At 41.0% G+C, this 144,179-nt stretch overlaps 1 protein-coding gene across 3 annotated transcripts; it reads left to right on the forward strand.

Annotated features, from left to right (window-relative positions):
- Window positions 1-21,013: 21,013 nt before the first annotated feature.
- Window positions 21,014-116,347, forward strand: MFHAS1 (multifunctional ROCO family signaling regulator 1; the record flags this gene model as incomplete). 3 transcript variants are annotated; one of them, XR_014019125.1, is made up of 4 exons in its annotated part: window positions 21,014-24,017; window positions 103,144-103,270; window positions 109,213-109,323; window positions 113,842-116,347. XR_014019125.1 is itself a non-coding variant. In XM_081269194.1 (3 exons), 3 exons carry the CDS (start codon window positions 21,014-21,016, stop codon window positions 113,873-113,875), a joined length of 3,165 nt encoding a protein of 1,054 aa, XP_081125320.1. In that variant the 3' UTR covers window positions 113,876-116,347. The 3 variants fall into 3 exon arrangements, 1 of the variants encoding a protein (XP_081125320.1); XR_014019126.1 differs by lacking the exons at window positions 109,213-109,323; window positions 113,842-116,347 and adding an exon at window positions 52,524-52,587 and having other exon boundaries at window positions 103,144-103,233; XM_081269194.1 differs by lacking the exon at window positions 109,213-109,323.
- Between the last annotated feature and the right edge of the window lie 27,832 nt (window positions 116,348-144,179).

The following is a 144,179-nucleotide window of genomic DNA, read 5'->3' on the forward strand; positions in this document are numbered from 1 at the left end:
TCAAAATAGAACCATTACACTTTTCCCTTCCCTGACCTGCCACTCCACCGCATCCTGTGTGGAGACCACTCTCATTTCTTATCTCTCCTTCCTGCTGGGTATCAGATTTGTAGAATGATACAATGCTCATGGTCATCCAGAACAATGCCCTTCAACACTGGAATAGGAGTCCAGCAGATAAAGTTGCTTCCCATGGGTTAAGGACATTTCTGATATTGCTAATGAGTTTACTGGAATTGAACAATTAAATAAACAGATGGTGGACGATGGGAGTCACATTTCTTACTGTTGGAGCAAGGGGGAGAGGCTAGAATGTTCCATGTGGTAATGGATAGAGTTGGAGGCATCTTGTGAATTTATGTTTAGCTTAATATAGATGCTAATGACTATGATAAAAATATTTATGGATATGTGTAAATACATGGGTTAGCACATGCTCAGATATTTCCTTTCTCCTTCAGCTGAGAGGTGAACACACCCCAGCAAGAACAACCATCCCTGGCGCTTGGATCTTGATTTGTAATACCATCATCCAATGACCAGCACATGGGCTCCTTGGAGAAATGGCTGATTCTGGGAGTGGAGCAGGAAATACACCAGAAGAAGCTGGAGCATGTTGTAAGCCAGAAATTAAGGGAGTGCACCCTCCTACTACCACCAAAATGAGGGAGCATGTCCAAGGGACAAGAGCCAACTGAACGAGCTCCCAGTGGCCAAAGTTGGGAAAGTTGGAGCAAGAAAATAAATAATGAATTGTTGGACTGTCTCCCAAAGTATTAATTTTTTTTGCATTTATACTGATATAAATATGACTAAAGAAATTCAAATAATTTATGCAAATATCCTGTTTCAAGGAGGTATATTATAATCAGTGTGGGCTGTGTAGTGACTTCCTTCCAAAAATGCAGAATGGAAGGGGGGGGCGATGTCAGTGATTTTTATAGTAGAGAAACCTGCCGTGCATTTCCTCAGCCAGGTAATCAAAGGTAACTCCACAGGATAAGTCATGTTGGTGTGATGTGATGACCATGACATTCTACGACCATGGTCTTTCTCCCAGGCAAATGACACTGGACAAATCTCACTGAGGGATATCCTACACAATGCCTGACTAGTATTTCTCAAAACTGTCAAATGTATCAAAAAGAAAAAGTAAAAAAAAAGAAAAAAACAGGGCTGGGGGCCCTGTGTTCAATCCTCAGCACCACATAAAAATAAATAAATAAAATAAAGGTATTGTGTCCATCTACAACTAAAAAATAAATATTAAAACAAACAAACAAACAACCTGAGAATCTGTTACAACCAGGAGGAGCCTAAGGAAGCAAGATAACTAAATGTAATGTCATATCTTGAACAGAAAAAAACATGATAGGCAAAAATCAGGGCAACAAGTACAGGAAATATCAAAGTTAATCACAATGTGTCCATAGTAGTATATTATTATTATGACATTACGTTAATTGCAACAAGGTATCATGATGCTGTAACATCTTAATATTAGGGAAACTGGATGTAGGATACATGGGAACTCTGTACTGTCATTGTAATTTTTTTTGTTATAAGTTTTATTTTTTCATTTTTATTTTTTATTTTGATTTGGGTGGTGGTTTTATTATCTTCTTTTAGCTTTTTTCCCCCTTTAAAAATTTTTTTTTATATAATAGCAGAATGCATTACAACTCTTATTCATAAGTTTTATTTTTAATAGGATGATAAATGCAAAGCACCTGGCACATTGTAAATATTCAACACATGCAAGATGACCTGAAGTGACTGTCTGATTGGTACCAGTCCCCCACCACACACAACAAAGGACTTTCTTGCCCTGGGAGTTCTGCATAGTGAGTCAGCGTTATTGAAAATTTCCAGATTTCTGTGGAGTTAGTTCCACTCTTGAGAGACAATTTAGCCTGTGTTTGTAGAGAAAAAATAATAATAATAAGCTTTTTTAAAAAGGAACAAATATGGACTTGAACATCAGAGAGAAGGGAGTGACACATGAGCAAAGAGCCAAAGCTGAAACTGACTCACTTGGTGGAAGATAACAGAGATGCAGCAAAGTGACCGATTAGTCACACACTCTGCTCTAATGGTGATTACAAAAGCCAAACTGTTTTTATGGGCAACACCGAATGAGCCAGACTAAACAGGAGGAACTAAAGGAGTATTTAAATAGGGGTGTTGAATGGTGACACCAGTCCTGTGGCTTTAGAGACTCTGTACCAAGCACAAGCCCAACAGCCCCAAGCAAAGCTGGGGGAAATGACTCCATAAAAGGGCTTAAGTAGTCGTGTGACAAGAAACCAGGACCCACAGCTATGCAGAGAAGGAGGTGATCTGGAAGCACCCAACAGAATGCAGGCTGAACCCCTGAGAGAGCAGAGTTTCTAGTCTGAGCTCTCACAGGGCTGATTCATGGGCTGCTTCTTGCTAATTTTTTAAAATTTATTTTTCAGTAAATTCTCCATTTGTATCTGATTTCCTATGTTACTTTTGTTACCATGCAGAGTTAACAAGTAAGCAAACCAGATACTTACCAGGTGTGAGAATGCAATAGAAAGCAAAATCATATGTGGTATGATTCTTCGTATGCAGAGGTCTTCGCTGTTAACTTAGTAATTAGTGTGTTGCAGAAGGGTTCTGTTTTACTTTATACTGTAGGCATCGGAAGGGGTAGAACTTCCAGTCATAAAAAAAAAAAAAAAATGACATTCATTTTCCAGCAAGTAGGAGAGATGGATGATGAAATCACAACACTTCCAAAATAAAAGCAGACAACTTTTGTGTATTTGATTAAGAGTTATTTTTGAGGCAGGCTGTGTCATACAAACGACTACTTTCGTCCTGTATGGCTCATGTATCGTGTCAATGTTATGATTCATAATAACTGAATCTCACATTGTTATAGCTTGTTACAGTTTAAGTATTTCTCACACTTAATCCCAGGTGCTGTCACCTCGACATCCTTTTCAGTTTAGCTCAATTGAACTTCTATCTTAGCCTCTGAAAACTAGATCCTGCTGAGAAATAACCCCAAGGTGAAGAATACTGTAAGATACTACTAATGACAATATTGAAATAGTTTAAACTACCTAGGATTACAGAGGAAGCCAGAAAACATTATATCCATGGTCTTCTGGCTTTACCTCCTATATGGGACTCCAATCCCAGGTCTTCACTTGGGAGACCCATTAACTGAGCCTCTTCTATATTGACCTCCATCTTGGTTGCACATTAAAAGCTTCCCACATCCCAGATCGTATAAATTAGCATTTCTCAGAGTAGAATCCAGGAATTCCTATTTGAAAGTTTCCAAAAAATGAAACCAAAGTTAAGGACCACTTTCCCTAAGAATAGAATCCCTGATGAAAAAAATGAGATTGTCTAATCTTTTGGGCATGCTGTATTTTGGGTTCATATCATTTCTAGTACTGTCTAAAGAATCAAAAGTAAAATTGGATTTTGAGAAAATCTTTTACAGGCACTGCCAAAAAGTTCCTCCCATGTTTGCCTAGATTTGAGATGGCATAATCCATTTTTAAACTAAATGAGGAATGAATTTTAATAAAACTACTAACTGGTAAATTACGTATAGACCATAAATTTCTGCTGAGACAAAAGATCTTTTATGAAGTACATGACACAGACTGAGGAATGCATTCTTTTTTAAAAAAATAATTATATATCTATATATATCTATATATATCTATATCTATCTATCTATCTATATCTATATCTATATCTATCTATCTATATCTATATCTATATCTATATCTATATCTATATCTATATATCTATATATCTATATATCTATATATCTATATATCTATATATATATATATATATATATATATATATATATGCAGAATGCATTTAGATTCATTGTACACAATTGGAGCACAACTTTTCATTTCTTGGTTGTACATGATGTAGTGTCACACTGTATGTGCAGTCATACATGGACCTGCAGTTTTGATGTCCATCTCATTCCACCATCTTTCCTGCCCCCATGCTTCTTCCCCTCCCTTTTCTCCCCTTTGACCAATCAAAGTTCCTCCACTTCCTACCCCCATTGTGGATCAGCATGCACTTATCAGAGAGGACATTCAGCCTTTGTTTTTTTGGGATTGGCTTACTTTGCTTAGTATGACAGAGGAATGCATTCTTGAAAGAGGACTTGCAGTAACTGAGTCACCCACTGTTACAAAGTACCAATTTCTCACATGAGAGACTTTTTAAAATTGAGGAATAGTAAATGCTTTTAAATAAGTTGTAACCAGCACAAGATATAGCTAATTGACTTGGAGGAGTCATTTGCTAAAGACTATTCTTATTTTCCCTTTTCACATTCAATCAACTCATGTCAAAAGTGATTTCATCTGTACCTCCCCTGTTACTCCTCACCAGGTTATTCTGAAGCACATCACAGACATCGTTTCATCTATAAATATTTCAGTATGTATTACTGAAAGTCAGAACCTTTAAAATGCTTCCTTTATATTATTGCATATCTAACAAGTATTCAAATTTCCTTCATTTCATCATGATTCTTTCTTTCCTTCTTCCTCTTCCTCATTTCCTCCTCCTTCCAACTCAGAGTGTTGTTTAAAAATATGTATTTATTAATTATATTTATTATATATATTTATTTACATAAAACATATGTACATATATTTAACACATAAGATTTACCACTTTAACCATTTTTTAAATGTGCAGGTCATGGCATTACGTCTGTTTAAGCACATTTCCACACTGTAACCATCACCAACACTGTTGTGTAACTGTCACCAACATTCATCTCCAGAACTTTTTAATTCTCTCATACTGAAACTCTGGCCCCATGACACATTAACTTCCCACCTGCGCCTGCCTCCCTCAGTAATATGGCAACTGGCATTCAATTTCCTGTCTGACAACTACTTCCTCTGACAACTCTGGGCACCTCAGGCAAGTGGAATCATTCAGTGACTGGCTTATTTCACTTAGCTGAAGGTGTCCAAGGACCACCCATGCTGTGGCAAGCTTCAAAATTTCCATCCTCTCTGCAGCTGACTAATATTCCATTATATGTGTGTAGCACATTGTGTTTATCCCATTGTCTCAAATTTACTTAATTGTTTTATTTTGGTCTTTATTTGCAAATCCACTGAGTTCTTTGGGGACAAAGCTGCACACTCTTTTTTTTTTTTTTTTTTTTTAACTGTACATAAAACATGTGGTAGTGATACTTTCAAAGAGTCAAAGAGATAAGGAATCTTATGATTAGATGACTGAATTTAACCTTTTGCAAGATGTTTATAGGCACTCTAACACTCTAACACTAACCACAGTGGCAGGGCCAGGCTATGATTTTGTTTTGTGGGTGTGGTATCTCTGTTGCACATCATTGCAGAGCACCCAGAACCAGTGAGATGGGCTCTTGCTCATCAAGGAAAGAGGGATGTGATCTGGCATGTTGACTTAGTGCCCCTGGCAAAGACACTGCCATAGTGCTAGTTCTCAGACAGAATTTCCCAATACCATTCTACAGTCAGCTTCTAAAGCAACAAGATGCCATGAACCTGCATTATCATGAGCTCATTCCCAAGTGGTCTCTTGAAAGAATAGTCGGTGTCAAGGATATCATCAGCTCATTCCCAATGTCGTCTCTTGAAAGAATAGTTAATTTCAAGGAGATGAATGTGAGCAGATTTTTTGCATTATTGATGTCAAACAGGTAGCGAGGATCTGAAGATTCTGAATTAATTATAGCTATATTGCTACATATTGATGAGTTTGGGACTCTTGGAATTAGAGTTTTATGACTTTGTCCCACTTCTTTCCAATCTACTTCTTAAGACTATCTTACTGAAATCAGCCTCAGAATCATATAGTGATAACACTGTATATAATTGTCCTTATCATATATTCACTTAAAAATATTTTAATGAGGTCCATGAAACCATTAAATTTTGTCTAGTTTCACATAATTGCAGAATTTTTTTAATGACATGAAACATTAAACTATTTTTTAAAATGATGTGCATTATGTAGCTTTTGTGTATGCAAAGATTCATGTATAATTTACATATCTAAACATACATTTAAGGATATATATGTATATCAATATATATACCTTTTTTTGCAAAACCTTTCGTTGTTGTAGTAGCAGGGATTGAACCCAGGAATGCTTAAGCATTAAGCCACATCCCCAGCCTTTTTTATGTTTTATTTTGAGACAGGATCTTTCTAAGTCCTTTAGGGCCTTGTTAAGTTGCTGAGGCTGGCTTTGAATTTGTGTTCTTCCTGCCTCAGTCTCCGGAGCTACCGGGATTACAGGCATGTGCTACTGCGCCTGGCACAAAAACTTTTATAATTGAAAGATGAACTATAATTTTCACTTCACACTGGATTCTGGCCTTACCACCTTGAAGTCTGAGTAAAGCTAAACATAGTATAAAATAAAGTTGTCTAATCAAGTGAAAGTGTATCCAAAATATGCATAAATTGAGAAATGTGGAATGTTAATGCTAAATGGAATTAAAAAGTTCTGTAATTCAGTGGGCCACCATCTCTCTTGGGATCATGAATAGAGAACCTGATGAAAACCATAAATTTCTTCTTTGAAAAATTCATATCATTCTACTTATAATTTTATCTGTTCATGGACCTTCTGATGCACATTGCTAGACTCCAAATTAAGAATCTGATGTGAGGCCGGGTGCAGTGGTGCACACCTGTAATCCCAGCGGTTTGGGATGCTGAGACAGGAGGACCAGAGTTTCAAGCCAGCCTCAGCAAAAAGTAAGGCACTGAACAACTCAGTGAGACCCTGTCTCTAAATGAAATACAAAAAATGGGTATGTGGCTCAGAGGTCGAGTGCCCTTGAGTTCAATCCCTGGTCCCCACCCCTCCAAAAAGAAAAGAAAAGAAATCAACAGATACATATTTACAGTTAGAGGAATCAATCCAAGAACTCTATTGTGCATCATGGTAACTGTAATTAATGAGGATATACAGCATTCTTGAAAAATGCTAAGAAAGTGAATGTTGAGTGTTCTCAAAAGTGACCATAAAAAATATTTTAAAAATATCACAAAATTATGGGCTGGGGCTGGGGCTCAGCTGTAGCACACTTGCCTGGCATGTGTGAGGCACTGGGTTCGATTCTCAGAACCGCATATAAATAAATACATAAAAATAATAAAGGTCTATCAACAACTAAAAAAAATATTTCAAAAATCACAAAATTATAACTATGAGAGGTGATGAATTCACTAATCAGTTAGATATAGCCATTCCACAGTGTTTACACACTTCAAAATATCATGTTGTGCAGGATAAATTCATACAATTTTAGATACTGATTTTTAAAATTAATTGATTTAAAAGAAGAAGCCGATGCAATTCAACTCTTTCCTTTTATGGCTGATAGAACCAAGAAACATGGTGGCTATGTCACTTGTCCATGGTCACAGAGTGAGGTATGGTTGAGAGTTCACTCTGGTTGTGAAATGATTTTTTATGATTACTTGATTATGTGACTTCTAAATAAAGTTCACTTAATTTAGGTGGATTGATGTGAGGGGTTCCATAGGCTTCAATGTTAAATTCTCCTTTGAGGCCTTTCTCCTTACCTGCTGTTAACCTTGACCCCATACTCAAGCATTTACCTACTCCTCCATTCAGAACAAGGAGGCGGCAGTGGAGAAACACATTATCTAAAAAGTGGGGGTGGGGTGGAAGAGTTTCCTTGGCTGAACTAAAGCTAAGCAAAAGCATGTTTCCAGGACTTCATCTGCTTTAAATTTTTTTCTTTTCTTTTTTTCTGGTAGTTGGAAGCTAGCATTCTGGAAATGTTTTGTATTGTAATACTAAGCAACCAGATTCCTGACATTGTTGAAATGTATTTAAAAATCCCCAATTTTATGAGTCGAATGCAATTAATTTGGAGAAACTGCACATGTTGGATAAGGGTTGTGTTAAAGCTAAGGAGGAAGTTTAGATGGATATTCCAGGAAGATGGGGGATTTCCTTGTGAACATGTTTGCTCTCAAACAATCACGAATTGAAAGACAGAACTATCGCATTAAATGTACCAAGTGACTGCTTAAACAAAAATGTATGCATATTTTTGTATTCATTTCTTTTGAGATATAATATATTTTGGTGATAAATACCTCCTATAGAAAATTTGGAAAATATAAAAGAAAGAAAGTAAAATTGCTGCAATTCCAGCAAGCAGAAATAATAATTACCAACAATTCGATGCACATATTTCAGACTTTTTTCTATGAATGTACACACTCAAACATATACACACACATAGATGTATATAATGTGTAAAACTATTTTACATAAAAGTGGGGTTATGCTTCATATGAATTATATTTTGATACTTCAACAGATATTACAATACATATATTTTTAAGTTATTATTAAATTTTTTTGGAGGGACTTTTTTTTTTTGGTAGCAGGGATTGAATCCAGGGGCATTTAAGCACTGAGCCACATCCCCAGCCCTTTTTATTTTTTGAGGTGGGGTTTCACTACATTGCTTAGGGCCTTGCTAAGTTTCTGAGGCTGACTTTGTATTGGTGATCCTCCTGCCTCAGCCTCCCAAGTTGCTGGAATCCCAGTGACTTGTCACCATACCTGGTTGGAAGACTTTTTTTATTTTTTTCAATGTGGTGCTTAGAGATTGAACTCAGGGCCTTCTACATGCTATCTACTGCTCTGCTATACCCTCCACTCCTGAAAATCAATTTTTTAATGTGTATATAGATTCTATCATACATCCACTACATTTATTTTACTGTTGGAAATCCAGAGTGTTTTTAATTTTCTCTGGATCTTTGGGTGGATGCACCTCTATTTCTTTAGAATAATTTCCTGGAATAGAACATTTTTAAAGGTTTCTGTTATAGATTATTAAATACTTTACATAAGCATTTACTGTATTAGTTTACACTTGTGCCTATTGTACCTGAAAGTGGCCCTTTTCCCTAATGTCCTATTAATGCTGGATGTTTAAAATTGATTCCAATTTGATAGACTCTATATGGTATCTGCTGTGGTTTGGATATGGCTGAGTGCATGCCCCCAAGGGTTCATGTGTTGGGAGTTTGCTCCTTATTGTGGTGATGTTCAGAGGTGGTGGGACCTTTATGAGGCTGGGTCTAGTGGGAAGTGGTTAGGTCTTCCTGAGGGCACTTCCCTTGGAAGAGGTTAAGGTAGTTCTTGTGGGACTCTGGATTAGCTGTCTTCCCTGGGTATTACAAAGCAACAAGTCTGGTCACATCCTGAACACTTGTCTTCTTATTTCCCTCTGTGATCTTTCCATCCCAAATGCTTCCATCATTGTGATGCCATCTACCATGAGGTCCTTTTCACCCAAATAGAGCTGAAGTGAGTACCATGAGCTTAAACCTCCAGAACTGTGAAAAAAAAAAATAAACCTCATTTCTTTATTAAGTATCCAGTCTCAGGTACTTCATTATAGTGATAGAAAATGAACTAATACAGGATCCTGTTTTAATTTGCATTGCTTTGATCAATTCCAAGGTCAAATTCTTTTCATGTTTATTAGTATTTTCAATTCTCTCAATGTAAATTCTTTTGTCTATTTTTCTATAATACTATTCGTCTTTGCAAGTTGATTTGTAGGAAGTCCTTATATAGTGAATACAAACTGTCATATGTGTTAAGATATTTTCTCTAGCTTAGAATGGCACTTTTTCCTTCTTCTGTATCATGAAAATCGATGATATTGATCTGAGCTGAATTGCTATACAAGTCTCAATCATGTTTGTGGGATGAGTCAAGTGGAGTATAGAAGGCAAATGTGGAGGATTTGGGAGTTAAAATTGAAGTTTTGGAGTTGAAGTCCTCAATTTCTCTGGTTTCTCTGAAATATTTCCCCTTTAATTTCCAAAATTATATATTTTCTCAAATATTTTAGTTTCAAAATGGTACAATACAGAATCTGTTGCTACTATGAGACATGACTTGTGTCCTTGTAGATTGTTTTTCAACTGATTTTGATTTTAGATAGCTTACTGTAATCAGAAAGGCTTCTTTCCCATAATTCTAATTCTTACTTTATTTTCCTCTGTTTACTTTTGGTGACACAACCTTGGACTAGAGTCTTTTCCTTCATCCTCTTTCTGCACTTTTTTTGAAATTCTGCAAGAACTGAGCACCCTGTAACACACTGTTCCTTGGTTGAAGGACTAGTTACTTCTCACCCCATCAGCGGTGACTTTTTTTTTTTTTCTCCCTGATGGACTGTAATTTGCTAACTCACTTCCAGATAAAATTTTCTATTAAGATCTTTTAGCTTCAAAGGAGAGAAACCAATTCAAAGGCAATCTAGCAAAGGAGATTTAATATAAAGCTTTAGGTTGGGGAATAGATCTAGAACCAGGCAAGAAACCCAAATGTTGTTGGAAATCCCCCAAATAGGCTCTCTCTCCTGTCATCATTTCACATCTGATTTTTTCTTTCTTGGTGAATAGGTTTTATGATTTTCTATTTTTGATGGATTGGCTTTCCTCTGCTCCTAGATTTCTTTATAATAGTATAGAGATGACTGCCCGTGTCTCCACCATTACCATCTAGACCCACAGAAATTGTGACTTTCCTTCTCTCCGTCCTAAATTCAAATGTCCAGGTGGGGGACTCTCGCCCAGGTTCCATTAAGTGCCCATCTGAGATCTGATTAAGTGAAGGCAGGGGCGTGGGGCCACCTGGACAAAAGGCTGCTGGGCAAACAGGGATAGTTAAAAGAACTACTGAACTAGCAAAGAGGCCAAAGAATTGTACATCATACCAACTATGTTTCTAAAAGCACGTCCTATAATTTCAGATTTAATTTCAAAAATAAACTAAAACTATCCATTTTAAGTTTCTCATCTGCACAAAAGTGAACACTGATATTTGAGACAAAACCTGAGAGTTTGGTTGTAGTCAAATGCAGTTGTTTTGTAGAGACACAGACTCTAACACAACAATGAAAGCATGGGGGTATGTGATTATGTCAAAAGCAATATAGACCCTAAACTGCTAGGTAAGCCTCACTTTTACTGAGGCTAGCTTTGAATTTGCAATCCTCCTGCCTCACCCTCCCAAGCCGATGGGATTACAGGTATGGGCCACCAGGCCCAGCAAGCCTCCTATATTTTTTCCAATTAATCTTGGAGCACATTTTCATTTAATTTGTACAATTAGGTTAAGCTTGCTAAAAGAAAATTTATTAAATTAAGGCAAAATAAGGAAAAAAATATGTGCAATATTTCATATTAGAACAAAACCCAAATCCTTAATACATAAACTTAATATTCCAAATGTGATTTTGCAAATATAAATTAAATGTTAATATGACTGTATTTAAGACCATGGAACAATATTCCCCTAGAGGAAGGGAAGGGCTTCCTCAAATTGTTCTTTAATACCTGAACAACCAATGCAGTTAGGGAACAAAGGAATCAAACTGAGGTGCCTGCTGGCTGCTTTATCTAGACCTCCATCAAATCTGCTTTGAGAATTTCTAAATAGTTTCTTTTTAACTTACCAGCAGATCACAGCTTTTGAAGATGATCTTAATCAATAGCAGATAAATAAGTCAGTGAAGAGAACAATGAAGTCTTCTCAAGTTATCTTGTATTCAGACATCTTAAACAGGATCTGACAAAAATATTTGTTGGATTAATAATAAAGCTATGACCAACCATGATATGACATTGTGACAACCCATAATCCCTCATGTTTACATGGCATTATTTCAAGGAACCTCACCAATTCATAGGATGGAGTAGATAGGGAAATAGGGTATTTGGTTCTGTTTTACAGAAGATATAAAGAAAGTCTTTTTTGCTACAAGAGTAGTATTAGGAAGACCATTAATGGTAAATTTGGCTTCATATTCTTGAACAAATACATGGCTTTTGCTATAGTCTAGATGTGGAATTTCCACCATAGGCCTCTGTGTTAAAAGCATCATCATTTGCCGCAGTCTTGGCTGGGCACAGAATCACGAGCCACTCAAGCAGGAACAAAACTTTATTTTGAAAAAGCCGCCAAGACTCTGTAGGCGAGGGCAAGCCAAACCCGGTCCTCCCACGCGGGCCTCCACCGGAACCGCGCGTTCCCCGGAACCGCGGGTCCCCCGGACCTCCCCCGGAATTCCCTCCTACTATCCTTCCCCAACCAATGGGAACTCTCCATGAGTCCCGTAACATGAGTCCGGTAGCAGGCCAAGGTGAACAGCGGGAGTCCAATTTCCATATGAATGTAAATCTTAACATAATCATCTCAGTGGCTAGCTGGCGTCACTTTACAACCAAAGGTGCCATACATCGTATATTTGCTTGTGGCTCCTAGCAATCATTAGCTTGGTGCTATTGGGAGGTGGTAGAACTTTTAAGAGGTAAAGCCTAGTGAGAGGATTAGTCATCAGAACATGCCCTTGAAGGGTATATTGGGATTCTAGCTCCTTCCTCTTTTTCTCTTTCATTTCCTGGGTAAGAGGTAAACAGATTGCTCTGCCCTGTGCTCCTACTATGATGGGTTGCCACAGGCCCAAAACAACAGGGCCAATTGTCATGGACTAAAACTTCAAAGATTGAGCCAAAATAAACCTATTTTTTATAAGTTGATTATCTCAGGTATTTGTTACAGTAACAGAAAGCTGACTGACACAGTTTCAGGATTACAATAATAATAATCAGTTCTTTGGGAAGACTTTACATTTTTGGTGCTATGCTTTATGATATGTTATATTTTGCCATTATAGACTTTAAAATTGTGGGGGAATGAATGTTCAAAAAGGAGAGCCTCGTATGCCTGTGTCATTTATTTAAAAGCTAAGAGTCAAGTATATCTCCTTTTAAAAATGAGAAATATTTTTTAAAAACTGTGCTGACAAAAGTAAAGTTTTCAACTATTTGTCTCACTGTCATCAAGTTTCAGATTAGTCGCCAAAACTCCACTACAAGGTCTACAGAGCTCATGCACACACACACAACCCTTGGAGAGAAAGGGTGCAAGTGGAAGCCACCTGAGCTTCTTTTGCTCCATGCCCTTGAACATGGCGGTATCTGTGGAAAGTGCTGCCTTTAGTGGCTTTGTACATGTTTTAGTCAGCTTTTTCACTGCTGTGATGAAAAGACCTGACAAGAACAATTTTAGAGGAGGAAAAGTTTATTTGGGGGCTCACAGTTTCAGAGGTCTCAGTCCATGGCCTGCTCCATTCACTGGGGATCCAGTGAGACAGAACATCATGGTGGAAGAGAGTGGCAGAGGGAAGCAGCTCACATGATGATCAGAAAGAGAGACTCCATTGCCAGATACAAAATATATACCACAAAACCACACCCCCAGGGACCCACCTCCTCTAGCCACGCCCTACCCACCTTTAGGCATCACCCAATTAATCCCATCAAAAATCAGTTTGCTGATTGAGTTAAGCTTCTCATATCCTAATCATCTCTTCTCTAAACCTTCTTGCATTATCTCACACATGAGCTCTTGGGGGACACCTTACATCCAAACCATAATAGCACCATACACCATAGAGGTACCTTTCAAACAGCCTGACCTTGGTTGGGGGGAGGTCTGTCTGTGGCTTATCATCATCACTGGGCACAAAGTGGGGGGCACCCCCTCTGCCACACATTCGCTCTATTCCCTTGTCTGGATGTGCTTCATTTCAAAGTGCCAAGTATGCAATAGTTAGTTCCATTTGTCGTAACTATTTCACAGATGTTTTCCATTTATCTTCCACTGGATTGGTTTTCTTTCTTTCTTTCTTTCTTTTTTCCTCAGAAAGAGAATATTTGCTCCACGATTTGGACTGAGAATGGTGTGCAGTAGAATGGGTGGGGTGGGAGCATATTTACATAGCCTGAGAGAAAGTTCTGGAATTGTAGGTGACATTGTGGCAAATCCTTTGGCCTTCAGTGAAATAAACTGGCTCCTGCAGAATATCTTCAGCTGAAAGTACTTTCAACGGGTGCTAAAAATACATTGCAGTTTATTTTCCTCAGTAGGGAGCCTATGTGTTCCCACTTGACCTGGAAACACAAAGAGATCCCACGTTAAATTTAAAGCTACCCATTCCAAGATAAATTTATTTTCAGTAGAACAAGGGAAAGAAAAACAACAACAGACATATTGGTACAATTTTGCTTTTGCTGTCTGGAGGAGTCTTGAACACATTTTTTTTTTTTTAACACTCTGTATTTAGGTGACTACTCTCAGGCTCTTAACCATTGCTGCTAGGAACTGGCTTGTATTCAAATCAAATCAGATGATGCTTCAAAGGTAGATTTATTTAATTTTGGGAAGAAGGTGGGGCATGCTTAAACAACTTTTAAAAATCAAAACAAAAGATGTCAGATTCTTTGTCCTTAATTTCACCTTGATAAAGTAGTCTTTTTTTTTAATGCCCTTATCAAAATAGTATGAAATGCCTTCTAATTGAAGCATGGATTTTGTAGACACTGGTATTATACCTATTTGCCTAAAACAGATCAAACAGTAACTGGCATAGAAATTCTGTTGGCTCCCTGCATTAACATTTAATAATAGGTGTTAAATTCTGATCTTGTACTTCGGGAATACTGTGTGTTTAGAGCTTTTAATTGCTCAATATGACATTCTTTGATTTTGAGCAAAATTTAATTTCTCCTGAAGACTGGGTGTCAGTCCTGCTTTCCATCTGGTACCAGTGCTCTAGGCTTCAAATACTCAGTCTGCTTCCAGTGAGCTTAGAACATGTCCCCTCCACATTTCTAACCCCTCATCAAATAGCATGGGGACCAAATGCATGAATTTTGCACTCTGCTTGTTTGAGTTTTGGATTCTGCTATTTACTAGCTCACCTTCATTTTTTTTTTTTTCTATTTCTAAAATGAGGATAATAATGGAATCCACTGTTCAGGGAGATTGTGGAGATTAAATGAAATACTACATGGATAGCACCCAGTACAGTGTTTGGGTACACAGAACACCGTTTAATACATCTCAGTTATTGAGACTGGTGAATTACTCTCAGAGGCCCAATAGCAGGAGTTCAGATGATACAACTCATAAGACCCTCTTTGGCTAAATTGTTCAATGTTGATTTTTAAAATATTTTATTATTTTTGATTGTCATGTATTAATTGTACCTATTAATGGGGTTCAGTGTGATAGTTTAACACATGCATACAGTATACACTGATCAGATCCAGCTTCCCTTAATCCACTCTCTTCCCCCCATTTCTTCCTTCCCAATCTCTAGTAATAACTCTTCTACATCCACATCAACCTTTTTTTTTTTTTTTAAATTTTTTATTCTGCACATGAGGGATAACATGCAGTACTTGTTTTTCTGTGTCTGGCGTATTTCATTAACACAATGTCTTCTGGTTTGACTCTTTTTTACTATAAATGATAAGATTTCATTCATTATGTCTGAATACTCTTTCATTATTTATATGTTCCACATTTTATTTACCCATTCCCTTGTTAATGGGCACCTAAGTTGATTTCACATATTAAGTATTTCAAATAGTGCCACATATTCATAGGCAATTTTTTGTTTGTTTGTTCGTTTGTTTTTGTTTTTGCACTGGAGATCAAATGTAGGGATTCATACCTGCTAGGTAAGTGCTCTATCACTGTGCTACAACTGCAATCCCTTTTTCTTTCTATTTTTTTTTTTTCTTTTGACACACTGTCTCACTAAATTGTCTGGGCTTGAACTGGTGATTCACCTGCCTCAGTCTCCCAAGTACCTGGGATTACAGGTGTGCACCACCACAGCCAGTTTGTTGATGTCAATTTTTAAGGTTTATTTCTAATCTTCTTTGAAATAAGTCTAAAACATTTTAGAGAGATATCCCTGCTTTTCCTCTTTCTGTTTTTCCCTTGATTTTCTCTACTTTTGTAAAGGGGGAGATTTTCTCTTAGTTACATTTAGTTGGAGAGAAGGGAGCATTGTTGCTGTTATTTAATTTAAATAAAGTAAAACATTGGCTGGATCTAAAATTACAAGAGAAAAAATGTGGAAAGTCCTCCCCTTTGTGATCAAGCAGTATATATACTCAACACTTCCAGACTTCAAAGAGAGTTCAAATTCATTTTCTCATGTGGTATAACCCAGCCCTGCGTCTCTTTGCATTGCAGGGTTAAAGGATTGCCAAATATCCTTTCAAGACTAGACATGTAGTTTCCATACTCCATTGTTAGTTAGAACATCCAGCCACATGCCTTTTCTTCTAAGTGGAGAGCAGCTAAGTAAATAAAATCGGAACTATCTTGAGTCTAAAGCTGAACCAAGTAAAATGCTGCACTTTTGGGAAACTGTAATTTCTGAACTCCTGAATGATGAAAGAAGAGCAAGATAAAGGGCTCTTTTTAAAGACTAAGTAGGTGAACTGACTGTACTAGTTTCCTAGGATTGCCCTGCTTTTAAGCACAGAATGTTTCCCATCCTGGGAAACTCCTCAGTCTTGTGCAAACTGGGACATTGGGTCACCTTACAATAAAGACTTTACTAAGTTGCAAATGACAAAGTTAAAATTCAGTGGAAAAAAATACTCACATGTTTTTTAGAATTATGCACTTTAATGTAGGTAGAGTAATATAAGTGGAAAAAGCATAGTGACTAAGTGCTGTCAAAAGAAGCTATTTGTAACTGGGCAAATCCTAGCCAGTTTACCCATGTAGTTAGAGTGGGTCTTCGGTAGCTCTTCATCTAATTGCAAACTTGATTCCTAGAAGGAAATAATTAGTCTTTACAGGGCTCTTTGAAAACCCCAAACTTATCGTAACACCAAATGTCCTACAGGCCAAGAAAAAATAAACTTTCCTAAGGAAGTTTAACATTTTTGGTGATGGGAAGTCAAGGAAGGAGAAAGTGTGAGATGATCTTTTACAGATCAAGATTGGTAACCTTGGTGGGGATGGAATCCAGATTCCTGGGCCCAGAGAGGGAACCAGTGGAGAAGAACCAGATCACCTTGGACAACCCATGTAAGTAAGGTATTCTACAGGGAAAGGCAATAAGGAAATGAGATTGTAACTAGGGTTTAGGATCAAGAGAGAAATATGTCAAGATGGAGAAGAGTTGTGTATGTTAAAGATGGACCAAAAGATATGAGGGAGAAAGCTCATGTGGATTTCATTGGTAGTCTTATCAAGGAATAAGAGCAAAAGATCCCTTCTCTCCATCCCCATTCAGGCTAGGATTGACAGATAAGTAAATGGAGGATCTTTTTCTAGAATGACCACAAAGCTCCCATCTCCTTAGCCTTATCTCTTAAGGCCTCACTACCTCTTTATGCATACTCTTCTTTTTTAAATAAAATTTTGATATTTATTTTTTAGTTTTTGGCAGACACAACATCTTTGTTTGTATGTGGTGCTGAGGATCGAACACGGGCCGCACGCATGCCAGGCGAGCGCGCTACCGCTTGAGCCACATCCCCAGCCCTATATACTCTTCTTAACCTATAAACAACTGTTGCACCACAGAGGGTCTGGACCCTGGGACAAAGCTGCTGTATGTGGGATGTTACTGCAATCATGGGGCTCAAATGGCAATAGTATAAGTATAAGCAAAATAGAATAAATTAAAAGGCTAAATTGGAAAAGTTTTAGAAAGTGTTTAGGTTAGGTCTATGGCAAGAAAATCCAAGGCAAGAAAACTTATTTTTGTTTTTTAGTACTGGGCATTGAACTCGGGGGTGCTTAACCACTGAGCCACATTCCCAGCTGTCTCTTTAATTTTTTTTTTTTAATTTTGAGATAGGGTCTCACTAAGTTGCTGAGGCTGGCTTGAAATTTGTGATCCTCCTGAGCCACTGGGATTACAGTCTTTCTTTTGGGGGCAGGGGCAGCGTTTAATACTTATCCTACCATCTGTAGGGCCTGGGGCAAGAGTACCAAGGGAGACCCATGTACCATGTACCTAAATATGTAAATGTGTTACGTCATGCTGACATGTGGTGTGTTCATGCCTCTTCTCGTCCTAATGACTCCATTCAGTGGCAAGGAGCCACGTGGGTGCATGGCTACAGTCAAGCCCCATGCACAAACCCCAGGCTCTGGGATGAGTAACTCCTTTTGAATGACCATGACCACCTCATCTTCCCTGAGTTTGTTAGCTTTCTGTTACTACAAAATCAAGTTGCCATAAAAAGCTTCCAAAGAGAAAAGGGTTATTTTCGCTCACAGACTGTGGTCCATTGGCTGCATTGCTTTAGGGACTGGTTCAAGGCAGCACATCAAAGACAATTCATGGTAGAGCAAGCTACTCATCTCATGGCAGCTGGAAAGTAAAAGAGAAGAAAGGGGCAGCATCCTCTGATCCTCCTCGGGCCTTGTGCATTTGAGGTAAGTACTCTATCAACTGGGCTATATCCCCTTCCCCCACACTTGGACTTTTAAGGTATGCTCAAGATCCAAACTATAGCACTCCCTAACCAGGCTTGAGGGTGTTTACATCTGGAATTCTAGGTTCTTTATACCTACTGTGTTTTAGAAGGTAGAGAGGGCAAGTCTCCTTGGCCCATCAGAAACTTAACCACCTAGGGTGCAATGTGGCTACAGGAGGGCCAAGCTGGTTGCTCAGGGCAGAAGTCCTTCTTGCCTGGGTATACGAGGTATAATAAATACAATTTCTTTCCCTGAGGTTTTATTTTGTCATTGAGTTCTACTGATATGACTTAGTTTTCTAGAACACTGGCTTTCAAAGAATGTGTGGACAAGGCTTCTTACCTGGCTTCCTGTAGTACTAACTGCATCAGTACTTGGCAGGCCAAGGGGCTCTGACATAGTTCCTGTTGACCAAACTCATTCTTATCAGGTATGGGACCTCTGTGAGAGGCCCCAGCCCAGGGGTGTTCTCTGGTCCTATCCAGTTTTCTTTACCAGATAAAGCAAATTGATTGATTGATAAAGGTAGAATACAGTTTTCAAAACACATTTAAGATGGAAGCATACTAATTTTCTGATGGCTTCTAAGGGGAACAGTTTGGCATATGTTATTTAGACGAAATCTAAGCCACTTTAGGAGTTAAGTTTAGGTATTTAGAGTGGAGGAGGAAGCAGATTGATGCATTGTCTGGTCTCCTTCCCCAAAGTGACATTCAGATTTGTTTTGGAAGAAGTGGAAGGATGGAGGATTTGGGGCCTAGTTCAAGAACGTTGTGAGGGTGATACACTCAGGGGCATGTCCCACCTGGGGATTTAACATACATGGCTCTACTCTTTACCTTGCTTGTGTATTGGGAAGCACCTCAATATGTTCGGACTCCTTTCTACCTCTGTGAAAAAAGGGTCAGTTTTTCTGCCTTAATTTTTTTCTTGTAAACTTTGAGCCTCTCTGGGAGAGAACCCTTGAGCAATTCAACTGTGGTATGGGAGACCCAGCAGAGGGGGGAGGGGGGGCGGGATTTTGTCTCAGTCATTCTCTTTAAAGAGACAAACTATCACTTCTCAAATGATTGCATAGAGCGGTCCTCAAATGACATGTGGAGCTGCAAGGTTTTAAGAGATGCATTTAACTAACTAAATTCAGTTCCACCTCCCTGAAAACTATTTGATTCATGATTAACCAGCTTGGAGGCGATGATGGAGGTGATAAGGGAGGGTCTTGACAGGTTTCAAAGCTTTGGTAAATTCTGAAGAAATCATTTCCTTAGTGTAGATATGATCTCAAAGACACCTTTCCTTACAGTGGGAACATGAACCTGAGTTGAGTACTGTGAATTCTACCTGAAATAGCTGTCATTTCCTTGAACCCATTCAGCAACAGGTACTATACTGTTTTTCACGCAGCTTTGGAAGATAAACAGGATACCCCAGATAAAACACTTTGCATTGCCCCTACCTCGACCACCCACGTTAGGCCATGAATCCCTCCCCTTTAGTTGGTCTGGCACAATAAGGGTCTCAATATTTGGCAAATGAGTGAATGAGTGCCTGCCTTTCCCTTTCTTTTGTTTAACCAATGTCTCATTCTAAGCTCCTGCAATGACACTCAGAACTCCGAATTCTGCCAGTTTCATTAGGGTGAGGATGAAAGAGTGGGTGTAAGGGGAAGTGGGTGAAGAACGAACGAGACGGGAAACCAGCGGATCCCACAGAGGAAAAAAAAAAGAAAGAAAAGAAAAGAAATCCTTAGAGACGTGGGGCCAACAAAGAGGCAGACGCAAGCGAATCTAATCACTAGAACCCGGAGCTACAAATCAGCAGCGAGGACGAGGCAGCGCCTCCAGGCTGTCCACGTCGCTGGCCGCTCCTGACCGGGTGCCCCCAGCCCAGCACCCGGGGCTAGCCCGTGGCTCCCGCCCCCGGGGCGGTGCCGGGAACACGCGGCGCCTCCGCCGGTCACGTGGGGGCCGCTCCGCCGGGCGGCGCTGCCGCTTCCCGATCGCGCCCTCCCAGCGCCGGGGACGCGGCGCTCGCGCTCCCGCCCGAGCCCCAGGGAAGCGGAGACAAGGAGGCGCCGCCGCCCCCTCCTCGCGGCTGCTCCCCGGCCCTGCGCCCGCAGCATGCCCGCCGCGGAGCGGAGCGCCGCCCTCCTCCCGGAGCTCGTGGAGGCGACGACGCTGCCGGCCGCGGGGCCGCGGCTGCAAGGGTAGCGGGGCCGGAGTTGGGCACCCGGGCGCCGCAAGGCGGGCGGAGCGGGAGGAGAAGCAGGCATCCTCCGCGGCGTGGCGGGCGGCGGCCCTGCTGCCCGGCGCGCCCATGGCCCTGGAGGACGGAGAATGCGAGCTGCACTCCGCGCCGGCCTCCGCCTTCCCCCGCGCCGCGTGCTCGGCGCCCCCCAGAGCTGCTCCGGTCGCCGCCGCCCCTCAGCTGCGGGCGCCGAGCCGCTAGCTGCGCTAGGACCCATTGCCGCTGGCCGCCGAGGGGCGGAGGCAAGGGAGGAGTGGGAGCGAGAGGGCCCGGGAGACGGGCGCCGGCCCGGGTGCAGCACGGCATGCAGCTGCGGGCTCCCGCGCCCGCGTGAGGGTGTCGGTCCCGGGCCCCGCCATGGCTGGGAAGGACAGTGGCAACCTGAAGACGGTGAGGTTGTGGCGGGACGCCGCCCTTCGCGCCAGGAAGCTGAGGAGTAACCTGCGACAGCTAACCCTCAGCGCGGCTGGGGGCTGCCCCGGGGCCGGAGCCGGAGCGGATCCGCTCGAGTCCCCCGACGCTCCCCAGCTAGTGCTGCCAGCCAACATCGGGGACATCGAGGTGCTGAACCTGGGGAACAACGGCCTGGAGGAGGTGCCTGAAGGGCTGGGGTCGGCGCTTGGCAGCCTACGCGTCCTGGTCCTGCGCAGGAACCGCTTTGCCCGGCTGCCCCCTGCGGTGGCTGAGCTTGGCCACCATCTCACGGAACTGGACTTGAGCCACAATCGGCTGACAACCCTGGGCGCGGAGGTGGTGAGTGCCCTAAGGGAGCTGCGCAAGCTAAACCTCAGCCATAACCAGCTGCCTGCTCTGCCCTCCCAGCTGGGCGTGCTTGCCCACCTGGAGGAGCTGGATGTTAGCTTCAACCGACTGGCGCACCTGCCCGACTCACTCTCTTGCCTCTACCGCCTGCGCACCCTCGATGTGGACCACAACCAGCTCACTGCCTTTCCCCGGCAGCTGCTGCAACTGGCGGCCCTGGAGGAACTGGACGTGTCCAGCAACCGGCTGAAAGGCCTACCTGATGATATCAGTGCCCTGCGTGCCCTCAAGATCCTCTGGCTGAGTGGGGCCGAGCTTGGCACTCTGCCCATCGGCTTCTGCGAGCTGACCAGTTTGGAGAGCCTCATGCTAGATAACAACGGGCTGCAGGATCTGCCCACCCAGTTCAGCCAGCTGCAAAGACTCAAAATGCTCAATCTCTCTTCCAACCACTTTGAGGAGTTCCCTGCAGCTCTGCTGCCCCTGGCTGGTCTGGAGGAGCTTTACCTTAGTCGCAATCAGCTCACCTCAGTGCCATCCCTTATCTCGGGGCTGGGAAGGCTTCTCACTCTGTGGCTGGATAATAACCGCATCCGATACTTGCCCGACTCCATTGTGGAACTGACCGGCCTGGAGGAGCTGGTGCTGCAAGGGAACCAGATCGCGGTGCTTCCTGACAACTTTGGCCAGCTCTCCCGTGTGGGATTGTGGAAGATCAAGGACAACCCACTGATACAGCCCCCTTACGAGGTCTGCATGAAGGGGATCCCCTACATCGCGGCCTACCAGAAGGAGCTGGCTCATTCCCAGCCAGCCGTGCAGCCCCGTCTCAAGCTGCTCCTGATGGGGCATAAGGCTGCAGGAAAGACCTTGCTCCGACACTGCCTCACGGAGGAGATAGTGGAGGGAAGCCATGCAGGAGGGGACAAACAGAAGAACTACCCACCTTCCCCTCCTGCCAGTAGCAAGGGTATTGAGGTGACCAGCTGGACAGCTGATGCCTCCAGGGGTCTGAGGTTCATCGTGTATGATTTAGCTGGTGATGAAAGCTATGAGGTGATCCAGCCCTTCTTCCTCTCCCCAGGAGCCCTGTATGTGCTGGTAGTCAACTTGGCCACCTATGAACCACGCTGCTTTCCCAGTACTGTGGGCTCCTTCTTGCATCGGGTCGGGGCCCGGGTACCTCATGCTGTGGTGTGCATTGTGGGCACGCATGCAGACCTATGTGAGGAACGGGAGCTGGAGGAGAAGTGTCTGGATATTCACCGCCAGATCGCCCTGCAGGAGAAGCACGATGCCGAGGGCCTGAGCCGTCTGGCCCAGGTGGTGGATGAGGCCTTGGCCCGGGACTTTGAGCTGCGCTCTGCCAGCCCCCATGCAGCCTACTATGGTGTTTCTGACAAGAACCTTCGGCGACGCAAGGCCCATTTCCAATACCTGCTCAACCACCGGCTGCAGATCCTCTCTCCGGTATTGCCTGTTAGCTGCAGGGACCCCCGCCAACTGCAGCGCCTTCGGGACAAGCTGCTTTCTGTAGCTGAGCACCGAGAAATCTTCCCCAACTTACATAGAGTCCTGCCGCGATCCTGGCAGGTGCTGGAGGAACTGCATTTCCAACCACCACAGGCACAACGACTTTGGCTAAGCTGGTGGGACTCTGCACGCCTGGGCCTGCAGGCAGGGCTGACCGAGGACCGACTGCAGAGTGCTCTTTCCTACTTGCATGAGAGTGGCAAGCTGCTCTACTTTGAGGATAGCCCGGCCCTCAAGGAGCACGTCTTCCACAACCTCACCCGCCTCATTGACATCCTCAATGTCTTTTTCCAGAGGGATGCTTCCTTGCTGCTGCATAAACTGCTACTAGGGACCAGTGGAGAGAGTGAGGGGGAGGGGGAAAGCTCCCCAGTGATGTCGCTGTCCACCCAGAGCCAGGACCTGCTCCGGGCCACCCAGCTCCATCACTATGTGGAGGGCTTTCTGCTGCATGGGCTCCTGCCAGCCCATGTCATTCGGTTGCTGCTTAAGCCTCATATCCAGGCTCAGCAGGACTTGCAGCTGCTGCTGGAGCTGCTGGAGAAGATGGGACTCTGTTACTGCCTCAATAAACCCAAGGGCAAGCCTTTGAATGGGTCCACAGCTTGGTACAAGTTCCCATGCTATGTGCAGAACGAGGTGCCCCATGCAGAGGCATGGATTAATGGGACCAACCTAGCGGGGCAGTCTTTTGTGGCTGAGCAGCTGCAGATTGAATATAGTTTTCCCTTTACCTTTCCACCTGGGTTGTTTGCACGCTACAGTGTCCAGATCAACAGCCATGTGGTGCACAGGTCAGATGGTAAATTTCAGATCTTTGCATATAGAGGAAAAGTTCCTGTGGTGGTGAGTTACAGACCTGCCAAGGGGGTCCTGCAGCCAGATACCCTGTCCATTGCCAGCCATGCATCATTACCAAATATATGGACCGCATGGCAAGCCATCACCCCCTTGGTAGAGGAACTGAATGTCCTACTTCAGGAATGGCCTGGACTGCACTACACTGTGCACATCCTCTGTTCTAAGTGCCTTAAGAGGGGGTCGCCCAATCCACACGCTTTCCCAGGTAAGTGGAGAGAAGGTCACAGTTCTGTGGTGTGTTGCAAGTTGCATTCGTGGAATATTTGTTGCTAATTTGGCAGAATGTTTACTTAACCTCACAGGTTCCTTAGGGAAGCTTTGCAGGGTAAATATTGGGAGTTTTGGGGACAAGCAAAGGGCACTGAGTACCTGAGAAACATGAAATACCTTCACAAGTGTCATCTTCTCCTAATGGGAAGACCCAGACTTTTGAAAATCAAAACATTTCCCATCTCCTTTCCCCTCCTCTTAATTTAGCCACATTTTGTGGAAGGAAATTTCAGGTGGTTGAACAGAAGCTGGGACTAGAGTGACATTAGTCACTTGCCAAGCCTTGACTGTCAGGCAAACTAGACAGAGGGAGGAGTCTGGATTGGGTCTATGGTCCTTTTCTTTTGTTTAAATCCAGAGTGCAGTCTTCAAGTCACAGTGATGGCTCACCCTTCTTAAGAAATTTCAAAGAAGAATGTTCTGTAATTGGGGGCGAATGGTGGATGAGTAAAGACAAACATTTCAGACTGCCATGCATGACTAAATCCTGAGATTGCTGTTTCACCCCACACACTCTGGGGCATGAAAAAGATTGCTGAAATCTCTGAGGGGAGTTTCCTTGGGTATTTCCTGGCAATTTTGAGCTTTATAGACATACAGTTTGTTTCTTGGTAAATATTAAGAGATGGAGTGCTCTGGCAGAAATGGAAGGGACAAAAAGCTGACAAGAATCCTCTAGGGAGGTTTTCCAACAGACTTTTCTTTTTTTTCTTTTTGAAACCATCATAGGCAAGTGGGAGAATTTCATGACTAGTTGTCTGGGGTTTATTTTCTTTGTCAGATTTTATTTCCTTTTTTTTTTTCAGAGCAATTTTAGATTTATAGTAAAATTGAATAGAAGGAATGTAGATGTTCCATTTCACTCTGCCCCCAGGCGTGCACAGCCTCCCACCCCATCATCAACACCTTGTACCAGGATGGTACATTGGTTCCAATCCATGAACCTGCACTGACACGTCATTATCACCCAAAGTTCCCAGTTGACCTTAGAGTTCACTCTTTGTGTTGTACATTCTGTGGGTTTGGCCAAATGTATAATGACATGTGTCTGCCATTGTTTTGTCATAAAGAAGATTTTCACTCTCCTGAAGAGCCTCTCTACTGGTTTATCTACCTCCCTTGCCCTCCCAGTCTTGCCAACCTCTGATCATTTTATTGTCTCCATAATTTTGCCTTTTCCTTCTCTGGGATTTTTTTTTTTTTTTTGAGCTTTGTTAATTAATCTCAAACAAGTGTTTAGCTGGGAATGTGGCTGTTTCTCATTTTTTTGGGGTTCTTAAACTCATTTTGTGGAACAAGCTTGGTGAACAGCATTATGAGAGTCCTAGGCATAAACCATATGGCAATTGTGTCATTGCCAGTGGCTTACCTTGGTCCCCTGTCCCCTGGGCACTTTGAGGGGTGATAAAATGGAAGAGTACACACCACTCTGATCTTTGTCCTGGTCAGAGTGCCAACAAAAATACAGTTCCTAATAGTATCAGGAAGGAATCGGATACCAATATTTCCGAAGGTAACATCTTTCCGTTGCCCTAGATCTAGGCTGAGTTTAATTCTTCGTTTTGAAAAAAGCCACCATATTGGGTTACCAGTCAACTGAGCCTTTCATTCTGTACGACTGTCTGGCATCTTGTCACAGTTCATGACTTGGTGGACTCTTCAGTTTGTTTTGTATTTACCATTGTAACTTATTCATGGAAGTAAAATACTTCCTTGTGTGTTGCTAACTTGCATAAAGTGGTTGAGAGTTACATTGTCACAGAGTAGCTTATTGAAGGCGCTACCTAAGACCAGTTTGTAATCCAGAGATGAAGCATTAATAAAACCAATGTTGTTAACAACAAAGGGAAAGACATGGGTTATTGAACAAGTAAGGATCTCTACAGAGGAATTCCAAGGCCTTTGAGAAGTAAACAGTGAGGCTGTTTTATCCCCCCAAACCTTCGCTCTTTATCTTTTAACAATCATAAATTCTACAAACAAGTTGTACTAAGATGCAGAATAAGCCCATTCTCTTTATTTTTTTGTCCTGTCTGCCTTTCACCTGAGGTACACCTGGTTGGCAGGCCAGGCTACAAGGAAGTGATTAATTTTCAACTTGCAAAACAGAAACAAAAATTTTTGGTTGAAAAACTTAAATCTTATGTATTGATTAGGACTGAATCATTGGTCATTTTCAGAATTTTTATTTCATATTTATAATCAGAAATGTCATCTTTTTGATTTGTTTAGGATGGTATTTTTTTCCCCCGAAGTATCAAAGGGCTCATAATAGTGGGGCATGTGATTTAAGTACCTTTTTTATTAAATTATGAAGGCAAGAAAAATACCACATCTTCCTCTTTTATGTTTTTCTGTGATTGTCATGATTTGTTACTAATTATCACAATTTTGAAAGATTTGTTAGGAGCTAAAATAATAAAAGTTAGAAGGTGATGTGGGAACAATTATAATGTTTGTTCAGTTAGGGTATGCATTAAAAATGCATTCGTTAAACCACTATGTTAAAACAATTCAAGAGAATCCCTTGAATCTAGTAGTAGCCTTTTGTTGTTTTAAAAAAGTCATTTTACTATTTAGGAATATAAAAATTGGTTATTTAGTTTTATATTTACTTACAAGTATCAAGTCCTGTAAATTATAACAATATTATATACAGTAGTTAAAAAAAAAAAAACTGGATTTTTAGTTTGTTTTTTAACTTTGGGACACTGCAGGAAGAATATATAACAAGTTACTGTCTTCCTTGATATTATCCAGAAGAAACACAAAGTTGCATTACTATCTTTTAAAATGTTTTTATGCGAGAAGCCAGTTTGGCCCTGTCCTCTTAAATTTTCTGGCCTGAACTGCATTAATGTAGTTGGCTGATGTAAGTATAATGCTAGATTTCTCTTTTCTTGTTTTAGTTTTGGAAATGTAAATGTTTTGGAAACTACTCAGTCTGCAACCATTGGTTAAAAGCTCTTGTAAAAAAAAAAGATCTAATCAAGCTGTCAAAGAGATTACTTTTTTGTCTTGTTTAAGACAGTTGGGCTGAGCCCCAGGAGAATGCTTTCTCAGGGACCCACTACTGTCTGCCTCCCTTAGAAAGAGGCTTCCTTTCCTTGTGCTCTTGGCCTGCTGGTCATTTGGTTCTGTGTTCCGGTCTGAGAGCATGCTTCTCTGTGTGGAATAGTTATATATTTTTCTAGTCTATCAGTATGATACTTAAGCCAGAAAAGTCCAGTATTACTGTGGATGTATTGACTAAAACTTGGTGGCTGGAACATTGGCCTGCAGCAAGATTCGACTGCTTGGATATTCCATTTCAACAACTGAGTGAACGCTGTGTGTTCTTCAATTGGAAGAGTGTGTCTTAGTCCAACTTGGCACTGAATGTGCATTTTCACCCCAAATCCTACCTCCCGAATCATTAAAGGTCATTTTTAAGAATAATGAGAAAGCAAATCCAAATCAGTAAACCCAGTCAGTTGTATGGTGTTCTTTAACTACCTTGTCTTTCATTCACTCAGTAACAACATGAAGAGCTTTCTATACCTCCCGACAGGTATCGGTTGCCCCCTCTTCAGTCCCTTGCACCTGGTGTGTACCTGTCTGATGATGCTCGGTGTATTTTGCCTTATTCCACTGGCGTAGGAGTAAGTCATAACATCTCTTTGGTGGGATGGTTCACTTGCCTCTTCCAAGCAGGGAGGCACACACACACAAACACACACACCTGAGGCTTTGTCATCTCTGGGAGAGTCCCTCTGATGTTCCCTGAATCATTGTTTGGTCTTTTGTGAGAAATACCTTTTCTTCTTTGTCATTCTCATACTCTGTCAAATTTCCAGGTAGTAATATGATGATAATCTGGCCCCTTTGGGCTCCCCTCACCTCCAAATGTTCTTCCAGCCTCCCCTTTGTGTCTGTGTTACTGGTCTTGCCCTTGAATGGGTCCTTCATTTTGACCACTGAAGCAAAGCGAAATTCTTGCCTTATTATATCTAAGTTTTAGAATTACTGGAATTTGAGCATGACCTAGTTGTTTGGATTGAATTAGTCATTGTTTTTAATTTTACAAAGGTTATTCAATATCTTTTCAGTTTTAGCTTTATTAATATTGATGCTCCTTGGCTTTTATTTTATTTTATTATTATTTTTTTGAACAGGCTGCTTTGAACTCCTGGGGACTTTGTTTCGTATGAAAATAAAAACCTTACTCATGCAGTGGAAGAAGAACCGTGTGGAATTAAACGCAAAGAATGGAAAGGTCTCGGGGCTGTTCGGATGAGTTTAACTATTAGATGACTTCTTTCAGTTCCAGGGCAGAATCGCAAGTCCATCTCTGCACGAGTGGTTTAGAATTTTCCAGAGAAAGTGATTTTTATTTGTTAACAGGCATCTTAGGTCTCAGTCTGCTGCCTGTTCCTTCCTCTTACTCCCCAGTAGACCTTGCCTATTTTGGTTTTTGCTCATCTATTTCATCAAATACACTTTTACCGGGTGTGCTTCATAGAGCTGTTTGGGGGATTGGGTAAGGGAATGGTTTAGGAAGACAGTCATACCCGTGTCCGGGAAGAAATGTGGGGTTTCACAGAAAGGATGGATTGGACACATCTGGTTGTTTTCTCCATCAAATCCTTAACCGGCTTCTGTCCGTTGGAGCCTATTTTGATTAAGGACCATAATCAGATCCATAGGGTGCCTTTTGCTTTAGGTTTTGAAAACCAGAGGCAAGAACTGGCCTCCCTTGTCTCCTGCAGCCTTGGTGCTCTTGTGTCAAGGCAGTGGAGAGCTGCTTCACGTTCCCAGTCTCTGTGGAAAGTACATCAGATGGGGTCTGCCTAGGGCAGGGCCAGCCTAGCCTCAGATCTCCCAGGATCCGCTTATCTGGTTACAAAACCATTTGCTGGTGGTTGTCAGGTTCTCTTCTTCAGGGACTGGCAACCTTCACTTCATTGGGGAGGGACTAGGTAGCCCCACTTATTCCACATGATCCCATGCTGCTCTAGCACTCGGGAAGCTGGACCTGTCAGAGGGACAGAGGCATCTCAGATGGCTGCAGAATGCATGTGACCACGTGTCATCGAACCACAAAGACCCTCTCGCATGTACGAGATGCATTATTACCCACAGTGTTCACTGCCCCCGAGTTCTGATGTCTTGGGCCATGGGACAACAGCAGTCTTTGCCTGACACAGGGCTGAGCAGGTGGAAGGGGCTCAATGTGCCTTGGTTATTTTTGAAAGAACTCAAGAAATTCTAGTGACTCTTGATTCCTTGCGAGAGCTTTGGGTTTTATGATGTTGTTTATCTTAAAGCTTGTAGGTAAGGGAGGTACATCAGATTTCCCCACGCGATTGTTCTGGTATGCATATTCCTGCCCTCTGAAGCCCCCTCCTAATTCTGACAGAAGTGGGAGGGTGGTGGGCAAGGGGCAGCTTAACAGGGCGCCAGGGTGGGTTGAGAGTCAGAGTTGACCACTGAAAGCCTTTTGCCACCTGACCTCATGTTCATTCTCCTTGAGGCAATGAACACCCCTTCTTTCCAAAGCCTACTGTTCTGTAACTCTCTCTAAGCAAGCTCCAACCTTCCCAAACATTGGCTTCTATAAGAGGAAAAGGATAGATGAAGAGGAACAGGAGGATGTGACGGGTGGAGGTGGAATGGGTCTGGGAAGAAAGATATTTCTGGTAGTTTGTACCAGCAGCTTTGCCTTCTTCCTGGTGATGTTGCTTTCCAGAAACTCTGTCCTGGCTAAGCCCGCTGGTTTTAGTTCATGGAAGAATGTGGAAGAGTTGCTGGCTATCATGCAGATACAATTCTGTGCATGGTGTATACTATGGAGGCAGCGTGGATAACAATTCCCAGACACTAGTGCCAGCAGGACTGACTGATTTGTGGAGATGGAAAAGGAAAATTTTTGAGTTATTTTTATTTTTGGCACTAAATGCTTGCAAACATTTTCTCATATTTTTCCTTCCTTAACATCATCTGTTAGCTGAAAATAAATGAGGCTTGATTTCTTAAAGAGTGAATTAGTGAAAAGCCATCAGCCACATTTTGCTTTCTTTAGCTGTAAATTTATGGAAGATAAAGAATACAAAGTGTGAAAGCTGCAGAGGCAAGAGGCTGTAGGCATGGGGTGACTGGCATGGGGTGACGGGCGGTTGATTTGCAGGATCATTGTAAGCCTGGGGGCTATTTCACCACCCTCAGGAAGGGACTTCTTGCTCACGGCCTGCAGCCTGGGCAGCCAGGCTGGTCCAGCTATTCTGTTCACTTTTGCAAATCTGTGCACAAGTGTGCTTGGGAGAAGGGCAAGGAGGACAGGAAGACGGGAGTGATGTCAAGTCTGCTCCTTGGCTGCTCCTGCTGGTGTGTGGCCACTCTGCTCCTCGGGTGGGGTGGCTGAATGAGTCAAGCGCCTGCTGCTGCTGCTGCTGCTATTGCTCCTCCTCTTCCCCCACCCCCCTCTTCCTTTTCTCTTCCTCTTTTGAGACGGAATTGACATAAAGTGAAATTAATCATTTAAAAGTGAACAATCGCTGGGCATTTCCCTCCTTCACAGACTTGTGCAACCACCACCTCTAAGTCAAGTGCTTGTCTAGGCAAGGAGCGCTCGGGCTGTGGGTGGCTTTCTTCCTGGGGGGTGGGGGGGGGGAGGAGACTGGCTGGGAATTCTTTCCCCAGGCTCTTGGTGGGAAGTTTCCTTCTAGGGCATGTCTTAAGCAGAGTAGGGATTGGATTCTTGTGTTGGCCTTAAGATGCTGATTGATTGAACACCTTTTCCCAGGGTTGTAGTGAGAACCCTCTTATTCAATGTTGATAAGAGGACCAGACACAGGCCATCCCGGCCCTCTGTTCTGTCCTGTGGGGAATATGATTTGATGGGACACTGGGAAGGACACAGGGAGGAGAAGCACATGTGAGTGCTGGGGAATTGCTGTCTTCTGCACACAACTCTTTTTCTCATTCATCTTGAGCGGATCTGAGGGAAAGGGGATCAAGTGGCAGTGGCACAGAATTAGGACAGATGAAACAGAAAAGTGGACCATATGTTTATTAGCTTGGTTCTGTCATCAGTCATTGTTGATACAGCTACAGGCAGAAGTTTGCACTGAACTGAGAGTTTTAGGAGAATAAAATAAAATAAAATCTGACCTTGGGCCATAGGGAGCTGAGGTGGGATCTTGGCTAATGTCATTGCTCATTCTTTTTTTTGGCACCTGGGATTGAATCCAGGGGTACTCATCACTGAGCCACATTCCTAGTTCTCTTTTATATTTTATTTAGACACAGGGTCTTGCTGAGTTGCTTAGGGCCTCGCTAAGTTGCTGAGGCTGGCTTTGAACTCATGATCCTTCTACCTCTGCTTCCTCAGCTGCTGTGATTATAGGTGAGCCCCACCACATCCGTTGATTAATTGTCAGTTCTTGAGTATATGGAATCTGACCACGTATGGAGAAAATCATTTGTGTATTTGAGAAATTACTGGAAAGAGCGAGAAAAAAAAAAATCCTGGCTTTCGAGTTTTCCAGAAAAAAAGAAAAAAATGCTTGTGCTGAAAAAAAAACTGGCCACAGCTTTGAAGTTTACTTGACATGGATGAGGACGAGGTGGGAAGCAATGCCCCAGTCATTCTTTCCAATTGCTTTTCAGTCTGGATCATTTGTTTGCAGGCCAGGCAGACCTTGAGAAGGTGTATGTGAGGTTTTCTTAAAAGTTCCAAGACTTATCGTCCTTTCTGAAGGAAAGAAATGGTTCTTCATCAGGAATCGGTACCTTCCTCAGTCATTTATGGATTTGCTCCCATTTTGGAAGGGATTGAAGTCATTTCCAAACACCAAACACTTTGAATGATCACTGACTCAAAAGACAGTGAATTAAATTGGACGCTGTTGTAATAAAAAGATATGACTGCTCTTTAGCTGTCTCTGTTGAGGGATGCTTTGTTGTAGTGCTTTCCTATTACTAGGCTATAAATGTTGAGAGAATTAAAGAGTTAATTTTCTTAGATCCTCCCTACCCCTAAGATGAAGCGTAGCTATTAACACTGTGTTAGCACTTGGTTACAGCAGTGGTGAATTTTTTTCTGGGGTAGTAACATCAGCTTTCATCTCTTCCTCATTCCTTCTCCTTCTCTTCCCCTTCCTTCCTTTCCTTCCTTCTATCCTTTTCCATTTTTTTTTTGACAAAAGAGGTTTTTTTTTTTTTTAAGGTAATAGGAGAAATATAAAATCAGAAAATATTTCTCTTAGGTGCTATTGTTTATCAACTTTACTGCTGCAGTGAGGTTTTTATTTCTCAGGCCATAAAGTTTATTTGTTGTGTGTACCCTCACCTCTGCCTTTTTGAGAGCATCGGTGTGGAGAAGATGATGAGACTGGGTGACAATGTTAGGACTGTACCATGTTCCAGAGACAGCGTGAAGTGCCCCATATGGGCCATCTCCTGCAGTCCTGCAGGAACCCTGTGAAGTAGGTATCATTACCACCTTCATTTTCAGATGGAGAAACTGAGGTTTAGAAATTAAGTGAACTTCCCAGAGTGAGAGGGCTCTGGGGTTTTAGCTCAGCCTTCTGCTCCTACCTGCTGCCTCTACCTGCTGGCCTGTCCTGCCTCTCAGTTGACTTAGGCACACTTCCCAGCATGCAAAAACTGACCTGCCTTCCCTCCTCTTTCTATGTTTCTGTGAGGTGGATGTACAGAGACCTGGCACAAGAGGCCTGGGGGTCGTAATCAGGTGGGGTAAGAGGTAGGGAGAGCTCTGCTGGGGGTCTCAGAGAGGGATCCATGATGATTTCCAGGTAGTCACATAAAGAATTAGAGAACAGGGGCATTTCCAATTAGAATGGCATTTAAACAGGCAAGAAGGGCTCAGGCCTGGGTGTGTTTGTGTGTATATGTGTATATACAGAAGCATTTAGCAATGGTAATAAGGAAGACGTAATATATAATATTTCAATTATGTTCCTGAACTGGATAACATTTGCCAGTCTCTCCTGCTGACCCATAAAGTAGAATTTTGGAAGCTCTATCCTAGTATGTTTCTTTATCATCAGGCCAGACTCTATTGAGCCCATGGAAAAGATTTATGGCTGGGACAACTGAAGGGTGGTTTCAGATGATTTGCTCAGACCCATGATCAAATGATTGTTGGGCTAACAAAACACTTGCTCTGTAGATCCATGTCTAAGCATGCCACTGGCCACATCCGAGGCCAGGGAGAAAAGGAGCATTGGTTATTCTAACAGCCAGAGAGCTGCATGCCTGTGTAATTCCTTGGAATGTAGCCAAGAACATTGATTTTCCTTGCTTTACGTCTTACCCTAACAGACCCCGCAATAAAGGCAAATTTGGACCTAACACAAGTAGCATTTTATTGTGGGCCTTTTGCATTTCAATCTCTATATACTTTCTTTTATTTCTTTATACTTTCTTTATACACTACAGACTAACTGAAAATATATTTTTAATTAACTTTTTTTTTTTTTTTTTTTTTTTTTTTTTTTTTTTTTTTTTTTTGCTGTTGGAACACCAGCTCTTACACATTTCATTTGTTTGGACATGAATTACCATGCTGAGACGGTGGTTTCTCGAACCTTACGTCCTATGATAGGATTTGAATTTGTCTTCCCTTGCTTCTCAGTTTATCAGAATATACTTATATACCTTTTAGTTGAAATGCTAGGAAGTACAGGAAAGTTTTAAAACTTACTTTTTAACCTTTGTTTACTCCCCCCACCCCCATTCCTAGGGATTTAATCCAGGGGAATTCTGTCAGCAAGCTACACTCCCAGTCCTTTTAATATTTTGAGACAGGGAGTCAGTTGCTTAGCCTAGCCTTGAACTCGAGATCCTTCTGCCTCAGCCTCCCAAGTCACTGAGATTACAGGCATGTGCACCCATGTCTAGCTACGTTTAGCTTCTATTTTGACATGAAACAAAGGATTTTGTTTAAAACGGAAGCAGTATGGAATGGCGGTTAGTTGTAAGGGTTCTGGGGATAGACTGCTGGGTTCCAATCCCTGTTCTACCACCTGTCATCTGTGTGATGTTGGGAGTCGTCATGGTTTCTGTCTTATAGAGTGGTCCTGAGGATAGAGTTAATGCAGGTAAAAAGCTTAGAAAGATGCCTGACACATGGAAGCGGTCAATAGATGTTGACTCTTGCCGTGAGTGCCAAAATTCCAGAAGGTACAAAAGGCTAAAAGGTATATTTGAAAATCTGATAAGGTTGTGGATAAAACTCTTCTTTTTTTTTTTTTTCATAACAGGGGTGGAGAACAGTGTGATCCTTGTTTATAAATACCTTATGTCTTTTAAAAAATGCTTCCTCCCCTTATTAAAACATACAGATTTTGGAGGATACAGTTAAAAAATTGCTCAGAGCTGATATACAGCATAATCATACTACATGTTTTGCTATTTCTTTCAGGTATTCCCCCCCCAAACCCCATCCCAACTATAAGCTTAGGTTTTAAAATGCATAGTTATTTTGTTGTATAAATAATTATTGATTTTTTAAGCCAAATCTATTGTGTATATAGTTTGATGGAATTAATACCTACACAATAATTATAAGTGCTTATAGAGTACATCAAGGTGATTTTACCTTTGTTTGTTAATGTTTTTGGGTACTGGGATTGAACTCAGGGGTGCTCAACCACAGAGCCACATCCCCAGCCCTAATTTGTATGTTATTTTGAGTCAGGGTCTCACTGAGTTGCTTAGTGCTTCTCCATTGCTAAGGCTGGCTTTGAACTCTCCATCGTCCTGCCTCAGCTACCAAGCTGCTGGAATTACAGGAGTATGCCACCATGCCCAGCTACCTTTGTTAATTTAACCTCATGTTACCTTGGTGTAACCATTTGGGGCCTCTTTAAGTTTATTTTTTTTTTCAATTCTGTGATGACTGCATTTTCTTATAAAAGCTCTTTCCTATTTGGACAGTAATCTCCAAAGTGGAATCATTGCATGAAAGGCAAAGAAAGTCATTAAGTCTCAATTCATATAGATGTTGCTTTCCATGAGGGTGGCACAGCTTATCTGTCTATCTACTTCGAATGCGAGATCTCTTTCTCTGTGCTTGCTTGACACTGGATGTTATCTTAAAAATGCACTAACATTTAATGGAAAAATGGTATCTCACTGGCAATTCAAAATTCTAATCTGTGACTGTAAGTGTTTCTTGTAGGCACATTCTCTAATTGTGTCGCTGCTTTTCTGAGTTCTCTGATAATGCTTTTAGCATCATTTGAGTGGTTTTTGATTTTTGTGTCTTACATTGTTTTTAATTTTTTTTTTGTCACAGTGTTTTACCAGTTTATATTAACTCTTCATATATTAAAGGTAATAACCTCATAGCTATCATATTTAAGGCATTTTTTTTTTCTAGCTTGTTTGCCTTTTCAATTGCTTAGGAAGTTTTGATGTTTTGAGGTTTTAAATATCATTCAATATAGTTGATAGTTCCTTGTTTCTTCCAGAACTTTAAAAAAATAGCACTATTATTATTTTTAAATACACAGAAGTAACAGAAGAAATGACACAGTGATTTTTTCCCCCTACATAATTTTAACTGACATTAAAACAAATAATGTCTGTATTTGAATAGTAAATCCAGTAGCCAATGCTCCCCACCTTTCCCAAGCTGGGCTCATATCTCCTCTGTAAAATGTTTCTTATGATTTCTTTCAGGGAAAATAAGGCATGTATTTGCATATATTTTACTCAAAGAGATCATGCTATTATGCTCATTGTTCTGTACCTTGCATTTGGTCACTTAAGAGTATAGTTCGATATGCTTTCATATGAGTAGTCCTAAACCTATAGCCTGTTCATGTATTTATGCCTCATAATATTCTACCCATGACTGTACTGTTTAGTCGGACCTATACTGACAGACCTTTGTTCCTTTCCAAGTTTTTTTTTTTTATATATAGATTTTAAGCTAAAAAGTTTAAGAAATACTCAATTTTATTTCTTTCAAGATTAACAGTCCTGCTTTGCGCTCAGAACACTCTTGAGATGCAATTAGAAAAAGACAAATCTCTGAATCAAAATGGTGGGACATAAAAAGAGGCTTGGGAATTATGAAAGCGTAATTTTGTGATTTAAAACAAAGGTAATGTTTTTAATTGGCCTTTGTGATGCATATTGGAACCCTATTGTTTTCCTCATAATTATGCATTTCACAGCTTCATTTATCCACTATCACAGAATGCAAGATGCAATGTTTAGACCTAGCAATAATTACAAATCTTGAATGTTTACAAATAAATAGACCACGGATCAAAATAAGACTGTGGCAGCAAGAATAATGCTCTGGCCGTGTAAGAAATCAATGAAAAAAAAAAATTGGTAATGAACCGTATCTCGCTGGTTCAGAACACTGTGCAGCCTTCCTACCCAGCTGTTATCCAGAGGAAATCTGCCTGTGCCAGCATAGCCCTTTTTCCTTTCTGTCCCAGGCTTCCCCTCTGGAGTTCCGCCCTGTCACACTGTCATATTTTCTAGACCTAAGCTTGGTGTGTTTTGCATAGGACCTGTACTTTGGATGTTTTGTCTTCATAGCAAGTGGGGGTATAAAATTTAAGAGATTACCCACATTGTTTGCTTTTCTCTGTGGGTAATGAATAAAGAATGAGTCTAATCCAGCACACTAAAATGTGTTTGACCTGGAAAAACAGTAAACAATGAAATCCTGTTTTAGTTGCTTTTGTGTTTAAAAGATAGTTATGGGCATATTTTCTTATTTTTGAAGCTAACAAAGTTATTAGTCAGCCTTGTAGAGTTAAGAGTTTTTTTTCTTTTTAAACAGGATCCATTGAACTGTGGTCTTTAAATTCCCTCCTCTCATCCTAAGTGACCAAATCAATACAGACAGTTGGAAGGAAGAGGGCAGGCCACATTTTCCTGTGAACATGTTATTAAAAAAATATATTCTCTGGGATTCTCTTGACTCACGGCATAGCTGGGGTGCCTTTGATTGGAGAGGGTTGCTGCTCATGAATTGCATGGAAAGAACTAAAAATAGAAATGTGAATTTTCCAGAAGAACATTGTGATGCCAAAAAACAGCCCTCTGGTCCACGGAGAGCTGGGCTGTTTTGTGCCCAGGATAGGATAGGACAGTAAAAGGGAATGCAAAACCTCTGTAGGGTGCATCTGTCCCCACCGCTGATACCACTTAGCCTCAGACGGCGCATAAAAGGCACATCCCTTGTTGTCCCCTTCTGGCTCTTCCAAGATGTTTTGGTGCCTCTCTTGGGCGAAGCAGGTGTTCTTTTGAATTTACTTCCTTTATTAAGCCTCTGTATCTATGTATGCCTTTTCCCCTCTCCAAGAAAAACACATGTGCATGTTCTCTGCTTCTCCCTGGTTTCTACATTGTTTCCGGATTTTTTTTCCCCCCTCTTGATGTAGGGAAAGGAAATATCCACTGGTTTTCTGTTTGGTCATTTCAGGAATTTGCCTTTGGGCTGTGTGGCCTGGCTTCTCTGTAGCCACACTGAGCTGAGCAGAAGCCTGCCAGCCTCCCCAGCCACTTCTTGAACACCATGGGTGCTTGTGAGTCTTGTCTGTGTAACGTGGTGCAGCATTCAAAGTTTATCCAGATAGCAGGAGTGATTGCATCGTGTTGATCTCCAGGGCTGTTAAAATTTTCTTGCTTAGCCAGAAGAACAGGTGACTGTTTCCAGCAAGATAAACTGCCCCATATCCGGTCCCCGTATTCCACATGAAGGAAGCCACGGGGTCAGAATGCTTATGCCTCCCCCTCTCCACAGTCTATAAACCTTCTGATTTACGGAGCCATTTATGATTCAAGACACGTTCATTCATGGGGGATCTCTACTGAGATCATAACCCACTGTAAACCAGGAGGAAGAATCAGGAATTAGAATGGCATCCATTGTTCTTTGTTAGGAAAGAATCTGATTCTTTGGATGTAGACAATTACTGGCTTTTGAAGAATCTGGTGTTGTGTCAGTGGCTTTGTTCATATCCCTGCAGAAACATGCTCTCTTGCCTTCTAAGGATTCAGAAGCATGTGCTACACTGGTCATTTCGTAATGCTTAGAATCTGGGTATATGTTGCTCAAAGCATGAATAACTTTCTGCTTCATCCTCCCCTTCCCACCATGCCTCTCCTCTGACTTAGCTCATTTCTGTAAAGGGGCTGATCTTCATCTCAAGAAGTCTCTATGGTTCCATAAGGAGGGTGGCTTAGAACAGTTATCTCTCTAGCTACAGCCAGAGGTGAGAACTGGCATGTGGCTTTTTTGCTTTCTGCTAAACCAGCATCAGAGAAAGAGATCTTACATCCTTTATCTTTGGGTGAAGCCAGAGGCAGTGGATTAGGAAGTGAGGAGGCTAGGACCTCTGGGAAGCTTACTTGGCCTCCTTCAGCCTCAGTTTCTTCATCTATAAATGAAGAGAAATAGTCCCAATGGCTCAAAGCATTTGCTCTTGCTATTACTGTCTTCTCAGATATTGTGAGGATGAAATGATTACTGGACATCTAGAGTAGTTTTTACCGTGAGGTAAGTGCTTAGTAAATGTGAGCTCTGATTACCATGCTCCCTGCTCATACATGAGGGATACTAAGGCACAGGAGGGCCGGAGACACACAGGATATAGCAGAGTTCAGGCTGTTCCTCAGAACCTACTGTCTGCTACCACCCTAGACTGCGTCTCAGGAAAATAATAGCTTCTACCTGTTAAAGGTGGGTGATTATTTGAATGAAAATGGGTGACATGTGCAAAGTGCTGGTGGTTCTTTTTAACTTTGGAGCACTGGACTGTGAACGTTAACTGGGGACCTGCCATGACTAGGCACAGTGCAGGGAGGTGAACAAGGTCCTGAGGGAGTGCATGGGAGGTGAACAAGGTCCTGATCCCAGGAAGCTGCAGTCCAGGGAAGCAGAGCAAACACAGTGGCAGCGCTGTGATAAATTCCTAGGGCAAAGACTTTCTGAGGAGCAGGAGAGGCCCAATAAGGGTGTCTGTCCAGAGCCAGGTGGGTGAGGTAGATGGATGGGAGGAGGTCTCAGAAGTCAGGTGGACTTGTAGGCTTTCTGAAAAACACCAGGGTCACTGAGTAGGGTGGAAGGATGAGGGTTGTACAAATTACTGGGAACCCAATGATTCACTTATCAATGCTTATCATGTGTGAATATTTTCAGGCTATGTATCTGATCAGTCGTATTTTTTTTTTCCCTTAAGAACTATTGGTAGCTCCAACATAGAGCTAAAATAAAGCCTGATGTTCCCTACCCCCCACCCCCTGCCTCCCAGGCAAGAGGAAAATATTGAAGCCAAAGGGGAACTGTTGGATTCACATTTTTGTAGGACCTCTCAGGGCAGTAGCAGAGAAGGTGGATTTGAATGGAGTCAAAAAGGAGTCAGGAATCACTTGAGATCATTCAGGGCCCCAGGCAGGTCTTCAGGGACCAAGGAAACAGGATCTGGGATGTTCATGAGGTGGAGACCTAGCTCCTCACCCTGAGATCTTGAGTCATGTCAAGGGAACTCTGCTAGCTTGAGTTTCCTCATCCATCAGACCTACAGCAGGACTCTGGTTTAAGTTTATGGCTCAGGATAAATTTTAACCACCATGGGGGAAAAAAAATAAAACTGGGGCCTGTTCTGTGTTGCCTGCTTTCTTAATTGGCTTATCAGGGTTGTTTAGTCGCCTTCCTAGATGGATGCACACTGAGCGAATTCCAGAAGATTTATAGTCTCATGTTTGTAAGCAGTGCCACTTGCAGAAGGATAAAATTCCCCATTTCTTAAATTTGGAAGGGTCGTGTAGAAATAAGAGACTTTATAAATAGTATCTGGTAACCTTTCTCCACTTTAAAATATTGAAAGGATGAATGATGCTGATGGTGGTTTGCTTTGCATCATGAATTATGTATGCAGTGAGCCTGGAGTTCTTTATGGCTGCGTATCACGAATCTTCTTTTGTTCTAGGTTATTTTCAGTGGTGGTGCTTGTAAAAGAAGAGGTCAGAGCAAGTGCCTTAAAGAGATCTGTTTGGTGTAGGGTGGTTGGTTTTGCTCTCCTATTCTGTTTGTTGCTTTTGTTTGTGCTTCATGTTTTTTTTCATTATCAGATTTGGGGAGGGCGGGAGTAGAGGCCCCTGTGGTGTTCACAGCTGGGTTGGGCTAATGGTAAAGCACAGAGCTGGCACATCTCTCTTTGGCTCATGACATCCAAAAGCAGCTCTCTTCTTGTAGTCTTTTCCCATTCTCTATGCCCCTTTTAAATTCTTCAAGGCGGTGACAGAGATCTGACAAAGATCTTTACACACTATGCAAAAGGACTTAGATTTTTACTTTTTGACCTAGCAATAAAAACAAATTGGAATACATGATTAGGAACATATACATGATCTTTTCCCCTAGCAATTTTCTCTTGACTCTTGATGAATTAGAAAGGATTAGCCTGGCACAGTGGTGCACGCCTGTAATCCCAGCGACTCCAGAGGAGCACAAGGATCATAATTTTGAGGCCAGCCTCAGCAATTTAGTGAGACCTTGTCTCAAAAGGAACTGGGGGTGTGACTCAGTAGTTGAGCAGCACCTCTGAGTTCAATCCAAAGTAATGCAGGAAAAAAAAATTAAGATTAAAAAAATATAAAATTGAGCAAAGAATTAGTTTGTGTATTCTGATGAGATATCAAGGGCACTGTTAAAATTTTACACACAAAGTAATAGTGACTATAGTGAAAGCCAATTGTAGCATGGCTTGTTTTAGTCATGTACAGCTTCTTTCTATACTGGAAGCTGCTACCTGTGTTTTGAAGGGTGCACTTCCCAACACAGGTGCCGTTCTAAGCTCATTGTAGCTAATTGGAAAGGACCTTGCCTGTGTACTTCATTGTAGGTTGGTGAGATGCTCCATCTTTCACAGGATGGTCCCAATCAAAAATGAGAGTAGTTGAGAGTGACTCCAAATTGAGGTGAGCCCAAGGCCAACTGTCCACCTCTGAAAGTGCATATCCGTCTGCCAAAGACTCGTTCCAACGTATTCGTCAAGAGTAACAGTTAATCAACTTATAGTCACTATAAAACTGTTGGGATTGTCCTTTTGGGGGGTTAATAATGGGTTTTAGCTCATGCTAGATTTTTAAAGAACGGTTTGCAAGCATAATTATTTGACTGAATTTAAATTAACTAAAAGATGCAAAGCAGTGCTCATGCAGTATAGAGAAGCCGAGTAGCATCTAGAATTTCCATGCAGGTAGATGATATTTATCAGGATATGTATTCATTCATTCCTGTAATATATTCAGCAGGAGGTTACTGAGGCCCTCTGGCAAGGTTCAGATACCAGGGAAGGTCAGCAGGTATTGCCCTCTCAGCCTGTCCTCGGAACTCTCTCCAGAGGGTTGATCAGGCTTGTGCACAGCTCTAATTCACCATGAGAAGTAAATTCACCAGAGCATCCTGAGAGTTCAGAGGAGAAAGAATCCTTCTAACCACAGGCCATGAAGAACCAGAGTTCTATGTATCCATAATAGGAAAGGCATGTTGGGAATAAGAGGTAGAGTTAAACACATGATCTCTATTCTTCTAGAGAAGTCAGCACATCACTTTTTTTTAACCTGTCACCAAAAGTGTGTAGTAATTAATTTTTGAATTATTCTCATGTAATAATACTTTGCATTACTTTTTTGAAACCCTGGGGTTAAAATGAATAATAAAAGAGTAGAAACACTGACTATCTTTGAACTATTTTTCTATGTGGACCCTGTAACGAGGTACATATATACGTATCACCTTTTATTTTTCTGTTCTTTTAAGAATTTTTATTACATTTTTTTGTTCTCTTAGGAATAGTTAAAAGCATAATTCCAAGAGTAACATATTTTAAACTTGGGCTATAAAAATATACCAGAAAGTTTATACAGTGAAAAATTTAGTGGGTCTACATACACTAATTATCATTGTGATTTTAATATGAAAATCATTGTCTTTGTTTAATTGCATTATCTGTTAGCACAGACTTGAAGTTCTCAACCCATTTGCTTTATCATCTTTCAATATAAAGACCTGTTTTTTGTCTCCTGTTCTATTGTATTAGAACATCTTAGTAATATGAGACATATCATGAATATATTATGTGTAGCTGAGCTGTATTTTAAAATAGAAAATATCAAGTCACCTCTAAATTTATAGTGGTTATTTACAAATGATGGAATTACGCCTTAAAATTGTCTCATAGATATTTCCCTATCCTCCAAAGGCACCTGATTACTCAAGGAAACTTATGATTCATGAATTCATGTCATAATTTTATTGTAGGGTTCCTTGTGGTAATTGCTTATTAGGGTAGTTTGCAAAATGAGAGAGATTCAAGTAGTAATGTGAACATTTTCCATCCCACTCCTTGCAGTTCTGTCTTCTGCATACAACAGATGGTGACAGTCACAGTGAGAATATATAGGAGATTAGAGGCAAGGGACTCAATGGCCACATAGCATCACCGACCTTTCCTACAAGGTCTAAGATGGGTCCTTACTAGGTAGCCACAGATCCTCTTCCTGGTTCTCATTTCAGTGCCTGAGTTCTAACTTCTGGAACAACAGTGCTCAGTCAGAGGGAGAGTTTGGAGCAGGCAGCGTGGACTGCAGGGGTGTGGACCAGTGGGACAGAGTGCTGCTCCTTGTTTCTTCAATGTTCTTATTCGTTTAAAGAAAGACAAGAATAAATCCACTTTAGTCAAGAGTAAAGCTTTTCAAAAATTGCCCAGCCAAGCCCTGAGGGACCCAGAATTTAAGACTCTTCATCATCATCTCCTTCTGAAGGTGGCATATGGCTTGGTATTTTTTCCGTGGCTGTCCCCTTGGGAGAGCAAACTGAACCAAGCGGGGGTGGAGGACAGCTGTTCTTTAGTAGGAATAACCCCTGCCTTAGTTTTTCTGTCTTCCTGAGTAAAATAATAGAATTCCAATTGTTTTATATAAACCATCCTTCTGACCTTTTTGTTTTATGAAAATTAAATTCTTCTAAGATACTGAATATCAAATTTGGGGACAAAAATAGTTGACCTAAGTAGTGGAAAGGCTGAACAGTGGCAACTCACTTTCACTGTAGGAGAAATTTCGGAGAAGTTACAGGAAGCTCACCTTGAATATTTGAGGACCTGACAGTTGAGTGATATAAAATTGTACTTAATAGTCATTTTTCAAAAGTAAGAGATGTTTTCCAGGGAGCAATTAATGCTACATACCATCTGCCTCTCAGCATGACTCACTCTCTAAGGGTGCGCCTCGGCTGAGTCTCTGGTTGGGTTCCAGGTCCATCTGAGTTAGGGTCATGCCTAATCTTCTCTCTTCATCTCCTGAATCTAGTATCTCCTTACTCACTCTTAATGATTACATCCAGAAATTTCTGACTTTAACAAAAATTTTAAAAAGTTTTTTTTTTCTTAAACTAAGTGGAACTAAGTCTTTATGGGGAAGTAGTTTCTCATCTTCTTATGTTGAAGATGAAATGATATTATTATCTTTAAACCTAGATGGAGTCCTAATTTTTTTTTCCAGAAATTAGATATCCCTTTTAGTAGCTCATGTGTGATCCAAGTATAAAATCAAAAGATATCCCAAGTCATCTTTTGGATGAGAAAATCTTAGCACTGTGATACCACCTCATCTCAGTGTGTCTGCCCTCTGCCCTTTATTCTTTCTCTGTCACTCTCTTTTTCCTCCTCTAGAGAGTGTAGGTGGGTTTAGAGGTAAGTGACTGCCAAGTGATCTCAAGTCCAAGGGCTTCATACTGGGATGCGACTGTTAGATGATAAACACATTTTGAAACTGTGTAATAGGTAGCCAATACAAATTATAGGAAGGGTATAGCTAATGTTGTACTCATTTGGTTCTGTAAGATAGTATAAATATGTTTGAGTATTTTAGTAGAAAGAAATTTAAAACATGGTCTTGTATTCTTTTATATTTTGACTTGTCTGAAATCTATCAAGGTCAAAAGAAGAATACTTAGAAGATGATTTGGTCCCAGGAATATTGAAAATAGTTTTACCTGGTGGTTTTTTGATATGATGACATTGTGTCTGCTAATGTCTAAAAGGGGGTGTCTAAATGTCTAAATATGAAGTTGGTGAGACTCATACCCTCAAGTTGTGCACTGGATAGCCTGCTTGGCCATTAGCAGTTTTAGTTGGCTTTGGGTAAAAATAGTTTTGTTTGTTCATTTTTTTTTCTTCTTTAGTTATGGAGGGTTTGGATAAGGCCCAGTCTCTGAGTGAAACAGGCCATGGTCTGGTTTAAGGATTGGCTTGCCCAGGACATGATTCCCTGAGACAGGCCAGGGATATAGATATTAAATGATCAAAATGGAGGTTAGAGACCTTTTTACTTTGTGGTTTGGAAAAAATATGAAGTCCAGAGGATTCAGGGGATCCCTGTTGGTGGAGCAGGAAAAGAGAATCTGCTGTAATAATATAGATGAGGTCGTCTGGGTGGGGATCTTTATGCCCCATCTAAGCAAGAAACAGAGGAAGGCCTTTGGGATGTCACTGGAATATGAGGAAAGAACCGCTGTTAGTTTTTAAAAGGAAAAAGGGTGAATGAGGGAGTAATGGCACCATTTAGATCTTATGATACATATACCACTGAGAGTGAGTGGTCCCATGGGAAATCAGCCTGTGATTAGTAAATTATTTTAAAATGAGGGGAGGACTCTCACCACCTGATTGTAATACTTACCTAAAACTCTAGTTATTAAGACGGTGTGGTATTGGTTTAGGTATAGACAAACAGGTCCATACATATATAGGCGATTGATTTTTGACAAAGGTGCAAATATAATTCCCATGAGGAAAGGATAATATATTCAATGAATGAGGCTGAAACAGTTGAATATCTGTATTTATAAAAGTGAACGTTGACCTGTAGTTCACACAGAACACACAAATTGACTTGAAATGGATCATAGGTATAAATGTAAGAACCAAAACCATAAAAATCTAAGACAGCACAGAAGAAACTTTGACTTTTGAATAGGTAAATATTTTATTTTTTTAAAAAATAGACTTCTTTTAGGTTCACAACAAAACTGAATGGAAGACACATAGCCCCGTCTACTTCCAACACTCCCACTACAGTGGTACTGGTTACAGTGGATGAACCTACATTACAGGTCATTATCTTCCAAAGTCCATAGTTTATATTAGGGCTCACTCTTGCTGTTGTGCTTTCTGTGGATTTGGACAAATGTACAATGATACATACCCATACATTGTACTGTTGCACAAAGAGTTTCACTGTCCCCCAAATTCTCTATGCTCTGTCTGTTCATCCTTTCTTGAAAAAAAAGCAAAGACTTTTTTTTTTTTTTAAGCATAGGTACCATATTAGAAAAAAATTATACTTAATCAAAATGAAAAACTTTTGGTCTTCAAAATTTCTGTTAAGAAAATAAAGAGGCATTCCACAGTTAAGGAGAAAATATTTGCAAAATGCATACTGGATTTTAAAAAGTCTTACAACTCAATTGTAAGAACTCAGATTAAAAATGGGCAAAAGATTTGAATTGGCACTTCCCCAAATATGCCATATGAATGGCAGGTAAGTACATGAAATGATGTCAGCATTGGACACTGGATAAATGTAAATTATAACCACTGGGAGATGCCACTACATGCCCTTTACATTGCTAAGATTAAGACTGGTCATACCAAGTGTTGTCAAAGATTTATAACAATAAAGCTTCCTTCTTGGGAATGAAAAATGGTATAGCCACTCTGAGAACAGTTTGTTACTTTCTTATAAACTAACATTTGTCATACAGCTCAGCAATTTCATTTCCAATTTTTTACCCAAGGGAAAAGAATTTTAAAAATTAGGTTTTAAAAAAGGTTTATGCAGCTGGGCACAGTGGCACATGCCTGTAATCCCTGCCATTTGGGAGGCTGAGGCAGGAGGATTGCAAGTTTGAGGGCAGGGCCAGCATCAGCAACTTAGCAAGACCTTGTTTCAAAAAAAACAAAAACAACAACAACAAAAAAAAACTAAGAGGATTGGGGATGTAGCTCTGTGGTAAAGCACCCTGAGTTCAGTCCTTAGTATGAAAAAGCAAGCAAGCAAGCAAGAAAGAAATGCATAAATGTTTATTTTTAAAATTGTTTCCCATTGAGTTGTGTTTTCATAGAATATAAGTTATTATTATTTAAAATTTATTTATTTATTCCAACTCATTATACATGACAGCAGACTGCATTTCAATTCATAGGACACACATAGAGCAGAATTTTTCGTGTCTATTGTTGTACACAAAGTAGAGTCACACCATTCGTGTCTTCATACATGGACTTAAGATAATGATGTCCTTCTCATTCCATCATCTTTCCTACTGCATAAATGTTTATAATGGCTTTTCTCATAATAGCCAAATACTGTAAACAACTTGCCGAGTGAGTAGATAAACAAATTATAGTATACTACTTAACAATGAAAGAAATGAACTTCTGAGAGGACAGCATGTATGACTCTTTGAAGCATTACGCTAAGTGAAAGAAGCCAGACTCAAAGGAATGCGTACAGTGTAAGTCCATTTATGTGGAGTTCTAGAAAAGGCAGAACTGCTGTCATGATAGAAATCAGGTTAGGGGCTGGTGGTTTAGGTAGGGAATTGAGTGCAAAGGGCCACAGGGGGACATTTTTGGGTTGAAGAAAGTGTTTCATGTCCTGATTGTGGTGGAAGGTATAAGACTGGATACTTTTGCCAAAATTCATCAAATTCAACACTTAAAATTATTGAGTTTTGTTATGTATCAATTATGACTCATTAAAGTTAATATAAAAACAAGCTCTAATTAAAATGGTTTCCTTAGATATCTGGAGACATACCTTTTCACATTACTGTGGCTTATGCCTTATGATTATATCCTGTTTATGAATACTTTGCCAAATGGAGCATTGCTACTAAATGAGTGTCTAGACTGTTCATCTTAGTTGATGTGGTTAATCATGTTCTAGAACCATATGAAATTGTTGATGTCCAGTCATTTTTGACCTTTTATAAAAGCAGCACTTTCATGTGGCTCACTAATAGAAGAAGTTCTGTTTGATTTTTTTATTTCATTGGAATGACTCTTGGCAATGGTTATATCTCAAGACTGGCAATTGTTAAATTTCAAGGGTTTTATAAGACAAAAAGCCTCAGTTTTTTGTTCCAAGTCACACATTTTATTTTGTCTTGTTTTGCTTTAATTCAGTTCAATAAATGTTTTATGTCTCTCTGCCACTTTTAGGACATTCTGCTTGGAATTGCCATGGGTTGACATAAAAATGTTGCCTTAACCTGAAATAATTTAGGTGATGAAATTAGAAGACACATAGACCTTGGTCCTAGTAGTTCATAAGGGACTGTGAAATACAACGTCTCAGTCATGGAGGAATTAAGAAGTTTGGGTTTTCAAACTGAGGAAATACGTGGTTGTGGATTAGTAAACATATGTACATATAAACATGTTGGAATATGAAAACAAATGGAACTGAGACCAATGATTCACATTGTATGAAAATTAGAAATCTGCTGAGAGCAAGCTTCACTATTAACCTTTTTTAATATAAGAAAAAGTCAGCCAGGCCTGGTGGTGAGTGCCTCTAATGCCAGCTGCTCAGGAGGCTGAGGTAGGAGAATCACAACTTTAAAGCCAGCCTCAGCAAAAGTGAGGTGCTAAGTAACTCAGCGAGGCCCTGTCTCTAAATAAAATACAAAATAGGGCTGGGGATGTGGCTCAGAGGTTCAGTGCCCTTGAGTCCAATCCCCGATACCAAGTGAAAAAATATATATATATGTATGGGAAAGTCTGGAATTTACCATTACTTAGCAGATAACCTCATGCTGACTCTGCCTTTAGTTATTGGTTGACTATGTCAAGTCATTACTCCTGAGAGAAACCCTCTGAATGACTTCATGGCCTCTCATTTGGAGGGAAGAAGATATTGGGAAATGGCTATAGGGCTGTCACTTCATCCTAAAACCTCTTGTTTGCTGTGACAGTGGCAGAGGCCATACTCAGTGTCAGATGAAGAGCTCTGGGAAATGCCTGAAGACATGCTCTAGAGAATTCAGCACAATAGCATGGCCAGGATGGTCAACCTGATGTCATGTCTTCTTGGATCTCTAGGGAAGATCCATCTTGCAGAATGGAGAAGGGCGAAATGCATGCATTCAGCTTCCCACCTGGCACATTCTCTCCTTCTGTTTTTCTAGTAAATAAGCACAGGGAACTGAGAAGGCAGATGGTTTTTGTTTCTATGAGGAATGGGCCTACCCTGGCAGTCAGAGGTGACATTGTCGACCCACAGCCCATAGTCTATTGTCTTTGGATGTCTGCCACAGGAGAGAGTGTACCCAAGGACCCATGTTATGTAAGTGGGATGGGCTTCCATGTTTTGTTCAGTGCTCTCTGTACAGAATCCCAGGCCTGTGTGTGTGTTCCCTCTGACACTGCCTTTGCTCAAGTAAGGATTGCAGCTCCCTACCTAAGTACTTCAGGAGTTTTGGGGGAACATTGTGAGGTGGTGAAGGACAGTTCAGGCTTTGCAGCTCATCAAATATGGCTTTGAATCCTAGGACATCCACCTAAATTATAGAATCCTGGGCAGATTATTTAATCTGTTTGAGCTATTACTTTTTGAGCCTGAAAAATGAGATTAATTACCAGGTGCCACTTAAAATTATTGGAAAGTAAACACTAAATAAGAACTAATAGTCTTTAAGAATATATCTATATCTATATCTCTCTCTATATAACCATATATATATATATATATATATTTTAAACTATAGTCATATAGTAAAATTGACTTCTTTGGTATACAGTTCTATGAATTTCAACTCATATGTATATTTATATAACTACCACCATAGTTAGAGTATAGAATACTCCATTATCTCAGAAAAATTCTGTCCTGTTGTTCCTTTTCCCCTTTCATAAAGACTTATTATTAAGAAGGAATCTTGGTGTACAGATTATTCTTAATTAACATCACCCGAAACTTAGGAAAATCTTTGTTTATGAAATTTTTTTGAGAATTCTGTATGTTCAGAATTCTGTGCTCTGGTAGGAGGAGGGGGTAGATTTATAATTACTTTCTTTCCTCTTCATCCTTTTCTCAGAAGAACTTATATAATCCTACACATTTATTGGAGAAGTTCATTTCTAGAAAGTCTTAATTCTATAACTACTTCCTCCACATTGAGGTCCTTTCTAATGCAATCATATAAACTGTGTTTATCAAAACTATGTTTTGTACCACTTTTAATATTAGCTCCAGACAAGGTTGCAAAATATGTACTTTGTCTACAGAATCTCTCAATGTTTTGAGGTAGAGTTCTTTAAAAATCCATGCCTACTTTTTGGTTCCTTGCAGTGAAACTTTGGAGACAAAACTAAGACCAGCCTTTTGTCTCTTATGGATTGAGCTGTATTCACTACCCCCCACCCACCCAGAAAAAGATATGTTAGAGTCCTAACCCCTGGCACCTGACCTTATTTTGGGACAGAGTGATCACAGAAGTAAATTAAAATGACATCAATAGGGTGGGCTCTAATCCAGTTCTACTAGTGTCCTTAATAAAAATAGGAAGTGGAGACAGCAATACCCGTGGAATGAGAGTATCACATGATTGTGGAGGTTGGGATGTGTACCAGCAAGCCAAGGAGCACCAAAGATGGCCGCAGAGCCTGAGGAGAGGCCTGGAACCAATTCTTCCTCAGAAGGAACGGAGCCTGCCTGCACCCTAATCTTGGACTGACATTCACTAGAACTGTTAAGACAAATATTTCTGTTAAGCCACCCAGTTTGTGGCACTTTGTCATGGCAGCCCTAGGGAACTAATACGTGGTCCTCCAATAAATGATTTTTTTTAAATAATGAGTTCTTTGTGTTTGTGAAGCAAGGACAATTGGTGTTTGATAACTTTGAGTCTTGGTGCCGTGATTGCTCAGTATGTGACAGTGGACAGTTCCTGGTGTTCCTGCCATCATACAGAGACCCCTTTACTGCCACTGTGTTTTCTAAAGTGTTTTATCGTTGTTATGGCTTCACCTCCCTTCCTTTGTATGTTCCTCAACCTCTTCTCCTTCCCTCTGCCTTCCCAGTCCTTTCTCTCTCTCTCTCAGTGCCCAGTCAGCTTCCCCTAACCTGTTCCTCCAAGGTCCTACGTTCTGGCTGCCCAGAGCTGAGCTGAGTGACTTGGACTTTTATTGAGTCCTCCTCCCTGACAGGAGGAAATCCACAATTGTTAGGTGGTTGGTGCTTCTTAGGTTGTGATATGTTTTTTCAAGAAAACTACTATCAGCAGCTGGAAGACTAGACTAAACCCTGCTTTGGGTTTTTTAAAAATGTAGAATTGGAAGATCTAAATTCATAGGGCATATTTGGTTAATTATTTACAAAAGCCATTTAAAAGTTCTTTGATCACTGGGACATCCAGAGTTTGTTGACCTTACCCCTTGCCCATTTTCCCCAGCCTGTTCACATCCTCACCTCCTTAAGCACCTGGTTGAGACGGCACAGTCCATCACTGAGTGTTCAGGTGTACACCCTCGATTTCTCCAGCTCAGTTCTCTTGCTGCATGATAATTTTGATGCTCAAGTATCTGAAGCTGACAAGATAAAAACAACCACATGGAATGGTCTTACCATAAATGAGTCGAATCACATCTGTCAACTCTTGTGTGAATAGTGAGACCGTCCCGCTCCATTAACCTGGTCATTTTTTTCTTTCTGACTTTGTGGGGGGACATTATAGCCACACTAACCCTGCTCCTAGCAGGGGCATCTTCTCTCCTGTCCACTCCGAAGCTCCTCATTCTTACACTCACCAGCCTGGTCATTCCCATCTGCATACTATGAAGGCGTAATAGCTCCCATCTTGAGCAACCAAAAAAATATTTTTTTTACCCACTCAAGCTGTTGCCATGCTGTTTTTAGTCAAGTTTCTTGAAAAAGTGGTTTATGTATCACATTTGCTTTCTTGTCTCTCCTTCTTTTCTTTGTCTCTGTTTCAGCCAGACTTTGTCACCACCCTTTCTCCAGAGCTTGCTCTTGTAGTGATTTCATCTGTGGTAGATGGGCGGTCCTCAGTACTCCCTGCACTTGACCTCTCAGTCATTCCCTCCTTCAGGAAATACTGCCTTCCCCTGGCATTGCTGTCGATCATTATTATTATTAGCTGCTTTTAGGACATCACGCTTCTAGTTGTCTTCTTACCCTACTAGATGCTCTTCCCCGTCTCCTTTTGCTGGATGTGCTTCCTCACCCCAGCATCTTAAGGGCTGTAGGTCACCCTCTGCCAATCCTGTCCTCAGACTGCTTCTTCCGTCCCCTCTGTCTCTGAGGGGTTGGCAGACATTTTCTGTGAAGGTTTTAGGGGCTGCACATGCTATTGCAGTTATTCACATCTGCTGTTGTACCAGAAAGCCTGTATAGATGTCATGTCAATAAGTAGGTGTGGCTATGTTCCAGTAAGACCATGGATGCTAAGATTTTAATTTCATATGGTTATTATATCTCCAGAAATACTTCCCAGTCCTTTCTGTCTGTCTCAGTGCCCAGTCAGCTTCCCCTAACCTGCTCCTCTGAGGTCCTACCACCTACCGTTTTTAACCCTTTAAAAATGTAAAAACGATTCTTAACTTGTGGTTCATACAGAAACAGGATACCTCGTATGTCATGAGCTATCTCCTCCCATTCTTTGTCTTAATGCATACAAATATGCAGATGAATGACAAATGAATCCCACCAGATCTGTTGTGTTGTCCCTTGAATTTCAGACGAACATACTCAGCTCCCTATTCTATATCAACATTTGGATATCTAATAGGTGTCTCATGCCAAAAATAGAGCTCTTGATTTTCCTCCCCTCTGAAGTTACTACTCCCCTGACTTTAACTCAGCAGAAGTAGGAAGATAGTGCACCCATCCAAGCTTTGGAACTGCAGTTGGTGGAGAGGATTGGCAGGGACTCTGGAGGCAGATGGGCTCAGATTCCTGCTCTCTGCTCCTTGATACCTTTGTGACCTGAGGGAAAGTTACTTAGCCGACCCCCGCCTTCTTTTTCACCTGAATATGAAAAATGCCTACTCTTGAGATAGGATGATGAAACATGTGCCTGGCGTATAATGGACTCAGTAGATTATTACAGAAACTGTACTAAAAAGCTTCCTGTAGGGGAATGTCAGAGGAAAAAGGTTTTTAGTCTCTTTTTACATGACGAAACAAGAATACCTTACCAAACTAGACTATAAATGAGAGCATCAGCGATTACAGAAGGACACTCAGAGAGCCCATGAGGTTCCAACTTCCCAGCAAGGGCATGTCAGTAAACTTGACTTCATCTGTGTCTCTTGCCAGTTTGGCATCATTGGAAGGTATTTTGGGTTAAATTGTGTCTCCTTCAAATCCATAGATTGAAGCTCTAAGCCCTGGGACTGCTGAATGTGAGTTCAGATGGAGATACTGACTTTGCAGAGGTAATCGTATTACAGTTGATTCATTTAGGCAGGTGCTAATCCAGTGAGTGGTGAACTCAGGAAAAGGGGAAGTTTGGGGATAGACAGGCACATGGGAGGAAATAACCATCTATTAGCCAAGGACACCTTCCCTCAGCCCCCAGAAGGACCAACTCTGATGACACCTTCCAACCTCCAGATCTAGGTGACAGTCAGTTCCTTTGGTGTGAGCCACTCAGTTTCTGGTAGTTTGTGTTGTGGCAGCTCTAGGACACTGTCATGGAGGGGGCCGGGAGGACTTCTACAGCATGACTTGATTGGTGGTTCTATGCCAACACCCCTCTGTTGTTCTCTTCATGCCTCTGAGTTGTGCACGCTGTCCCTTGTTGCTAATGGAGAACCAGGGTCCATCTATGAGTTGTGGTTACACTCTGGGCTGAGTTCTGAGAATCCAGCCAGTGTAGACCCTGGGAGTCTGACTTAAAGCAATATTTCCCATTCTGTATTATGCAGATTATTAGTCCCAGAAACCCTCTGAGGAAAGGGTTTCCTGGTCAAATTAGTTTGCATAAAGCTTTATTTTATACAGCTGTCTTTGAAAAGCACCAAGTGTCTTAGCATGTGAGAGGGCCCTCTAGTTCTACACTTAAGATGGCGAACTTGGTTTTACCAAACTTATTTGACTGTAGGACCTGTGTGTGTGTGTGTGTGTGTGTGTGTGTGTGTGTGTGTTTAAAACAGTTTTCCCTGGAGTTGGTATAATATGGAATATACTTTGAGAAATGCTAAATAGAGGAATCTAGCTTATGTTCCTTTATAGTTTTTTTTGACTCAGTATTTTATTAATATAGTTGTGGAGACTTTCCTTATTTCTATTTAGTCTTGATTTATGGTGTATATATTTATTACACAGTGTATTGGGGTGTAAATGAGATACAGTAAACTGCATGTATTTGAAATGTATAATTTGGTAAGTTTTGATATAGATATGTCTGTAAGACCTTCACAGCATCAAGATAATGAATGTATCCATCACTCAGAAAGCCTGAACATTTTTAATATAGTTGTACTCATAGCATGGCCTAGTCATTTTAAATTGTGGAGATCTAATCTGTGGCTCTGGGTCCTAGTAAAATACATCGCTCAACTTGGGCCCTTTTTAGCCACCAAAATGGAATGGACTATTTAATAGAATTTTAAATATTAAATTTTCTTTCACTTAGTATGGTAATAGGGCCTGGAGCCATAGCTCAGTGGGAGAGCACTTGCCTGGCATGTGTGAGGCACTGGGTTCGATTCTTAGCACCACATAAAAATAAATAAAATAAAGGTCCATCAACAACTTAAAAAAATAGGGTAATATAAAGAGTAATATAAAAGTAAGAAAAAGAGTAATTGTATATATCTAGATATAATGTGGAGACACCTGAGTCCATTTTCTTGGTTATAAAAAAAAAAAAGCTTACTGTTATGTAGAGCTATTTTAAGAATTAAATAAGATCATGTATGTAAAAGTGCACAGCACAATGCTCAGCATGCAGTAGGCATTTACTAAACAATTTCCTTCCTTCTCTTCCTGGTTTCTTAGCCACTCCCTACCTGTTCATGGTTCCCCCACCCCACTTTGTGTTCAGACACTGGATGGTTTTTTCTCCCTGTAGGTGAAGGGTTGTCAGGCCTGCAGGTAGGGATGACCCAGGTCCATGGACACCAGTTACTCTACTAAAGCAGTTAGTTTGGTGCATCTCAGCTAGTTGAGTCACCTTGGCCTTTCTTGTCAGTTTGGACAGTGGTTTACCAGAAATTGCTGCTGAGGTATTACTGAGAGCAGTGTGTGTGTGTGTGTGTGTGTGTGTGTGTGTGTGTGTGTGTGTGAGAGAGAGAGATATCAGCTAGTGGGGTGGATCAGCAGATGGAACGTGCCCAACTACAGGGGAAAACGTGCTACAATTTAGATTTTTGGTATTTTAAAAATCAACTTGTAAAAGCCACTTTTTGTCAGATAAACAAATAGTTAAAAGTCATATCTATTGAGCTTACAAAAGACTGGTTTTGAACTTATTTTTAAATTACTTAAATTCATTTTATTTTGCAGTTGTCTATACCCCTTAAAATTTTGTCCACATACTACTACCCATGTTAGATATACACTACTTATGTATATCTGCTATATATAAGCATGTTTTAAGTTATATATTCTCATATATTATTACCTGCGATTGAAGGGACTATACCATTAGTGGTGAATAATAATAAGAAAAAATGTACAGTTTCAGAAGGTTTGCAGGTGTGTTCTAAGGCTGAAACATTTGCAATATTTTGACCTGGAAGGTGTCTCATTCTGGAGTCAGAGATCTGAAAAGAATACTAAATTAGAAGCAAATTTGTCCTGTATTGGCTCAACAATGAAAGTTGGATCGACTATTTTATAGTTAAACTATAGGTCCACATCTGGTATTTATTTATGGATCGCTCATGGAATTTCTCTTTAAACTTTATTGCCTTGAATTGATACAGTTCCCCCCCCTCCCTTCCTTTGTTTAATGGGCTGAATTAGTTTTTGGCTTTTCAAGATTCTTACTAGAATTTGTCAGTTTTTTCCAAGATGTTCCATTTTGCATTGCATCCAAAATAAAATAATCAACAGGCTGCCATACACGTGTGTGTGTGTGTGTGTGTGTGTGTGTGTGTGTGTGTATAATGAAATAGTTTCACATTTTTTACTTCTCTGATGTAAAAGCGTCTGCCTTGGGCTGAATTGTAATCTGGGCCTTGGAAAATGAGAACTTGAGTTGAGTTCCCTTTATCACCTAGAGAGTCATGTTGGCTGTCAGCACACTGTATAAATAAAACCAAGAGGCTGAAAACTGTTTTTTTTCTGTGCATCCTAATACACTAATGAGTGCTCATGATAGGGAATCTGGCTCATAGAGTTGAAACTTTATGGACCCCATCCATTAATTCGTTAATTTATTCAAATGTCATGGAGGTTCTGCTAAGTGGCACCACAGTGCTAAAAGTGGACTATGCCAAGAATAAAAGGCCAATTTTATTTTTGAAAGTACTGGTATTTTAAATACTAAAATGTGAGGCTTTATAAATAAAATAATGCCAAGTAAATTACCCAAAGTAAAATCTTTGAATATTGTCTTTGATGTAAAATGTACCCTGGCTTCCCAGCAATGGATCCCAAAGTCTTACCGGATGCATGTGGCAATCATCCTGCCCTCTTTTCTGTGCTCTCAGGGAATCTAGCGGGAGATAGGCACATGCCACCTCCTGCGTTTCCTGCTTCCTTTCTTTCTTTGCTGCCCTCCTTAGAGAAAAACTGTATTTTATAGAGCCGATTTCAAGATCAAGGTGAAGTGAGGTAGCTCTTCAGGAGAAGGCTCAGGGTGTCTTCCAGGCAAGACTGTTTCTGTGTCAGGCTGTGCATGTCACACCTGCTCTGGGGCCAAGAAAAAGACAGAGGTGAGCTCGAGGCAGGTTGCCCCAGCACTGTCCTTGCTTGACCTCACCTGACTGTTCACTAACATGCCTTTCCCGACTCCCATGGCTGATGGTGCAAAAATAGCTGGAGAGGTTTGCACATAGGGGTTCAAAATCTTACTTTTAGGGCTGTGTATGCAAGGACTTTGTGGAGACTCCCTCATTTCTGGAGAAAAGGTGAGGATCATCTTTTAAATTGAAGTTCTGAGACAGGGCAATGTTCAGACCATATAGATTCTCAAAACAGGTAAGTGATGGGCAAATTTGACATTATAAACAGTTCAACTTACTTTCTTATCTATCTTTTTGAATCTGCTTGATGGCCAGTGTTCTCTAACTCCAGTTCAGTTGACCTTGACAGTAACTCACTTCTGATGCAAATAATGACAGAAAACCTAATTCTTTACATTCTTAGTTCTCCTTTGTTTAGATCTTGAGCTTGCATATGAAGTTGTGTGGCATTAGTAAGCTCCTGTTTTCTTCCCAGATGACCCTTCTCAGTATCTATCGCATGCTATCTAGGGTGCTGTCTGCTTTTACCTAGGTTTCTGGAGGTTGTCATCAAGGAAATTCCTAGAGGTTTCAGAAACTTCAGCCTAGTTCAGGGCAGGCTTCTTGTGCTGGGATTTTACTCTTAAAAGGCAAATGCTGCATGATGTCTAGTGGGGAAAGAACATTTAGAACACTTAGCAAGCTCATGATCAGGATTCAAAGGTCTTTAGAATATATAGAATTGTAGAGTAAGTTCTATAGTGTTTATTTTCATTCTGAAGCATCTGAATTAGTATTGAATTGCTCCTTCCTCTTCTCCCCAGCAAAAAAGAGTAAACACTTTTAGTCTACCATTGTACTCTATATTATTCTTGTTTATGTCTGTTTCTCTCACCAGGTGGTGAGCTGCTAGGGGTTACATGCAGTATCTTCATTTATCTTAGTTTCCCACATCCTAAACAATGTTGAGATTGCCAGGCCAAATACAGAATGCCCCATAAAACTGAATTTCAGGCTGGGCATGGTGATTGTTCCTCTAATCTCAGTGACTTGGGAGGCTGAGGCAGAAGGATCACAAGTTCAAAGCCAACCTCAGCAATTTAGCGAGGCCCTAAGCAACTTAGCGAGACCCAGTCTCAAAATAAAAACTGAAAAGGGCTGAGGTTGTGATTCAGTGATTAACTGCACTTAGGTTCATTCTTTGGTGTGAAAAAAAAAATGGATTTCAATTAAACAACAAGGTGTTAATTATAGGTATGACTCTTGCATGCATGTGCTTTTAAATTTGAATTTCAGATAAATCACAATAATTTTTGTAGTGCTAATGCCTCTTGAAATATTCAGATTTAATTCATCATCATTTATTTTTATTTGCTAAATCAAGAAACTATATACAATATCCATTACTTAGAAATTATTTGTTTGATCCAAAATAGGTATAATTTTATAATGTTTCTCCAACCAAGACAAATCAGGGGACTTAGTTTCTTTTATGGAAATTTCACACCAGGGTAATTACCCTCACCTCTTGGGTGATTTTTCATTTTAATGAATAAAACAATTGTCTGGGATCCTGAAACTATGCTGAGGAGTCGGTCTCTGCTGCCTTCTGCCCTTGTTGCCCTTGCTGAGGTTCTCAACACAGTGCCCAGAATTCCCCTTTGTTCCTGGGAGGGAGAAAGGGCAGGCAGGACAGGAGATTGTCTTCTGTTGAGCTGGAGGGTGATGTCTTCAAAATATGCTAGGATGGCAAGCTTGGGGGTTTTCTCTGTGTGTGTCGGGGGGTGTGGGTTGGTGTATTTATGCGCAGTGTAGCTAAATAAGAATGAGTGGACGGTGTTAGCCTCATTTTTATAGAAGGAGAAAATGGAGCAGGCGGGGGGAGTCAGGGACTTGAGAGCAAGGACAGGGCTGAGTCACGCAGTGGCAGCTTCTGAGAATAGAGCTGAGTCCTCCTGCCTCCTTTAGGGCATATAGGGGTTTTTAAGGCCATTTTCCTATCCACAAAGTAAGACTCTGAAATCTGTCTGGGTGTAAATGTTTTTGTGGAAATGTGAACATTCCGACGTTAAGTATTTGGAAGGAAGGACTGTGTTCTTCTTCCATCCCATAAATTTGACTCATTAGTATAAAAACAATAGCCTAAGGGAAGAAAGCAGATCACAGACTTTGCTCTAAGGACAGTGTGGTACAGCTTTACATGGTGGGGTGTGCCTTCTTGGTCCTGCCCTACTAGGGAAAGCAAAAATAGAAAGCTTGTTCTCTGGACTTTGGAACCCAATCGATGTATGTTTTTTAAAAGCATCATGGCATTGGCCTCCATGAGGCCAGTGGTGGCCAGAGAACCCTGTATTTGAAAAGAAACAAAATGATCCCATCGGTTTTGGAACCATTGAGAACAGTAGATGCTGGCCATAAAAACCTCTTTGGTATGTTTTACATAGTCATGCTCAGGCCATCTGTACTGGGCCTGGCGCTCCCAGAACCTTGGCTCCCTGGAAAGCAGGATATCTGGTGTGGGTGTGACTCCCATGGAGCTGGAACTGGTCTAAGTGGAAGCTGGACTTCTGTCTCCATTCTTGAATCTCCCATATTGGACTTTCATCATTGTGCTCAGGGAACACACGGTATTTCTTAGGGATCTGCTTGGTGACCTGGAATTTGCACTTTAGCCTCAGCTTTGTCTCACTGAGGACTGAGACTGGAGGACCCATGATCGTTCTTGAAGTCTCACAGGCTAGAATACTTTAGTTTCATAGGAAGTATCAAAACTTCCAGATTTTCCATTTACCTTAGTTTAATATTATTACAGGTGTTTTGGTCAGATTAACTTCCTGTTTCCGCTTTTATTTTAAGTGCCTTCTTTGGTTAACGTGTTAGTGAATGGAAGGAGAAAAATAAGAGGAAGGGGCATAGGAGTAGAGAAGAGAGCTTTGTTTTCAGTTCTGTTTTGCGACAGTTGGTAAAGAATCTTCAAATTTTCTGTTCCCTGGTGGTTTACTCACACATGAGAACTCCATTTTGTAGTACAACGTGGTCTGTTGAAATCGGTTAAACTGCCAAGCAAATTCGTCTTGTTTAGATAGCAACTCCACGTGTGGAATCTGAAGAGGCTGTTTTGTCACATGCAGACCTCACTGTGAAGAGTTCTCCTGAACATCTCTATGTATCCATGAGGCACTTGTTTGCTGACTACTGGTTATGTGTCTGGGTGAGGCCCAGTGTCCTGCTCATTTGCCAGAATGGTATGCACTTAAGTGACCGCAGCTCTGCACATATTAAGTGCTGAAGCAATGAAAAATGTTGATATTTGAGATCTAACAACAAAATTTAGTTTCTATTAATAAGACCAAAATTTAGTTTCTATTAATAAGACCAACCATAGCACAAATGAAAAGTACATGTTCTTTTTGGTAAAATTGGGCATCCTGAAAACATTCAAAGTTAAATAAAGAAGAAACAAATTGGATTTTTATTATTTATTTAGTCAGTCTGTGGATTGTACTCAGGGCTTTGAACACGCCAAGCCCATACCTCACTACTGTTCTATGGCTTCAGCCCCAGCCCTAACACTTGTAATTTTAATCTTCTGTCATTCATTTACCTCTGGAATTTACTCCCAAATCTTTGAGGGATAGTTACCTACAAAACCCTAGAAAGAATTTGGGATTGTGAAATGGAGGACCCTCACTGTAAGTTAAAACTGGTCATCCGTTAGATAACTAGTTCCACTAAGGGTAAAACTACTGATGGAACTCGATGAGTATCAGTGAAAATTACCATAGCTATTAAATATTTTATAAAAAGTGGGAAATTTTTATTTAATTTTATTTTTTAGTTATTGATAGACTTTTATTTATTTATATGTGGTGCCAAGAATGGAACCCAGTGCCTCACTCATGCCAGGCAAGTGCGCTACCGCTGAGCTTCAGCCCCAGCCCAAAAGTGGAAAATTATTAGTGCAAACTGTCACACTCTGTTAAACCATTTGCATTTCGGTTAATGAAGGAAAACTTTAAGTGACTGTTAACATTTACCAAGGATTGTAGCTAAGAGTTAACAGTTTATAAATACTAGCTAGTTTAATAATTGGTAGTTGCCACCAGAGTTAAAGACTTACACTCCAATTTTGGTTTGGGTTTCTTCAAACCTGGCCAAGAATAGATGGTTCATATAAAAATATCTTCGTTAGAAAAGGCTTGGTATTAGTGATCAGTGTTCCTCCAGATAAAGATTTCAAACTCTGTGAAGCTTCGGTAATTTAATTGCTTTGCTTTCTTGGAAATTTTTACTATCCTGAGAAAGTCTAGTAGCTTCTTTGGAGACCTGGCTGCTTTCTGTCTCCGAGTATTTAAAGGAAAGTATGTTTTCTCAAAGCAGACTTTTCCCTGGGTCACTCCAGGCAATGAGGGCTTTAAGCCATAAACTGTCTCCTAGGATTTGGTTCCCTTTAGAGAACGGGAAAGGAGATAATTTTTGCCCTTGCTAGGAAATGAATCTTATCTGCCCTTACCTGTTTGCAGCGTAGACAAAGGAATAGCTTATTTATGTAACAGTGTGGTTTCCTTTGACCACAATGAACTATCCACTGGGGATGCTCCTTTGGTGCCAGTCTTGGGCTGAAAAGTGACCCTACATTCTTCTTGCAGACAAGAAGCACATGTGTGTCTGCACACACCTGCACACACGCACATACCCACATACCTGGGCTAGTGAAGGAATAAAGGTCAGTGGTAACTTTCAGAGTTAAGTATTGCCAAGTACTGTTCTTTCAGTTCTCTACCTTTCCCATGATTTGGGGAGGAAGTGATAAATTCAATCACTTAGCAACTTAAGAGGAATGTAAATATAATGGGGTCTTGAATTCAGAAGTAAATCTTTCTCCTATTTTCAGAAAAAGAAGATGTAATTTGATTGAACCCAACCAGTTTTGCGTGGGGACGCTGACTTGGCCTCACCTGGTGGAGGTGGTGCTGCGGACAGTTGATTCTTTTGTGCCTGCAGCTGGTGGCTTGTTTCTGTGTGTGCTTTTCATTTGTTTGCTTTAAAAAGAAAACTTCAACATGAGGACTAAAAGCTTTGTCCGGTTTCTGTTGAATAATTTACATATGCTTTAAAAATAAATATCCTGCTCTGTTCTTAGAAGGCTTGTCTTCATCTCGTGACACTTTTTAATATTTAGCTCTCAGGGTTTTTTGAGGTCCACCTGAGCGCCTTTTGCTGTCATGCTTGTGTCTCTTTAGCTCAGTGGCTTTCGTTTTTATTTCTTTGTTTGTGATGGAGAAGGAAATGAAATTGGGGGACTTTTTTCTTTTATCATTTTTTAAGCCCAACTGGCTTCTTACAGATGGAAAGTGAGAGTCCCTCCCAACAGGGCTAATGTGGGTTCAACCGTGTGTAAACTGGGTCACAGAATTCTTTGAACACCAGGAGGGGTGCCATTATGATAAATGTTGTAAAAATGATTAAAGACAGAGTACAGAAGGATGCACTCGGCACTTTGAAACCCTTGGGTGTCGGGCGGGACACCATCTGAGTCCTGCTTAAAGCCACAGAAGCAGGCGATTAGCTGGTGCAGCCCTGTGCTGACAGCGCAGAAACCAGTGGTCCCAGGTGAGTTTCCCAGCGTCCTGTTTGCTGGGTTGCACTTTGTCTTATCTCACCTTTTATCATAGGCTAGAGAAGCATGTCCCAGTACAGGGAGGGATATTGGTATACTGCCTGTTATATGACTTTTTAATGCCACAGCCAATTAATTCCCCTTCTCAATATCTTCATTTTTTAAGCATAGGTGTAATGGGAAGTTGAGGAAATTGTAATGGGAAAATTGTCATATTGGAATCTTTGTGGGCTTTTTAACAAGTATTGGCTATACTAAGCAGATTATGCTATCGATCATTTATTTGACCTTAGACACCAATTGTTTGAAGCAGTGAGGATTGTAACTCTTTTATTCAGCATTATGATTAGGTAGAATTTAGTCAATAAATGTTTTCTGAAGATATAGAATGTGCACGGAATTTAATACAAAATTGGTTTATTACATATGCAGGGAGGTGTCCTCATCAGGATACTAAAACATGATAATTGTAAACATCGGTTGTTTTATTTCTTTTTCTTTTTTTTTTTTTTTTGAAGATGCAAGTTCTTTATTGAAATAAAAAGAAGGTAATTGTTTCTTGCCACTGCTTAAATTTTAAACCTATTTACACATTGATCTAGCCTTTTCCCCAGTCTTTTGAGAAAGAGATGTCCCTCCTTCTCCAAAGACTGTCCCTTCATCTTCAAGATCCCATTTCTGGCCACCTCCTTCAGATCTCTCTTCCATTAGTCCATTATATGATGCCTTCTATCTCCTCCCCTTTCTGCCTCTTTCCTGACAGGCAACAAGCCTGCAGGAACCATCCCATCATGAAAACTGGAACCTTCCCTCTCTAGCTGCTATCAATTCTTAGTCATATTTATTTCTTTTTTTTTAAAATTTTTTATTGATTATTTAAAGCATTACATAGCTCATGATATATCATCTTTCATACATTAGACTCAAATTGTGTTTTGAACTCCCATTTTCACCCCAAATATAGATTGCAGAATCACATCTGTTACATATTCACATTTTTACATAATGCCATATTAGTGTCTGTTGTATTCTGCTACCTTTCCTATCCCCTACTATCCCCCCTCCCCTCCCCTCCCCTCCCATCTTCCCTCTCTATCTCCCCTGCTGTTGTTCAATTCTCTCCCTTTTTTTTCCCTCCCCCTTGCCCCTCATAGCCTCTTATAATTTTATGTATCCTTGAAGGTCTCCTACCATTTCCATATGCTTTCCCTTCTCTCTCCGTTTCTCTCCCCCCATTCGTCTTTGTTTACTGTAGTCTTTTCCACATGCTCTTCCTTCCTGTTCTGTTCTTAGTTGTTCTCTTTATATCAAAGCAGACATTTGGCATTTGTTTTTTAGGGCTTGGCTAGCTTCACTTAGCATAATCTGCTCTAATGCCATCCATTTCCCTGCAAATTCTATGATTTTGTCATTTCTTAGTGCTGCATAATACTCCATTGTGTATAGATGCCACATTTTTTTTATCCATTCATCTATTGAAGGGCATCTAGGTTGGTTCCACAGTCTAGCTATTGTGAATTGTGCCGCTATAATCATTGATGCAGCCGTATCCCTATAATGCGCTCTTTTAAGGTCCTCAGGGAATAGTCCGAGAAGTGCAATAGCTGGGTCAAATGGTGGTTCCATTCCCAGCTTTCCCAGGAATCTCCATACTGCTTTCCAAATTGGCCTCACCATTTTGCAGCCCCACCAGCAGTGTACAAGGGTACCCTTTTCCCCACATCCCCGCCAACACTTGTTGTTGTTTGACTTCATAATGGCTGCCAATCTTACTGGAGTGAGATGGTATCTTAGGGTGGTTTTGATTTGCATTTCTCTGACTGCTAGAGATGGTGAGCATTTTTTCATGAACTTGTTGATTGATTGTATGTCCTCCTCTGAGAAGTGTCTGTTGAGGTCCTTGGCCCATTTGTTAATTGGGTTATTTGTTATCTTATTGTTTAATTTTTTGAGTTCTTTGTACATTCTGGATATTAGGGCTCTATCGGAGGTGTGGGGGGTAAAGATTTGTTCCCAGGATGTAGGCTCTCTATTTACCTCTTTTATTGTTTCTCTTGCTGAGAAAAAACTTTTTAGTTTAAGTAAGTCCCATTTGTTTATTCTGGTTGTTAAAAAAATATGGAACGCTTCACGAATTTGCGTGTCATCCTTGCGCAGGGGCCATGCTAATCTTCTCTGTATCGTTCCAATTTTAGTATATGTGCTGCCGAAGCGAGCACCGGTTGTTTTATTTCTTGCCATATAACCGTTAGTTGTCTCATTAATAATGGATTCTTATTCTAACTCATTTTTCCCCTAAATTCTAAGTAAAACCTGTATACTTTTGAGAGTCTTTATCTTTTAACATATTTCTAAGAAGTGTACTAGAAACAAATCCCCAAAATTCAGTTGCAGATCCTTTCAGGGACTCCTGGTTTTTGATGCTTCTATTTGTGTTGTGATTGGCAGTGATTTGGGCCATGAGTCACCTCTGAGCTCTTGGTTGCCCCTAGCACTTGGAGCTTCTGTTTATGGGCCACAGAGAACCCTGTCTTTAAAATAGCATTATTTCCTTGGGGCAAACTGTGAGAACGTAAATTATGAAAACAATGTTTATTGTCAGAGCATAGAAATGGAAAGAGGAAAGTAAAAATCACTTGTGATCTCACCACAAAGTGGTTTTATCTCCATCTTTATTCTTCTAAAATGCTGTTACCACCTGTATTCCATGGCAAGACTGTGCCTTAATTTAACTAGTCCTAAATCATTGGCTATTTATGTTCTTTCTCATCTAATTTGCCATCAGACTGTGTTAAAAATCGTCATATTGGAATCTTTGTGGGCACCCAGGACTGTTTCCTTAGGGCAAACTGTTAGAATGTAAATTGTGAGAGTATATCATTGCCCAGTGATTTGACTTTAAATGCCCACTATTTGAAGTGATTGGATTAGTGAAGTATCCCTTTTGCTACTTATGAGAAGGTTGCATTTTAGTTAGTGAAGACATTCTGAGTGTGTAACAATTGTAGAGTTCACTGCAAATGGGTTCATAAATGTGAAATGAGGTGTCTTTTTTTCAGGTAGTTAGTATGTGGCAGTGCATATGTCAAGAACTATGAGGAGTCTTGAGATTTTTACCTTACTTAAAGCTAACAGTTTAGTCTAGCCCATCACAGTTTCATGGATGCTGGCAGAAGACATGAGGTTCCCAGATCAGAGGCAAAGAATGTTATTCCACCATGGAAAGTAGCATGAACTTAATGTTTGTACGATTCATTTTCTCTTCCATGTTTCATGGGGTAACAGAGTGGCCCAGGTAGATGCTGTAGCCATTCTGGTTTTGTTTTGCAGTCAAGAAACCCGCGAGTTTAGGAATCCTGAATCTTTTATGAAGGGATAGGTCCTGCCTGATCCTTGTCCTAGAGGAAGATATTATCTTTGCTGTTCTGGTCAATAACCAAATCTACCATCTGCTCCAAAGTGAGACACCATCTCTTTCTTCCAGGGTTGTTCACTATCCATACCTTCTTGAAAGGATGATCCCACTTAAAAGATGTTAATGTCTTTGCTTGGAAGGTGTACAGAAATGAGAGCAACCCAGGGAGACTGTCTCCTAATCATATACTCTCGGGGTCCTTAAGTGCTATTGCTAAGTTACCTTTCAAGAAGAGTATGTCATTTTGTACTCCTACTATTCATACATGCAAGTGTCCATTTCTCCCGCCACTTTGTTTTCAATCATTAGAATTAGTCTCACTTTGATAAAGGATTTCCCTGAGAAATCTAAGCCATTTTTTTTTTTCTGCTGAGAGTGGTTGGTGGAGGGATGTTAGAATTCATTCTTTTTTTAAAAAAAAAAAATCTGTCTATTCAATAAACATTTATTGTTTTGGTTCATAGTAGATGCGTAATTCCTAATTCCTAATTCATACATTCAGCCAGCATTCAAATGTCTCCAGTATATCAGAGGCCATTGTAGGCACAAAAGGAAGCCATTGCTTTCATGGATTTTTACATGATAGTGGTGAGAGACAGTGACCAAGAAGATGCTGTTTGAAATAAAGCAGCCACACAGGAAACCTTCTGGGCAAGTGTTATACTCAGATTTTTTTTTTTTTTAACTGCCATGATCAAAGACTTGATAAGAACAATCTTAGAGGAGGAAAAGCTTATGTTGGGGCTCATAGTTTCAGAGGTCTCAGTCCATAAATGGCCAACTCCCTTCCCCAGGGCCTGAGTGAGGCAGCACATCATGATGGAAATATGCGGTGGAGGAACGCAGTTCAGGACATAGGACATAGCACCAAGAAGCAGAGAGAGAGAGAGAGAGAGAGAGAGAGAGTCAGAGAGAGAGAGAGAGAGAGAGTCAGAGAGAGACAGAGAGACATTGAGACTCCACTCACTAGGGATAAAATATGTACCCCAGAGTCATGCTCAGGATGCCCACCTTTTCCATTCACACACTACCTGCCTTCAGTTACCACAGTGTTAATCCCTATCAGGGCAATAATCCATTGATTGGAGTAAGGCTCTCATAACCTAATCATTTCACTTCTAAACTTTCTTGTGTTGTCTCACATTTGAACTTTTGGAGGACACCTAATATCTAAACCATAAGGGACAAATGACACTCAAGCAGAGACATGGATGAAGTAAGGGAGTGAACAATATTGTTTTCTGGGGAAGGGCAGTTGAGTCAGAGAGAACAGGTGCAAAGGTCCTGAGACAGTAGTGTTCTCAGTTTGTTTGAGGCACAGCAAGAAGGCTGTAAGCCTGGGGAAAGCGATAAATGAGATCAGAGATGTATCAGCACCAGATGGATATTTTGGGAGGATTGGGAAGCCATAGAGGCTGTTGGCTGAGAACATTTTAAATTAAATATTTTTAAAAGCCCCCCAGTGGGTGTGTGGTGACCTGGCAAAGGTCAAAGCAGGGAGGCGGGAGAGAAAAAACTTTTGGAGTGGTCTAGGCAAGAAGCCGTGAACCTTGGATGGTGTAGCAGCAGTGGAACAGTTGAGGAGGGGTCATATTCTAGGTCTCTTTGGAAGATGGAGCTCAAGAAAGACACAATGGTTTTGGCCTGAGCAAACAGAAAGATGGAATTGCCATTTACTGGATTGGGAAAGATTAAGGAGAGGAGCAGATTTTGAGGGGGGACCTCCAAAATTGTATTTCGGACCTGTTTAGTTTTTTATTCTGGTAGTTAGGAAAAGCTAGTATTTGTCCGTGGAAATAAGTGTGGTATGTTTAGTAAGTCTTGGGATAACTCTAAGCATTAAGATATGGAATCTTTAAGTTAAGGAAAGAAAAATTCAGGTAAAGACCAGAAAAGGCCCTTTGGGAGGAGCAGCCCCGGAAGCCTGACGTGAGCCCAGCAGGAGAGTCTCGTAAAAGGCAATTTAATTAAATGATGGGTGTCTAATTAGGCAGCCTTACAGATGCCATTGACTGTCTTTGGTTCCTGCTTCTGGCATTGGCTGAGTGTGTACCATGGGGTGGACCTCGCTCCCTGGTACACTGTGATGGTGCAAGTTGTGTTTTTGTTGTAGTTGTTGTTTAGTTTTAGGGTTTTTTTTGTTTGTTTGTTTGTTGGTGTTGGGAATTGAACCCAGAGCTTCAGGCATGCTGAGCATTTGCTCTACCCTCTGAGCTACACCCGTAGGCCCTAAGTTTTTATGAGACTGTTTCTGACTTTTATACAAACTAACCTAGAAAACTCCATTATTGGTTCAACTGATTAAATCTGAGAAAAGCAGGTGAAGCGAATTTTTTTTTTCTTAAATTGACCTGATTTTATTTTCTTTGTATATGAACAAGAGCAGGCCAGTTTAAATCTGTTTCCAGCTTTAAGGGGGAAGAACATATTCACATTCAAATGACTAAGGGAAGTTATAGCTTAGTGAATTTTGTATGACCTCAGAGTTTTCTCTTATTCCAACTAAAATGAGTTATTTTTTTTTTTCTTTTCCTTTTCATCTGGTGTTGTTGTTGTTGTTCATGTATTTATCCAAATATTTCTTTGTTATGCTGGTGGTGTTTGGACCTTCTTTAAAAAATACAGCAACAAGCCAGGTGCAGTGGCACATGCTAACAATCCCAGCAACCACTGAGGCTGCAGCCGGAGGTTCGAAAATTCAATGCCAGCTTTCCAAGCTTAGTGAGGCCCTTAGCAGCTTAGCGAGACCCTGCCTCAAAACAAACAAACAAACAAACAAACAAATAAGAAAGACTGGGATATAGTTCAATGGTAAAGCACCCCAGTACATAAAAATAAATAAATAAATAAAAATATAGCAGCACCCTAAATGACCAATATAAGAACTTACACTTTTTGGGCCAGGGGTTATGGAACAGCCCTATGAACCGGGCACAGTTGAAGGGCTGGGGACACCACAGTGACAGATCTTGACCTGCTCTCCAGGAGCTGAAGATCTAGTCGAGGGAGGTGGGCAGGCAGTAATCCCATAATCTGCAAATAAACAGTGATTTAAACTTTTAGGAACTACAAGGGAGGCTGAGGGCCTCAGAGAGTGATGGGCACTGTGTGGGAGACCATTCCAGGAAGCATTCGAAGCAGATTCATCTCTGCATGAGCCTCCCAGTTTGTGACAGAGAAGGTGGCTGGAAGCCAGCCCTGCCCCTGAGTAGTTTCAGATCTTCTCAGATAAGAAGCAGTGCAAGAATCATGCTAATTTTAAACAGTGGCAGGAGTGAAGTATGTGCCTGTGCATATTTCATTTGTAATTTTGTAAAGAAACCTGGCAGAATGGGAATAGGATCATATTCTGAAGAACGTGATACAGTTTCCTAAAAGGAGCAAATGACACATTTGAAGCCTGCATCTGATGCAAACATCTGTGAGTCCTTTTCTCCTTTTTTTTTTTTTTAAAGAGAAATAGACTGGGTGTGAGGGCTCATGCCTATAATTCCAGAGGCTCTGGAGGCTGGGGCAGGAGGATTTCAAGTTCAAGGACATTCTCATCAAATTTAGTGAGACGATCAGCAATTTAGTGAGACCCTGTCTCAAAATGAGAAGTAAAAAGGCTGGGGATGTAATTCAGTGGTAAAGTGCCCTGGTTTAATCCCCAGCACCAAAAAAGAAGACAAGAAGAGAAAGAGAGCAATAGTATTTTCCATTAAAGTCATGTTAGGACTGATATGGGAGGACATTTGGCTGACTTCTCCCATTTCTTTGGATGACAAGATGAGATTGAGAGAGCTTTCCCAGGGCCTCTTCTGGTTAGTGGAAGAGATGACATGGCAGTTGAGATCTTCTAACTTCTGGGTTAGAGCATGACATCAAGACTGTTAGAGTCCCAGAGAGGAATAGATTTTTAATTCTATTAATTGATCCTGCATTCACTTATAAAATAGCTTCCTGCTATTTATATTTTATCTCAGAAGCAGGAAGTTCTGCTTCTGAGAATGCTAAGAGAGAATATTTCCAATTCTGCTTTTCTGTTGTGTTTATTTCACTGACCTTAGTGTGAATGTTAAGTTTAAGAGAAATGCCAGTTTTTCATTTCTAGCCCATATGATATGGATGGTTTGCTGACATTCATTGGGGATCAGGCACAGGTTGAAGTACAGGAGAGAGGTGACCAGTCTCTGTCCTTGGTCCTCCTGTCCCACCATGCCTTGCCCTTTTACATTAGATCTAGCCAACTTCCACTTTTCTTCTCTCTTGCAAACAAAACCCCCTTCTCTGCTTTCTTTATCACATTTTTAAATGCAAACGAGACACCTGCTTTCTTTTCCCATTAAGACCATGCTAAATTGTAAATCAAAATAGCCAAAACCCAAGTGAGAAATTGGAGGCACCAAAGGAATGTCATGTGCATTTGTGCGTCCTGAAGCACAGGATAGGAACGACTAAGAGGCAGTGTCCTGGGATTGCTTAGAGATGGTGCAAGTGGCTACCAGGCTTGGGCAGTTCTTCTCAAGCATCAGTGTGCTCACCTAGCCCCTGGGCACCTTGTCGAGCTGAGGATCCTGATTCAGGAGGTTGGGGCCAGGCTGAGCTTGTGCATTCCCCACCAGCTCCCAGGTGATGTTGGTGCTGCTGGTCCACACTGCGCTTGCTAGCAAGGCTGGGAGGGGTGGGCTTCTAGTAGGATTTGCACATGCCTCCAAGTCGCTTTGAAGTTGTGATTCACAGTGCACCATGGAAGTGTCGGTATCTAAAATTAAATGCCTGAAATTGCAGCCTCTCCCAAAGCATGGAGGGGTGGGTCCTGCTTCTCCTTTCAGGGCTTCCCTTTGAAACCTGCCTCAGGCAGCCGGATGACTTAGATCTGCTCCTTGAAAAGGAAAATCCTGTTTGCACTCCACCTCGCCCATTGGCGTGGCTCTTCTCTTCACTTTTGGTCTAGAGAATCAGGTCCTGATTATTTTTAACTGCATGCCTGCTGACTGACTGAGGAGGGGATTTTATTTCTAGTACTTATCAGAACACTCATCTCTCTCTCTCTCTTTTTTTTTAAATGTGGAAAATCTCACGTAGAGTTGCTGAAATAGGATGGCATATTTCCCAAAAGTATGTAATAACATAAGGGATGGTTTATTCTGGGACAAAAACAGTAAGATCAAGTCTTTTGTCCCATTCTGCCTAGAGAATTTGGGATCTGGTGGTGTAAATGAGGATAGAAAAGCTGGAACAGTGACAAGCAGGGAATTCACTGCCTGCAGCTTGGAGTGAGCTCCCTTGTCCCTTTTGGGCCTTAGCATGACCATTTTTAAAATAAGGGACTTCAGCTTGACTATCTGATAAAGTCGTTGGTGACTTGTTGGTGGCTTCTTGAATTAGAGGTGCCTCTTTCAATGTTGTGTATGGTATGGACTCCTTGCTAATAAAGATTAAAAAGAAATATCGAGGGCTGAGGTTGTGGCTCAGCGGTGGAGCACTTGCCTTCCCTGTGTGGGCTCTGGGTCCGATCCTCAGCACAACATGTAAATAAATAAAATAAAAGTATTGTGTCCACCTACAACTTTAAATAAATAAGTAAATGGACAAATAAATAAATAAATAAACAGATAAATAAATAAATAAGAAATATTGAAGTAGAGCCTGCCATTGGGTTTTTTTCTGTTTTTGTTTTTGGGGTTTTTTTTTTTTGGTGTTGGGAATTGAACCCAGGGCCTCGTGCATACTAAGCATGAGCTCAACTACAGAGCTTCCCCCCAGACCCTATCCTTATTTTCAAAACCCGTTTTTAGGAGGTGTTGCATATTTAGCATATGATCTTTATTAGGGAACTTTGCTTTGGAATTTCCTTCAATTGATTATGATCCAGTTATTAGGGTTAAATGAAGGAGTTTAAAATACCGCATGCAGTTGAGCTTCTTAATATCTAAGTTTCATATGATATCACAATTATTTTGCTTCACTTCAGACAAATCCAATATGCAATTATACTTTGGTATATGAAGTGGATTGTTTTACAAAAGGATTTACAAATAAACTGTTTATAAACAGCAGCTGTCTTTAAGACATTTAAAAGTGTTAGTGCTTGCACCATCTTTTCAAGAGCACGCTCAGCACACAGGGCAAGGCTTCTAGGCAAACAGAATTGCAGGGGAACGTAGTGAGGTGGGATCCGGGGAGTCGGCAGGGATTCTTAGTACTAGGAGCATCCAACTAATGGCATTGTTCCTAAAGGAATGTTGAAGAGATGATCATCCATTTAAAAAGATTGTGTGTGTTTATAACAACTAAGAGGCACTTTGCTTTCATGTAAGTGTGTCATGTTTGCCGATGATGTCATCACTGGGCCCCTGGGTCACCGTCAACAGCTCAGCTGCGCAGTGCTGGAGATGTGAATGAGAGGGTGCAGACAGTGGTGAGCTATCATTTCATCCCTGGAGTCTCCTAGTGATGGAGAAGTTGATGGTTGGCGCTGGGATGTATGTTTTGATGAACAACAAACCTTTAAAACATCACATTACACTGTATATACACATACCTGTTCTTTCATTCATTTACTAGAGCTCAGTGAAATGCATCCAGACACTTGGGGGGCTTTCTGGTTGTTGTACTTTGAGTAGACATCAGTCATCCTAGGCACCACATCTACTTCAATACTACAGGAAATAAGATGTTCTTTATTTCTTAGGAACAATGGGATTCAACCATGTGATTATTATAACATGGGCGTCTTTTAGAAGAATATCACGACAGTTTTCCACTGATATGTATAATCAATAATGTATTAAATTGTTTGAACCAGACTTGTAAGAATAAGTGAGATTGTCTTGAATTGAGAGAGGCTTGATGATTTTAATAGTTCATGTGCAGTCCTCAGGCAGAGCTGCAGAGCAATGTGATGGGCATTGATTGGCAGGAAAAAAAAAAAAACAGGTTTTAAGACAAGTGGCTAGCTTGCTTGCCCAACGTAATTCAGTTCTTCATCTTTAGAGTCGAGACCATAACTAGAATATCTGATTTCTAGCTCAGTGTTCTTTCTGGGATACCATGTCACAGGGACATCCTGCCTCATTGATGGTGGAAGTTTTCAAGTGTATAGCTCTCTACAGTTTGCCGGGGCTTACACGCTAATGCCACATTTTCTTCACAATTCTTTAAATTACTGATGCTGGACCAGAGTTGAAAAGAAACTTTTTTTTTTTCTTTCTCAATTTTTTACATCAATTCCTTTAAATTTACAGTCGTGATTTCTTTATATTCTCTTTTCCTCAGGTTTAATTTTCTAGAGTGGAAAGAATGTAATACCAATTAGTATCCAAAACAAATATCTCCTGCAGGAAATAGGTTTATTGGTCTCATGAATTTTAGTGCTCTAGTTTGTCAATATTATTCTCATTTCTTAATAGCATTTGTCTTTTTAAGTAGCAACTCGTAATCAAATTGAAATCAGTCTTTCTCAGTCTTTCACAGTTAAGCATCAAACAAATCCTATATGTATCATAAATAATGTTACTTTCTTTTGTTTAATTTGCATTCGGTGCGATCAGAGGAAAATCCCTGAAATGTGAAAATGACATATTGGGGAGGAGAAGAAGAGAACAATGATATTGTATGGAGTTATATGTGAGGTTGTTACCATCAGGGTGTCCAGTAGGGGTCCAGGTTCTTGGTGTCCCAAGGAATATAGCAAGACACAGAAGTGACAGGCAAAGTGCAGATTTATCGAAGGTGAAGGTGGAAGTAGCACTCTGTGAATGGGCCAAGCAAGACAGAGGCGCAAGACGCCACGTCTGGAAATTAGCATCTTGTATGTGAGGCGGTCTCTTCCCTACACAGACCTGATTGAAGACCTTACTCCATTTGTTCCCATTGGTTACCTTATAACACCTGGTTAGTACAGAGTCCAATTTTTCCCTGTTGGTTACTTTAGAAAACCTAATTAGAATGCTGTCCACTTTATCCCCTTGGTTATTTTAGAATACCAAACCTGTGGGGGGGGGGGGTTCCTGTGGGCCATTAGTCCTCAATGGCAGGAGCTGTCGTGGTAACGGGACATATCGTAAACAGGGACATGATGACCCATCTCCCTGCCTTGTCTTCCAGTGGCATTTTTTCTTGCACCCTCCTCCGCCATCTTGGAGTCCCTGAACTCCTACCTAATGAGGTTTTTAGAAGGTGGGAGATGAAGGACAGAAGGGCATCCTGATTTGCTTGTTAACATTTTGTTGTTGTTCAAACACCCAGCCAGATAATTTTAAACTTTTTATTGAGTTATAATTTATATACTTCATAAAATGCATCATTATATATATATATATATTATACTCTTCAGGGGTTGTGATAAATTTATACACATGTATAACCACCACCATAATCAACATCGCAGAGCATTACCATCACTCCTTCCCAGTGAGTCTTCTCATTCCAGTCTAGGCAGTCACAATGGGCTTTTTATCATCAGAAACTAGATCTGCCTTTTCTAGAGCTTCGTCTGCACAGAACCACAAAGGACAGTCTTCTACAGGTCTTTGTACTTGGTGTAATGTTCTCGGGTTCATCCTTGGTGTTGTCTACGTAGTACGTAGTATTTGTCCTTCCATTGCAGGACACACCACAGTGTGTTGATGCGTTCACCTGCTGATAGACATCTAACATTCATGTGTAAGTCTTTGGGTATCAGACCTCTGCTATCATTTCTCTTGGTAGGTATCTAGGAGTGGAATTGCTGTGTCATATAGTAAGTACAGGTTTAACTGTATAAGAAACTGCAGAACTGTTTCACCTCCCCCAGCCCCCAGCAACGTAGGAGAGAAGTGCAGCAGCACTGTGATCAAGACTTGGTGATAGCTTTTACTTTTTCATCATTCTAGTGGGTGTGTGGTTGTTTTTTTTTTTTTTTTTTTTTAAAGAGAGAGTGAGAGAGGGGGGAGAGAGAGAGAGAGAGAGAGAGAGAGAGAGAGAGAGAGAGAGAGAGAGAATTTTTAATATTTATTCTTTTTTTAGTTTTTGGCGGACACAACATCTTTGTTGGTATGTGGTGCTGAGGATCGAACCCAGGCCGCACGCATGCCAGGCGAGCGCGCTACCGCTTGAGCCACATCCCCAGCCCAGTGTGTGGTTTTAATCTGCACTTTTTTTGTTGTCTAAAGATGTTGAGCGTCTTTTGACATGTGTATTGACTACGTGTCTTCCTTTGTGAAATGTTCCTTTAAGCCTTTGCATATTTTTTAGAGGGTTATTAGTGTTTTTATTGTAGTAATTTTTAAAATAGTGGTTTATTCTGTATGTATTCAGGATGTAAGTCTTTTGTGGCATTTCTTTCATTTTATTTTTTATTTTTTTATTGAGGTGAAATGCAAAACAATTTTAAGTATACCGTTCAGTGGTATTAAGTATGTTCATATTGTTTTGAATCATCACCACTATCCATCTCCAGAATTCTTCATCTTCCAAAACCAAAACACTATACACATTGAACAACCATCATTCTCTACCTTCTATCTATGAATTTGATGACGTTAGGTACCATGTAGAAGTGTAATTGTGCAGTAATTGTCTTTTTGTGACTAGCTTATTTCACTTAGCATAATGTCTACAATGTTCATCTGTGTTGTAGCAAATGTCATAATTTCCTATTATGGCTAATATTCCACTGTGTGCACACATTACATTTTGTTCACCCTTTCACCCATTGGTGGACACTGGGTTGCTTCCTCATGTTTGCTATTGTGAATGAACATGGGCATGTTTTTGAGACCCTGATTTCAATCTTCTGAGTATATACCCAGAAGTGGAGTTGCTGAATTCTATTAATTTTTTGAAGAACCACCATTCTCTTTTCTATCTTGCTACACCATTTGACATTCTCACCAGCGGTGAATAAGGGATCCATTTCCTTCACATCCTTATCAGGTGTTATTTTCTGTTTGTTGTGTGTTTTGGTAATGGCCACCTCAGTGGATGTGAGGTAATATCTCATTTGTATTTTTTCAGTGGGAAGTTGCATTGAACATCCTTTCATATGTTTATTGGTGAATCCTCTTTGGAGGAATGCCTATCTAAGACCTCTGCTGCATTGCCTTTTAGAATCTTTCAAATTGGAAGTCTAGCAAGATCACTTTTTTGTTATTCTGCTCCAAGAATATACAAAGAGCTTGTTCAATTTAGGAGCACATTTGTATCATCATTTAAGAACTGTAGTGATATGAGCAGAAAACTGCCGAGTACAAATTTATAACAGTCTGCATTCAACGTGCTAAATGAATATTTGTAGATACTGAGTTTAGTTATTTTATCATGTTTCATTAAAGTCACTAGGTCCCTCACTGTTCTCCCTAACCCAGAGCAGCTTATACAAAAATACTCAAACTTCTTTTTTAACTTTGAACTGTTTTGATCACTATATCTAATAAACAGAATGAGACTTCCATGTATGTATATAAGGATGGCCCTCTTTAATAAACAATGAAATGACGAATACTATGGGAAAAATAGGAAAGAAGAAAAGGTGGTTAACAAAAAAGAAAAAAACAGGTGAAATTAGATGGGAGAAGGAATTGGAGTTTTCAGATCCATTGTTGGCCAGCTTTCCATTGCTATAACCAAAGACCTGAGCTAGTCAACATAGAAGAGGAAAAACATCGTCTGGCTCACAGTTTTAGAGATTTCAGCCCACTATCCATTGGGTCCTTGCTTTGGGGTCTGTGGCGAGGCAGTACGTCATTGTGAGAGTGTGTAGTGGAGGAAGCCACTCAGCTCTTGGCAGCTAGGAAGCAGAGAGAGGAAGCAGCCAGGGTCCCCACCTCTTAAAGATTTCACTACCTCCAAATAGTGCCATGGGCTGGTGACCAAGTCTTAAACACGTATGCCTATGGAGGACACTTGCCCAATAGCATCCATGTGAAGATATGGGGGAACAAATGAAAGCCATCTCTCCTTTGTTCTGTGCTGGCCTTGAATTCTTGGTCAGGTGGGTTGAGACACCCAGGAAGTGTTTAAGAAGGAAAGCTAAATAATTTTCCTAAGAAACTTAGACTAATTGATATTCACAACTCAGAAGCTAGTTTCTGAGTGCCTTACAATCTAGATGCTTGACACGATGCAAGACACACATTTTCCCAAAATTTTCAAAGCAACCGAGTTGCCTGAAAATTGCATTTGAAATAATCAATTTTCCTCCTGTATCATAGCCTGCATGTAATCACTCAGTTTTGTTTGAAAATAAACACTTCAGTTGTTTAGTTTTCTCCCGTATTTTCTTCTATGTCGTTTTGGGCCAGATACAGTATAGGTTCAGCAAAGTTTAACTGTGAAGGACCAAATAATGAATATTGTTAGCTTCACAGGCCATGGGCTCTGTGGCAACTACTACTGGTGGTGGTGGCAGAGTTGGAAAGAGTTGTACCATCTTGGAAAATAGCCATAAATAATATGTAAATGACTGGCTATGACTTTGTTCCAATAAAACTTTATTTACAAGAGCAGACAGCAGGCTGTATTTTGTTGACCCCTGTTCTAAATAATTGTAGGCGGCCAGGAAAATTTTAGTCTAGTACATGTTTCCTGAGAATTGTGTCTGAATGTTGGCTCTTCACTGGGGTGTTATGAGGCTCCAAATATTACTAGAGGACTAAGGAATCTTTTAAAAATTTAATTTGGAACCTTATTCAGTGACTAGACTCCTCAGGGAATAAGGAAGAAGAGTTTTATAAATACTTAAAAATGCTGAAAATTTAATTGCTGAAATAAAATTTGTTCTCATAAAAAGATGATTATATAGCAAGTTTGGAATTCAGCTTTAATTTCCTTGTGGAAACATCTTCACTATGAATAACATTAGGGTATTAATGATAAACATTTCCTGAGTACCCGTTGTGAGTCTGTGTTAGTCACCGTGGGGCAGCTACATAAAGGTGGTCGCAAAGCTCCTGCTTTGGGTACTTACCAACCCAGGATAATGCTTAGGGCCCATAGGAGAGGATTTTTTTTTAGCCTAACTTTTTTGGAGGTATTTTATTTTTAAATACAATTTATTGAGATATAATATACATGTAATAAAAACTTACTCTACCCTAAACATTTGATAAATTTCGATGTGACACCATTATAGTCAAGATACGGACCATTTCTCTCACCCCCAACCCCAGACTACCTCTGATATGCTTTCTGTCACTGTGAATTTAGGTTTGTCTGTTCTAGAATTTCATCAAAGTAGATTTCATATAATACACACTCTTTGGTGTCCAGCTCAGAGAATCGGTAATTTTTACATGGTGCAGTTAAGTGCCTAGTAATTCCATTAGATCTAGAGAGCTCACTGGAAGTTGTTAGCAATTGCTGTTTCCTTAAAAAATTTAAAATACCCCGTGGTATACATGTGAGTTCACCATGGAGGATACCAGGATAGGGTGAGTTAGTACACCCACAGTTGGGGAGCTACAGGTCTGGCTTCTTTCACTCTGCATAATGTTTTTGAGATTTATTCATGATGTTGCATGTATTAGTAGTTTATTTTTATCATTGTATTCCATTTTAAGAAATTCTACAGTATGTATATTCATGCTTCTCTAAGATTAGAAGTGTTGAGTCACATCATAAGTGCTTGTTTAACTTTATATGAAACTCTCCAACTTTTCCAAAGTGGTTGTTCCATTACATTCCTACCAACAATGTACTGGCAAATATCATTATCAATCTTTTTGATTTGAGCTATTCTAAGGTGGCTGTTGTATGTATTAATATGGTTTCAATTTGCATTTCCCTGAAGAATAATGAGCATCCTTGTATATGCTTGCTTGTTGGTCATTTTTGTGGGTGTGGGGGGGGGGAGGTGTGTGTGTGTGTGTCTAAATCTTTTGCTCATATTAAAACCAGGTTGTTTGTTTTATTTAATTGTAAGAGTTTTTTTTAAATATATGAAGGTGTATATATATAAATAGATATAGAATGATTGATTGATTCAGCATACAAGTATTTTGCCAGATATCTGGCTTATAAATATTTCCTCCTAGCTGATGGCTCGCCTTCTTGTTTTCTTAACTACTATCTTCTGAAGGGCAAGAGTTTCAATTTTCAATTTTTTTCCTAGTTAGTAACCCCCCCCCATAGTAAAGTTAACATTTTCACCTCTTTTCTAGAAATTTTGTCATTAGGGCTTTTACATTTAAGTATAGGATTTATTTCAAGTAATTATTTGTATATGCTATAGTCAATTATTTCAGCCATATTTTGGAAACAAAACAAAACAAAACCTTGGTTTGACTTTTGAATCACCTAAACTCCTTCATTAAAAATCAGTCTACCGGGGCTGGGGATGTGGCTCAAGCGGTAGCGCGCTCGCCTGGCATGCGTGCGGCCCGGGTTCGATCCTCAGCACCACATACCAACAAAGTGTCCGCCGATAACTAAAAAAATAAATATTAAAATTTTCTCTCTCTCTCTCTCTCTCTCTCTCTCTCTCTCTCTCTTTAAAAAAAATCAGTCTACCATTTTTGTATTTATATGTTTGTGAACTCTATTCTGTCTCTTTGATCTGTGTGTCTTTTCATGTTACCTTGATTTTTGTAACTTCATGATAAACTTTGAAATCAGGTAGTGTTCTAGAGAGTATGTTTGAGTTCTTTCTCAAATGCATTATTCTACTTCTAAAAACTGAAGCAGATTTTTTTCATACTTGAACATTATTATGGACCGAATTATGTTACCCCACAAATTCATATGTTGAAGGGCTAATCTCCAATGGGACTGTATTTGGAGATGGCCTATAAGGAGGTAGTTAAGATTGAATGAAGTCATAAGGGTGCACCTCACTTCGATGGAATTAGCATCCTTATAGGAGACACCAGAGAGCTGCTTTCTCTCTTCTTCTACTCTGTGAGGTCATCTGCAAGCCAGGAGCAGGGCCCTCACCAGAAATCCACCATGCTGGTGCCCTGACCTTGAACTTTCCAGTCTTTGGACTGTGGGAGAATGAATACATTTCTGTTGTTTACTCAATGTGTGATATTTTGTTTTAGCAGCCTAAGTTGACTAATACAGCTTGTAATTAGACCTTAAAGACAGGGCAAATATACTGAGAAGTCAGGGCATGAGATCTTGATCCCTGATCCCCTGCTTCGATGCCTGGGGTCTCAGTTTTCTTGCTGTGCAATGAGAAGACTGGCCAGGAGGACTCTAGAATAGTACCCACTCCTGTACCATGTAATTCTAACAACCTGTAATATTTGATGGGCCATAAATGATTTTCTCTTTTAATCATATGTTGTGCCATGATTCAGGTTTTAAGATAGCCAAGCAAAACAACGCAGGAAAACAAATACCTTATGAAAACAGTGGCTGATAATAACAACTTAATACTCTTAGGGTCAAAATGCTTCAGGACAATGCTAATGGAGAAGCAGACTTTTCAGTTCATTGTAGGAGGGTTTACATAGTCCTTCCTTCCTCAGGTCTTTTTATTTGGTGTTTCCTGACATTTGACTCTTGAGTGCTGCTTGTTCCTTAGTTCACAGCTTCCCAAGTCAGAGGTTCAAAGCTGCCTCTCATACTGTCTGCATGGACAGATCTCAGGGTTGGGGAGAAATGAGAGCCTCTATATTCTTCTGTTCCATCAGAAGGTGGTCCCTGGATCAGGGGCTCAGCATCTCTAGGAGCCTGTTAGAAATGTGTAATTTCATTCCCCACCCAGACCTATTGCTGTGTTCACACCTGTGCACATTCAAGGTTGAGGAACTTGAACAGTGGAGAACTTTCTATTTGGTTTTCCCAGCAAACCATCTAGCTTTTGAACATCTCTGAAGGTGACCCCGTTAGAGGCAATCTGTTCCTTTTGTGTTTCTTTTTCACACTGATCTGCAACACATTTGTCTCTAAATTCTGCTTTTACTTGTAGTTCTCCATTGGTATTGCCAATGCGCCAGGCATTGGGAATACAGAGGTCAGTAATACAGGGCCTTGTTTTTCAAAGAAGTAATAGTCTAGTATAGAAAAAGAAACATCTATGAATGAACTGTAGCATATAACTCAGTGTGAACAGCTCAGTGAAAATTATGTGCAGGGTGCTGAGGTGGCACAAGAGGAGGGGCTATTCTGTTGGGACTGGGATGTTGGTGAGACCTTTGATTTGAGTTGGGATCTGCTTCCCACAGGGTGGAGGATGGGTGGTGGGAGAGCCACAAAGACAAGGAGCATTTCAGACAGAGGAAGAGCTTTGCTGAGGCCCTGGAGAGATGATTGTGGAGGGGGTCACTGAGAAATTTGAAGAAGTGGCTTATGTTACAGTGTTTAGGGCTACAGAAGTGGGCAGGGGCCACATCACAAAGGACCTGGGAGGCAGTGTGCAAGGAGTCAAGTTTAAACTAAGAGATTGGGGGACAGAGGATCGCATTTTAGGAAGATGGCTACTGGCTGAAGTGTGGAAGATGGGACGGTGACCAAGGGAGAGGGGGATGAGGGAGAGGTGTGGCCTAATCTAAAGGAAAGACCCCAGGAGTGGCAGGATCTAGGGCTTTCCCCCTGCGAGGTCCTGGCCTCTCTCAGAAACCTAAAGAAACAAATGTCCTTTCAATTTATTTTTCAACTCCTGTTTATTAGGGGCTGGTTAATGCCAGACTGCTTGGCCTGGGGATGTCCTGATGGAGAGGCAAGGGCCGGTCCTCCTCCAGAGGGCCTCCAGATGGGAAAGGTGGCTGGCGTTCCTGATCTGGGGCATGGACATTGCAGATTGCTTCTTCATATGATGCTTCAATTAAATATAATAATTCCAAGTAATCCCTAGGTTGAAAAATTCCCAATAAAAACTAGAAAATACTAGGTTGTCTTTATCATTTGCCTTCATCCTCCTGGAAATGGTATGGTTAATATTTCTCTTAAACATTAATGTCTAGAATAGAATTTCGGGGTCGTAGTAGTTGGAGCAGTGTGAAGTAAGGCATGGGTGTTCCCTCTTTTCTGTTAAACTCTGGATGTCCTCCTCCTCCTCCTCCTCCTCCTCCTCCTCCTCCTCCCTTTCTCCTCCTCCTCCTTTCTTTCTCCTCCTCCTCCTTTCTTTCTCCTCCTCTTCCCTTCTTTCTCCTCCTTCTCCCTTACTTCTCCTCCTCCTTCCTCTTCCTCCTCCTCCACTCCTCCTCCTCCTACTTCTTCTCCTCTTCCATCCCTTCCTTCTTCTTCCTCTTCCTCCTTCTTCTATTACTCAGAATGAATTAGCAGGATGAGATCTCAGACTTAAAAGTATTTTCTAGTTTTTACTGGGAATTTTTCAACCTAGGGATTACTTGGAATTATATTTAATTGACACATCTTCTTATTAGGGCATTATAGTTATGCATATTATTGGGTGTGTTACAGTTATACATATTATTTATTTTGATATAATCTTATAAGCATAGAATATAATGTGCTCCACTTCAGTCCCCTGTACTTCCCCTTTCCCTCTCCTCCTTCCTCCCCCTCTTCCAATTCTTCTCTATACTGGTTTTCCTTCTATTTATTTGTATTATTTTTCTTTAAATAGTGCTTTATAGATACACATAAAGGTGAAACTCACTGTGGTGTATTCATACATGTACATAGCGTGGACCTGCTTCTTTTAAGGTGATCTGAGACCACTTTGGCTCTCAACTGTTAAGATGAAGCTACTGATCAAATTCCAAAGAAGATTGGACGTTGTGCTGGCCTCCCATATTATTATTTCCCATTCTCTATTTGTTGCCTGTGATTTCAATGCATTTAAGGGTAAGATCTAACTATATCCTATTAGACGTTACCTGTTCTGCATTTCCTATTGTTCCAGCCTTTTGAGAGATATTTTTAAGTCTGAGGTTTTAGCCTGCTAATTCATTATCTTGGTTGTATGCCAAACAAGTGATTTATGAGCTCCCCTGAATATTTTCATCAGCATCATTAACTGATATGCCCATGTAAAGAGGGCCTACGTCAGAGTCCTGTCAGATGTCGGCTGCTTCACACTGGGCCTCCAGATGGGAAAGGTGGCTGGCGTTCCTGATCTGTAGGGGAGATACACTCTTCAGTGTTCAGTAAATGGTGTTTAGGATGACTGGATAGCAATTGGGGAAAAAAGAAAAAGAAATCTGGAGGCTCTTTTCTCATTCTCAAGACAAAAATGAATTACAACTTGCTTCAAGATTTACTCACTGGAATCACAAAGATTATTAGAATATGTGTAAACTTTAAGTGTATCTTATAGTGGAGACCAAAGACCTTTCTGCCCCCTGAAGCATGTCACAGAACAAAGAAGCCATAAAAAAAGAGACTTGACTTCCCAAAAAGAACAAATTCCTGTGCAAATTTAAAGGTCCTGTTTGGCAAACATTTTATAAATGAGTCAAATGGTAAATAATGTATTGGGAAAAATATTTGTGGAATGTATGACAGAGAGCTAATTCCTTTTATGCAGAAATGAATCTTAGACATCAAAAAGGAAATGATGAACAATGAGATAGTTATTGGACTAATGTTCATTGCTAAAAGTGAGCATAAAAATATTAACTTCATTCTGTTTAAAAATTCAAATGAAAACAGTAACGAGACTTCATTCTTTTTGCCTATGAGATTGACCATGATGAGTTTGAGAATTCCCATTTGTGGGGAAGAGTCCAAGGAAATTGACACATAGATAGTTGGTGAGCATTTTCAAAGGGCATTCTTCAATATCTATGAGAATTTAAAAGGTACATATCCTTAGGCTCAGTAATTACACTTCTGACCCTATGGATGTTTTCCAGCAGGTACACAAAAATTACTACACAGACATCTATTATAATAGCATTTATAACAGGAAAAAGTGGAAGCAGTTATATGGCCACCTGTATGTATGCAGCAAAATATGGTTCAGTGTTAAAATGGCACAGTCCTCTGTATATTGATTGGGAAAGATACCGGATGTTAAATGAAGCTAATATCCTGTGTATTAAAAAAAAAAAAAAGATGTATGGTGTGTGAGTAAGAAAGGTATTAGCTCTAAGATGAAGTCTCCTATATCATAAAAGCCAAAATTTTCCCAGAAATTCCAGCCAACTTATACTCAGATTTCATTGGCTGGAACTGTCCCACACTGGGTGCAGAGACCGTCAGGGGAATTGCTGAAGGTAAAATTTTCATTAGGCCTATGTACTTCTGTGACATGAAATCCCAGGTTCCGTGAAAATAGAAGAGGCAAGGGGATGTTGGATGAGTAGCTAGCAGTGTGGCTCACAAACACACATTACACACACTTATGTGTGTGTGCAGTACTTTTGGAAGGTGTCCAAAATCGATAGCAGCAGATATTCTACAGAATAATCCCATGGTCAAGAGGAAAAGGGACACTTATTTTTCATTTTATATTGTTCTTTCCTGCAGAGATTTTTGTTTGTTTGTTTTTTAAACAATGGATATGTGTTTAACTTTAGAGGAAGGAAGTTGGTAGGAAATTGACATTAATCCATTATCAGAACCCCTTGGGTACAGCTGTCCAGCCAATTATTTAGAGCCAGGTCCTTGAACTCCTGTGGGCTTCAGCCTCAACTGTCAATTGAGGGGTCCCATTAGACATCATCTCGGACTCCATCTAGCTCGGAGCCTCCTCCAGTTAATTACCTAGTCCCTAGGAGCCAAAGAAGAACAGAAGAGCATTTTGAACAGGTTCTTAATTGACTTTATTATGGGCTGAATTGTGTCCTCTTGAAGTTCATATGTTGAAGGCTTATTCCCAGGACCCTAGAATAGGATTGTTTTTGGAGATAGGGTCATTGAAGGTTAAATGAGATGATGAGGGTGGGCCTGAATTCAACAAAACCAGTTTCCTTATGGGAAGAGGAGATGGGACACAGACACACACGGGTCAAGATACTGGGAGAAGACACCTTTTTCAAACCAAAAAGAGAGGCTTCTGAAGAACCCTGCTCGGCTGACACCTTCTCTTGCACTTCCAGCATCCAGAACTGTGAGGCCATAAATGTCTGTTCTTTAAGCCACCAGTCTGTGGCACTTATGTGACAGCCTAGCAAGCTAACATGGTTCTCTGGCCCTTTCACCTTCCTGAGAGTAGCTATTTATGTTGCAGAGTCTCCAGGACGGGGTGAGATTGCAGTAGACTTGGCTCTAAGGAGACTGGGTCTTCTCTGGGTCTGAAGGAGGGCACCTTTCCCCTGCTGGAGTGAATAATACTCTAGGACACTCTGTGCACTGGGAGGGAGCCAGGCTTGCCTGTCTAACAGATGTTCGAATAACTGAAGATGAGCAGATTGACCTTGAGGAATCCTGTTCTCTGCTGAGCCCCAGGGGTGGTTGGCCTTACTTAAGGGATTTTCCTGCCTTTTAACTAACTTCTCCTAAAAACAGGCACAGAGCATGGCTGGGAGAGGCCGCTGGCCAGGTGTCAGAACAGGGCTGCACACATGTAAATATTTAGATCGGATTCAAAGGCATGGAGCTGGGGGCTCTTAGAGGGTACTGTTTTGCTAAGTGGGAACTGAAAAGCACTTTTACTTATGTGAAAAATTAAATCTCGCCTCTTTTGGTACGAGTTACCCTTGTTTGCTTCACTCTAGGGAAACCTGCCCTGATGAAGAACAGAGTAACAGGCCTTTTATGTGAGCATTCAGCTCATACATTATGCACGACGTGGCTAAGTTCTTTAAAGCCCACTGAGATGGGCATTTCTCCTCCACACTGTGATGGGCTTTACTAGAGATTTTTTTTTTTTTTTTGGCCCTGACCATCTCCTGTGCTAAATAAATCTGAGACGGAGCACAGCCGCCATGGATCTATTGAAGTTTCACACATAAAAAATTTCACAGATCTTCTTGGTTCTGGCTGGATCTGGTACTTTGTGGCAAACGGCGCTGGGTGCCAATGGAAGAATTAGGGAACGGGTGGGAGAGTGGCCGGGCAGAGCCAAGGACGTGTTTGTATGTCCTATTTAGGAGATTGTTCTACTTCATGCTGAATTTGTGAGGCGTTTAACTTGAGAAGCCTAGAAAATTAAGTAGAAAATACATTTGCACAGTATTTTAAGCTGCCACAGACTATTTAAAGCTGAAACAACCTTAGAGATCAACCAGTCTCTTCCTTTCACAGCTGAGGATCCAGGCCCCCAGGACCCATAGTTCACCAGGAACCTGCAGGGAGTCAGGGCACACCCGGGGTCAGAACCCAGGCTCAAGGCTCAGCTCCTTGCTCATCCTGCTTCAGTGGGAATGATCACGGTGCCTTGTGACCAGAGTCTTGGAGACAGAAAAAGGCATGCATTCTAAAGCCAAGATTTCAAGAGCTGTTTAATAGTAATTTTTAGGGCCACATAATAACTTGTAAATAGTAACATAGTTAATGAAAGCAAGGCATACTCTGCCCCCCCCCCTTTTTTTGGTACTGGGTTTTGAACTCGGGGGCACTTAACCACTGAGCCACACCCCCAGCCCTATTTTGTATTTTCTTTAGAGACAGGGGCCTCACTGAGTTGTTTAGCGCCTCGCTTTTGCTGAGGCTGGTTTTGACCTGTTATCCTCCTGTCTCAGCCTCCCAAGCCACTGGGATTACAGGCATGCGCCACTGTGCCCAACAAGGAAAGCATACTCTTAATAAAAGATTCTTATTAATTATTGTAGTCAAGTCAGAGCTTTTGAGCTAATTTAAGGGAGGAAAGCAGGCTTCTGGCAAGGAGAGACCTACTCCAGAATCCAACAATAAGAAACGGACCATGGGTCTTTCTCGTGTGCCTGGGAACTGAGGGTTGCTCTGTGTCTCTGTGCTTCCTCCCAGCTTCTCTCCCTGTCCCACCCCAGATCCAGGATTTGCCTCCACTGTCCCCTAGGCCGTGGGTACCTTCTGTCCTGTAATTCTGGTTGTGGGTCCTTCATCCCATCAGATCCCTGGCTCCGTCTCAGTCTCTCAGCCCTTTCTCTGCCTGTCCCCATTGCAGTCTCCTGTCTCCATCTGAGTCCCCTGTCCATCTCCATCTTAGTCTCCATGTTACCATCTAGGATCCCCTGTCTTCATCTGATTTCCCCATCTTGGTCCCCATGTCCCAGTCAGTCCCCTTTGTCTCCATGTGAGTTCCCTGTGTCTCAGTCTCAGTCCCCTGACTCCCAAGTTCCCTGTTCCCACCTCAGCCCCTGACTCATCTCAGTCATTTGTCCCCTTCATCCCCATCTGAATCCTCAGTGTCCATCTCAGTTCCTAAACTTGGCCCAGCCCTTTCCCTCCTCCCATCTCTGTCCCTCCATCTGTCCCTGTGCCTCAAGCATGGTCACATCTCAGTGCCGTCTCCCCCCCCCCCCCCCAGGACTTGCTCTATTTCTTTCTACCTTCAGAGCTACTTGCTCTACAGCTCGCACGTGATCCCAACTACACCTCCTGCCTCTCTCCAGTCGCCCACCACAGACTAATTCTGTCTCTCACCCCAGTTTCAAATTCCCTGGGGAGTAGCCTGACCAGCCTGCTTCAGCTTCTCTCCCTGGGTTGTGTGTGGCAGTCACACTGAGGAGTCAACCTCCTATAGCTGGGTAGACAGCCCCGGTCTCGTTATGGGGCCGGGATCATGGGAGTTCGTGCCAAATACTTGTGCTTATCTTGTGCTTAACTCCATGAGGCATGCACTGGAGATGAGGAGACCGGCAGTGACACCAAAGCCACCATTGCCAGGGTCCCACTGCCAGGGGTGGTAGAATAAGCAGGCACCCCCTGAAGATAGCATGGCATGGTCCTTCTGCTAACTTCCAGCTTGTCTGAAGTGAATTGGAGAATTCCTAATCCAGTATTTTCCCCTATCTGTGAGGAGTACATTCCAAGACCCTCCAGTGGATGCCTGAAATCTCAGACAGGGCCAACCCCTATTCGTGCTGTTTATCCTAGGTGCCCTGCAGTGTATCTAGTTAATCTGTCCTTGAACACAAACACCGTGGTACTGTGACAGTCAACGTGATAACCAGGTCAGCCACAAGTCACTAATGGGTAGGTCCCATATACAGGTGTATTCCCTGGACTGAGGGATGATTCACATTCCTTGGCAGATCAAAGCTGGCCAGTGAGAGATTTCATTGTGCTACTCAAAACAGCATGCCATTTAAAATTTGCATTTTTTTTTAATTTCTGGAATTTTCCATTTAATAATTCTGGACCACAATGGACGGCCGGTAACTGAAACCAAAGAAAGCAAAACTGCAGATAAGGGGAGACTACTTTAAGTCAAAATGTTCTAATGCTGTGTGAACCCAACTGTCTCTTTCACGTGTTTCCAAAGTTACCATTTAGGCCCCTAGGCTGTCAGTCTAAGCTTGATATCAGCTTGACGTTTTACTAAAACCTCAATTGGGAACCTGCATATATCCATTAATATGTTCACATGCTTGGGCGCGAAGGATTTCTGATATAAGTCAAGTGCCATTAGAAACACCAAAGGAAGGTTTAAACACGGCCACCCCCACGCCCATTGGGAAGCTCCAGCATAATTAACCAGTGAAGACTGACTTGTATTTTCATAATCTCTGGCAACAGTGAAGACATTCCGTGGATCTGAGACTTGTAAGCACATTTGGGAGAGAGGTGATTGTTTCTACACTAGTCTCCTGGCCCAACAAACTGAGATAAGTACTTGGAATCCACAAAAATTTGCCATGATGAAATCTAAGAACCAAGAAATGTAGGGTGGAAATAGGCTTAGTAGTAAACAGCCTTCCGGGTCCACCCCCTCCTCCCTATTAAGACTCTGGGACCTCCCGCCACAGGGGCCTTGGAGGCATCCCTGTGCTTTGCACAGAAGCCGCTAATCCCCCAGCAGTTCACTCTGTCTCCATCTGCAGCTGCTCCCTCTCACACCCAAGGGTAGGCAGACAGGGAGTGGCCGCTGGGCCTGCAGACCCACCGCAGGCAGGGCCTTGGCTGTGGCTGAGACCCAGCTACATCCCTGCCCAGACTCACGTGCCCCCTGCTCCCTGTTGGCTCTGAAAGAAAGGAGAGGAAGGAAGGACCGTGAAACTAAAGGTCTTCACTTGCTTGCTAGCTTTCCTCTGCCATATCTGTTCTGTTGTAATCAAATGTGGGATTATCTAGAGACTTCTTTTAGATTATTTAATTCCATGATGCAAACAGCATGACATCGCTGTCCTAAAATCACAGGTCATGCTTGGCCAGAGCCCACCTGCATTTAAAGGTCCAGCCAGTGGCTGCAGGTTGCTCAGGGAATCACTGGCTTCTTCCCTTCCCTGACTCTGGGAAGCCCTTGGAGCCAAGTGGGAGAGCCTTGGGAGGACCCCAGGGTGGGGTGGGGTCGAGTAGACTCACCTCCCCAGAACTTAGATTGTTTAGGCATGCAGAATTCCATTCAAAAAATTAAAGTATGACACAAGTCCATTTGTGTAAAATTGTAGGGACATGGGGTTGGGTTCAAGGAAGAGAAAGACATGGAGATTAGGTGGATAAAGAAATTGAAAACAAATACAGTTCTCAGTCTAGCTTTGACTACCAGATAACATCCTATCAGATGAAAGAAAGGTATGGTTATGCTTATGGGATGAGTCTACTTGGAAGAAAAGAATTTTTTTTTTTGATATACATAAGTGCTTTTGGAGAAAGGTCGGGAAGGGCGTACACCAGACCAACACTGGGTACTCAGGAAGGGAGGAATGAGGAAAAACGATTATACCCTTTTCCTTACACACCTTAATATTGATTTACTTTTAAAACCAGAACTTGTTAACTTTTGTAATTAAAGAAATAAATTGAAAAAAAAAAAGACTTCAAAAAACCTAACAAAGCTGTTCTAAGGAGGAAAAGGAAAAATAATTAAATTCACATGGTAGTTGATTATTTTAAGATTTGTTTTTAATGGCTAGTCTGTGTGAATGGTTTCACACTGCAGAAGGTACAGAAGGCGTGATGGGGAGAAGAATGTCATCTCTCCCGTCCACAGCCATTTATTTCCCCTCCTAGAGCTGCCGCTGTTGCCAGATTCTTGGCTATCCTTGAAGAGAGAGAGAGAGAGAGAGAGAGAGAGAGAGAGAGAGAGAGAGAGAGAGAGAATGTGTGTGTGTGTAAGGAGAGTCCCCCACCCAGAAATGGTAGCATGATATAAACATGATTTTGTATCCCTTTTTAAAGTTAAAAATATATGCAGGGCATATCAGTATACATAGAGCTCTCTGATTCTTTTTTTATTGCCTACATACATGTCTGTTGTATGAGCTGGTTTTATTTAACCAGCCTTCTGTTGGTGAGCATTGGAACTGTTTTCAGTATTTTGTTTGTGCACCATACTATAGTAAATCCTCAAGACCTGCCTTTGACATTAGTATACCCACAGAATAAATATTGAAGTGGGATTGCCACATTTTTCTCCAAAGAGGAGGTATAAGTTTATACTTCCTTCAAAAACAGATCAATATGCTCAATATTCTTCATAGACCATGTGCTGAAGTGCTGCCTCGGAGGTGTGATGTGATCCAATGGTAGCAACAGGGCTTTAGAGAAGGAAATAGGAGAGTCTAGTCCTTTCTAGTCACTCCTCTTCTAGACACCTCTCTTTCTAGAAATTATTTTTGTTCAAACTTTGGTTTTTATGTTTCACTCTTGTTTGGTAAGCTGCTATTAAGTACCACGTATAGGATTACATGGTTATTGCAAATAGCATCATTTAATTCTTGTAGCACTCCTATCAGGTATATATTTGGCATGAATCATCCACAGTTCACAGATAAGAAAAATGAGGCTCAGAGGGGCCAGGTAATTTCCCCCAACGTCACACAGTGAGTAGAGAAGTGGCAAAGCCATCTTCCACACTTTGTCAGAGTTTTTTGGTCAAACATTTTTGATCCTTCCTGACCCCTCTCTTGCTTTCAGGACATTAGAAACTTCTGCATCTTTTGCATTATGTAAAATTTGAGGATGCATTGAGCAATGAACTAGGTATACGTCCAGTTCCACCTCTGTTTGGCCCATGACACATGACTTTGTGCCTAAGAAGTTTCTTTTAAGAGGTCTGTGTGGTGTAAAGAGAAAGTTTGTTGTGGGATTATATGGATTGTCTGTAACCACAAAGGGCTGTGTTCCAAAAATCCTTCTTAGTCCACTGACTCTAAAGAAGAAGACACAGCCCCAAAGTGGTGGTGCTCTAAATACTGGTTAGGCTTCCAGGCCCATCCACAAAGCCCACAAAATGAGCAGTGTTCTAAAAGGATACTGGTGGCCATAATTTCTTGGCATGCTCTCAGGCCACAGTGGAATGCATAGATGAGAATGGATTTCTAGAGCCACAGCAAGAAGAAAAACAGGAGAGGCTGTGTAGCAGCACTTGGGGCTGCAGGAGGCTGGGTCTGGCTCAGATGGAATTGCTTGCTGCAGGCCTCAGACGGAATGCAGCAAAGAGGAATGGGGCCAGTTGCTATTCTGGAAAATCAAGTGTGTGTAGATTGGCGAGTGCCTGTACCTTTGATTTCAAATGGCTTTCATAGACAGATCATTTCTGAATCAAAGGGGCTTTCCTTAAAAGAATGTGGATGTAATTTGGCATAATTTCTCTGCTTAAGAAGTAAAGTGCTTTTGTTTTTCTTCCATAAAAGCCAGGAAGAATTGTCTTTGTAAGTGATAGAGACTATTATAGTAAGGTTTTCCCATTTTTCTGTTCATTTTCTCAAAAATGGTATAATTTGCAGTCCAGGTAGAAAGAGGATGATGATCTTTAGAGCTAATTTGGTGAGTTTGCCCCTGAACTACTACGCGCATCAGTGCTGGAAGGAGCAGTCTCCTTATTCCAATTTCTCCGGGCCTTGTCTCCTCGAAGTTTGGTGAAATAGTGTTGGATGAACTAACACAGTTTACCTTAAGGTGATGATGCTCTTAAGCTTGTTACAGGCAGAGAGTCATTTCTGGAGATGAAAGAGGAAGAGAAGGAAAAAGAAGCCAAGCTTACATGCCTCTAGTTGCTTAGAGATAGGTGAGGCATCTTTACCTCAACTTACCTGGTCCTAAATATCAGCTTTTCCATGTTTGTATTTAGCAGCATAATAACATGGAAACTGTGTGCTACTCTTTGAAAGATTAAAACATCAATTATCTTTAAGTTCTTTGACCTCCAAAATTTAACAGCCATTGGTAGATCATGTCACCTGCCAGTTATTTTTAGATGTTAGTATAATATCAGAACTTCCTACAGGATTGAGTATAGCCTCATCTTGAATTTTATCCAGTGATATACACCTTTCCTTTTGTAAAGGTCACAGTAAGGCACACATGAAGTGACCATAAACAGAAACTGAAAAAAAAAGGATCTCATCAAAATGACACATACCCATTACTGTCTTTCCACCAATTTGATCTCTGAGATTTCATGATTCCACAGCATGAAACTCATGGGGACAGGGAATAAATAAAATTCGCCCTTCCTGGAATCTGTCAGGCATTTCATTTTCTTGGGGAGAGAGACTGGTTGGTATGTTCTGAATGTTGGTGTACCCCCAAATTCATATGTTGGAGTTTGAAATCCACTGTGATAGGTGTGAGAGATGAAGCCGGGGGGGGGGGGGATGTCAAAGTCTCCAGGGCTCCACCCTCATGAGTGGGATTGGTGCCCTGACAAAAGAAGCTGAAGCCAGTTCCCTCGCCTCTTCCACCTGTGAAGCAGAGAGCCCTCACAGATGGAGATGTCTCCTCGGATGAAGCCAGTCCCCTTTGGCCATCCCACATTCTCTTCCTGGCTCAAATGCTTTCACGATTACGTCCTTTTCTTTGTCTGTCTGTGTCTAGGCTTCTGCTTGGACATCCATTACTTCTGCTCGATGATTGGAGTGTAACTGAAAGATGAAGAATTTGTTCTTGTTCACAATTACAACTTTTTAGATGTTGGTGAGGCCAAGGAATGTCGGGTTTCGGTGATTCACACAGTTTAATGCTTTTGAGGTCATCATGGATGCTATGTGTTTAAAATGGCCTGAGTTCCAGTTTGGATCTTCAGCGAGTGACAGCTGGGCCTAGGAAGGGTGTCCCAGCTAGGATACTTCCCTGCCCTGCTTATTTAGGCTTGTGGAAGATATTCCTGTGCAGAAGAACGTGCAACCATAGAAGGCTCTTTCTCACCTTACAACTCTGTGGGTCTGACTTCAAGCCTGTGGGTTTTCTCCCGTCTTCTAGGTCCTTTCTGGGAACCCTCAGCTCTTCCAGCCCCAACTCTCACTCCTCTTCTTCCTTCCCTAACTCAGGGAAAGTTGCAGAAATCCCTGTCTTCTTCCTTGTTAGGAGAAGCAAATGAATGATGTCTGATCATCCCCAAAGACTTCCCGGACTCCCTTAGTACCGCAAAAACAGGTTGATTGTGACAAGGCCTTTGTTTCCAATTTCAGGTACTAAAGCTTCCTCTAGTGTTGGAGGGAGAATGTTTTCATCTGATGCTTCTGTGCTGTCTGCATTAACTTCTCTGAACTGGAACCTTTTCTGACTAACAAGTAGGTAACAGGCTATCCAAATAAAGAGTCACCTTTTGAAAGCACTTCAGCGCAGCAGCAGAGCAGGTTTTTATGATCCTGACTTGCATTGGAGGGAGGGGAGGGCTGAGTTGGTTTGGGCTGTGCTTCTCTTGCTCCTCAGCCCCTCAACACACTTTGATCTGTGAAGCTTGTCTAATCCTCAGCCAAGTCTGCTGGAACTTTATCCAGAGCAGGAAAAAGGGAAATAGTTTTCCTTTCTTGGGTGGATTTGTATTTATATAAACCCTTAGCCATGAAAATGGAGCCAAGTGGCAGGTGCACGTGTCTGAGGGGAGGCGCATGGGAATGGGTGGGTGGCGGCAAGAGGCGTGGCCCTCTGGCCCTGCCTCCCCAGGCGGCTTCAACTTGGGTCCAACTGTGTCCGGTCTCCTCCTGGGTCAGCAAGAGAGGACAGTCTAAGTCCTCCTGTGCATTTTCTCGAGGATGGACCGTGTGTAGGGCCACTGTGGAACAGCAGGGGACAGTCAGCAACTGACCAGTCAACTCCAATCATGATTCTGGTGGTTGTGTATGTGTGTGTGTGTGTGTGTGTGTGTGTGTGTGTGTGTGTAGCAGTTCACCTTCTGCTGTTGTTAATAAAGAACAGTGTGGAAGCCTTCTCTGTCCTCTGTACCTTCAGTGTCCAAAGCTTTAGCTTCACACATTATGTTACACTGTTTCTTTCACTTGTATGAATTTGTTGAACCCTTTTGGGACCAGCCACTTCTTGTTGATGGAGAGCTTATGAAGTGTGTTTGCCATTCGTGCAAAAGTGTTCTCATCAAAATCCCCTCATTTAAACTTCAAGTGTTTTCCCCTGGTTCTTTCTTTCTGGAATAGGGGGTAGCTCCCTTTTAGATCCTGAGGTGAAATCTCATTCAGAATCTAAAGAAAGGAACAGTTATTCTTGTACACTACCAATTATTGCAATCTGTATTGTATCTGGGCTAATCCTGAACTGATAAGAAAAGTAAATTTAAGGAACTTGGATATAAAATATCTTTTACTTTGCTATTTTTGCTGTTTCTGAACCCAAAGCAAAGCCCTTCCTAGTAGGTGACATCTTCCTGCAGACTCTGTGGTCATTTCTCCTGCACACTGTTAAGTGCCAGGGGAGTCAGGTTTACGTGACATACAGGGATATTAATTCTGGCCCCTAGAAATATTTATTTTGTACCTCATGCTCTGGAATCCTCCAGAAGTCTCTACCTGGGCCTCAACCCAGGAACTCTGGAGATTGTGGCATCACAACTGGTGAGCTTCTAGGAGGATGAGCAGCCCAGAGGCAGATGAGATGGGCTGTCATTGTACTGCAGGTACTAGAAACAGGAGTGCTGGAGGAGAGGAGATTTCAAACAGCCAAGCTCAGGAAGGTGTAGGGAAGAATGCTACTGAGGATTGGGGATGTGTGAATGAAAGACCAACAACCACCAAAAAACAAACAAACAAACAAAAAAAACCAACAAACAAAAACCCAAGAGATTTTTGAAAGGGGAGGTTGAGCTTCTAATGGGAGAAAAGGAGCTAAATTCAAGTGGAGATTTGAAAAAGAAATTTTGTTAGCAGTCTTTTCCTTTGGGTTTTCCTTGGTTGACCTTTTGCCAAATGGTTTGGAAGAGATGCTGTGGTCCAAGGCCACAACTTCCCCCAACCCCATCTTTAGATCTTAAAGAATATTTTTTCAAAAAGTTTATATTATCATAATATTTACTCAAAGCATTCACATTATAACTGGGGACAGATGCAGCAAGATCATGGATACAGTACAATCTCACTATGTATATACTTATAAGAACCTATATAATAATAACATGTTAATAATGGTGGTAGAATTATGAGTGGTTTTATTTTTTAATCTTCATCAAAAATGGAAAATAAGCTGGGCATGGTGACGCATGCCTGTAATCCCAGCGGCTCTGGAGGCTGAGGCAGGAGGATCACAAATTCCAAGCCAGCCTCAGCAAAAGTGAGGCGCTAAGCAACTCAGTGAGACCCTGTCTCTAAATAAAATACAAAATAGGGCTGGGGATGTGGCTCAGTGGTCGAGTGCCCTTAAGTCCAATCCCTGGTACCAAAAAAGGAAAGTAGATTTTCTACTTTTTTTCACTATAAGAGAAAATTTGTTTGGCGTATTCTAAGTAATAGGGTCGTTTCTATTGTCTAGGCAACATTTCTGAAATGCCTGAGAGGCATTCAGTAATTGATCTTCCCTGTTCACAGAGTGGTGTTTCAGAAAATGTTAAGTCACAATGCAAAGACATTGGCAAATCCACTCTACCTCAAAACTAGGACTACTGTGAAAACAGAGTTCTCTGCTTCTGCTGGCAGGTTGGGTAAGCTGCAGGCCTCTGCAGTCTAGAAACGTGTTGCAACTCTTAATCGCAGGCTGTGGCTTTCAGTATTTCAGTAGACCCCAGCAGCTCATTGCCAATTTCTTTTTTCTGGGTTCTTGTCTTGTGAATTCAAAGAATGAAATCTACAGACAAGGACGAGTGAGTGTAAGAATAGGATTATTCAAGTGTAAATAGAAACAGAGCTCCTTCCGTATGAGAAGGGACCCAGTAGGCTTTGCTGCTTGAATGTGCCAGTCTAGGGATTTATATAGCCTTTGAGTCAATGCTATTGGTCCAAATTTATGCCAATCAGGGTTTGGAAAAGTACTAAGGGCTATTGGTTAAAATTTATGCTAATCAGGTTTTAGAAAAGTACGAATGCTATTGGTTAACCCTTGAGTCTGAACTCCCTCCCATTCAGGTCCTTCCCACATCCACTTTCTCGCTGCTGGCCTGTAATCCCTCAATGCACTTCAGGCCCACCATCATGCCAGGTGCCACCCCCATGCTCCACCGCTGCTTCTCAGAGGAGATTAGTAGGCTGGGGTGTGGCTCAGTGGATGGGGGACTGTATCAACTGCACTATTGTCTTACTCCTTTTTTCATTCAGGCAATTGGAGTCGGGGACACATTACCCTGTGCTTCAGAGGTAGGCCCACCCTCATGATAAAATGTGTTGCTCTCAACCATGAAGACTCTGTTTACACTTAGCATGTACCAGGCAGGCCTGCGGGTCTTCATCCTCGCCTCCAGCCCTTCTTCATGTTCTCCGTGTAGCGTTTTCTTGTTAGTCATTATAGTCATCTACACTCTCCCAAATGGGAGTGCCGTAAATGAAAGCCTATCTGAGCTTACAACTTGTTAACCTAGAAGAGACCTGAGTGATTGCCCTGCAAGAACTCCAGAGAGCAAGTGAAGCTCTTTGTTTACCACATCGGAGATACTGTGTCCACCCCTTCTCCTTCCCTGTCCCATAAATACGAAGAAAGAAGGCTTGATGCAATTAGTGACTAAGCATTACTGTCAGGGCAGTCAGGAAAAACTGAGCTTGTCCATGGAGATGGGCACCTGCCACAAAAAAAGAATGATGAGCGGTGCCAGTCATTTGTACCCCAAGTGTGGACCCTGCTTGGCTCTTGTTGCATTATTCATCAGGAGAATCTGAGCATTTCACAGAGTGGGCTCATTATGGGGGTCACAGAAGTAATCACAATTGTGATTCTTGTTTTCCCTTCTGCCTATAACTGTCACCTCTGTCATCACTTTGGAGGGGGCTAGGAAGAAGTTGAAGTGTTAAAATCAGTTTGTGTAGTGCTGCCTAATAATCAGGCCATGAAACCTCACTAGAAAATAGGTAGAAATGCACCCTTAGATGAAGGGCATCTCCAAAAGTCCTCATTCTGGTTGGTCTGAAGATTATACTCGCTTACTAATTATCCCTGAAGCTTCAAGGCACAGGAAGGCATTTCTGGTACTTTTTTATTTTACTTAAAAAAAAAAAAAAGAACCCTCATTATTCATAATCAAAACTGGACTTCAGAATTCAACAAATGGCTAGAGATGACAATTTGAAATTGCCTAGAACTCAGAGTATGTCTTACAGTTGAAGAATCACAAGGATGTATGGTTAAAATGAAAACCCTGGTCTAGGAGAGGCTCACAGTTTTCAATGGTTTACATTTTTGCAGCTGCCTTTGGAATTTATGCCTCAGGACATGTCTAGTTATCAACTGGCCCTATCAGTTTGACTAATTTTTAAGAGGAACTAACTGAGACAAAAACAAATCCTGTGCTCACAAAGAATACAGCCTCCCTGCAGAGTGTACCTCCTGAGAGTAGAGATGGCCCAGTGCTGGGAAACATCTGTGGCCACCCCAGCCGACTTACCAGTGGCCCAGCAGGAAAAATCCTATTGAATGAATGGCCATCCCAGCCAATTTCCTGGCCAGTTCAGTGGCCTTTTCCAGGGGGTTTGAGGGTTGTCTATCTACCTGTCTCCCTCATGAATTCAGTGGCTTCCTGAGGGGTTTAGCTCTTCAGGGACTCTAGCTGGTGCCCCATCAGGGTTCCCAGTGAATTCGACAGCATACCCTCCTCTCAACCTCCTTCCCCAACCCCAACAAGCAGTTGAATTTCTTAGCCCCAGAGGACAGTCTGGGTGCCACGCCTCGTGGATTCGGTCAACTGACTGTGGATTAGTCTGGCCTGGGGCAACCTAAGAAAATTCACCTATATGGGGAGAGAGGGGCTGTATCAAACCCAGTCTAATAAGGTCCAAATCTCAGCCTTTGGCAAGGGAGGGTCTCCCCCACTTCTTAAAATTTTCTTCCTTGGATATTCTTATTTAGCCTTATGGTATTTTTTAGAGTTCTCTTCTGTTCCCTCTTGGAAGTTAATTCCCTGCAACCAGCAAATGATGGTTTATGTTAAACCTTACTTTGTGTTTCTGTCTCCTGGCTAGACCTAGACCTAGACTGATCCATACATTTGTTCTTTCATTCAGCTTCTCCTTGCTATGGACTGAATGATTATGTTTCCCCAAAATTCCTAGGCAACTTTTGTTGTTTTGAGAGGTTTATACCTTGGGTCTTTATCCCAAATCAGCAAGTGGCTTCCTTCTTTTTTTTTTTTTTTTTTTTTTTTTTCTGTACTGGGGAATGAACCTAGGGTCTCATACCTCCTAGGCAAGTACTCTACCACTGAGCTACATCCCCAGCCCACAGGGGGCTTTTTGATTTACACTGAAAAGATTTCAACATTCAGTATTTTGGTTTGGGTTGTCATTAAAATAAGTTTTTAGTATTTTGCATAATGTGTCTAACATTTGAGAATTTCTATAATAAGCAAAAAAGAGGCTCATTTCACTTATTTCTATCAATTAAAAAAAATGGTAATAAAATCTGGTGTTCCCTTGTTGCACAGAGGAAAAAGCAATTGATAAGAGTTGGCTAGCCTTCTAATGGCAGAAGACTTGAGCCAGAGTAATAGAGCAGTTTTTCATAACTTTAATGGGCACAGGAGACTGTGTAGTGGTCTCTCTGGATGCCATTGTGCTGCTCAGTAGACCACAATTATGCATCTTCAAAAACACTGATTGCATTGGAAACTGAACAGGGACAGAAAATCTCCAACAAAGGAGAAAGATCAGCATTTATCGTTGGCATCTCCCTCAATATGAAATGTACTTTGTAGTCTTTTATTGTTGACTCTAACATAAAAAGCAAGTAAATAACCTCAGGACTGTTAACCCTTGAATGATCTATTTCATTTTAAATTCTAATTAGAATGTGTTTTCAAATTTATATGGAAATGTCAGTCTCATATTTAATGATTACATAGTATTCTATGTCGTTAATGTGTGATTATTTTTAGCCATTTCCCTGTTTTGGGGACATTTGAGAAAGTTCCCAAGTTTTCTCCATATAATAAACAGTGGGTGTGGGGGGGACCACAATGATGCTGTGAGAAATCATTGTATAATTTTTTGTCAGAAAAACCTACTTCCTTTAAGCAGGTTCCTGAAAATGGAAATATACCCAATCAAATGTACATTTTTTCTTAATTTATTGTTAACGTGCTCTCATAAGTATGATTTTTCTTTTTATAGCTCCTGCCAATTTGGGGATTTATCTTTTTTATTTACTTTTGTTAGGATAATGGATAATATAAAAAAATATAATTTTTTTTAATTTGAATTTTTCAAATATCTAGTGAGGTAATGTTTTGCATGTTGATAATTTATGGTCTGATCATGGTATATTGCTTTTATATGCTTGTACGAATTCTTTTTATATTTGGAAGAGTAAGCTCTTGCATAATCTTCTTATCACTATAATAATAGTGTCAAGAAATTATCAAATGCTGGATGATAGTGTTCGGTATTTTTCATAGGTTATCTCATTTAATTATCTCTATATCTTTGTCTTGTCACAGGACACTGTGATATGGTGGTTAAGAGCTGTATCAGTCAGTCCTGGGTCCAGATTCTGGCACTGTTCCTCTGTTACGATTAGCATTTCCTTATCCATTCTGAGCTCTGGGTTCCTGTCCTCTATAATGATGATAATAACTGTCCCTACCTTACAGTGTTGTCATGAGGGTTGAGATGATACATACATGACATCAAGCTACTATGGACTTCATTTTTTTTCTCTCTGGGTTAATTCAGGTTTGTTCTCACATTGTTGATGTTTATCCCATCCTCACACATTCTTTTCTCCATATTGGTAATTAATTTTACTGGTTTTATTAGACAGCTTTGCATTACTACCTGACAGGCTACTATGAAGTATAGAGAGATTTATTTGGGTTCATTTATCTTGAAGTTCAAGTCCAAGGTCAGGCAGCCCACAGGTCTGAGCCTCTGGCAAGGGCAGCATGCTACGGCAAGAGCACATGTTGGAGCCAATATTCACATCTCAAGGCAGGAAAAATAGAGAAAAAGACTGGCGTGCCACAATCCCATTGCATGCTTTTGATGACCTCTCCAACAGGCCCCACCTCTTAAAGGTCCACAGCATCCCCAAAACCCCCACCCCAGGGACCAAGCCTATATGTGTGGACCTTTCGGCATATTCATCCAAGTCATAGCAGGGGGTCTTTTGGCTAGTATTCCCCATTTGTTGAGCTCTTTCACAATCCTGCAAATCAGCACTGACCTCACCTTCCCCTCACTCTCCTAGCATCTCGTATGAATGTCCTCGGGGCACTCATCACACAGGATTGAGTTCTTCACATGGACGTCTTCTCTCTGCAGACCCTGAGGTCCTTCCTGTCAGAACCCATGCCTTACGTCTGTATCTTCTATTTCCCCTGCATCCTCTACAGTCCCCACATACAGGAAAGTCTCAGTCGTTGCTCAGCTCAAGAATGTGCTTTATTTTGAAGATCAAGTTTGTGTTAAATTTGAGGTTGATTAGCTTTGCAATTTTACTTGATGATTTATGCATTGTGAACTACTCTTCACATTTTGGAAACAGGTTTGAGAAGAAAAAATTGTTGTTCTTATGTTCTCAATCTAGGAACTATGCATGGTTTTTTTCCTCCTTTTTACTTTATATTAATTTTTATTAGTATATTATAATTATACATAATATTGGGATTTTTTGTGACATTCATACATACACATAGCAATATGTTGGAGAATGTAAGTGCACTTGAAATTATGATCTGTTGGCTGGGATTGTGGCTCAGTGGTAGAGCACTTGCCTAGCATGTGTGAGGCATGGGGTTCGATTCTCAGCACCACATACCAAGGAATAAATAAAATTTTAAAATTCTTCAACAACTAATAAAATATTAAAAATATATTATGAAGTATTCCGCTTATTGCTCAATATTCATTGGCATCAAGTGAATATTTTTATGTGTGAAACTTCTATGCCTTCTACCTTTATGCTCTGTTTTCATGTGTATTAGTCCTCTTTTCATTACTATAACAAAGTACCTGAAGCAGACCAACTTTATAATGAAAAAAAAGGGTTATTAGCTCTCATTTTTGGAGGCTAAAAGTCCAATAGCATGCTGCAGTCTCTGGCAAGGAATCCGTTTGGCTGCATCACCTCATGGCAGATGGCAATGATGGGAAGCCCTTATGGGAAGAGAAATTATAGCAAAAAAGAGGAAGCCAGAGAGAGAGGAGTCCCTCAATCTTTTCTGAGGACATGTGTGCAGTTGACCTAAGGATCTCCCTCAAGGTCCTACCTCTTGAAGGTCCCACCACCTCTCAGCACTTCCACATGAAGGATCAGGTCTCCAATATATGAACCTTTGGGGTACAAATCCCATCCAAACCAAACACCACTATGGACCACACTGCTAGGAATAGGATCCAAACAAAACCAGTTACCTGACTTTTTCAGGAAGGACAGTAACACTATTGGTTTAAACAAAATTGGTAACTAAGGCTTAATAGACTTCTGCAGATTATTTCCAGTTTTCTGGCAAACCCACCTTCCGCTCACCAAAAGCTGCAACATGCTCAGCAGAGAAGCCAGCTGTCCTGGACTGTTGCCCAGGTGGGGTGCCGGGGACAGGGACTTGGCATCTGTAGTGTAATCCAGAGAACCCAGGGAGCCAAAAGCAGATGAAGTTGAGGCCTGTGTGAAATTCTGACCTGCAGGGTTTTGAGGGGAAACCAGAGGAGCCCAGGCTATGCAGGCTTCGGGGATGATCTTAGGACCAAAAGTAGAACTTGAAACTGTCAGAAGAGGCGACAGAGAGGGAAGTCCAGCCAGGGTGCTCCAAATGCCCTCTCATGTGGTCCTGGCACTGGATGTGTGTGTGTGTGTGTGTGTGTGTGTTGGGGGGGGGCGGTTAAAGATGCACAGCTCTCATGGGACGTGGGGCAGATCTGTTAGAACTCAGAGAGCTCCGACTTACCAAGTGGTGTTTGGACTGGAGGACTTCCAGGTTTCAGTCTAGCTCTAACATGCTGCTGGCTTGAGTTCATCTTATTATTTTGATGGCATTTAACGTTTACATTTGTCACTGTGCTTTTATATTTGGGGATCTTTTCCTAACTGTCAGAGTGCAGTTCTGACCCCGGGAGACAAGCTAATGATGCCAAATGAACTTGAGTGGTGATTTGGTGTTTCCAGCAGTTTCTGGTACTGAATATTGTGCAAAGCCATATAAAAATGTTCCAATCCAGAAATTAATGCCTTTCCTGGAAGCATAAATATGTGAAAGCTTTAGTTCATTATTTTCAAATAGGGATTTTTAGGTTACTCCTCCTGGAAAAATACGTTCTGACATGGACAAGCAGTCCCTGGTTGGGGGAGATTCTAGAGGCTGGTGGCCAAAGGTTGGGGCCCAAGAGATAGGACCCAAATTTATGTCCCCAGTCTGCCACTTGTTATCGCCTGATACTGGGTATATCACATAACCTCCCTGAGCATTAGCATCCCCATTTATAAACTGAGGACAAACCTTTCCCAGGATCTTGTATGGATTGAATGATCTGTCCACTTAAAGCTCTTAAGTTCATGGAGTGCTGGTGCATGGAGCATGTGCTTTGAGCACAGCTAACAGGTACTTAAAATATAGGTTTTTTGGCAGGGGGTGGGTACTGGGGATTGAACCCAAAGGTCTTTAATCCCTGAGCCACCTCCCCAGCCCTTTTTTATATTTTATTTAGAGACAGGATCTCGCTGAGTTGCTTAGGGCCTCGCTAAGTTGGTGAGGCTGGCTTTGAACTTGGGATCCTCCTGCCTCAGCCTCCCGAGCTGCTAGGATTACAAGCATGTACTACCATGCCTGTCTGGAAATATGATATTTTGAGCAAGGCAATTTTTTATCCTGTCTGTCAGCTTGTCCTCTGGGGTCTCTAGAGTTTCATGTGAGCAGTAGAAGCAATGACTACTGTCTAGCTGAAGTGTGATGTTCAGTCATGTCTCTCCCCTGTGGGCACACCTTGTGTGTCCCTGGTCCGGTTTATTTACTTTCTAGGTTCAATGAGGGCGGTTCAGGCCAAAACTGCCATCATCAGCCAGAGCTGTTTATTAAAGACTGAAGACAGAGCACCCTGTGCTGGCCCTGAGAACAGAGGGAGGCAGGGTGGACCATGGGCAGGGAAGGAAGGAATGGAAGTAGAAGTCCAGCTTTGCTCTTGAGGCGTTAATGATCTAGTTGGAGAGAGACTATACCCGGGGCATGCAGTATCCGACTTCCTCTAGGCATTGTGGCAATCCATTAAGTTAATCACCCGTTTTTACTAGGTCCCATTAGTCATAAGATAGTGCAGTGTTGGTGCTTTGAGCTTGGCACACAGTCCTGGCCTGGAAATGCTCTTGCCAGGAGGGGGCTGGGCTGCTTTGGGGCCCTTTACCTTGTTAACACCTTTAGTCTGCCATCCCTCCAGGTCATCTGTGCACGGGGCTTTGTTGAAAGGCTGCTACGTTCTGTCCCAAACCCATCTGCCCCAAATCCTAATTATGAACACCCTCCCTCGCATTGCTGCGTTGCTGGGCTTGAGGGAGCCTGGCTCCTAAAGATCTCTGGAGTAAGTGAAAAGGAAGGTGAGCAGGAGGGTGGCAGATGCCGTCTTTGTCTAGGGGACCAGCCTGCCTGCTATCACGCGGGAACCTTCTCCATGGTGATGCCGATGACCATTCAGACAGTGAGAACGGGAGCCCAGCCAACCCTGCTGTTCCTGGGCGCACCTTTGTTCTCTGAGTCCGTTGTCTGTAGACCCTCACTACCTGCCCTTCTCCCTCCCTTTCCCACCCCCAGCACTTGGTTCCTTTCTCTGCCGGGCACCTCTTCTTAATGCATCTTCCTCTTCTCCTGCAGGGGAATTGCTGAGCCAGCCCAGACCAGAAGGAGTGGCAGAAATCATTTGCCCCAAGAATGGCAGCGAGCGAGTGAATGTTGCTTTGGTTTACCCACCTACGCCGACTGTGATCAGCCCCTGTTCCAAGTGAGTTTGGAAAGCCCCCCTGGCCCCCGCTCCTCACTCCTGATCCTGACTCTGTAGATGTGATAACCAAAACCTAAGTGAAACCGCATCTGCACGAATATCCTAAAAAGTCCCTGCAGGAAGATGCGATTCTTCTGAGTGATGTCAACACCATGGCTTACGCAGCTTGCTATTGCCATTTTTTTTACTTTCACTGATAAATTTAGAGCATCTTTTAACAGCTTCATTGAGCTATCACAAACAAGCCACACAGTTTGCTCATTTTCAAATGTCCAATTTAGCTGGGTACCATGTCTCATGCCTGTATTCTTAGGGACTCAGTTTGAGGCCAACCTCAGCAACTCAGTGAAACCCAGTTTCTAAAGAAATAAAAAGGACTAGAGATATCGTTCAGTGGTAAAGTACCCTTAGGTTAAATCCTCAGTGCCCGCCTCCCAAATTATAAAATGAAATGTTCCATTTGTTGGGTTTTAGTATATTTGCCAGTATGTGTGATCAAAAGAACATTTGCCCCCAGATAATTTGTGCATAGCTTTGTTGAAAGGTTGTTAGGTTCTGCCGGAACCCCAAAAGTATCCCAAGTGAGTTCTTAACTCTGACATTGCAGAATTAAGTGGTTTTTACTTTAGAACCCAGTGAGGGACCATTAAGTAAGAAAAGCCTATAATAGATTCTTTTTTGCTGTGGGGCTCTGCATTTCTAGTTCATCCCTGAAAATCAAGGACTGTGCAGCTTGCCACCACCCTTCTCCCCAAAAGGACTTAAAGACAGAATGCACTCATGCACACTAATTATTGAGTAGAATGTGAGCTTGGTATTTTAGATGAAACCCACCCTGTTTGTTTGGGTTTTTAACTTATATTCTTAATTTTTTTAATACTAGGAACTAAGAAGGCTGTTTTCAAACTGAGATGAAATGTCCATGTACCTCCTACCTTGAAAAAGCAGCCACAGATCTTCTTGGTCACATCTCATTATCCGGGTGATATTGGCAACATGACTCATAGGCATGCAGCAGACTTTAATTTTTCTGCTTGGTTGGCCATATAGAATTATTTTTTCCCACTTAAATTTTCTTTTCTTTTTTTTTTTTTTTTTTTTAGGGAGACTGAAAATTTTGCTTTTGAGAATTGTGACTTTTAATCTCATCTTGAGAAATTTCCTATCCAGCCATATGCCAGAGCTCTGTGTGGTAGGAGCCATACTTTGTCCCCAAAGTGGCAGCTCTTTTAGGAGCATTTTTTTTTCTGCACAAATATGTTATTTATTTATTTATTCTAATTAGGTGCCTATGACAGCAGAATGCATTTTGATCCCTTGTGCACAATTGCAGCACAACTTTTCATTTCTCTGGTTTCCAGGAGCTTTTGTGGTGCTCTCTGCACCACCAGGCTCTCCCAGTGGCATTGTCACACATTAGCAGCTGCCGTGGAGATGTGAGGCCCCCTTTTCTCCAAATGGAGCAACTTACTTGACAGAACATCCCTAATCCATCTTTGCTGGAAAATATCACTGAAGGGAAGCTCTTATCTAATACTATATTCATAATCCTATTTAATCTAACATGTGTGCCTAGTATATTTCATCACTGATATGACCCTAACCACACTGAAATCTTGACGTGCTTCCTAAATATTAAAGGAGGATTACTTAGCAAGTTCCTATTATCCCCTGTCCTGAACATACCAACATGCAGAAACTTTTTCATGTCTTTTTGAATTTGTTTTTTGAACTCGTGCATATTGACCCCCCCCCCTTTTTTTGATTCATCTAGGGTCAGGATGAGGGGGTATTTTAGAAGCAGCAGGTATGGGAATACAGGGAAACAGTTATTCAATACACTTACCATTGGCATAAATTTCCCAAGAGAGATAAGAGAGACATTAATCTATTGTTTTGCCAAAGATGCATGCCATTTAATAGGCGAGGTAGAGGTAGGAGTTATAATATCCATTTGCACAAGGAAGCTATACTGGCACCCAGCCAGTGTTATCAGTGTTTTCCCATGGGCTTCTTGTCCTGCCACAGAAAGACCGCATTTACACCAGCCTGGGAAAAAAAAAAAATGTTATCAGCCTTTCCCTCTGACAGCTTATTGAACCTAAATGAACTAGCAGCTTTAAAATCTTGGGCAATCAGAGAGAGGACTCTGACCTCTCTCCTTGCTGGAGGGAGCATCGTTAGAGATCGAACCACTTTTGACCTAGCAATCTAAATCGCTCTATTTTGAAACAGGTAAAAAAAAAAAAAAATCTCATAAAATGGATGGCAGTTTTTCAACTCTAAATGAAGGGGTATTCTTTAAATAGGAAAGTTTTGCTTCTCTGGCAGGACTTAGTTTTTAGCATGGAGGTGAAGAGAAACTGTACCTTGCATGACTATATACATTAACACATGCTTAGATTTGAAGCCCCTGCTTGTGCCGTCCTATTTTACACCTCATACTCTTTAAGCATCCACAGCTCATCCATGAACACAAAAGCATACACGGAGGCAGGCCATGCCCAGGGGAAGGTCTAAAAGCACATGGGGGTGACAGTGTGCTGGAGCAGGAGATTGAGGGGATCCATGAGGATAGCTGTCAAAAGAGGTAGTCATTAAGTCAATGTGGCCTGGTGATGAGCCTGAGATTTGGAGTCCTGGCAGGCACTAGAAATTGGGAGACTGAGGCTGTTGATCATTAGAGCAATCTTCTACTTTCTGTCATCCCACAAAATGGACAAAACGGAACTTTTTTCATCAGGCATATGTATCGGAATTTCTAGGGGAAGGGACCAGGCATGAGTCTTAAAAACACAGTAGTCTCTCAGTTGATTTATGTGTGTGGGTTGGATATCCTGGTCTCTCGGATTCCTTCTGCACCTGGTAAGGGTGGGCTCCCAGCCGGTGAGGCCTCACCTTTGTCTGTTGGCACCTTTTTCTTGTTCATGTCCAATGGGCAGCACAAAGATGGAACGGAGGGGTGCTGCATTGCTGTCACCCTGTCACAGTCCCTTCTGCTTTCAGGTAGGGTGAACACATCATTTATAGTTCACATTAAGAAAGGATGGCCAGGCATGGTGGCGCACGCCTGTAATCCCATCGATTCAGGAGGCTGAGGCAGGAAGATCATGAGTTCAAAGCCAGCCTCAGCAAAAGCAAGACGCTAAGCCACTCAGTGAGACCCTGACTTTTGTTGATCTAGATCTTATTTGGTTTTAAAAAAGATATGGCAAACCTTCCTCAGTTGAGTTGACTCCTCTCTTTTATAGATGAGATCAGACACTTGTCATTTAACTACCTGCCTGTGACTAAATGAAAAAAAATGGTGGTACAGTGCAGTTCATAAAGAAAAAAAGGTCCATGGCTATTAATTGGGCCTCCTTATGAGTTTTTGGTTTTGTTTATTTGCAGTACTGGGATTGAACCTAAGGCCTCACGGGTGCTAGGCAAGAGCTCTTCCATGAGTCTTCCTTATGAATCCCAAGCTTCCTTAATTCTCACTTAAAATTTTTCTAGATGTTTTATTCCCTCATGGGGAGAGTCAGAGAATCAGGAGTCATTTTTTTGAAAATGTGATTTACTCTTGTGGCTTGTCTCAGTGGTTGGTGGCTGAGGTGTCCACCATCATTCTATTGAGAAGAGGTCTCAGGAACGAAATGAAGTGCCTCCCTTCCCACACCTGGCCCTCCGGGAAGAAACGGGAACTAAGTGGCTTCTTGTCCTCTTTGCTGATGATCAAACAGAAACATGAGTCATTTTCCATACTTTGGAGATCAGGATTTTTAAGGATATATGCATTTGACAGGAGATGAACATTGCATCTTGTAGCAAATTCGCATGAGTTGCTCCAAGAAATTCCCACTTCGTCAAGGACAAAATTTGTGTGAGATGCATATTTTTAAGCTCTACTGTTGTAAAATTTGTATACCATAAAACTCACCCATTAACGACTATCAGTGTATTTAAAGAGTCATGCAGTGTATCAGTCTATCTTCATCAGAAAAAAATCTTGTGCTAATTGCTGTTACTTGTGCCTAATACATCACCTAGTGTCCCATGCAGTCCATTGATATTTTTAGTGGTTTGGCTGCCTAGTGTGTTAGAGTGCAACAGATTTCTGAGTTTTAAAGAAGTTCCCAGAAAAACATGTTATCCCAGGCACAGTTCAGTTCCCATGGTAATGAGTTGAATTTGTACCCCCACTGCCAGTCCCTTGTTTCTTGGATGAAGGAAGGATGAAATGAAGGTGGAGCTGCATGGAGGGAAATGACCTTCCTTCAGGGCTTCTTGGAGGCAGCCCAGTTGACCCCTAGATATTCAAGGGATGCTGAGTCTTGGACCTTAAGAGTTGCAAGGGGCACAAGTAAGCACTCGCCCTATGGTATCCATCAGAGGATTGTTTACAGAACCCCCTCTCCACCCCTGTGGACACCAGAATGTGCAGTTGCTCAAGTCCTTTCTATAAAAAAAAAATAATACTATGAATACCTGAGTATAATTATACTACACGTATTTCCCATACACTATAAATTATCTCTAAATTACTTATAATATGATGCAAATGCTGTATGAATAGTTGCTAAACTGTATAGTTTAGGGGATCATGATGAGGGCAGGTTCCATACACATGCAGTATCCTACCACCTCCAAACATTTTCAGCCTGCAATTGGTTGAATCCAAGGATACAGAACTCAAGAATAGGGAGCGCTGACTGTACTCTCAGTAGGGAAAGGAGAAAGAGAATACATTTTTATTTGTGAATGCCTATCTCCATCCAGTTGCTTCCAGGTTGAGACACTTAATATTCTAGCTCACAGGGAACATGAGCTTCTTTGGGTAAATGGCAGCTTGCCAGTGGTATGTCATTTGTAGGTATTCTGCAGAGTGTCTCTCTTTTTCTTTCCAAAGAATTTCAGAGCAATGTCCTGCTCCACCAAATGAACTGTGCACTATGTGACAAACTGCCTGGTAATCAAATTGAACGGCTGGTTTCTGTGCAAAAGACAGAATTAAACAGGTTAGCAAGTGAAAACATTTTACCTTGAGGCATGCTGGCACTCAACCCACATTCTTCCATGTGGTTTCTTAATGGACTGACCCTTGAACATACAGGAAGTGGGGATGTATCATTTTCATTTCCTGACAGTTGACCTTTCTCTTCTAGTGGCACTACGTCTGTGTTTTCCATCATCTGGGGAGTGGCGGGAGTTTTTATAGAGAGTGAAGAAGGCTATTAATTCTGATTTTGGTGGGTCCTATGTTATAGAATTAGTGAAAATGGGCTGGTTTAGAAATTGCTGGGCCAAGCTTTCTCCTTTTCCAGAAAGTACTCATAACAATAGAGGGCAAGGCTGATATACCACATTTCAAAGCCCCTTTTTAAAAACTTGGACTCTTGCCTATGTACAGTAGAATTCTCACTCAAGCAACAGCCCCACTAAATTCCAGTGACTTGCTGCTTCTAAGTATTCTCAAAAGTACACTGATTACTTTGCACAGGAATTTTTGCAATGACTTTGTTATGACAAAGGATATTTAAGGCCAACTGAAATAGGCTTTTATAACAAATAGAATGAAGACTGTGATCTTTCTTCTCACCAAATAAAGGGGCAAAGAATGCCTTTGTGCACTGAGATTAGTTAGCATGGGCTTGATGACCTATTCTAAAAAACAATGGCACAAGATGAATTTGGCTTGATCACAATGGAGAATTTCTCAGGGACCCCAGAATTTTAAAACATGGAAGGTGGGAATGGCCTGGTGTTTTGGAGGAAAAGGCCAAGTGTGGATGTTGCCTGTGGAGTGGTCACATTGGTTTGCATTGACTCGTTTTATCCTATGCAAGGAGTAACAGCTCATTGCCTGGCTGCTCTTCCAGGCTAGGAGAAATTATGTTTCTTCAATCCTTTAGTCTCCCATCAGCCACATTGATACTGGAATTTTTCCCCTCTCTGCTTAGGTACCTTCATACTTTCTTGGAAAATTAAGTGGAAAAGATAGTGCTTCTTTCCCTTATGCCATCATTTTTACTGTACCCAATCTGTGACTTTAGGAGCACCAAGTATTAAGGGTAAGTCTGTGGGAAGTGCAGAGAGTGTCTTGAATAGGTAAGACCCTCCTGAAGACTGGAGAGCTAATGGGGTGAGGGGGGCTGGGGATGAAGAGATTCCACAGAGCAGGGTATCCTAGGGTAGCTAATCTTTTACTTGTCCAGAATCCACTCACATTAGGAAATTAGGAATAGGAAACCACTTGATTCTTTTGTTTAATTTACTATAATATTTCATAAGTCCATATATTAGATGCTTGCTAGGAAAAAAAAAGTAATTTTTTAAATATTTACACCATGCCGGGCACAGTGACCCACACCTGTAATCTCAGCTACTCAGAAGACTGAGGCAGGAGGATCACAAGTTCAAGGCCAGCCTGGGCAACTTAGTAAGACCATGTATCAAAATAAAATTAAAAGGGCCGATGATATAGCCCAAAGGTAGAGTACTTGTTTAGCATGCAAAGAGGCCCTGGGTTTGTTTCCCAGTACCACACATATATTCTATGGTTATGCCAGAATATAACATCAGGAAAAGCCGAGGTTGGTTAATGCAGCATGTAACTTTTTAAAAATAAGTGTTTATATTTCTTTTCTTAAGGTTGTTTTACATTTCCCAAGTTTGGTTCTTTACTATTTCTTAGTGCTATGACTCTAAATGTCTGTAAAATGCAGATAATAGAAGTACCTATCTCATGAGGTTGTTTAATATGCACAGACCGTTGCAGATGAAGCATTTAGTCTAGTTCCTCATGAGCGCACGAACGCTCCATACATTCAGCTATGGTCTTTTCTACTAGGAATATATATTGATAGAATATATATGGGTAAAAAATAAAAACAAAATTCCTCTGAAGATGTAGATGTTGTGGCAAAAATCTACCTTCCAACTTACCTAGCAGCTTATTAATTGAGGTACCTACTCAAGGAAGATAAATGTGTAAGCTGGTTAGGTAGGTAAGCCATTGGCTTCCCTTCTCCTCTACCACCAGCACAGGTGCACAAAGTGCACAAAGATCTGTTTATAAGGTACCTGCAGTAAACCTCAGTATGCCAACCCTCCCTTCATAGAATAGAGAGGAAAGGAGAGCTATCCTTTCTTTCTTATTGTAGTCACAAATGCCAAGAGTATCTGTATAAATGCCTCAGATGAAAAAAATAAAATTAAAAAAAAAAAAGCCCTGAGTCATTGGATCCTGCTAGCAACCAGGTAAGTCACAGAGGACAGAGTGTAGAGTCCAGGCAGAGCCATTTGCCCACAGTTGCAGTTATGGAATGCACCATGCATCTGCGATCTGTGTCTTGGCTCCCAGCTTTGGGACAGTTTTCACAGTGCTGGAGGCTCTCACTTGCATGCATATTTAAAAATATAGTATATTCATAGAAGATTTAAAGTACAGTAAGGCAAACAGATCAGCAGACGACTTCCATTGAAAAGATGTTTTAATATTCACAATTTCCAGGAGAAGGGGGCATGTCACACCCTGGTGATGGGAGGCTACCTAGGGCAGGAAGTACTGGGGTTGATCATGAGGCAGAGAAAGAGGGAGGAACCATGGGCAGAGCCTTTATTGTGGTTTCCCTGGGAAGGAGCAAGTGAGGCAGTGAAAGAAAGCTTGAGGTTGGCTCATTTAAATTATCTCAGTGTTCTCAGGTGAAGGGCTGTCCTTAGATGTCTGGCATTTGGCCCCCACCTGGGCCTTAGAGCAGGTGGATGGTGACCCAGAGTGTGAGAGCCAATAAAGGAGGTGGCTGGGCTCTGGGCTCTGGGCTCTGGACTGGTTCGTTTGTATGTGCAAGGTACATGGACAGCTGAGTTGTCTTCTCTTTTTAGGACCTGGCTACTTCTGGGAGGGCCAGTTCCTCCAGGGTCAGCAAGGCCCCAGATATCAAAGCGTCAGAACATAGAAATAAGAGACATGATTAATACAAAATGTTATGGCTTCATTTTTAGCCTAAGTGTTTAAGTACTTTGAGTCAAAATTTCTTTGTTCCATCCTGGGAGTGTCAGGTTCGATAACCTGGGAACCCCCAGGCTGAGCCCTCCCTTCAGTTTCACACCTCAGTCTCCAGTGTCCCACCTGGCAGCTCCCCTGGACGTCCTATAGGCTTCACAGGTGGAGGACTGAATTAGTTGTCTTTCTCTCTCAGAGATCTTCATCTGTCTGTGTTTTCTGTCACAGGTAGTGGCAGAGCTTTGTGACCATCTTCCCAGCCTAGGAATTTGTCAGATTCAATGCCTTCCTCTCCTCTATTCCCCATGCATGGTCTATCACCAAGACCTGTTGTCCCCTCTTAGCAATGTGCCTTAACATGTGTGAACTTGGCCATGTAACTTTCTTTTCAGCATTGTGCTTTCCTCTAGACTCCCCTGTTTCTGCTGAGATCCCTGTGATGGGGTGTCTATTGGCCTGTTACCCTCTAATCGTTTTGCTCTTTTCTCCATAAACTTTAGATGTCTTCCTGGTTATTACAAGTTCAAGTTCAAAATTCTGGGCATATCCCACAAGGCCCTTCACAGATCCCAGACCCTCTGCTGACCCAGAGATGCTCCCTTACTATGGAGGGCGTCAACCACAGCGCCCCCTGGTGGCTGCCATCCCTCAAAAGGCTGCCACCTTTCCCTTCTACCCAGTGAAGGTCTGTTGTCCTTATGGCCATGTTTTGTCTCTGGGAAGCCTTCTAACTCTAATCAGTTATTTTTTTCCCTGCACAACTTTGAGGATGCAGAAACAACCAAGTCAGACCCTGCCCTCGAGACTTTTTTATGGAACGAGAATCAAAGAAATAAGCAGACAAATTTGTGAGTGTTGAATTGCTATTAAAATAAGATGCCTGCCATGACAGGTGTGTGAGCAGAGTCTGGGGAGCACTCGAAAGAAAGAACTCCACCAGGAGGAATCAGGAAAAGTCCCAGGAAGTAGTATTTGAGGTGGATGTTGAAGGACGAGTTTATTGAGAAATAGAGAGGGTGGGAGATTTGATGGATTTTTCCCCTAAGAACTCAAAAGTGAAAAGGGTAGTGATGTGGAAAACTGCTGAAAACGGTAAATGATGGGATATCTCCTCTCAGGTGCCCTGGATTAGGGGTTCTTGCATTTCTCAGTCTTACATGTGACTCAAGGGAGTAGCCAGCCAGATCCAACTGGCTGCATTTCCAAAGGTTCATTAGATTCGGTGAAAAAAAAAAAAATTGTTATGTAGCCCATCACCCATATGAACCCCAAATCATAGCACCAAAGCCAACTGCCTGGTTGGGATGTTTTCACACTATCATCCTCTTTACAGTTAGATCAGTCATATTATTATTGCTTGAATTTGAGACAGTTTCAAAAGCTTCTCTACTGGGAGTTGACTGTATTAATAGGCCTTCTCATAGTTGGGGGCCACAGAAATGCGAAACTATCCTGAGGATCTCAAAGAGCCAACCTGCCTTATATTCATCAAGCATGCTTTGGACTCACATGACCCTGGTTAAAAGCCTGGCTCTGCCCTCACTAGTGGTTTCAACTCCCTTCAGGAAGTCATTTAACCTCTTGGACTTAGCTTCTCTCTCATTCAAGTGCAGAGTAAGATTTAGCTAACCTGGTGGGATTGTCAGTAGGTGAGAATTAATCAAATCATGTGCTACAGTGAAAGGAACCGTTCCCTGCATGGAATTAGCAAATGGAAGAAACTTACTTTTGGTGATGTTTTCATTAAGCTTGACCAAGCTGATTCTTACTTGGGATGGAAGGGTGTCTTAGGTGGACACTGAATTATCAGTGTCTATGAACTCAGGAAGCATGTAGAGATGGGATGAGGGACAGAGATCATACCCCTTTTTCCTTTCCTTTCCTTGTTCTTGTATGGTTTCTTAAATGGTGCTAAAATGCTTTTAAAACACGCTGTCCCATGTCATTGTAGGAAAGCTAAAGTAAAGGATGGGGATTTTGATGTTCGTTTCCTGTAGCTATTTGGTTTGACTTGAATGCTGCTGTGTCTAGTCAGTTGAGATGCAGCGGATTCTTCAGTGCATAACCATCAAACTCTAGGTCTGAGTCAACAACCTTGCTTATAACACTACCTCAAATCACGCTTTTCAGATCCAGATAGGCATCCATTCTCTCTTGTTGGTATATATTTCCCCTCCTGGAGTGTTGTGTAACCTGGGTCCACGTGTGTGCATGTGTTTATTGAAAGGAAGCAGTTTTGTGATTATAGAGTTTGGGTTGTAAATTAAAAATCTATAGTTATGCTATAAAATTTACAATGGAATAAGTGTTGTGGCCAATTAGCATCACTCCCTCTTTATGGCTGATCTGAGACTAACTTCACAAACAGAAATACTTGATTGATTTACTGCTAAAACAACTTCCCTCCGTGAGGATGGTAGTGGCCTGACCTCTACATGTTTATAAGGAGTTAGAGAAGTAGAGATGAAAACCCATGCAGAAAATGAATCTGTGTCGATCGTCACTCTTCATTTCTTATCAGTCACACTGTCAGTGTTGGTTCACTGTAGTCATTTCTGTACTCTCCTCTCCTACACCCATCTAGGAAGAACGTTGGTGAAAAGCACAGAAACCAGTGACTTGTGGACTGTGGGATTTCCATGGAGAAAATAGAGCATCACAACTCACCTGGGAACCCTCTGCACCTCCAAGCACAGGCTGGGCACTGGAGTGAAGACGAGCTCAGGGTGCTTCCAGAGGACCACCGCAGAGGTGTGGAGGGGGCGGAGGAAGGACAGAGAGAGCATGGAGCTACAGTTTCACAACCGGAACCTCAGAACTGTGATCCTCCAAGGAGAGCGCTACTTGAAGAAAAGAAAAAAAAAAAAAAGTCGAATGGCTTCTCAGGGATTTTGTTTTCCGTGCACATATAAGCCATAGTTACAGTACAGTGGCAGTATTTAGAGCACTCGGGTTTCAGTTCTGTTCAATGTGAAAGAGGAATCAACTGACATTCATTGCTGTTCCGTAACTAGTGTAAAATATGTATATGTTTATCTTTATTTTTATAATATGCAAATACATTTAAATTTATACAGTTTGAAGCTTCTAGCGTTAGTTAACACTGGGTGCAATATTTTGCATGAGAACTGTGCCAAGATGGGGCTGATTTCTTATTTTAGTATAAGACATTTTTTTTTGTTCTTTTCTTTATTCTTTAATCGCCTTCTCAGATTTAAAAAAGAAAAGAAAAAAGATGTCTGTGTATCTGTTAGCCCACGGATCTAGTGTTGCTTCGTAGATTGCCAGTCATCCACAGGATCCTTCAACATGCATATCAGGCAGTGTCCCTTCCCATCTTTATCCAAGGTCCCTGCCTGTAAGTCACTGGGCATGGTGGCAGAAGCATTCCTGTTCCTTACCCACATATCATTAGTATCGAGGCAGAGACGGGGCGCTCTTCTGGAACAAAGAGTTCATGGAAAACCTCAGTTAGTGTAGCTTAAGATCATCGGGAGTCTGTTTTGAATCATGCAAGGGGCTCTGCTAATTATTACCTCTCCTTTCTAGAACAGGTCCAGAATTTAGCAGAGCACTTGGTGAGCCCTCCACATCTGGTCTGTGGGACCTTCAGGTAGTGAGCTTCCTAGCTGGGGAACATAATCCCACACTGGCTATTCATACAGAGCCTCTTGTAGGACAATCTACTGCCAAGAACTAGTAAAACGCTTGTTTTGAAATCTCCAGGAGGTAAAAGTTAAAAAGCAAACCCTACAAGTTGCTCTCTAGCCTCCTCCTAATTGGGGCCAAACAGCATATGCTGCAGTAGTAGCACATTCTTTGAAGAATGTAAAGGACTCTGTTTACATCTGCCTCCTGCGCGTGTTGATAGAAAATGTGCAAAACTGTTTCTCACCAGTGTCAGACAGAAGAGCGAGTCAGCTGGTGTTACTCTTTCACTTTGTTTAGAAAGCACTGACTCTTGGAATGCCACAGTGGTCTCCACATGTTCAAAAGAAAGAATGACAAGTGGGCTGCATTTCACGACCTCACAAATCAATTTTTATAAAATATTTTGTGCCCCAGGAGTTAACTTCACTGACTCCAGAAGCCCTGGTTATGATTTCCTTATCATCTTAAAATCAAGAGTGGGATCAGATTGTTTTTACATTTTTTTTAAATACTTGAATATATGACACTTCAAGTTGGAGATTTCATTTTCCTTTTAGAACAGAATCATAAGACTAATCTGGTTAATCCTTTTGTCACAGTTCTCCTGTGTGTGTGTGTGTGTGTGTGATCTGAATGGTAACATTTAATTGCTTTATGGACCATTGAATTGTTGGGCAATAGGTTTTTTTTTAATTGGCATGTGACAGTACTTACACTGTCCAATCAACTGACTTGACCAGTCCTTTGAAAGAGACTCCCAAGCATATGACTTTGGGCCAACTCCCCTTAGGGCCATATAAATGGAAATAATGCCCCTTCGGGTGACATACTCTCAAAGTGTTTGCTATTTTTACGAACATAAATGCCCATGTTCTTAATATCTGCTCTTTTTTGACCAGTCATGTTTTGTGCTGTCATCTGAACCCTAGAGAAGCAGTGTAAGAGGAAACCTTGCTGCCACGTGTGTTTTGGCCAAAAGGTTTACATGATAAGAGGGTCATGTGACCACAAGAAGCTCCAGAAAAAGCAAAGCGTGAGAACTTGCTTCAGCCTGGGGGGGGGAGGGTTGGAGATACAGAAAACACTCTGCTCTACAGGAGTTTTCCACAATGTCTATGTAGGAAATTCCGTTTTCTCTTTCAACACCCAGGAAGATTTCAGCGGCCCGCCGAGGCTGATAGGCAATTCACTAAGCACAAGAAGAATTTTTTTTCCAACCACGGAGTCCCTTGCCTCTCAAAGAAATGCCCTCCAAGTTTGTTATGGTTTCTATTCCTGCAACTTGTGGTATCAGAGCCACTTCCTGGAATTGTAAAAGTGCTGCCAGAATAAATGTTTTTCCCCTTCTAAGAAAAGAAAAAAAAATGACAGTGCTCATATTTGACACTTGTGCATTGGACTCTCTTTTGAATGAATAAAGAGGAAAGGGTTTGATGTGATTCCTGATGGAGTGTGTGATGTTCTTCATGCCACAGTCTGTGAATTGTAATTGTGGTTTCTCAGTTCACTGTGGTATTTGGGCAGAAATTAAAAAAAAAAAATACAAAAAAAAAACCTCAATAAAAATACAAAGAAATGGTTAAGCAATGATATTCCCAGAGTTTAGTTATTTCTGATTTTGTTTTTAATTTTATCGGTTAAGGAGTAGCTATTTTATATGTTTGGTTCTTAAATTTGAGCCATGGGGGTTGGCAGCTTTCTTCTATCTGGGGACTGAATCCCTGAGGGGATGACTCAGTCCCTGTTCTAAAACTCTGAGTCTGGAACACTGGCTGTCTCCTGGGGCTGGAGGTGGAACCCAGGGCCTCAGACACACTAGGCCAGCATGCTGTCTGAGCTTGACCCCTGTCCCCAACACCGGCACTGCCTCTAAACCAGATCCTCTTTTCAGTGAGCCATTATATTTATAAATCAAAGCTTATGAATTTATGATAGGTCTGGAAGTTCCCTTTCCCTGATCTGCCTTTCAAGGGCTCTTAGCAGGAGTTCTGCCACAGCCTTGTAAGTCCTACCCTGGAGCCTCTGGCAGGGAGAGAGGAGGCCTTCAGGGGGCCAGACTGATGCTCCATTCCTGCTGTATTTTTCAAAAGCACAGATAGCTGGTATGGAGATAAAAACCAATGTGGCTGTTTCTTATAGAGACACAGCTTCTGGGGAGAGGACCAGACCGGACAAGCCCTGACCTGAGATGCTAAGACGTTGGGCACAAGGAAAGAAGGGACCCCCTTGGACCAGGAGGGCCTTGTCACGTGGTTTCTGAAAAAAAAAGTGAGGCCACCCCGGGTGCCCTGAATTCAAACAATCCTCTCCCTGTGGAAAAGTGGAAACCATTTGGTAAAATCTCCAAGGGTAGTATTACGGGAAGTGTGGCCCCTGTGGAGTGGCTCCCCTCACAGCTAATGCTCAGTGCCACTGCTGTCCCCTCCTGTCGGGAGAGAGCACAGTTGGAGCATACATCATCAATTTGGTCCTCTTTTTTTTTTTTTTTATCGGGAAGTTTTTTAAGTTTTTTAAACTTGCTGAGCAGGTCACACAAAAAAGCAGGTATCAGTGTTGACAATTAGAAGTACATTATTTATCACATACATTGTTCCCTCCCAAGGCTATTTCCTCCAACTGGTGAGTTTTTTGAAGTAGGTTCCACGTTTAGTGAACTTCGAATCTAGCACACCTAACACACAGAAATTGCTCCTCTGCTGATTCTCACTGCACAGGGCTACTTTGCACATGACTGCTATAGTGGGACAGGAAGTGAAGAAAGTCATCACCTGGTGGGACTTGCACCTGCATTGCAAAGGAAGGCCTATGACACGGTGGAATTGGAGGGCTTTGAGAGCAGATGACCTTTGGAAGTTATCTGGGTTGAGCAGCAGGAGAAAATTCACCCATGCAGAACCTGATTTGAATATTTATAAGTTCCTTCAGGAAAGAAGTGCTTTTTTATGCAAAAAAAAATGTTTTTGAATAAAATGAATGTCATTCTAAACACTGATCCTGGGCCCCGGGAGTGTAAATCAGTGGTAGTGCTCCTGCCAAGCATGCTTGAGAGCCTGGATTCAATCCCCAGCACCACCAAAATTAAAAACAAAATTACTTCATTTATTTTGGTACTGGAACTATCAGCCCTTAAAAAAAAAAAAAAGATACTTCAAAATGTCTTAGAAGAATGTTATGTGAATAGGTGAAGTGCAGTCAAAACACAAATGCAGAGAAATTGTGAAGGTGTGTACAGATTGAGAAACTGAAATTGTGATGTGTGAGTAACATACTTGGAAGACAGAGTTTGGGATCATTAAGAAATTTATCCTCCACCCCCACCTGGGTTTAATGCAATCCACAGACAGAACAGGTGATTTGCCTAAGAATGTCTGAAGGACCACAAAAGCTTTTAAAATTGCTGACAGAAAAATTTATTGGAGGATTATAGAGACATAGTAAAGTTATTTCTTAAATTTGAAATTTAAAATTATCATTTTATAATGTTTCAATGCAGTCCAAGATTTTTCAGATACATACGACTCAAAAATTGGGGAAAATTTTATTTGTGGAAACTTCAACGTTTTTTAGGAGACCCTTATCCATGCCCTCAGTGACTACTTCCTCTACCCGTGCCCTATCTGCCTCTGGTTTCCACCCAATAGTCCCTTTGAATTATTAACTCAATAAAATGGGTTAATTCACGAATGAGGTTATAGCAGTTGTAATCTAGTAATTTCACCTCTGAAATTACTAGAATTTCACCTAACACATGAGCTTTTGGGGGACATTAAAGATCCAAACCATAACACCTCATGGGTGGATTAATCCATTTGGTGGGTTGATAATTTGAATGGACTACTGGTTGGTAGCTGTAGGCAGGTGGGGCATGGCTGGAGAAATAGGTGACCAGTAGCATGCCCTCGGGAACTATATCTTGTCTCTGGCCTGCCTCTCTCTCCCTCCCCTCCACCACCCCCCACCCCCATACCACCCCCCACACCATCCCCGCTTTCCTTCACCAAACCTTCTACCACGATGTTCAGCTATACCTCAGACCCAGAGCAATGGAGTCAGTGACCATGAATTGAAAGGTCTGAAACCATGAGCCAAAATAAATAATTCCTCCTTGGTAGTTTCAGGTATTTTAGTCATAGCAAAGAAAAGCTGATAAATCCCCAGTAGATCCCCCATAGTTCCAAGTTCTGGAAGTTCTATCCTGGGCCTTTCATTCTGGGCAGCTGTGGCTAAGTAGAAGGAGATTTCCCCCTTCACTTGACTCCCTGTCTGGGGCTATAGTTTTCCTTAGTGAGCGACAAGCTACGGACCCTTTTGAGGATTCCCCAGCCCCTTGTTGCAGAAGCTCTATCCCAGGCAAAAGTGTCTGAAAACATCATGGGCCCCTCCAGTCTGTAGGACTAAAGCTCTACAGAGGGCCAACGATACAGCCTGATTATTCCTGCTCAGCTCTCACACAAGGGGGAAATGCCATGCCAGGGGAGGTAAGCCAAGACCAGAGGCTGCCTCCGCACCCTCCTCAGAACCCACGATGGAGCAGGGGTGCCATTCCAAAAGAGGGTTCCTCCCTCAGTTCCAAGCTGAGTCAGGGCTTTGCCATAAGAGGAACAGCTCCTCAGCTATTTCTGAGGGGGACAGAGAACAGACTGCCAAAGGGCATCCTCAACACCACTGGAGCTGTTGGTGGACATCAGGAAAGGTGACTGGCAGCAGCTCCAGGTGCAGGTAAAAAGCAGAGCAGTCTGAAGGTTTAAGGAACCAGGGGAAGAACCAAGAAGAGCACCCCTGAGATCACAGTGGATCCTGGGAGACGGGAGACCATGCACATATGCAAGGCTGCACCCAGTGGGGCAAATGAAATAGGATGCTGGGCAGCCCTGAGAGCACTCCCCAAGCCACACACAGACCAGTCCACACAAGGCTGAAGCCTCACGGGCCCAAGGGGCTTAAACACAGCCGCTGAGCAAACTCGAATCCCAGGACGCCAGTCTTAGCACTAACGCCATACAGATTCCTGGCAGTCTGGAAGACTGTGTGCATGTCAAGGGCCAAACCCCTCAAATGATTAGAGAGAGAGAGAGAGAGAGAGAGAGAGAGAGAGAGAGAGAGAGAGAGAGCTCCAAGCTCCTTGTCCCTGGTTAAATGCAGAGCCAAAACAAAAGAAAAACAACAACAACAAAAGCCAGGTAAATTTCCCAAAATATAATTGCAGACTCCAAGTTATACACACATCCAACAGTGAAGGTAAAAGTCTAACAGACAAAGGGTCATAAGTACAACCTTTAGCCAGTGCCTACAGCAGATCCAGAAACTTAACCTCTAGGTAGCTCGACCAAACAAAAATAAGGGGGAAAAATCTGATCAAGGACATCAATGAGCCCCAATACAGGAAATCATATGGATATTGATAATAACTGCATCACTGCATATTCTTCACCTTTCTTCTCTTGACTAATTTTTTTAAAAAAGTAATTGCACAAAACATTATTTATCTAATTATACGATTGGTCCTATAACATATAGAAATGAAATATATAGTCATGTGCCACCTAACAATGTTTAAGTCAATGACAGCATATACAACAATGGTCCATAAAGCAATATTGTCTAGTGACTTCGTAGCAATCTTCATTTGTGTAAAGACACTCTGTGATATTCAAATAACAATGAAATTACCTAAGGAGGTATTTCTCAGAAAGTAGCCCTGTCACTAAGTGACTCATGACTGACAATATGAACCCAAAGGAGGCAGATGGAATGAAGTTGAACTGAAGTAAGGAAATACACAAGATGGTAAAGATCAAACCACACACTCCTAAATACCTGAATCCAAGAAGAAATCACAAGGGAAATTAGAAAACACTTGGAGATAAATACAAATAGACGTAGCTAAAGCAGTGCACAGGACACTTTGAACTATAAATGCCTGTATTAAACAGAAGAAAGACCTTACATTAATAGACTGAATTTCACCTTAAAAAGCTAGAAAAAAAACTAAATGCAAAACAAGAAGAAGGAAAGAAATAATAAAGAACAGAAGTAAATGTAATTGAATAGCAAAGGAAGATAAAATCAATGAAATCAAAAGTTGGTTATTTGGAAAGATCAAAAACCAAAAAACTCGGGCTGGAGTTGTGGCTCAGTGGTAGAACACTTTTCTGGCATGTGTGAGGCCCTGTGTTTGATCCTCAGCACCACATATAAATAAATAAAATAAAAGACCCATTGACAACTAAGAAAATATTTTTTAAAAACTTTCAGCATACACACACAAAAAAAACCTTTCAGCAAGCCTGAACAAGAAAAAAAGATTCGAATTGCTAAAATTATGAATGAAAGAGATGTGACTATTGATCTCACAGAAGTAAAAAGGATTATAAGGAAACGTGGTTGTAGGCTGATTCAACTGGATTACCTAGATGAAATAGATAAATTCCCATAGAGACAAAAACTAACAAAACTGACTCAAAAAGAAATAGGAAATCTTAATAGACATATATCAAGTAAATAGATTGTTAATTTTTAAATTTCCCATAAAGATCCAGACCTGCATGACTTCATTAGTGAAATCTACCAAATGTTAAGGGGAAAAAAATCAATACTAATTCTTCTCCATTTCTCCTGAACTCTGGTGTTGGAAAAATCAACCCAGGTTTTTCCTCTGCTAGAATACCACAAGTTGAGTCAATGCAGAAGACTTCTGTGGCCTCAAAAGGTATGGGGATTTCTCCCCAGCAGAAAGCAAGTAAGCAATCCTGCAGTGGACACCATCCAGTGTCCTGTAATTCAACTAACTTCTGAGATAGCATGGCATCCCACCACCTGAGGGTTCAGTCCCAAGACTGCCCCCTTGTCCCCATATGCCAATTCCAATTGCAAGCCCCAGATGGGTTTACTTTGCTTCTGACTGACCAGCCATAAACTCTGTGTTATTGTTTGGAGGTGAGGTATCCCCCAAAAGCTCACATGTGAGACAATGCAAGAAGGTTCAGAGGAGAAATGATTGGTTGTGAGAGTCTTAACCTAATCAATGAATTAATCCTCTGATAGGGCGTAACTGACTGGAGGAGGTGGGAATTGGGGCGTGGCTTTGGGGTATATATTTTGTATCTGGAGAGTGGAGTCACCACGTGAGCTGCTTCCCTCTGCCACACACTCCACCATGATGTTCAGCCTCACCTTGAGCCCCGAGGAATGGGGGCTTCTGTCCATGGACTGAGACCTCTGAAACCGTGAGCCCCCAAATAAGCTTTTCCTCCCTAAAATTGTTCTGGTCACAGCTTTTAGTCACAGCAGCAAAAAAAGCTGACTATAACACTGTGATTCCCATGCCCTCCTCCTCAGGGTCAATTAGTTTACTTGAGTGGTTACAGAACTCCTAGAAACATCCACTTCTACTGATTGGATTATATTAAAAGATACTACAAAGAATACAGGGGAAAGGGCACATAGGGCACGGCCTCTCTGCAAGCTCTGTCTTCCAAGAACCTCCCTGTATTCCGCTCTCTGGAAACTCTCTGAAGCCTATCCTTTTGCATAAGCTCAATTGAAGCATCAACAACTATGTCAAAATGTGAATATAATATGTAAAGGGTATGAGTCAAAGCTAACAGACTGGGAGGAGAAACCCAACAAGGGCTGTCAGCTTCAGTGTTCTTGACCTTTCTCTGCAGCATTCCTCCCTCTAGGGCAAGGGGCAGGACCTTCCAGAATGAGGAGGGTTTTATGACCTACCAGACTATAGTAGGTCAGAGGATTTCTTTATGGCTAGCTCCAAAACAGAAGGTAGGGGGAGTTCAGTGTTTATATGACCAGTCTTAGGGAAGAGAAATTCCGGTGTCCGTGACCTGCCTTGGGAGAGGGTTACAAACTTGAACCATGGTCAAAAGCCCCAAATTACATATATCATGATATCACAACTCCCTAACTCATTCTATGAGGCTAATCTTAAAGCCAGAAAGACATCCCAAGAAAACTAAAGATCAATCTCTCTAAAGAATATAGACGCAAATGTTCTTGGCAACATGCTAGAGAATAGAATCCAGTGACACATAGAGGCCCACCCGACGACCAAACGGGATTTATTACAGGAATACAGGATAGCTTCACATTTGAAAATCAGTTAATTTAATACATCAATGGGGTAATTTTTTTTAAAAAAAATATTATCTCAGCAATTTTAGGAAAAAAATAATGATTTAAAAATATATATCAACAACAACAACAAAACAACTAACCCTGAAACAACTCCTTGATCTGATAAAAGACATTTATTACAAATAGAGCTGGCACACTATTTAATAGGTAAAGACTGAAAACCACCTTCTCAGTTCAGGTGTAAGAGGAGAATGTTCGGTCTCAAGAACTGTCACATTATGTCAGAGAGTCTAACCAGGCAAGAAAAAGAAATGCAGGAATTCAAGTTTGAAAGAAAAACATTTAAAATACCTATGTATGTAGGTTATATGATTTTTTTTAGACAGAAAATTCTAAAGAATCCATTAAAAAAGAGATATTGCAGCTAACAGATGATTTCAGCAAAGATGCATAAGACAAGATGATAGAAAAATCAACAGTGTTTTTATACATATGCAAAGAACATTCCAAAAATTAAAATTCCCTTTTTAAAAGGGAATTACAAAATTCCCTTTTCAATAGCATCAATAAGAATCAACACCTTGGAATGAATTTAAATTTAACAAAAGAAGTGTAAGACACATACTCTAAAAATTATAAAACATTGTTGAAAGAAACTAAGTAAAAGTGAAAACAAGCCAAACATGGAACACAATATATTAATCTACAGATTCCACACAACACCAATATTTCAGCACCTTTCTTGTGGAAATCGACAAACCAATCCTAAAATTCATTTGGAAATGCAGAACACCCAGAGTAACCCAAAATCTGAAATTAAAAGAATAAATTTGGAGGCTTCACATTTCCCATTGTGAATTTCCAGAGACTGCTACACAGGTGCAGTAATTGAGATGAGGTAGTAAGAAATATACATATAACTCATAGGAATAGAATGAAGATTCCTAAAATTAACCTTTACATTTATAATAATGTTTATTGACACAATAAACATGATATCTCATGTTTATGATTATGACACAGGATGTCAAGATAACTCAGCGGGGGAAAGAATAATTATGACAAATGGTGCTGGGTGGGTACCCGGATATCCACGTAATGCATGCATGCAATTGTACTCCCACCTCACACCACATACGCAGATGATTTAAAGGCCTGGATGGAAGAGCTAAAACTATAAAACTCTGAAAAGAACTTAGGAGTTAATCTTTGTGACCTGGGGTTAGGCAATGGAAGTCTTCTGAAGATACAAAGTCAAAAACACAAGTGACAAGAGCAAAAATAGGTACACTGGACTAAATCAAAATTAAAACTCTGTGCTACATACAATGCCACTGAGAAAGTGAAAACAACCCAAAGAAAGAATAGAAGAAAATATTTGCAAGTCATATATCTAATAAGGGACTTGCACCCCAAATATGTAAAGAATCCATAGGTTGAAAAGAAAAACAAGAATAATCCAATGTAAAAACAGACAAATATTTTGAATAGACATTTACCCAAGATGATAAACAAATGGCCAATAAGCACATGAAAAATTCTGAAAATTATTAGCCATCAGGGTAACACAAATCAAAACCACAACAAGAGAACGTTTTGTTCCCATGGTAATGAATGGCTATAATAAAAATGATAGACAACAAGCATTCATGGGAATGTAGAGAAATTGGAACCCTCCTATATGGCTGATAAAATGGTGCAGACCCTTGGAATACAGTTTTGCGGTTTCTTAAATTGTTAAACACAAAATTACGTTATGACTAAGCAGTTCTCCACTCTTTGTATCTAAAAGAAACGAAACCAGATGTCCATTCAAAAGCTTGTTAACATTCGTGACAGCATTATTCGTACTAGCCTTAAAGTCAGAACAACCCAAATGTAGATCTAATGATAAAGAGATAAATAAAATGTGGTTTTCTATACAATGGAATATTATTTGGCAATAAAAACCGATGAAAGATTGACACATTACCACTGAGGTGACCAATGAAGACATTAGGCGAGGTAAAAGAAGCCAGTTATAGAAGACCTTGTACGGTGTGACTCCATTTATATAAAATATCCATAATAGACAAATAGAGACAGAAGGATTAGTGGTTGCCCAAGGACAGAGGAAGGACAAACTGTTCATGGGCTCAGTGTCCTTTTAGAAAGGACAAAAATGACCTAAAATTAGATTGTAGTGATAGTTGGATGACCCTGCAAAAATATTAAAAAAACATTGAGTTGTATGTATGCTTTATGTGAGTGGAAAACATGGCAAATGCCCTAAAGCTGTTTTACAAAATAGCAGGAGAACAGAACACCACTGTGTGAAAAGGTATGTTGTGTAATCTCTAGTTTCTGACCCATTAGTAGCAAGGGATCATTCAACTAGGAACCTCGCTGTGTTTATTTCAAACACTTGCCTTAAGAATTCCTGTTCTACGTGATTGTGAAACAGTAGATACATTTTACTTTGGACATTTAATATTGCCTTGGATTTGATCTGAGAATTTGTATTCAAATTCTGTTAGAGTAGATGGGATAGAAAGAGAAGATGGGAGGGGAGGGGAGGGGGGATAGTAGGGGATAGGAAAGGTAGCAGAATACAACAGTCACTAATATGGCAGTATGTAAAAATGTGGATGTGTAACCGATGTGATTCTGCAATCTGTATTTGGGGTAAAAATGGGAGTTCATAACCCACTTGTAGCTAATGCATGAAATATGATATGTCAAGAGCTTTGTAAGGTTTTGAACAACCAATAAAAAAATAAATAAAAATAAATAAATAAATTCTGTTAGGCAATTTCTTTGAACTTAGTTCCTGAAGTTCTTCCTTGGGTATACATTTCCAGAAGAAGGTAGCAGGTAGACGTGACCCTTTGTTTCTTTGTTCTGAACGTCAGGAAGGTTTGGAATCGTCAACTCGACGTCAGGGATCTGGTTGAAGCCAGATCAAACGTAGCAGTGCACGAACTGTGCAATAGCAATAAGAGGAAGAGGGAGGGGGTGGAGGATTAAGAGATTGGGAAATTAATTGCTAGCCCTTATTATATGGGTCCAAATGCTTTATGTGCCTTAACTGGATTAATCCTCCCGGTAACCACATGAGGTAGTGGGTTATTCTGTGCAGGCTGTCATAACAAAGTACCTGTCTGAGTGACCTAAACAACAGAAATTTATTTTGTCACATTTCTGGAGACTTGAAGTCTTTCCTGGTCACAAAGTGTTGGTGGTGTTGGTTCCTCCAGATGACAGAGAGGGAAGGATGTGTTCCAGGCCCTTCTCCTTGGCTTGCACAAGCTATGTTGTCACTGTTTTCTGTGTGTGTGCCTGTGTCCAAATTCCCTCTTCTTATAGGAACACCACTCATATCAGAGTAGGGCCTATCCTAATGATCTCATTTAGCCTTAATAACCCCCCTTTTATAATTTTTTTTTTTGCTGTTGATGGACCTTTATTTATTTATATGTGGTGCTGAGAATTGGACCCAGTGCTTCACACATACTAGGCCAGCGCTCTACCACTGAGGTACATCCCTAGCCCTAATTACCCCTTTTAAAGACCTTATCTCCAAATGCAGTCACAGTCTCAGGTATAGGACTTACGACCTCAACAGTTGATATTTTTTGGAGTAGGGACACAGTTCAACCCCCAAATAGCTAGATACGGTTATTATCCCCCTTTTGTACACAAGGTACTTAAGGTTCAGAGGGTTGAAGTGACTTGCCTTGGGTCCCCTGGCAAGGAAGTAGTGAGGTTGCCTGTGGGAAGCCAGCCATGAGCCACTCATGAACTGTGCTTGAACTACAATGACGTGGAAGCCATTAGGCAGGAGAGTGTGGTATCAGGAACTCCCAGCAGCAACCTTGCTGGTTTGAGAATGCCAATTCATGTGACTTCCTACTTAGATCTGACATAAGTTCAGCATGGAGATGGGGAGACGCGCTGGAGTCACCCAGCCTCTCTGAGATGGGTGTGACTTGCCAAAATGCCAATCAACCTGTTTACTGCAAGATCCCTGCCACACAGAGAAGCAAGACTCCCTGCCTTTGATGTACTCCCCCTTAAATAAAGAATTGGGGCCATTTTTCAGTTGGTTCAGTTCCGGCTCTTATCAGGACTGGAAGCCCTATCAGCTACCCTGCTTTATCTGATTTCTGGCTCTGTCTCTATTTCTTACTAATTATTTCACACTTTTCATTTCTCAGGCAGCTCACACCTCCCGAGCAGGAACCTACCCTTGTGGGGTGCTGACCACCCCACAATAGTTGGCATTTGATTTGAAGCCGTCTGCTGAAGGAGTTCATCCTCATACATGCCAAGAACTTCCTCCCACCTCTCTGCTGCTAGAAAAGGTGGGGGCGTGGGTTTCCATAAGAAAGTACCAGAGAGCCCAGAGAGGGTGATGGAGCCAAGTTGGAACAAAGTGAGAAATCTTTCGGGTGGAGACATAAGACAGGAAAAAAAAAAAAAAAAAAAAAAGACTTGGGGCCAATGAGTCATTAGGCTGCTGGCCAGTGACATACTCTAGGCTGAGGACATGAAGAAACATAGAGCCAGCAGCCTACGCCCCCACAAAAGCTTCCACAACATTGTGCCTACTGAATGCAGCTCAAATTCCTTAGACAATTGGCTTAAACCAAACTTAACCCTATTCCTTTCTTAGGAGACTTGAGACTCCAGATCAACCATATCTGCTTCCAAGGGAGATGTCTGTATCCACAGCCCCTGATGCCCTTCCACCAGTCTAGGACTGCTGGTTGGGGTAGGCATGGGCTTCTGGAGGCTTGGATGCAAACATGGATCAGTCCAGCAAATTTTCTGCTCCTAGGACTAGAAATGGGAAAGACCAAGGCCACAGCAATAAGAGCAAAAGGAATTTTGTGACCAGGAAAGACGTGTCAGAGTGGCCACCCCGGCCACTTCTTGGCCAAAGCTAAGACTAAGTAGCAGCCTGAATAAAGACGAAGCAGCTGACTGAAAGAGGGGAACTGAACAATGTAGCAAAGAATGTCTGAGACCACACACCCTACAGATGGGTCTGCAGAAAATCAGGGATCCCTAGAATGGTGTCCATTGCTCCAGTCCAAATATATTATTCAAATGACACACCTGCCCATATCCCTTCCCATCACCAGAGGGAGTTTGAATGGATCCCTACCAAAAATAACCAGTTGAAGCAATATTTCTTTTCTAATAATTTCTTTGCTCAACTATGGGGCACTGCTAAAGTCTCATATTTGTGTAATCCCCCCCCCCCCAAAAAAATTCCTATGTTGAGGCTGAGTTTCCACCATGATAGTACCAAGAGATATGACCTTTAGGTAGTGATTAGGTCATAGGGGAGAGCCCTGGTGAGGGCTGGGATCAGTGCCATCATAAAAGGGGCTCACAGGAGTTGGTTCCTTCCAATTTATTAGATACTGAATCTGCGGGTGTTTTGATCTTGGACTTCCAGGCCTCTAGAAGTATAAAAATTAAATTTCTAATGTTTATTAATTGCCCAGGGTTTCATTAAAGCAGCCTGAACAGATTGGGACAGGCAGTCATTATGAGCCGGGTGCTATTTGGTAGCCTGGAGATTCAGCATTGCTCACCCCCATCTCCATGCCTGGCACTTGGCCTTCTCTGGCCATGTGACATTGACTCACCCTGTTCAGAGTATTTCCCCCTCGCCGAGTTCCCTTCACCAGCTCAAACATCACCCGTTTCCAGGGCCACCTCAAGGGATACTTCCTCCCTTATGATAGTGTTCCAGAATCTCTCAGTAAAATTAATTCTCCTCTTTCCTGCCACAATTAGCACTTATGAGGTTTTGTGACACTTAGACCATCTACCTCAGTTAAGTGTTTCTATGCAGATTTCACCTTAGGAACTTGAACACCTAGAAAACAGGACATAAACTTGATTCCCCCTCTCCCTAGGGCCCATCATGAACACAGGATCCATTCAATAGATTTGGGTTCAAATTAAATTCAGTCTGTGAGGAGTTAATGAAGAAGAAAGTGAGAAGAGCATTTGACCTTCATCCCCCACGACTAGCTTCCATATCCAAGATTATGATCTTCAGTCCTTTTGACCCCATCTCCCAAAGACCAACAGAATAGTGACATGTAATTAAAGAATTTAGTCCAGCTGCCATCTACAGTCCAAATTATCACTAGCTCATGGACAACCTAGTTATTTTTCAGCCTTGGCAAGTGGTCAGTGTCGCACAGCTAGGAAGAAAGCATAATGAAATACTTCCCAGTGCTTTGAACTGACAAAACTGTGTTTATACAATTACACGAAAACAAGCTAATGTGATGGCATTGCTGAGGTTTAATGATGTTGGGGTCAGGAAATTATAGTTCTCCGGTTACATATTTCAGCACAGATTGGTTTCCAGCTCATTGGAAAAGAATCTTGCTTTGGAGCTATCCCTTTGCACATGGGGGTTAAAATTAAAGGGCTAGGGAAATGCATTCTTTAAAATTATTTCCTCCTGAGAGATGAGCATGCAAGAAGTGGTCAGAATCTAATTCTGGTACCCATGTGCAGGCGACAGCAATGTAAAAAATAATCAAGGATGTCTTCTCATGTGCCCAGGGTTCTCCTTCAACAACTAGTCTCTGCCTAGCCCCAGGGACTTTGCCAAGATCTCATGGACATGGGCTAGACATACAGGTAATGCAGTACTAGAAAAGGTACAGAACCTGCAATCGGGAGACTTGGTTAAAGATCCAGATCACCACTGGTCCATGGGACTTTGGGCATGTCTCTGAATTTCTTTAGGCCTTAGGCTGCTTGTCCATGTACCCAATGATGGTCTGTGGCTGCTTCCACAGTTTTGAGTTGAATCTCTGCCAATTCATTAGGCCGTTGTCTCATGTCTACAAACTCACTGGAGCTGACCAACCCACATCAGGGTTATTTTTCTAATTGTGCTGATTCAAATGCATGTTCTGACCTGGTTCTCTTTTGTGACTTACCCTGCATCTGTCACACAATGGCCAGAGATAATAGGATTTGGCTGAGACTGTGACACAGTTTCCTCTTATCCATAGATTGTATTAGGGGCATGGCTTCTAGGACGCCTGACACCTTAACAGCACAGTTAAAGACCAATTCATGTGATCTCCAAGGGTCTTATCAGAGTATTCTTTTTAGACTCAAGTGAAAAGAACTAAATGTTCACGTTCTTTGGGTGGAGAGGTTGGATAGGTGATGCATTTTATGTGAAGGATGATCCCTCGAAGAAGAGACATACAACACGCTGCACCAGTCACATTTGCACTGGAGTGTCCTGTTGTGCTGTTCTGAAATCTGTTTTTGAAACATGAACTGATGAGGCATTTCAGAGGTCAAACTTCCCCAAGTGGAGTCCTAAACAGACTTGCTTTCCATGATTAGAATAGTGAAGTAAGAATGCTAAGAAGGAACATTCAGTCAATCCACCTTACTTTTTAAAATATATATATATTTTAGTTGTAGTTGAGCAAAATACTTTATTTTTTAAAATTTTTTTTATGGGATGCCGAGGATGGAACCCAGTGCCTCACACGTGCCAGGTGAGCGCTCTACCACTTGAGCCACAACCCCAGCCCAATCTACCTTACTTTTTACATCTTCTGCAACCTAGTGGTTTGGCTGCTCCAAAACACTGTCCCTTTTTGAAGTTTGTCTCTTTTGTACTCAAATGGTAAGGCCAGGCAGCACCGATCATGCCACACTAGAATGCAATTAGGAGGGCTTTCAAAAGTCACACTGTGTCTGAATCCTTCCATCAACTCACTTCACTCTCAAAGACCTGTCCCAATATCATACAGAGATGATCCAAGGTATACGTATAAAGATATTCCCAGGGAGGCTGAGGCAGGAGGATCGCAAGCTCAAAGCCAGCCTCAGCAAAAGTGAGGCGCTAAGCAACTCAGTGAGACTCTGTCTCTAAATAAAATACAAAACAGGGCTGGGGATGTGGCTCAGTGGTCGAGTGCCCCTGAGTTCTATCCCTGGTACCCTGCCCCCCGCCTCCAAAAAGAGATGTTTCCAGCAAAAATCTGAAGCAAAAACAGGCTAATGATTCAGTAAAGTATATGACAGAAAGTGTCACTACAATGCTGCTTTAGAAGAATGTTTACGATTAATATACAAACATTTTTGCTGTAATTTAAGTGAAAATGAGGTTACAGGTGTTATACATAATATTTTGAACACATGCGAAGATAAATATATACAGCAAACAGTGCAAACAAAAAGCTTGATTACTTTAGATTATTTAGATGCGTGGGGTTTTTCTCCTCCTTTATATTTACTCTGATTCCCAAATTGCTCAAAATAAACTTTACGTTAAGATTATAAAAATTTTAAAAAGCGAACAACTGATGTGTTCCCTTAGATGACTGCCCCCTAATTTGAGATTGCCTATCTCCTGGGTTGTCACGATCTTTCCTTCTTCCAGAAACACAGTGAAAACAAGAAAGTCAAAGTCAAAGAATTCTCTGTGGAAATAGTTGCCAATGTCACGGTGTGTGCATGCAGTTTTCATGGAAAATCCCAAGACAGAGTGACTGGGGGCAATACCCTATCTGTCACAGCACATAACTAAACCGGTCAGGGTCACTCCAAGTGAATTTGGGCTGATTAAATAAAGATATAGACACAGAAAGTACCTTTTCTTTGGGTTTAGTGACCACTCTGCAGCCACAGCTCCCACAAGGGGGGTAAGGCAGGTAAGAAAGAGAAAGAGCACAGCCGGAACCCAGGTTTTATTGGGGAGAAGCCATTCAAATGAAGCAAGGGGTAGGTACAACAAACAAGTAGGAGTAATCCACTCCATTGGGGGATGTCCACTCCTGGAGCTGCACCTCTCTTATCTGAGCCGAGGTAAGGTCCAATTACATTGCAATGGGTACAATACCAGTTCAGTACCTCTTTACTCAGGACTTAGAGGTGTGTTGCATAGCTCCTGTGCAGAGCGGCTCCCGACACCTGTCCATTTTCTTTTCTTTTTCCTTTTTTTGGTACCTGAGATTGTACTCAGAGACACTTAACTACTGAGCCACATTCCCAGCGCTTCCCTTTTTAAATTTTTATCTTTTGAGACAAGGTCTCACTAAGTTGCTCAAGGCCTCACTAATTTAATGAAGCTGGCTTTGAACTTGCAATCCTCTTGCCTTAGCCTCCCAAGCCACCGGGATTACAGGCATGCACCACCATGCCAGGCACCCTATCATTTTCAAATGACTCTTTTGAAGAAAGTAGTAAGAAACGCATCAAGATGAACATTCATAGATGACTCTTTGGTGAAATCCTAAGCATTGTTCTCCAATCAGAAGGGAGTCGACTGCGGCCAGTATGGACCATGTCTAGAGGAGGGCCAGGAGGACTTCACTTTTTTTTCTTGGAACATACTTTTCATTCTATGAATGCTCCAAACACTAGGAAAATTCTAGAATTTCTCCCTTATTGACCCATCTTGAAGATGTCAAAGTGGTGCTGAGGAAAATCAGAGAGCTGATTTTAAGCCTTGAACTTTGGGGTCTAGTCCAGTCTATGAGATTTTCCGGAAGTTTGATTTGTGGGGTGATATTGAGTATATTTTGCACGTTTCACAACCAGGAAGAAATAGGTATGAAATGGCAGGAGCTGGCTGTAAGGGAGATGGAATCACAGATTAAGAGTTTGTAGATCATATATATTCTTTCAAAAATATGCATGGAGAACACAATTCTGGGAGGATATTCCCAGGGTATTTACATCTCTGAACAATGAATTATTTCCTTGTGATGACTTTTTTGTATATTCTAATATTCTTGAATGAGTTTGTGTTGCTTTTATAAATATATGAGAAATTTTTATTTTTAACATTGTAATTGAGGGAGATACATTAAAAAGGTGCATAGAAAAGAAGGCCCATGAGGTGACAGAAAAAGATATATATTTTCATTTTCTTTATGATAATTTCTTTGCATTTTCCAATTGCTTTGCAATGAAAATGCTTTTCATTTTCTTTAGGGAAAAAAAAATGTCTATTTATATGTACTTGAGTCCTAAATAGAGTCTAGAGAAATGTTTATTTCCACAGCTGGTTATCGTTTTATTTCCGACTAGGAGAGAGGGAGTCTTCTCAGAGCTTCGTTGGCTCTGGTCACTAGAGAGTCACATACCTCAGGTCTGATTCTGTAACAAGTGTTTACTGAGCATTTGTTAAAGACTTAGCACTATGCATGAGTTCATTTGCTTCACTCATCCCTTCAACAAATATTCTTCTTAAATGGTAGTTTCTGGACTTTACTCAGTGATTTTTGTTCAATCATCCTGTTTTCCCAGGTGACTCTGGTACTGCCAGCCTGGAATCCATACCTGGAGGGACACTGCTTTATAGGTGCTTGAACTCTTTCAAGACCATAGGGCACAAGGGAGCACTGAGTGGAGTACCAGCATCACAAGGTGCATTAGTATTGAAAGCTACAAAAACATGGGGGGTGGGGGGATGAGAAGGTGAGGGAGGAGGGTGGGCACTCGTGGCAGGATTTGCAGTCAGTATATTAGATCCTTGAAGCCTTAGTGACTAGGTAGCTTTTGAGGCCCTTACACCTCCTCTTTCCAGAACTGGTAACAGCCATTAACTCTTTCTCTTATATTCTCTGGGACAGAATTCTAATTCCGCTTTTGTTCTCCTCTTACCTTCTCCTAAAACCCTCTCCAGGCTCCAAAGAAATCAGGAGTTCTGCGTCTTCCCTTAAGAATAGGCCATAGTGTAGGTGGCTAAGAATTAGCCTTGAAATAAAAAGGATCCTGTGTAGGTTTCTGTCACTGTAACAAATACCTGAGATAATCAACTTAGTATAAGAAAAGGTTTATTTTGGCTCAGAGTTTTGGAGGTTTTGATCCACGATGGGTGGACCTGGTTGCTTTAGGCCTTTGACACACACCACAGCAGGAGCAAAACCACAAACCTCATGGCTGTAAGTGAAAGGTCGCCGAAGGGGACTGGGGGCCTGTTACCCCCTTTGAGGACACGCCCTCCTCCCTCCCACGACCAGAACATCTCCCACCAGGTCCCACCTCCTAGAGGTTCCACCACCTCCCACTGAAGATGCTTGGCAAACAGAACTTTTTTTAACACATGGACCTTTGGGGAACATTCCAGATCCAATTGATAGTGGACCCCAAAGTACTAAAACAGTTCTGGTGCCATTAGACACACACGGATCATGACCTCACCACTACAGAGTCAGACCACCAAAACGCAGGTCTTTCAAGAAGACTCCACTAATGGTATCAGCTAATTGGTCCCTGCAGAGCCTCTTCCTAAGGCTGTGTCTGTGGGAGTGGGAGGGAAGGAAAGGCCCAGCCTCCGCAGGTGGAAAGTGCTTGTAAGTTCACCCTGTCAGACAGATCCTGTGCTGTGGGTGCAGTGACCCTATTAGCACACTATTTATAAGTGCATCATGTAAACAGAGGCTTACTCCAAGTCTGTGTAATCATAAAATGTTATAAAGGTGCCTATATTATTAAAATAGTTAGACCACATATAAACTACTTATTAGATGAAGTTCCAGCCGAAGATTACAGGAAGCCCTGGGTCAAAGTTCAGCTGGACGTAGCCAAACAGAAATGGTATGAACTTCATTTTCTGCATCTGGGAGCATTACATTGCGTCATCAAGTATACCAGGAGAGCTCATCTTGAAAGGAATCCACAGAACCGTCAATTTGTAGTAGCACACTCACTCTCTAAATTTTTTTTGTAAGCTTGGATTTTTGCCTACTAAGTGATAGGGGTTATATCTGTAATATTTAATGTCTGAACAAATATGCATATAAGGAACAATGTATTTGAGTCCTAAATAGAGTCTAGAGAAATGTTTATTTTCACAGGTATTGAGAATAAAATAGCCTATAGAAATGATAAAGGTGAAAAATGAAAAATAATTTTAAAAATAGCATATAGAAAAAATCTGGGATCAAATTCTTGCAGGTAAAATCATTTACACATTTCTTTTTTAATTATTCCCTTTTTCTCGTCTAGTTTTACTCAAACATAATGATTGTGAGTTTACTCACATTGTTGTATCTAATTAATTCCTTTTAATTACTGAATAGTATTCCATTATATTTATGTACCAGAATTTATTAATCTATTCACTTATCCATTGGCATAAAATTTTCCATTATCTTTTTTTGAATACTTATTCTATGGAAGTAGACATTTTGTTCTATGAGATCAAATAAGGATATAAGATCTATAAGGATACATAGTAATATATTACTTACATTTTCAAAAAGTTAGCAGTTGTCTATATGTCCAACAATAAGAGATAAATTAGATAATCATAATCATTCTACTCAATAAAATGCAGCATTTAAAAACAAATTTTCAAAGAAGTTTTATCAACACAGAATCATCTTTACATATTATGTTAATTTATTTACCTAGCAGTGCTGAGGATCAAAGTTAGGGCATTAGAGAAGTTAGGCAAATACCACTGAGCCACATCCCCAGCCTATACTGTTAATATAAAAAGATGAGATATGAAATTTATAATCAGAATTTTGCAAAAAAGAGACCACAGAAATATGGGCAAATTCTAATACCATGTACATGTAAGGAATGGTTTTTCAAAGACTTAAAAATCAAAAGCAAAACAGAGAAGAAGAAGAAAGAAAATTTTTGTCTATACAAAAAAAAAATTTTAAATTGCAAAAAACTAAAATACAACTATTAAACTGGGAGATGGTATTTACAATATTTACCACAGATGAAAGACTAATACTCCTAATGCATAAAGCACTCTTTAAAGTGAAGGGAAACTAGACCAAAAACTAGACAGAACAAAGGTAAAAGACACTTATATAAAATTCACAAACAAAATTTAAAAAAAATAGCATAAACATGGGAAAAGATATTTAATCCTACTTAGAATTAGGAAAATGCAAATTACAACCTCCCTGAGATGCCATTTCTTTCCTATCAGATTTGTGAACATTGAAAGTTTGACAACACCGTCTATTAGAGAAGAGACAGGCAACCTTGTATACTGTTGATTGGAATGACAATGGTATAGCATCTTGGCAAGGAATGCTCACAACATCTAATAAGTACATGTCTATTTAAAATAACTTTTGACCCAGCAATCCTACTTCTACAAATTTACCCTAATTATACAACTCAAACAAAACTAAATATATGTGCACAAAATTTCCATTGCAGCAATGCTTCTAGCTTCAAAATATTGGAAATAACTTGAGTGTGTGAATATAAGAAAGGGTTTAAATGAACAATAATATATACACATAATGATATATTCACACAATGGAATACTATGCAGCTGTAAAAAATGAGGAAGATGTCTATGAACTGATAAGAGGTAATTTCTGATAAATTTTAAGAAGGTGAGGTTCAAGGAGTATCTCTTATACCATATCTTTGTGTAGTAAAAAGTGGGGAAATAAAAACGTAGACCTATATTCTTGTCTGTGCAAAAACAAGCACAGGAAAGATATTCCAGAAATAAATGAGATTGGTTACCTTCAGGGCAGGTTAACGGGGGCCAGAGTAGAATGGATGGAGGAATGAGAAAGATTTTTGGATAGTTCTGAATTTTAATACCATGTTTATGAGTTAAATACTTAAAGAATAAATATATTAAGAAATAAATGTCTTAATAAAAAGAATCTGAGCATGTGGGGGGAAACTGTCAATAAAATATAAACAGAAATAAATATTCCTAACAACATTTGCACAACAACCATTACAAATGAACTAATCAAATATTTAAAATATTTGTTTTTACATTCTTGGGAAAAACAAAAACCATAAGCAATTACTATATCCAGTAGGGTTTCTTTTTTCACAGTGGTATGTGTTAGCAATTCTGAAACTGCATTTTCTAAGACTGAGCAAATAGTGGGATTCAGGTTCTTTACTCTCAGAGAATGGAACTGTAAATAAACAATTGGAGAAAGCTAAAATGCACCCCGTGGTGTTCAACTGAAATTGGAGGTATTGGTATAAACACATGGTTTTAAATATACAGATATAGAAATCAAGATGACTCTCAGGACAGACTGTGGAATATGCATATTTTGCATATCCCTGGCTCTGTTTGCTGGGAGTGTTGGAAAGCAATGATACAGTCCTAAAGGTATATTTAGCACACAAAGCTGATTTTAAAATACCATCCTCCATTAAAAGGAACTAGAACTCCTTGGACAATTGACTCCGAGGTTGGAGGATTTTGCTGTATAAGAAAATTAAGGAACTGTTCAAAGAATTTTCTGTGTCTTTAAATATATATATATATTTAAAGACACAGAAGCCAGACTGAAAAGGAGTCCTATTGACCAACTCAGGATAATTTGAGCATCAAAATAAAGAGAGCAACAGATAATAATTCATAGAATACAATTAGAATCTGCATAGATACTGATAAAAGCAAAAAATGAATAAATTAATGGAACAGACAAAACTAATAAGTGAAATTAGAAAGTCACTTTTTGGTAATTATCATAATAATTGACTCAGGCAAGAATCATCAAGCAGGGGAACACAGCAGGTAAAATTTTTGAAGATTATTAGGATACTTTGTATCTAATGACTCCCTGCTAGGTAACTTTTCCTCACAAAGGATAAAATAGTAACCTTTCCAGTAGAGCATGTTGGCAGACACCACCTTCAATGATCAGAGTCAGTACTGTGTCTAACTTAGCCTGTGTCTCCTGGTGGGAGACTCCAAGAAAAAGATGACATCCATTTCTGTGATATTCCTGCCATGCAGGCATAACACGAATCCAATCCTGAGAAAATCCCCCAAACTCAAAACTCCACTACAAAATGATTGTTCTATACTCTTCAAAAATTTCAGATTCACTCAAAGAGGACTGAAAAAAAAATACATATGATAGAGAATTAGTGAGAGAATTGGTGAAATCAAATCAATTCTGTAGATGCAACAATAGTATCAATGTTAATATTCTGATAAATAGGCTACAAATATGTGTAAGCTGGGTCTTTGTTTTAGGAAAGGCACACAAAATATTTAGAGAGATGGAGGCATCAGGGTAGGAATTTACCATCGGTTGATTCAGAAGAAAAATATATGGATATATAGGGGGTGGGAGGAGGCAGGCGAATGTGATATGACATTGATATTTGAAGAAGCAGGGTGGAGGACTATTAAACTCCCTTTTTTGCCATTTTTGCAACTTTTCTGTAATTTTAGAATTATTGCAAAATAAATGGTAGTGATTTTAAAAAAAGAAAAAAATCACTCTACACAAACACACACACACACATAAATGTGACTGATGAAATTCTGCAAAGGTGTTACCAGTACTTTTATCTATTGTGGGCTTGATTACAAATGAATGAAGATATTTTATTTAAAATAAACTTCTTGGGGCTGGGATTGTGGCTCAGCGGTAGAGCGCTCCCCTAGCATGGGTGGGACTGGGTTCGATCCTCAGCACCACATGCAAATAAAGGCATTGTGTTGTGGCCATCTACACCTAAAAAAAAAAAAAAGTTTAAAAAAATAAATAAAATAAGATAAACTTCTTTACAGTTTTCTATTTTATACTTGCTTAGCCATGAACATCTATGTATCTATCATCCATCTATCTATCTATCTATCTATCTATATAGTACTGGGGATTGAATTGAGAGATGCTTCACCGCTGAGCTACACCCTCAGTTCCTTTTATTTTTTTTATTTTAAGATAGGACCTCACTCAGTTGCTGAGGCTGGCCTCAAATTTTTGATCCTCACATCTCAGCCTCCTACTTGCTGGGATTACAGGCACCACCTGTAAACAGGGATCACAGTGCATCTCCAAGCTTGCAAGTATTTTTCTTTATAAAACACATTTATTTATTTATTTATTTATTTATTTATTTATTTTTTTTTTTTTAAAGAGAGAGTGAGAGAGGAGAGAGAGAGAGAGAGAGAATTTTTAATATTTATTTTTTTTAATTCTCGGCAGGCACAACATCTTTGTTTGTATGTGGTGCTGAGGATCGAACCCGGGCCGCACGCATGCGAGGCGAGCGCGCTACCGCTTGAGCCACATCCCCAGCCCCAAACACATTTATTTAAATGTTAAAAGCCCTCCAGGGTCTGTGGCCGTTGGTCCACCTGTCATGGGCACCTTTTCAGAGTTAGCTGTCCCATTCCTGCTCTGCTCCTGCTGGGACACGCCCATCTGGTTTCATCAGCAGCTGTGGTGGTGCCAAAATAGTTCTGAATGGGATCATGACAGCAGGACAGCTGTAGTCTCAAATGACTTAAGAGTGTCACATGCCCGTTCCCTGCAGTGCTGAGTATACCCTGTGACAGAAGGAATTCTAAAAATGGCAGTGTGCATACTTCTCTGTGCAGAAGCACTCTGTCACTTTCTCTTAGCCTGAGAGTTCCGGATCCTGGAGCACTGAGTCTGCGCTGTCACAATGTCTTCTTTTGCTTTTCTTTAAAAGAAACTTAGTTTTTATTACACATTGATGGAACCTGTCCTCATACCATTGAATGTCTTGGAAAGCTATTCCTTTCCCTTTAGTTATGGTTCCTGAAAGAAAAAGCGAGTTCCAAGCCAGCCTCAGCAAGAAGAGTGAGGCACTAAGCAACTCACTGAGACCCAGTCTCTAAATAAAATACAAAATAGGGCTGGGATGTGGCTCAGTGGTCGAGTGCCCCTGAGTTCAATCCCCAGTACCAATAAATAAAAAGATAAATAAATAAATAAATGTTCAAACAACACTTCTCAGAGTTTACTGATATTTACAAAAATATTAAAGGAAAGAAAATTAAAGTCATTAGAACTAAACCCTGTAAATTCTTAATTTACTTCCCAAATATTGGAAATGTAAAATATGGTAGCAAACATTTTTTGTTCTGTTAATACAGAATAATAAATCTAGCACCGTCTTTAGTCTTTTTCCAGAAAATAAATTTAAATCATGATGTGCAATTAAATGTAAAAATATAACAAGATTGGAATATGGGTTTAGGGTCTTAGAATTCAAATGTGTCCCTGCTATTTGCATATTTGTGACTTCTGAGTTACTGGTGCTAATAATTCCTTTTCCTTTTAGTAATAATAATAGTTAACATATGTATCTATTTAAGGTGACATATGTATTAATTCATTTAATCCTTACAATAACCTTATTGTAAGGATTAAATGAAGTAGATACTATATCCTTACAGGTGCAGAAAGTTGATTGCCTAAGATATACAGTAATAAATAACAGATTATTGATTCAAATTCAAAGTCCTGACTGAAGTCCAAGTTTTTAGCCACCGAATTTTGCTGTGTCTGAATTATTATGAGAAACCTTTTTTTTTTTTTTTTTAATCAGGGATTGAACCCAGATATGCTCTACCACTGAGCCACATCCCCAGTCCTTTTTTAGTTTTTATTTTGAGAGATGATCTTGCTAAATTGCTCAGGGCCATGTAAGTTGCTGAAGCTGGCTTTGAACTTGTGATCCTCTGCCTCAGCCTCCCAAACCTCTGGGATTACAGGCGTGCACCACTGTGCCATGCATGAGAAGCAAATTTTAAGTTCCAAACTTTCCCTTTTGTTTCCCAGTATGATTTATTGGTCAGCTTCCTATATTTCTCACTCTGTGATATTCAGGAAAGATTTAATAACCAGCCCTCTTCAGAATTGATTTGTAGTATTTTCCATTTGCTTTGGTGTCGATATTCCTCCCATGGCCAATTCCAAGTTACCAACTCGATGGCACTGAATGTGGAGTTGAGATGTGCAACATTATGTAGTATTTATATCACACACGCAGCCTCAAGAGCATAGAAAATAGTGAATGATGAGTCTCAAGTACCGATTACCTTTATTTTAAATACAATTTAGTCAATTATTTATCATATAAGTGCAGTTGATAGATTTTCATTCTAATTTAATTTTTAAAAAAATTATTTCTGGAAATTTAGCAATTGGCTCTTAAGAGCCCGTCCCATCTAATAATTCATTTCCTGGAAGGCTTTTTAAGTGCAACATTGGAACAAGGTGAAATTAAGCTTCCGGCTTACAGTCTCAATGGTGTATGACTGAGCCCTCCTCCAGACAAACTTCTGGGGTTACCAAACATGGGACAAAACAGCCAGATTATGTCCTTGTCGAGGTGCTCTTGAGTTTTGCATTCTACTCTGCCACCTGGTGGTTATAATTTGCAATTGCTAAAGTCCCTGCTGCTGTCATGTTAGGTCTCTTACAGAGATGTTGAGCATTCTTTACACACTAGTATTTTTAGCTACTAATGAAGCTTCCACTGGATAATTGGACTCTTTTACTTTATAATCCACAATACGAAGTCCTTTAAATTCTCAAACATTGAACTAAAGGGCACTTGAGTAAAGAATTTCTCCATGGAGATCAGCACCCCAACTCCTCAGTAGTAGGGAGCCTCACCAGGCTTAGCTCAGAAAGGCCAACAAGAGTAGCTATCATCCTAACAAATATCCCCAAGTTCATTTTGTTACTATTTTCCTTTTATTTATTTTTTATTTATTTTTTAAATTTTATTTATTTTTTAATTTTTATTTTTCAGTTGTAGTTGGACACAATACTTTTATTTTTATTTCTTTACTTTTATGTGGTGCTGAGGATGGAACCTAGAGCCTCAGCGCTCTACCGCTGAGCCACAACCCCAGTCCCTCTATTTTTTTTAAAAAATATTTTATTAGTGGGGATTGAACCCAGAGATGCTTAACCCCTAAGCCACATCCCAAGCCCTTTTTTGTATTTAATTTAGAGACAGGGTCTCACTGATTTGCTTAGGGCCTTGCTAAGTTGCTGAGACTGGCTTTGAACTTTTGATCTTCCTGTCTTGGACTCCCGAGATGCTGTGATTACAAGCATGCATCACCCCTGCCCAGCTTTTCTTATTACTATTTCCTAAAAGGCTCTTAGCAGCAGTTCTTCAACTATTCCATGTTGATATGTCATAATTCCAAAAACTGAAGGCATAACCCAGGCCTCCTCTATCCCATAATCCTACAATTCCATCACAAAGCCTCCTTCACTGCATAGTTTTAAGGTGAGAGGGAGAGATGACATTGGAGTTTAATTGTTAATTATACTAATTCACATTACTAATGTTCTCTTTAGTACCTATAATTGAGGATTAATACTGTATTTAAGGGGAGTATTAAACCCATCTTCACATCTTCCTTGTTTGTTTAACTCCCACCAAGTACTGATTCATTCATACCATAAATATCTTGGGTACACGATGGGCTGGTCACTTGACTAGGAGATGCAGACAGGTAGATGGATAAGGCCCAGGTCAAGACCTTGCATTTGAAGGGCTCAACATGTTTGCAGAAGAGGTTAGGAAATATATTTGAAAGCATCAGACCAAGCAAGATTCTAACAAGAAGGTTTGGGAAGGCTTCTTGAAGGGGGTGTTAAAGTTTCTTGAAGTGTACATAAACTTTAGACAGCAGAATATAGGAAAACATGAACCAAGGAATAAAATCAAAGAATTTTTAGCAGAACCATTAGAACACTTTGTCTGGAAGGTCCATAAAGAAGATGTAAGGAGAAATGACACTAGAAAGTAGGCTAGGGACAGGTCTTGGATGGTCTTGATTACGATGGCAAGAGGTGTGGCCTTCCTGCAGTTAGTAATAAAAGGTTAGCTCTTCAGAATTTTTAAGCAAAGGAGTAAGAGAGTTGGGTCCACTTGAAGAAGTTATCCATGAAGGCTTTGTTGGGCCTCTTGTGCCAAACATGGGCTTGTTTTCTACCCAGAGATGTGGAACAATTTGGGATCCGCACAAAATCATAATAAGAAGGTGGGCATTAAAAAAAAAAAAGAGAGAGAGAGAGAGAGATAAAGAATGTTGCTGTCTATGGTAACCAGTTCCAAGAAGCTGCAGCTCATGAAATCACCAGTCACTCTTTTTTTTTTTTTTTTTTTGGTACTAGGGTTTGAACCCAGTAGCACTTAACCTAACCCTGGAAGTTTTTGTATCTTACTTTGAGACAGGGTCTCACTGAGTTTCTTAGGGCCTTCCTTGATTCCTGAGGCTGACTTTGAACTGGGAGTCTATGTGAGTGCCACCATGCCCAGTGTGGCCACTCATTTAAGAGGAGGAAAAAGTAGCATAAGAAATGGAGAAACAAAAATATTACAAGAAAAATATCAGCCTAACTAAAGAGGAGGAAGAGGAGTAAAGAGAAGGAGGAGGGGGAGAGAAGAGTCAGTCTGAGGAATTGCAGAACTGGACCTGTGGGCAGGAAGGTCTAAGAACAACCCATCTGGAGGATGACTTTCATCTAAACAGAACAGCAGGAAAAGAGATTTTTGGAAGTAGAATTGATAGCTTTGGTTGATGTGGAGTTTGAGGAACTGGTGAATTTAAAATAATTCAGAGAGCATTTCTTTCTTTTTTAAAAAAAATATTTTTAAATTGTAGACAGACACAATACCTTGATTTTATTTATTTTTATGTAGTGCTGAGGATCGAATCCAGTGCCCCCACGCATGCCAGGCGAGCACTCTATCACTGAGCCACAACCCCAGCCCCACCCCCATACAGAAAGGATTTTTGGAAATCCATAAATTTCCAGAATTTGGTAAAACATCACCAAAACATCACTTAAATGTTCTTACCAATTGCTCTATAATTGTTGTCCTAGAAGTTTATCCAGAAAACAATCTCAGATAAGCAAAAAATCTGTGTATAATATGCTTACTACAGTATTGTAAAGTAGAAAATAAACTAGAAAGATCAATCAATTTTGATTATGTCCAAAAGAAGGGATAGATTAAAAAAATCATGTTTATCAAAAATATTTAATGACATAGTTAACTGCTTTCATAGATACAGTCATATTAAGTTAAAAAAAATACCAGGAGAGTGGAGGGAAAAGGAAAATATTGGCCAAATGATATTGTTATGTTGCATGCCCATCTGAATAAGTAACAACAAATCCCACCATTAGGTACTACTACAATGGACGAATAAAAAAAAAGCTGCCAGGATTCTCAATGTATAGTATGATTTCAAACTAGTATGTTTTATAAAGAAACTTCATATGAGTAGAAAATGAAGAAAAGAAACAAAATATTAAAATTTTAACTGTGGCTATTTCTGAATGGTAAGATTATAGATTTATTCTTTTTTTTTTTTTTTTTTTTTTTTTAGTTTTCGGCGGACACAACATCTTTGTTTGTATGTGG

The sequence above is a fragment of the Spermophilus citellus genome (assembly GCF_964194105.1).
Source record: "Spermophilus citellus genome assembly, chromosome: 16".
Lineage (NCBI taxonomy): Eukaryota > Metazoa > Chordata > Mammalia > Rodentia > Sciuridae > Spermophilus > Spermophilus citellus.